Source organism: Mus caroli, unplaced genomic scaffold (assembly GCF_978045245.1).
Source record: "Mus caroli unplaced genomic scaffold, Mus_caroli_1 scaffold_15, whole genome shotgun sequence".
Taxonomy (NCBI): Eukaryota; Metazoa; Chordata; class Mammalia; order Rodentia; family Muridae; genus Mus; species Mus caroli.
This window is the reverse complement of record NW_028227270.1, coordinates 97,553,226-97,677,600: the sequence shown is the minus strand read 5'-3', so window position 1 is coordinate 97,677,600 and position 124,375 is coordinate 97,553,226. Positions and strand designations below refer to the sequence as shown.

At 42.6% G+C, this 124,375-nt stretch overlaps 14 protein-coding genes and 14 non-coding genes across 28 annotated transcripts; 17 read left to right on the top strand and 11 right to left on the bottom strand.

Moving 5' to 3' along the window:
• Positions 1-11,039: 11,039 nt before the first annotated feature.
• LOC110308320 (butyrophilin subfamily 2 member A2) lies at positions 11,040-22,055 on the bottom strand. The gene is made up of 7 exons (XM_021180781.2): positions 21,955-22,055; positions 20,209-20,556; positions 15,869-16,150; positions 14,881-15,054; positions 13,628-13,648; positions 13,511-13,537; positions 11,040-11,764 (listed from the first exon to the last, which is right to left on the bottom strand). The coding sequence occupies exons 1-7, from the start codon at positions 22,037-22,039 to the stop codon at positions 11,157-11,159; spliced, it is 1,545 nt and encodes a 514-aa protein (XP_021036440.1). The 5' UTR covers positions 22,040-22,055; the 3' UTR covers positions 11,040-11,156.
• An 11,286-nt stretch (positions 22,056-33,341) lies between these two features.
• On the top strand, positions 33,342-33,413 carry Trnaw-cca (transfer RNA tryptophan (anticodon CCA)). Its single transcript has one exon. It is a non-coding gene; the product is annotated as a tRNA-Trp (tRNA).
• A 1,820-nt stretch (positions 33,414-35,233) lies between these two features.
• Positions 35,234-35,305, top strand: Trnam-cau (transfer RNA methionine (anticodon CAU)). The gene has a single exon. It is a non-coding gene; the product is annotated as a tRNA-Met (tRNA).
• Positions 35,306-35,666: 361 nt separating this feature from the next.
• On the bottom strand, positions 35,667-35,739 carry Trnar-acg (transfer RNA arginine (anticodon ACG)). The gene has a single exon. It is a non-coding gene; the product is annotated as a tRNA-Arg (tRNA).
• A 360-nt stretch (positions 35,740-36,099) lies between these two features.
• Trnas-aga (transfer RNA serine (anticodon AGA)) lies at positions 36,100-36,181 on the bottom strand. The gene has a single exon. It is a non-coding gene; the product is annotated as a tRNA-Ser (tRNA).
• A 3,029-nt stretch (positions 36,182-39,210) lies between these two features.
• On the bottom strand, positions 39,211-39,283 carry Trnar-ucg (transfer RNA arginine (anticodon UCG)). Its single transcript has one exon. It is a non-coding gene; the product is annotated as a tRNA-Arg (tRNA).
• Positions 39,284-41,777: 2,494 nt separating this feature from the next.
• On the top strand, positions 41,778-41,849 carry Trnaw-cca (transfer RNA tryptophan (anticodon CCA)). The gene has a single exon. It is a non-coding gene; the product is annotated as a tRNA-Trp (tRNA).
• A 10,658-nt stretch (positions 41,850-52,507) lies between these two features.
• On the top strand, positions 52,508-52,578 carry Trnag-gcc (transfer RNA glycine (anticodon GCC)). The gene has a single exon. It is a non-coding gene; the product is annotated as a tRNA-Gly (tRNA).
• A 420-nt stretch (positions 52,579-52,998) lies between these two features.
• On the top strand, positions 52,999-53,070 carry Trnam-cau (transfer RNA methionine (anticodon CAU)). Its single transcript has one exon. It is a non-coding gene; the product is annotated as a tRNA-Met (tRNA).
• A 370-nt stretch (positions 53,071-53,440) lies between these two features.
• Trnas-uga (transfer RNA serine (anticodon UGA)) lies at positions 53,441-53,522 on the top strand. Its single transcript has one exon. It is a non-coding gene; the product is annotated as a tRNA-Ser (tRNA).
• Positions 53,523-54,322: 800 nt separating this feature from the next.
• On the top strand, positions 54,323-54,394 carry Trnaq-uug (transfer RNA glutamine (anticodon UUG)). The gene has a single exon. It is a non-coding gene; the product is annotated as a tRNA-Gln (tRNA).
• Positions 54,395-54,897: 503 nt separating this feature from the next.
• Positions 54,898-54,969, top strand: Trnaq-uug (transfer RNA glutamine (anticodon UUG)). Its single transcript has one exon. It is a non-coding gene; the product is annotated as a tRNA-Gln (tRNA).
• Positions 54,970-57,259: 2,290 nt separating this feature from the next.
• Trnas-gcu (transfer RNA serine (anticodon GCU)) lies at positions 57,260-57,341 on the top strand. The gene has a single exon. It is a non-coding gene; the product is annotated as a tRNA-Ser (tRNA).
• Positions 57,342-61,732: 4,391 nt separating this feature from the next.
• On the bottom strand, positions 61,733-61,805 carry Trnar-ucg (transfer RNA arginine (anticodon UCG)). The gene has a single exon. It is a non-coding gene; the product is annotated as a tRNA-Arg (tRNA).
• Positions 61,806-65,635: 3,830 nt separating this feature from the next.
• Trnam-cau (transfer RNA methionine (anticodon CAU)) lies at positions 65,636-65,707 on the bottom strand. The gene has a single exon. It is a non-coding gene; the product is annotated as a tRNA-Met (tRNA).
• A 651-nt stretch (positions 65,708-66,358) lies between these two features.
• Positions 66,359-66,797, top strand: LOC147001048 (histone H4). Its single transcript, XM_085830782.1, has one exon. The coding sequence runs from the start codon at positions 66,400-66,402 to the stop codon at positions 66,709-66,711; it is 312 nt and encodes a 103-aa protein (XP_085686908.1). The 5' UTR covers positions 66,359-66,399; the 3' UTR covers positions 66,712-66,797.
• A 2,375-nt stretch (positions 66,798-69,172) lies between these two features.
• Positions 69,173-69,620, top strand: LOC110308113 (histone H2A type 1-F). The gene has a single exon (XM_021180468.3). It carries the CDS (start codon positions 69,194-69,196, stop codon positions 69,584-69,586), a length of 393 nt encoding a protein of 130 aa, XP_021036127.1. The 5' UTR covers positions 69,173-69,193; the 3' UTR covers positions 69,587-69,620.
• A 1,065-nt stretch (positions 69,621-70,685) lies between these two features.
• Positions 70,686-71,433, top strand: LOC147001047 (histone H3.1). The gene has a single exon (XM_085830781.1). It carries the CDS (start codon positions 70,716-70,718, stop codon positions 71,124-71,126), a length of 411 nt encoding a protein of 136 aa, XP_085686907.1. The 5' UTR covers positions 70,686-70,715; the 3' UTR covers positions 71,127-71,433.
• A 5,652-nt stretch (positions 71,434-77,085) lies between these two features.
• LOC147001046 (histone H2B type 1-H) lies at positions 77,086-78,433 on the bottom strand. Its single transcript, XM_085831228.1, has one exon. The coding sequence runs from the start codon at positions 78,382-78,384 to the stop codon at positions 78,004-78,006; it is 381 nt and encodes a 126-aa protein (XP_085687354.1). The 5' UTR covers positions 78,385-78,433; the 3' UTR covers positions 77,086-78,003.
• Positions 78,434-79,499: 1,066 nt separating this feature from the next.
• On the top strand, positions 79,500-80,631 carry LOC110308099 (histone H3). Its single transcript, XM_085831227.1, has one exon. The coding sequence runs from the start codon at positions 79,514-79,516 to the stop codon at positions 79,922-79,924; it is 411 nt and encodes a 136-aa protein (XP_085687353.1). The 5' UTR covers positions 79,500-79,513; the 3' UTR covers positions 79,925-80,631.
• Positions 80,632-86,107: 5,476 nt separating this feature from the next.
• Positions 86,108-87,135, bottom strand: LOC110308112 (histone H4). Its single transcript, XM_021180467.3, has one exon. It carries the CDS (start codon positions 87,101-87,103, stop codon positions 86,792-86,794), a length of 312 nt encoding a protein of 103 aa, XP_021036126.1. The 5' UTR covers positions 87,104-87,135; the 3' UTR covers positions 86,108-86,791.
• A 3,305-nt stretch (positions 87,136-90,440) lies between these two features.
• On the top strand, positions 90,441-91,689 carry LOC110308094 (histone H1.3). Its single transcript, XM_021180446.3, has one exon. It carries the CDS (start codon positions 90,503-90,505, stop codon positions 91,166-91,168), a length of 666 nt encoding a protein of 221 aa, XP_021036105.1. The 5' UTR covers positions 90,441-90,502; the 3' UTR covers positions 91,169-91,689.
• A 2,835-nt stretch (positions 91,690-94,524) lies between these two features.
• Positions 94,525-97,511, bottom strand: LOC110308109 (histone H3). Its single transcript, XM_029468398.2, has one exon. The coding sequence runs from the start codon at positions 97,434-97,436 to the stop codon at positions 97,026-97,028; it is 411 nt and encodes a 136-aa protein (XP_029324258.2). The 5' UTR covers positions 97,437-97,511; the 3' UTR covers positions 94,525-97,025.
• Positions 97,512-105,707: 8,196 nt separating this feature from the next.
• On the bottom strand, positions 105,708-108,656 carry LOC110308101 (histone H2A type 1-B). The gene is made up of 2 exons (XM_085831226.1): positions 108,554-108,656; positions 105,708-106,146 (listed from the first exon to the last, which is right to left on the bottom strand). Exons 1-2 carry the CDS (start codon positions 108,639-108,641, stop codon positions 105,734-105,736), a joined length of 501 nt encoding a protein of 166 aa, XP_085687352.1. The 5' UTR covers positions 108,642-108,656; the 3' UTR covers positions 105,708-105,733.
• LOC110308107 (histone H2A type 1-B) lies at positions 106,403-109,322 on the top strand. Its single transcript, XM_085831225.1, has 2 exons — positions 106,403-106,537; positions 108,851-109,322. The coding sequence occupies exons 1-2, from the start codon at positions 106,450-106,452 to the stop codon at positions 109,267-109,269; spliced, it is 507 nt and encodes a 168-aa protein (XP_085687351.1). The 5' UTR covers positions 106,403-106,449; the 3' UTR covers positions 109,270-109,322.
• An 853-nt stretch (positions 109,323-110,175) lies between these two features.
• On the top strand, positions 110,176-110,673 carry LOC147001045 (histone H3). Its single transcript, XM_085831224.1, has one exon. It carries the CDS (start codon positions 110,210-110,212, stop codon positions 110,618-110,620), a length of 411 nt encoding a protein of 136 aa, XP_085687350.1. The 5' UTR covers positions 110,176-110,209; the 3' UTR covers positions 110,621-110,673.
• A 4,995-nt stretch (positions 110,674-115,668) lies between these two features.
• Positions 115,669-116,072, top strand: LOC110308115 (histone H4). The gene has a single exon (XM_021180470.3). The coding sequence runs from the start codon at positions 115,700-115,702 to the stop codon at positions 116,009-116,011; it is 312 nt and encodes a 103-aa protein (XP_021036129.2). The 5' UTR covers positions 115,669-115,699; the 3' UTR covers positions 116,012-116,072.
• Positions 116,073-120,273: 4,201 nt separating this feature from the next.
• On the bottom strand, positions 120,274-120,889 carry LOC110308105 (histone H2B type 1-C/E/F/G/I). The gene has a single exon (XM_021180458.3). The coding sequence runs from the start codon at positions 120,850-120,852 to the stop codon at positions 120,472-120,474; it is 381 nt and encodes a 126-aa protein (XP_021036117.1). The 5' UTR covers positions 120,853-120,889; the 3' UTR covers positions 120,274-120,471.
• Between the last annotated feature and the right edge of the window lie 3,486 nt (positions 120,890-124,375).

Genomic DNA, 124,375 nt, shown 5'->3' with positions numbered 1-124,375 from the left:
AAATCTAGACTGGAGTCCTCCAGACCAGTTGCTGTCTATTTTGAGGTCTGGTCTTCTTTTTGTGTGGACTTTTTAAAAATTAAAGTTAATAATTGTATTATATTTGAAGTCTGAGGAGATGGCTCAGCAGTTAAGAGCACTGGCTGCTCTTGCAGAGGGCCCAGGCTCAGCTCCCAGCTCCCACATGGTCCGTAATTAAAATTCCAGGGGCCTCCCAGGTATCCACACACACATGACAGACTAACATGCATCCACATAAATGAAAAATGAATTAAAAACAAATTTTAAAGTAAGTGCTTTATATTTTTGACAACATTTCTTCTCAGTTTTATTTAATTTTTTAAATGTATTATGATTAAGACCAAAGCTAGCTACTCTAGTTGGCCTGATTGGCTGCTAGGTTGTGTACTGTTCCCAAGCACGAATCTGATTTTATTACTTCTTTGCTTAATATTCTCTGCATGCTAAGGACTGGCATGAGGACTTTGAATGTAACAATCCCTGTATGTCTGAATGCTATCCAGAAATGCCACACTCATCTCCTTCATACCTGCAGGAAATGCATATTATCAAGATAGCAGTTTCAGAACTTTACTCTGAACTCTTCCCTCATCAGTTGTGGGCAATTTGTATTTTAAAATGACATATACAATACATTTAAGTGTCCCATCCTAGCTTATTTGAGTGAAGAACAAAAATATTAACAGTTGGGTTGAAGAGATGTTTCAGAAGTTAAGAACATGGACTGCTCTTGTAGAGAACCTATGTCAAGTGGTTCATGGCCCCCTGGGATGCAAGCTCCCAGGGGTCTGACACTCTTTGGACTGCTGGAGCATTTGCCCTTGTGTGCACAAACCCACAATTGGGCACACACAGAGACACACAAATGAAAAATAAGAAAAATAAGGCAGTGGTGGCTCACACCTTTAATCCCAGCACTTGGGAGGCAGAGACAGGCGGATTTCTGAGTTCAAGGTCAGCCTGGTCTAAAGAGTGAGTTCCAGGACAGCCAGGGCTACACAGAGAAACCCTGTCTCGAAAAACCAAATACTACTACTACTACTAATAATAATAAATCTTTAAATATATTACTGATTACTGAATAATTAAGATGGGTTTTTTTCTGTGTAGTTTCATCACTTGGGACTTGGAACCACACTGAAGTCAGAACCCTTAGGCTCTGTAGGAAGACATGTAATTAAGATGACTATTTGTAACAGACAGGAGGCTGATGCAGGAGCATTGCTCTGAGTTTGTGTGTGTGGGTGGAGGGTGGGGGGGTCCTGGCCTACAAAACAAGACACAGACCAGTCAGGCTACACAGCGCCACTGTGTCTCAAAATAAGAACAGGAGAAAGACAGATGGAAGGGAGGGAGAGACAAGCACTGTGGTTGGTAGTCCTGGGCATGCTCAACATGTGACCCACAGCCGCATGTAACATTCCAGGGTGACTGTGAATGAGACTCAACACAGACTCATTCACAGATCATTTTGTGGGTTTTTTCCTTCCTCCAATGTGTTCTTTGTAGATGACAAAGACGTTTCCATGGTAACAGACTGAAGAAAGGGAAAAGCCTTTCTCTTTCCTCTTCCTGCACGGTCCCACTAGCAGGCCAAACTCAGAATTGGTGTGGTTACTCAAAGCACCTCCTCCAGATAACAGTGCTTATCGTCTCTCTCCCAGAACATTCTGCCCCGTCTTGTCTGCATGGTTAATTCCCCTCCCTCTCTCAAAAGTCACCTGAGGGTGGTAACTTCCATAGCTTCTTTCAAAAGCAAACAAATATAACTGTACTTTTGCAGGAGGGTGGAGAACTGGATCTTATTGCCCAGGCTGGCACCAAGAACAGTATACAGCTGAAGATAACACTGCAATTATCCTCCTGCCTCCACCTCCCAAGGCTGGGATTATAGGTAGGTGAAGCCAAGATGGCTGCTCATTACTTTTTTGTTTGTTTGTTTGTTTGTTTGTTTGTTTTCAGGCAAGGTACCCCAGGCTTGCCTGAAACTTACTATATAGTCTAGAATGGCCTTGAAGCCATGGTGGTCCTCCTGCCTCAGTCTCTTGAATACTGAAATTAATGTCATGAGCCACTGTGGTAGTCTATATAAAACTGCTTTATCTGTTACTTGTCTACACGTTTCTGAACACAATAACTCATTTATGCTTTTATTTCTCTATATAACCATTTGTATTTTGGATGCATTTTAATCTCTCTCTCTCTCTCTGTGTGTGTGTGTATGTGTGTGTGTGTGTGTGTGTGTGTGTGTGTCTAGGTGATGAGGCAGCTGTCAGCTTTGCAAAAGTTCTGGCCAAATGAGCCAAGAGGAAGTGCCGTAGTGGGTAAGGGTCATGCCAGTTCCAGTTCCATGCTCTTAGCTGGTTTGCTGTTGGACTTCATGGTCAGCTGCTTTTCAAGGAGATCACACACAGTTAACATGCACCTATAATGTTCTGACAGTATAATTCTGAAATTATGCTCGTATTTACCAACCCATGCATAGGTAGGTAGTATGATGGAATTTGTGTATTTGAAGAGGGCATGGAAAGGAAGCCACAGGAGATGGTCTGGAGAAGAAGATGAAAGGGTTGCCAGAAGATGTAACAGGAGCCAATAAACTGAGGTTGGCTTCAGCAAGGTAGACAGAGAATTCAGGGAAAGGATTAAACTCGAGGCCTTCCCTGAACTCTGCCCCTGCAGCCTCTGTGTTACCTCTGATTATTGCTCATGCTGGTTCTTTCACCGTCCTGTGGCTTTACTGTACAACTGGCCAAAGCTCACAACCATCTGTACAACTAAAGTGTGTACTCATATACATAAAATAAATAAATCTTTAAAAAAAAAAAAACTGGCCTGCTCTCACCCATTTTCCTCTTACCACCTCTGTCACTCGGTGGACCCTGATTAAACCTTGTCTCCATTTGTCTTCACCAGAACCAGACCTTAACACAATGATGTGGATGGCAGTAATTCACTGGGGGATGACCTCAGGAAGCACAGTGAGGAAGTGAAGAAGGGAACTGGGAAGAATTAACAAAGGCGCACGCCTTTAATCCCAGCACTCGGGAGGCAGAGGCAGGCAGATTTCTGAGTTGGAGGCCAGCCTGGTCTACAGAGTGAGTTCCAGGACAGCCAGGGCTATACATACAGGGTGTCTTGAAAAACAAACAAACAAACAAACAAACAAACAAACAAACAAAACCAAAGAATTAACAAAGGGCAAGTTATAGGCTGCTGCTGTGAGGCCAGCTTTGCTCACTATGTTACTCTGGCTGGGTCTTGAGCTCCAGCTGCCTCTGCTGATCCTCCCTCCCTTACTGTCAGAGAACAGTGCCTTCTAGTATGCTACGGAGGGAGAAATGGGGCAGCTAATGTAGTCGACTTCCAAGGGACAGTTTGTGCCCTAAAGCTTCAAAACGACAATTACCCTCTTTCCTCTCCATCCTTTTCTCCAAATTTCTGTTTTTAATCTTTTTTTTTTTTTAATTATCTTGCATCCTGAGGCTTAGAGATTGTGGGAGACTCCCTATGAAGTCAGTGGCCCACACTCCATTATGTGTGCCAGTTCTGTGGTAAGAGCGGGGCTTATAAAGGCTTATTGTTTGCAGAACAATGGAGACAAGGAGGACTCAGACTCTTCCAAGCCCCTTTCTGAGTATTTCTGGAAAGTGAGCAAGACTAAAATCAATTATCAGGTGACTTTAGTATGTGGAAATCAGTTGAATGGGTTTAAGATGAGTTTCTGGGAATGTGTGCATAAAACTCACAATGAAACAGCCGTCCCCTCCTGTGAATTGCAGAAAAATTATCATAGCGCATCAAGCTCTATGTTTCAGCTTCTCTTCTTAGAAAGCTGGAGGAAGTTCCTCTTGGCTTCGGATGCCAAGCCTGTACTGTAGCTGAGAACGCAAAGTGAGGAGCCAGTTTGGGGTGGGTGCTGCAAGTCCTGGGAGACTGGTAGAGCCCGTGGTTATGTGAAGCCAGTTGGCCAAGGTCTACCAGTTGTCTGTCTAGGGTTTGTCAGTGTCTGTGGGGCCAGATTGGAGACATAACTCCACATTGTTACCTACAGCAGCCAGAGGAAGGTTTTTGTTATTGTTGTTTGTTTTCAGATAAGGTGGGACTCTTGGCTTCACTACAGCAAAGAATTTCAAGATGAGCTGGTGTGAAGGGGAAGGGAGATTTTTAAGGAAGAGATGGTAACATAGATTATTTTATTACATTTAATTTTTATTGATTGATTGATTTCTGTGCGTTGAGGGGAGATGAGGAACACATGCATGTAGAGGCTAGAGAACAGCTTTCAGGAATCAGTTCTCTCCTTCATATGGAGCCCAGGAACTGAACTTGAAGTGGTCCATCTGGATGGTGAGTGTCTTTCCCTGCTGAGCTTTTAGTAGACTTAAGCACAGGAGATAATAGAAAAGGAGGCACCCAGGGAAAGGAAAAGACACACCTAAATGTGAATGTGGGGATCTTAAAGAAAGAGTGTGTGTTACCAGTAGCCATGTATATGACTTTAGTGGCTCTCAAGTTATATCTCAAAGAGTTGCTAAGAAATGTTTCTTTCTTCCCTCCCTCCCTCTCCCTCTTCCTTCCCTGTCTCATAAATAAAGTTATAGTGGCCCCTGTGGTGTTTTAGATAGGATTTCTAGCTAACAAGGTAAAAACTATGGGCCACAGTGTTTGGAGAAGGGACCCAGGACATGTCCATTAATGTAAATGTGTATCTTAGGAGATTCTTAGAAAATTATAGAATTGTAATTGGGAAAAGCCATAAATGCTGAGGTCTAAGCATGATATAGGCTATTTTTATCACTCTAACTTGAAATTTCTTTATAATAAGGAAATGTGGTCTCTGTGTAGACTTCTTTTGCAGCCAGTGTTACTCAACAGGCAAGAGTAAACTTAGCCAGACTCTGTGGGGAAGGGCCTGCTGCCTTTCCCTGGGCAGTGGAAGGAGTGGGGTGTCTTTCCTTTTTCAGTTTTTTTGGCTAAGATCCTGGAGGCTGCAACCTGTGCTGTAGATACTATCTAAGCTGCTAAACCAACAATTTACTGAGAGATGCTGGTGTGTGTGTTGGAAGAAGCTTTTTCATATGAGAGCCCACTGGGGCTGTGAGGGTAGCTCAGTTCTGGAAATCAAGATATCTAGAGGAACAGGACCTGGTGGGGCAGTAGGTCCTCACCCCTTAAGGATCATCAGGTTGCTTGCACAGAACCTTGCGGTCAGCGCCTGTGAGAGTTTAGCGCCACCTCCAGTCAAGTTGAGATTAAAGATGGTTTTTAATTTGCAGTGAAAGTTTACAACTTGTTTTTTTTTTTCTCCAAAAAAAAAGGTAATAAAGCCGGGCGTGGTGGCGCACGCCTTTAATCCCAGCACTTGGGAGGCAGAGGCAGGCGGATTTCTGAGTTCGAGGCCATCCTGGGCCTACAGAGTGAGTTCCAGGACAGCCACGACTACACAGAGAAACCCTGTCTCGAAAAACCAAAAAAAAAAAAAAAAGGTAATAAACTGAAAATATCTGTTAATAAAGGTCTTAAGACAAAACCTTAGTTTTGAGGCTAGTACCTCAAGGGTAGGGAACTTGTCAAAGGCCCTGGGTTCAAGCCCCAGCCTGGCAATGAATGAACATGCTTCACCTTTCTCTTCTGGCACAAACCTGGTTATATTTAATGTTTGCTTCAAGGGTAAATTTTCAAATGTTCTTATCTCATAAACCTTTGTACTCTTAAAAATTGCTAGCACTGAGCCATAGCACAGGTACTTGTTTACGGTATACAGAAAGCTCCAGGATAAAGGCTGAGCCATGCCACAATTAGAAAAAGGTTTTTTACAGTTCACAATTTCAAGGCTTACAAATATCCAGTAACGTTATCATTAGCTTATCATTCTACAGAACCCATCTTTACGAAAGGTCTCACAAATTTACCTTTGTAAATTCCCATTCTTGGGCACGGAAGCTTTCTTTGGCTGTGACCAATTCCACAACATGGCATTAAGGCCCCCAAAACTCTGCAGATGGTTGATGGTGGAGCTTGAGACGTAAGGGTTGATCTGGGCCCAGCTGGTCATCCACCTTAGCAGAAGAATGGTAGTGGAGCTATAGGTGTCCATGGAAGGGTGCATGTAGAGAAGTCAAGGGCTTTCTGCAGGAAATAGTATAAAATGATGGAAGAGAGATCTTTCTCTTAGGTTCTCAGATGTGATACTAGGTGCAGCAGAAATGGTCCCCATGTACTATCTCTCTCATGAGACTCTGTCCCGGTATAGGTGAGAAAGTCACAGACCACCACTCATATAAAGCCAAATTGAGTTCTTTATTTCTGGAAAGCCAACACCCCATAAATACTCTTGATGCTGGAGCTCAGGTATACAGGGTATGAAAGCCAAAAACCTCACAATCTCATCAATAACGGATGAGGAGCATAGTAACCATGCAACATCTCCGTTGGAAGAGCACAGTTGTATTAAATACTAAATCTCAATAAGGGGTCTCTACACCTCCTTTGATCATTCATCAAAGACACATGACCTTACCTGCGCTGAGCAGATGTTGATGCATATCTTCTCAGGAAGCCATGCCACACAGCAGCACTTCAGATAGTCCCTCATCTCGGAACCTGTACACTGCTGTGCTTACTTCACACAGGACCAGAGTCTAGAACCTGTACCCAGGACTTCAGTGTTTAACGCGCCTCTATCACATGCTCCTTATTCGAGCCCACTGCCTGGTACACCTGGTTTCTCTCCCAGAATTTAATCACTGAGGGGTGTGAACAGGTGGTGTAACCTCATAAGTAAGTTTCATGGACCCAATCAAGCAGGACTCAAATCAAACCCAAGTCCTCTTCTGAGCTCTGGACGTTTGCTATCTCACGTGTTTATATTCCCTTTCTACTTTGTAATTTCTGAGATAAGATGCTCAAGGGAAGTGCAATCTCTCTAACAGGACAGTTAATCTACCTACCCAAAAAAGTGGACCTACCATCCATAAGTAATCACACTTTTTGTGACTTGCCTTTGCTTTGCTTTGCCATTTCTCTGTTTCTTGTCCTGTACTGTTTCCAAGCAAAATATATTCCCATAAGCCCCAGGAATGCTGGCAGTAACATGCCAATCCAGATTGAGGCAGATGGTGCTATAACAGACCCAGAAAAAGTGTGTTTGTTATATCGTTAGAGAAGTCAGTAGCTTAGGGCCCTCAGGGACTGGGTTGATGATGGTGGACCACTCATGATGTACACTTTGCCTTGCTCCAACCAAGTCTCCTTTTTGTCAGGGACTGTGGCACTTTGGGCTACCTCTATAGTGTACTAGCTTTTGACCAGTGACCCCCTCCACTGACACATTTCTTCTTTAATAAAACAAAAAGGGATGAACTGTGGCAACGCAATGTGATAAAGTCTCTCACATTCTAAGAGACTGTAACTTTTGCTGGACCTCACAGCCAGAGTTAATATTACACCTTGAAATCCCTTAAGACTGCTCGTCTTCTGTGTACTCCGTCTGCTTGTTTAACTTGCCTTTAAGAGAACAAAGTAACCAGTCTTACTTTTATTTCCCAGTAATCAACTCTTACAACAAAATGTAATGCATGGCTGCAATCTTTATGATCTGCTACTCCATGGCCTTGACCCAGAGTAATGCTTGTGTGTGTGTGTGTGTTCTGAATATCATTTTCTGGAAAAAACAAAAATTGAGATTGACAGCAATCTCTCAGAACAAATAAATATTGCCTGATAAACAATGGTGTTTGTAATAGTGTTTTTTTTGTTTTGTTTTGTTTTGTTTTTTGTTTTTTGTTTTTTTTAAATCTGGCCAATTGAAGTCAGTTGGAGTCAGTGACTTTTATCCCTTGTGACACTCTGCTAAAAATTTCCATAAAGTATCCCTCATTTCTTCCCCCTTGTAATGATTTCTGTGTGTGAGAGAGAGAGAGAGGAGGGGGAAGGACTGGGAGAGGGAGAGGGGGAGGGGGAATGAGAACAAAGCCCTTTGCTGGGGAGAGACACATTCTGACAGATACAGAAGGACTGATTCACAAGACAGCCTATGGTAGGCACAAGTTCAGCCTTCTTCAGCAGACATGTGGGAACACTGCGTGAGTGAAGTAGAGTATTTACATCTTGACTCAGTCTTAGTTAAATGTTATTAAGGGCCAGTGCTTTGGTTTATTTTCTTAATACAACACCCACAAATTAATGGTGAGTTGTGCTTATTATTTATGCGCTCAGAACAGCTGCACTCACTTTCCTGTACCGTTTCAAGACTATATGTTAGTTCATTAATTTTATGGAACACCCACTCACACAGCCTCCAAATACAGCAAGGGTCCTCATGAAAGGTGTCTAGTTTAGCGCTTGTGGGCCTTTACATACAGATGTCTCTTCTTGGGAAATCCTTGCACTACAGATCCTCTGGATCCTCTGACCTCCACCACCACGCCACCCCCGACACACACACACACACACACACACACACTAAATTAGTATGTAATAAAATATTAAGACTATTTACAACAGTTGACTTGCTGAAGACAGCGCTTAAGAATCTTCCGGATAGTTTCTAGGAGGGAGGCAGAGGCAGGCAGATTTCTGAGTTCGAGGCCAACCTGGTCTACAGAGAAACCCTGTCTCGACACCCCCCCCTCGCCCCCTCCCAAAAAAAAACCCAGCACCCAGAATGTCTTTCCAGAGCTCCGAAGAACCGCACCGTGCGTTCCCTGCCGCCTCCCATGGGAACCCTTCTCTTTCTGGCTGACCGCCCGCCCCATAGCCACCCACTAGGCAGGTCCTTCACCCCCCGGGACTCCAACCCAGCTGTCATTCTCTCACTCACTTCCTGCCACCCATTTATAACTCATAGCTTGGACAAGGAAAGTATCAGGCCATCCGGCAGCCCTCCAACCCAAGCCTCTCCGGAGCCAAAACAGCCAGACTCTGCCTGAGACTCAGCCCCCTTCCCCCCCCCCCCCAAAAAAAAAAAAAAAAAAACCTAACCAGAACACCAGTGTATCTGTTCTGAGAACCCAAGCACAGTGAAAGTTGTTAAACTTTAGTTTAAAAATGTAAGTCTGTGATATTTATTTTGTAACAAGGCATTGTCCTTCTCTAGTGTACACTGTAATCCCCTAGATTCTGTATGTCCTTTGATAGCCCAACAAAATTTTTTTAAAAGGCAGATATGAGAATCTTTTGGTAAACCATTCATTAGATTTTTCAACAACTTAGGTAATTCTTAATATTTAATATTCTTTTAAGAAAATATATTTTACTTTAGAAATTGTATTAGTCAGCATTCTCTAACAGAATTTATAGGGTGACTGTCTCTCAATCCAGTTAATTCAACAATGGCAGGCTATGAACTGAAAGTCCAAGAATCGAGTAGTTGCTCAGTCCATAAGGCTGGATGCCTCCACTGGTCTTCAGTATGTGCTGGAATCCCAAAGAAAAAGGGTCCAATGCCAGTGAGGGAATGGATGTGCTAGCAAGGTGAGGGCAAGCAGGCAGGGAGCAAGAGCTTCCTTCTATGTCTTTATACAGACTTCCATCAGGAGGTATGGCCCAGATTAAAGGTAGGGGTGTGTGTGTGTGTGTGTGTGTGTGTGTGTGTGTGTGTGTTTTCCCACCTCAACCTCTAGATCAAACATATGTGTCTTTCTTCCTCAAAGGTATGGACTAGAAATAGATTCACCTACTTCAAAGCAAGTAACCAAATCTCTCTTTACATTTCTAGCTTATAGATCATTCCAGATTTAGTCAAGTTGACAACCAACAATAACCGTCACAGAAGCAACTCCCCACCCCAAGACAGAGTTTCTTGGTATAGCTTTGCCTATTTTAGAACTCACTCTGTAGACCAGGCTGGCTTTGTACTTAGAGATCTGACTGCCTCTGCCTCCCAAATGCTAGGATTAAAGACATGGGCCACCACTGCCCGGGTCAGAAACAAGTTTTTAAATAAGACAGACACTGTTCATATGAAACTATAGTTAGCTTATTATTAGTTTAATATATATTAATACATATAGTTGTTTTTCTATTCTAAACTTCAAATGTCATATGCAGCAACAGACATGATAGTATAAGCCTATAATCCCCACACTGAAGAGAGAGTGAAGCCAGGCGTAGTGGAACACACCTTTAATCCCAGCACTCAGGAGGCAGAGACAGATCTCTGTGAGTTCAAGATCAGCTTATCAGCCAGAAATATACAGTGAAACCATGTCTTGAAAAGCAATAACAAAAAGATGGAGAGAGAAAGTCAAGAACAGTGCTACCTAGTGAGTGCACGACTCAAAACAAATCTCAACAGTTACTAACCCAAGGACACAGAACTTAATCTTCTGTATGTAACATGAGCTCATAAACTGGACATGGCTGTGCTTGTCTTTAATCCTGGAACTCTGGAGGTGGAGGCTGGCCTGGTCTACATAGTGAGACCTGTCTTGAAGGGGGAAGGGCTCGGGGAAAGGAAGACATCCTGAGCCTAAGGAACTTGAACTGCTACCTACTCTAGTAAATCCGTCCGAGTCATGTGGACCTGGCTGCTCAGCATGGACCGCAAGCCTCAAGCCATTCTTACTGAGCACAGACATGGAACTCGGAAGTGAGTGTTTATTGTCAGGACGTCTGAGCCAGCTTACATCCAGTTCATCACTATGATTATCTCCTCTCATGTGTAGGTCTACAGGTATACACTCCAGACACATTATGTGATATTTAAATCTTTGGCTTTGGATATCAATGAACCATTAGCTCCTACCTATCCACAGCTGTCACATAGGGCTTACCCCAGAGCTCTTCAGTCCATTTCCTCCATCTTCGGCCTCAATTCCTCTTTATCTGTCTCCTTCCTCTGCAGTTCTCACTTCTTACATCCTGAGCCACCCTGTTGCTCTTGCCTGACATCCACTGTGACCAGAGCAGCATGTTGAAGCTCCAAGTTTTCTGCCCTTCTCACACTTTCTTCTCAGGACAGAGCTATATTACAGCAATAGTCCCCTAAGACTGGGTCTACCTAGGCCCATAGTTAGAAGAAATGATGTGGTATCTGAGGCCTGGGCCTGAAGTATGTGTGAAGGCGGCAGCTGGAAGATGTTCCATGTGACCTGAAGGACACGGGGTCTAGTCTCCAACAGTGTAGAGAGCTATGGCTTCCTTACAAGGCTCTGAGAAATTGGTCTTGTCTTATATAGGAATAAGCCACCCTCAGGTATTGTAACTCCCTGTGCCCCTGTGAATGCTGGACAGATGAACAGGGGACTGTCATCAGAACCGAGCCTAAAGAAGGGTCTCAGGGGCCCAGTGAAAGTCACAGGAGGACATGTATAAATGTGTGATCTGTCTCTCATGTTGTAGAAAGAAATATCTCCACCCTCACAGTCCAGGAAGACAGCTATACGGTGAAGACGTTCTTTCAGAGGTATGATCTTTTCTGGGGAGGACAGGGCTCGATACTGGCTTCCAAACATCTCCAGCGTCCAGAAGCCATTCTGAGGAACCAACAGGGCCTCCCCTTTCCTTTCCACACTGTCTCTACAAACACCAATGGCCCACACCATTACATTTTCCACCTCCACCTCCCAGTAATGCTTCCCTGAGGAGAAGCTTTCCCTGCCCAGGACACATGGACGGCAGTCAAATCTCTCAGGGTTGTCAGGCACACTCTGCCTCGAAGAGCCTCGTATTACACTTCTCTGGTCATCTGACAGGAAGAGCTCAGGATGAGCTGTATCTGGGTCCAGGACCACGTCAGCTGTAGGAAAAAAAACTCTCAGGATTAGTGCTGAGATCTGTTTCCAGGAGATGCACAACCTCTCTTCCCCAGCCCCCAGCCCCCCACCCAGGTCCTGGGAGCTGATGTGGGAGTCTGATGTGTGGTGGCCTTTTCAAAGAAGGATTTTTTTTTTTTTTTGACCCAAGGAAGCTCACGATGATGCTCATTTGTCTCCTAGGGACAGGAACATTATCTTCTAGAGAAAAGACGGGCTCAAATAAACCCAGAAAGTTTAGCACATGAACAAAAGTGAATTGTTTCCCCTTTCAGCATTTTCAGATCTGCCCCAGTGTTCACCATGATATAAGATCTTTGGAGTTCCCTTAGCAGAAACTATCCAATTTGGCTTTGACCAACAAGAGAGGATGAATTTCTCACTCTCCCTAATGATGAGTCAATTAGGAAATTAATCTGAGTCTCACTATGTAGTGTCCTGGCTAGAACAGGATCACCTCACTGGCCTCTACATTCTTTCAACCAGATGACAACTGATATAAATGACAGGTAAGGGTACCCAGAAAGAATGAAGAAGGAGAACGAACGTTTCTCAAAGCCAAGAGTGTGTAGCAAACACAAGAGGGGAAAACTTCCAGTCAGGTTTGAAGCCACTGTGGACGTATGAAGTTCAAGCCATCTACACTATGGCTTGCCTAATCAGTCTACTTTGCTTATCATGTTAGAATAGTACCTTCCTTCCTCCAAATTGGTAGGTCTGATTGTGACAACGTGTGATTGGGCGTCAAGTTAGACTGTGACAATATTGAATTTCCTCTTAAGGAGGAACAGTTCTTGTGCCAAGGCATCTGGTGAAGCCTGTATTCTTTCTTGTTGATGAAACATGAAAAAAATAAATAATGCTCAAGAAGAAAAGGCATCAGCCGGGCGTGGTGGCGCACGCCTTTAATCCCAGCACTCGGGAGGCAGAGGCAGGCGGATTTCTGAGTTCGAGGCCAGCCTGGTCTACAAAGTGAGTTCCAGGACAGCCAGGGCTATACAGAGAAACCCTGTCTCAAAAAAAAAAAAAAAAAAAAAAAAAAAAGAAGAAAAGGCATCTATGCCCTGGGCTCTCCCATTCACCTGATGCGCTGAGTGTTAGAGGTCTCCTGGGGGCAGGAAAACATTTTTGGACACCTAGTTATTATATCCCTGGTCAACCCCAGGAAACACATTGCTTTTTTGCCACAAGGATCCAAATGTACATTCTAACCACCTTTCAAGTAATAAATACCCAAGACAGAACTGTCTTCTTTCAAACTGACTCAGGATCCAAGAGCAAGAAATACTCTTGGCTGTCCTTTGTAGACCAGGCTGGCCTCAAACTCAGAGATCTGCCTGCCTCTGCCTCCCAAGTGCTGGGATTAAAGGCGTGCACCACCACGCCCGGCAAGAAATACTCTTGGGAGAGCTATCCTGTATGCTAGACCTCTGCTACTCATAAATTACCTTCTTCTGGAAAAAAGAAAAAGGAAGGAAGGAAGGAAGGAAGGAAGGAAGGAAGGAAGGAAGGAAGGAAAGAAGGAAGGGCCCATGAGAAGTATACTGTGGGGCTGATAGAAAGTTGTGGGGCTTCCCTGACCAAGCTAAAGTCCAATATTGGTGGGTCATGGCCAATGAAGCATTCTCAACTTGCCGCTTCCCGACTCCAGGGCCCTTGAGTCTTTTGTTCATGTCTTCCCTTAGTGAGGAAATCTCAGTGTATAAGAGATTGATGCCAGAGGCACTCACCAGCATGTAAGAGGGTTCGTCTCCATCCTAGAAGTGAGAGAGGTGAATGTCATGAGGTCATGCCTAAGCCAGCAGAACACAAACTGCAGAGACTAGTTCAGGGAAGGTTAAACTTACGCAGTTCCTCTTGAAGTTGCCCTGAAAAGGAGGCAAAGTACTGTACTCAGTAGGCAGCGGAGAGAATTTAGATTTGTCTTAAACAAAAGAGGGAGGGCTGGCTCTTGCTATAGCACTAAACCTTTAATTCCCACCTGAGAGGATTAATCTCAGTTGTGACATTGACAGGATTTAGAATCACTGTGGAAACAAATCTAGGTGTGTATGTGAGAGATGTTCTAGGTTAGTTAACCAATTTGATCACGGTGGCTCAGAAGGTAAGGGAGTTTCCTACAAAGCCTGAGTTCACTCTCTAAGACCCACAAAGGAAAGAACCAATTACCACAAACTGTCCTCTGATTTCTACATGCAGGCAATGGTGTGGCACCCTCCTCCAAATAAATAAATTAATAAATTAATAAATGTAATTTTAAAATGTTTAGGGTCTGAAGAGATGGCTTGGGGTTAAGAGCATTAGCTGCTTTTGCATAAGACACAGGTTCTATTTCCAGCACCTACATGGTAGCTTACAAACATCTGTAATTCCAGTACCAGGCTATCCAATGCCCCTTTCAGACCTCTGTGGGTACCAGGCACCCATACATTTAGGTAAAACATTCATATACATAAATGTAATTTTTTTATTTACTTAGTATGTGTATGTGTTTGTGTGTGTTTATGTGTACATGTGACAATTTAAAGGTGTGGAGGTCAGAGGACAACTTGTAGGAGATGGTTCTCTTCTTCTGCCATGTGGGTTCTGGGTATTGAATTCTGGGATGTCAGGCTTGGCAGCAAGTGTCTTTACATCTTGTTAACCCCTGTCATATAACTATCACCACAATGAAAACAGTGACTAATACAATACCCATTGCTGAGACTTGTCAGACAGCAGGTGAGTGAACAGTGTTAGGACTTGCTTTGACGGGGTTTGCTAGTGTTCATCAGTCAGTCCTGCTTGGAACCAAGGATTCAATGATGGCAGATTGACTCAAACGACCCAAAGGCTTAATTTGTTAGGATCTGAGAGTTCTGAGCACTTCTGCTGCACCTATGTATCCTCTATCTAGTTCAGAGGGTGGTGGTCTTTCTTTTCTTTTCCTCCTGTTGTTTCTTTCTTTCTTTTTTTTTTTTTTCAGATGTGATCTTATGTAGGTTAGGCTGGTTTTTGAACTCACTGTGTAGCTTTGGCTGGCCTTAAACTGAAACATGGTGAACTCTCCTACTCTACTCTTTTACTTTCTGAGTTCTTCCTCATCCCCCTAGTTCCTTACGTGCAGCTTCCTTCTCTTCATATTCAGCTTCTTTCTCAGCTGACAGAATAGATTTCTTCCTGCGGTGTTTCTTGACAAGGCAGATGCTTCCAGATGTGAGGAGAATCAGCATTACTACAGGCAGAGCGACAGCCACAGCCACCATCCACAGAGGAAGGCTGGGCACGAAAGATTCTGGAATGTCAGGCAGAGAAGGGCTGTGTCATGAGAGATAAAACGCTAGGGCTGAGAACACTCCTTGGGGGAAGTTTACCCAAAGAGCTTTCTCGGGTCCCAAATCTGGGGTCTCTCCCTCAGGAACAAGGATTGGAGAGAAATGATGGCTTTTTACTGGCTGACCTCTGACTGCTTTGGCTGGGGCTCAGGGGATTAAAACTACAGAATCACTCAGGGCTGCTATGGATGAATCCCGTGGATGCATGCCATGGATGAAACAAGGAAGTCAGGCTACAAAACCTCTACAGGCACCACCTTGCACAGGTCCCCAGCATTCTGGTCCAGATTCTTGTAATGCCTTCCTCCTTGCTCTGCTCTTGCAGCATGCGGTCTCTTCTCAACAGAAGTATAGGGATCCAGTTCATTACACATTAAACCCATTCCATGTGCTGGGTGTGGTAGTACGCAGCATACACCCAGCACTGGGGAGGCAGATTACCACAAGTTCAAGTCTAGTCAAGTATAAGTAGAGAGACTTGTCTATTCTCCTGCCCTGTCCTCCCAAGTGTGGGAGCTACAGGTATAAACCAACATAGCCACTATTCCTTGCTATTCTATCGCTGTTTATCTCTACTCATTCACATGGTTGGGACTAATTGATTTTCTTGTTTCAAGGGATAGGGCCTCAGTTCAGCTCCAGCCTCCAGCTCAGCAGAGCCAAAGATCCTTCCCCAGACCATCCTCTAGTCTCCCATCACTACTTCAGACGTCAACCTATTTGCCGAGGAGCCAATCTTTTCAGGACGCATCTCCAGAGGGCAGGGGAACTAACCTGGAATGAGAATCACACTTTCCACCTCCTGGCTGAGCAGAGTGTTGTTGACAGAGCAGGTCATGTTCCTCACAGAGCAGTCCCTGATGATTATAGTCATGGTGACTGTGAAGAGGCCTTCTCTGTCAGCTGTATACTCCTCCTCTAGGGCAGGTACAACTTCATCATAGGGGTCTCTCCACACAGCTCGGGGCTCTGGGTACCACCCTTCAGATGTGCACTCTAGCAAGATGCTCCCATCCTCAAGTGTCTTCATTTTAATAAGTGGCTCTGAGCCAAGGCCTGGGAGGAAAGACCAGGGCTCAGCTAAAAGAGTGGCTGGTTGGGTTCTAGTACTAGGGAGGCAGAAACAGGAGGATCTCTGCCGCAGACCCTCTGGGTCCCTGTGTCTGCGTAAACCGGGTCTCTAGAGTAGGTGGGCAAAGCTTAGGATTAATTTGACAAACAGAGACACACACAGGAGAGGTGTTGAATCTGAATGTAATTTTCTGGTTGAGCCTTAGACTTTTTATAATACAGAGTAACAGAATAAGGCACATTGAAGTTTTCCAGGTGCAAGAGGGGTGACTTCAAAAGGAACCAGATAAATGTTTACTCTAGAGATTATCACCCTGCTTCGGATCAGCCCTGTGTCAGGCAAGAGTTTCACACTTTATTGCTAATAGCACCAGGGGGGTTTAACTCTTGACAGGCCTCAAGAATAATGTAGTGTCACTGACCCCGAAATTCTCTAGGCCTTGTTAAATTTTATCTAGTCTGGAGAATTCTCATTATCAGGATAGTATATTAACTTGCTCTTGGCATGGAGTGTAGCTTGTGGTAAAATTTTTATCTCAGTGAGGATTTTTGTCTCTTTCTGCAGACAACTGAGTAAATGGCTGTGATTTATTGTTTTATTGTAGTGCTTAATTAGTTACTGAATGGGTTAAGCTCCTTGCTGCTATCTGGGATCTTGGAACACTGGGAGAGGCTTTAGCTAATTCAGAATACAATCTTAAAAGGCATTTACAATAAGGTAATACTAAATAGAGAGCACGTGGATCCATACACTAGATTAACATGGGAGCGGAAAATTAATTTTAGGGGAAACGCCAAACCCCAGGAGGGAATTTCTGTGGAACTCTTTTCCTCGTGGGCAGCTTCCAAGCTTTCGCTTGTCAAGCTGACCCAACTGGAGAGCTGGCTTTCGTCAGACTCCAGGAGGAGAGCTTCCTTGAAACTCTTTTCCTCGTGAACAGCTTTTAGGCATCTCTGCCTGACAGGCTGACTCCACCGGAGTGCCATGGCACATCTCTATGAGTTTGAGGCCAGCCTAGCCTACATGCAGGGTTTCAGTACAACCATGGATATATAGTGAGACCCTATCTCAAAATACAAACAAAAAAACAAACAAACAAAAAGAGTGGCTGGGCTAGGTATGTAGGTATGTAGCTCAGAAGCAGAGTACTTGTCTGGCATAAGAAAGGACTTGGGTTTGATCCGCAGCATCATAGAACAAGCAATAGTATTTCAGCGAGCATGTCTTAAGAAATCTGCTCTTAATGGTAGAAGCCAAGAAAAGGGAAGTACAAACTGGCTGGACCTAGAGACACTGAATATGCAGACTCCTGCAGCCTCCGCTCTGTGGCAGTGAAAAGATGGCGGGAGGAACAAGCAGGAAGGAGGAAAGAGATGATGAATAGGAAAAAAGGCCTTGATGTTAGAGAAGGGACCACTGTTCCAACTGAGCTGGAGGCTCTTCAAGAGCAAAGGATTCCATCACATTCTCCACTGTGCTCTGCTTTAGGGCTCATCACAGCCTAGATATCTACATTGTCTCCTTAAAAGACTTGTTGTGTCACTGTTTCTGACAGAGACTCTAATTGTCTCACTTTTAAGTAGGTATGTTCAGTCCAACCAAAAAAGGTCAACTCAGAACTTCACTTTGTGCTCTGTGCAAAAGCATCTCAATTGCTTTAGCCTTGTGACATTCTAGAGTAATACAAGAATTTGTCAGGATGCCACAATCTTAATGAGGCTTTCTTTCTTTAAGACACTGTCCTTTCTATCTTTCAGGGTTCCCCATCTCTCATGGCCAAACAGAGGGAAGGCAATGGCTCCCAGCTGTGCGCTAACCACAAGGGCTGCCACCACAGAGCTGAGTCTTGACAGTCAGAGGTGTTTACCTCCTGGGACTCACTCAAGTAGGTACTCTATAGTGCTCCCCCAAATTCACCTATTAGGGAGATATGAATACACCTGATGTAGTCAAAACAGTGTCACCATTCAATGTATGTCATTAAAAGGTTATCCTAGAAGCCTTCTGCTGAAGAGAACACTAGGCATGACAAACTTTTAGATGTGTGGTTGTGGGACATTTCTGTTGCTTTAGGCATGCCCCACTAACGTTTATTGATGATTTATTTTGTTAAGCTTACTCAATATATTATACCAAAGAAAGGAGAATAAATCATTCAATAAACTGAAGTCCCACGCTTTGCGCTCTATTTTATTTTTTGTTGTTTGTTTGTTTGAGATAGGACCTCACTATATAGTTCAGGTTGGCCTCAAACTCACAGAAATCCTTCTGCCTCATCCTTTGGGTGTTAAGATTTCAAGCATATGCTACCACATGGGGCTATTCAACTTGATTTTTCTGTTTGTTTTTGAGACAGAAATCTCAGGCAGCTCACGCTAGCCTCCAGCTGGCTATGCAGGTGAGGATGACATTGAACTCCTGATCCTCTTGGTTCCACGTCCCAAGTGCTGGAGTGGGAGCATAGCTATGTGCCATGATGTGGAGATCTTCAATTTGATTTTGCCCAGGAAACAAAGCCATAGACACCCAGCCTCACTCAGAAAACTTGATGTGGAATAAGATTCAAAATAACTTGGCCAGCCAGACCTATATTTGAGAGATCCTGTCTCAAACAACAACAAAAACAACAACTCCCAAACAATCCAACAAAAACAAACAAACAAAATCCCCACAAGACTTGGCAATCTGAACAAAATAATTTTATAAAACATTCCATTGGGTTCAGAGACAACAGACTTAAGGATGAAATTACCTAGCCAATCGATCCAACAAACAAACTATGAATGAATAAATGAAGAGCTGGAGAGATGGCTCAGTGGTTAAGAGCACAGACTGCTCTTCCAGAGGTCTTGGGTTCAATTTCTAGCAACCACATGGTGGCTCACAAACATCTGTAATGGGAGCTGATGCCCTCTTCTGGTGTCTCTGAAGAGAGCCACTGTGCATTCACACACATAAAATAAATACATAAAAAAATAAAGCAAAGGGTGCTGGGAAGATACAGCACTTGCTATAGTGCTTTGGATGCTTAGATGCTCAGCAGATATCCAGAAGCTTAGGTGGTCTCTTGTCTAAAACCCTAGCCCTGAGGCAGGGGATGAAGAGACACGAAGATCCTGGTGGCTACTTGGCCAGGCAGGAGAGCAGAGCAGAGAGATCAAAGTTCATCAAGAGACCCTGTCTCAAAAACTAAGTTGGAAAGTGACTGAGAAAGACACCTTTGGCTACTATTAGCATATACACCAGTAAGAACACACACACCATCTAGTTATACATTTTATAGCACTCTAATTCAGAGCAGGGCAAGTCAGTGCACCATGCTTACAGGGAAAGAGTTGGGGTTCCTGGAAACCACAAGCACCACTAACCAATCCTGAAGTTCTACTGTGAAAAGGATCAGGTTACAAGTGTCAGGAAACCTTCCTCCCTAAGAAATCATAGCTCCCTTTCTGCATGTCCAGTTTAATTGCCAATTCTATCATGAAGCATTGTAAAATGCTCCGGGTAGTCCTCTTACTCTGTTCCTCTATGGGGCCACCAGTCTTAGTATATAATTCCGCTGCTCTCCTTAATACTGACATTATCTGTTTACGTGTCAATTGCTTTCTTTACAATTATTACAAGGAGAAATGGGGAAAAGCGCAAGGCAAGGTTAGCTGAGGATGGTGAAGTTTGTGATACAGTTTGTAATCCCAGTACTTGGTAGGGAGGAAGGAAGATCAGAAGTTCAAGGTCACTGTCAGCAACAAAGTGAGTTTAAGCCTGGTCTGAACTATAAAACTAATATTAACCAGTGGAATGCCTGTTGTGGTTTGGGGAGGCAATGCTTGTTTATCTTAAGTACCCCTGCATATTTCTAACAGTGCCTGTCACTCAAGAAGCAATGGCCACAGCTTAGCAGAGCTCATTCAGGTGGACTCAAGAAGCAACCCTCCCTATGTAAAGGAGATTACAGGCAAGAAATGTGCTAGTCTGTGATGAGAGAAATTTCCCCCAAAAGAATCACACTGGGAAAAGTCAACAAAGGAAGACAGTGACTTACTCGCCACCATAAGCTTCATGGTTGCCTGGTCATAGGACCTGCCTTCCTGGAAGTAACAGCAGTAGATGCCATTGTCGTAGGCTGTGACATTGTGGATAATGAGTGCAACTCTTCCCTTGCTGATGTCTGTGCTCATGAAGGTGGTTCTTCCTCGGTATGCCACCATCTGCTCCTCTGGTCTCTCTTGATGACCTCTGTACACCAGCACTGCAGGGAAGAAACGCCACCGGAACCACCGTACCTCCATCTCTTCTGCATTTCTCTCTGGTGACAGGTGGCAGTGTAGTGTGGTATTCTCTCCTACCATGGCCAGGATGGGCTCAGCTGGTCCTATGACAGTAAACTGGGCTGTTTGACAAAGGGGGGCAATCAGACAGGAACTATAGTTGTTTTACTTAACTCATGAGGTTTGTTTTTGTTGTTGTTTGTTTTGATTCTGTAGTTCCCAAGAGTGAAATTTTTAGTGACAGTTTTATGTCATAATGTCATACACCACTCAAGCTATGGTCTGGACACTGTCCTGGCTAGTTTTAACTGTTAGCTCCACTTGACATAACCTAGAATTATCTCCTAAGAGAATCCAAATTGAGAAACTGCTTAAGTCACTGGCCTGTGGGCATCTTGGTGGGAGAGTGTCTTAGTTGTTAATTGCAACAATGTTAAGGCCACCCACACCATTCTGTAGGCAGGGGGTCCTGACCTACATGAAAGTCTGTTAGAAGCCAACAAGCAGTATCTTCCATGGACTATTCTACACTTCTTTGGCAATGAAGTTAATTCCTTGATTGGAGGTAACACTGTGTGGGATAGCAAGCAGGCCTGCCTTCAAATTCCTATCTTGACTTCCCGCAGTGATGGACTGTGGCTTGCATTTGTACCTAATTAAACACTTCCCTTTCCTAAGTTGCTTTTTGACAGCGTATTTATCACAGCAACAGAAATGAAAGGCCACAGGGGTTTCCTAGTGGGCTGGTAGTTGTGGCTGGTGGGCAGCATTTCTGGGAACAATCCAGGGAGGCTGCAAATATTTCAGGAACAAAACACTACCCATGTGTGTGATGCACACCCATGATCCCAACACTGAGGAGATGGAGGCTGGAAGATCAGCTCTTCAAAGTTATGTTCAGCTTTATAGCAAGTTCAAGCCCAGTCATGAACAAAAACAAAATAAAACCAGAACCGATATGACCAGAACGTGGCAGTTGCCCTGAGCATACAGTATAGATCCAATGCTCAGAGAGACTTGTTCTTCAGTCCAATGCCTGAGTGTGGCACAGACCCAGGGTTCCAACCATAGCCAGTGCATGCTAGGCAAGCACTCTACCAAGTGAGCCACATTCCTAGCCCCCTTGTTTTGTTTCCTGAGATAGCATCTTATTATGTACCCCTGGCAGGCCTTGAATTCCTGGCAGTCTTGTCTCAGCCTCCTAAGTTTATAGGTGTGTACCACCACACCTGGCAAGGCATTTATATTAATATTTGATAATATGGTGTTAGACAAAATATATCATTCAAATCTACGTCATCTATTTTTAACTCTGTTGAATGTTGCCACTTGGACATTTACAGATCTCCTTTGATGCTCTAGCTACATTTCTGTAGGACAAAATTGGGATAAATCCAGTGTCCTCATTCAGAAAGATGAGCCAACACAGCTGCAGTCCCTATTCCTGTCTCTGTCTATCAGGAGAACTGTGGCCACTGCTTTCTGAAAAACTGATAGGAGCAAGAAGCCTACAGCTGTACCTGAGACCAGCACAAACAGGCTGAGGACCAAGAAGAAGAGAAGGGAGGCTAATGGGCAAGAACGCAGGGAAGTCGTAGGCTCCATAGGTCTTCAGGACAGAGTCACCTAGGTCACGTGTGGACAGAAAACCTAGAAGTACAGAGGATAAATCACCCACGGTTCTCATGTACATGACACCTTTTTGTCCCTATGCTGGTCTCATGAGCACTCAGACTTCTGCCTTAGATGGACTCTTGCCCTATGGAACTGGTTATACCTTAATAGGTGGATTCACCAAACATTCTATTAAACAAATAACATAAACACCAGGCAGGCAGTTTTCTGCTGTCTTAGGCTCAGTTGTCTTTCCAGAGTCCAGTTTCTTCAGCTGTCATTTGATATTCTTCCCCCTCCCTCCTCCTCTTCCTTTCTTCTTGGGCTTTCCTCCTCCTCCTCCCCCCTCCTCTTCCTCTGCCTTCCCTTGTTCTCTCTCTCCAGCCCCTTCCCTCCTCTTCCTCAACCTCCGGGTCTTTCTCCTACTTCTCTACCCAGTTCTTCCTCCTCTTTCCTCCTTCCCTCCTCCCAAGCCTTCTTCCCTTCCTCCTCCCCTCCCCCCTCGCCTTCCCTGTACTCCCTCCTCCTGGTGAACCTCAGGTAAAACTGGGTAGGTGAGACTACCCCTCCCCCAAGGTGTTCTTTCCAGAGTCAAAGCTCTGGCTTTTCCCTCCCAGCAGCCTGTGTTGTGACACCCCACCCCCACCACCCCCACCCCCTACTCCTACGGCCCCTGCTAGGACTCGGAGCGCTCCCCATCCCCTTCCCTACCTTCTAGAATTAACTGCGTTTTCTTTTCTTCTCTGACCCTCAAATGCTGATTATTTTGCCTTTTCTCTACTCTCCAACTTGTCGCTGAGCACAGTCGCCACCAGAGAACAAACTGCTACAGTAGAGAGGAAGGAACTTTCTGCTCTCTATTACTTGCAAAGTGCGGGGACTCGTGACAGCATACCTCGGCGGACCCACTCCGCGTGCAAGTCTCACAATTTCCACTAAGCAGTTCAGAGCCCGGGATTGGCCTGCCTTGAGTCAGCCAATAGTATTCCTATGGCTAGCAGTCACTTGTTACTAGGTAGCATACACAGAAACAATCTTTTCTCCCTCCTGTCTTCCTTTCCCTTGTGCCCCTTTCTTCCCTTCCCTCTTATTGCTTCCCTTTCATGCGTTCCTTTCTTCCCTTCTTCTTCCCACTTGAGAGGTCCTAGAGTTGGGTTTGGTGTCCAGAGGCCTCATCTCTGTGTGTTGAAGTGTGTGTGAAGAAGGGAGTAAGGGAGCCAGATGCAATCCGGGTGTGCTGACTCACACCTTTAATCCCAGCACTCAAACTCTCTGAGTTCAAGGCCAGCCTGGTCTACAGAGTGAGTTCCAGGACAGCCAGGGCTACACACAGAAACTCTATCTCAAAATCCAAAAAAAGGAAAAGGTGGTGGTGGAGAGCAAGACTCAGAATGAGCAGTAGAAATGGGTTACACTTGCTATGATCTCAGTAATGACCTTATTCCCTTCAGACTGTGTATTGGTCTGCTGTCTCAATTCTGTTTCTTCTCCCTTGCAGTAGACTACCCTTGGCTGGTTTTTCAGCAGTCTGTCACGATCTATGAGGATTCTTTTGATTGTCTTCAGAGACCTAAGAGTCATCAAGAGACAAAACTCTTTCCAGTTAGAAGCAGCCAGATCAAGTTGATGCCTATTTCCTAAATGGTTGTAAGGTATCTAGTGTGGTCACAGCAAGCTTAGAGGTCATTGAACCTCCCTGTCTCATAAACAACAGCTCTTAAAAACAGGAATTAAAACAAGACTTTGATGACTGTTTTTTAAAAAAGGGCATTTGAATGGTGTCTCTGGCCCTTGTTGAACATGACATTTTGAACTTCTAGAAGGATCATGTATGTTTGAGCAGAAGTTTTCTTTTTAAATGATCTTATTTTATGCATTTTATATGTGTGAGTATGTGCCACATGTGTGAGGTTGTATGGGGCGGGGGGGGGGGGGGGTGTGGGGGTGTGTGTGTGTGGCCTCCCTTCCCCCAGCCTGGAACCTGCTTGCTCAAGGGTGGAGCTTCCTGCTCATTCGTCCTGCCACGCCTACTGCTGGACCCTGCCGTTGCTGCTTGGAAGAGGCACACACATGTTCGTGTTTGTCCTGCTACTGGACCCTGAGTTACTTGGCGGGAAATCGGGTTCCCTCCCCCTTCCTTTATAACTGAGTGTCTGGAAATAGTAAAACTGAGCTTTGATCAGAATGTTGTCTTAGCTCCATTCTTTCTTCCGCCCCATCTAGATTCCTCTCTTTTCAGCTCGAACTGTCATTCTCAGTTGAACCGTTCGTGTTGTGGACTGTGGGCAGGCCGCAACAGGGGGGGGAGGAGGGGTACAGAAAAAGACATGAAATCCCCTGCAACTCAGTTGCACTCAATGCTGTGGGTGCTGGGAGTAAAACTCCTGGGCCTCTGGAAAAGCACTAAGTAGTTTTAACCACTGAGTATAGCTCCAGCCCATGGGAGATTTTTTAAAATTAAAGAACAAAATCTTAGCACTGTCTACTCCCTTAAGAGTTAATCAAGCTAGGTGTGACTTTAATCCCATGCCTTTAATTCCAGCATGCAGAGGTAGAGACAGGCCTATGAGTTTGACATCAGCCATGGCTAGTAAGACCCTGTCTCAAAAGAGTTAATCCAAGAATGCCTGGCAATCATCTGGACAGGAAAACCTGCCTCAGGAAAGCTGTCTGTTGAGGAGACTTTAAGAAATAGTATAAAAGCTGCCTTAAGAAGTAAATTGGGCCAGGAGTGGTGGTGCGCGCCTTTAATCCCAGCACTTGGGAGGCAGAGGCAGGCAGATTTCTGAGTTCGAGGCCAGCCTGGTCTACAGAGTGAGTTCCAGGACAGCCAGGGCTACACTGAGAAACCCATTTCTTCATTCCTGAGAGTGTTTTCTTCCACAATGGTCTGTCTACTATCAGCTCCCCAGTACTCCTACCTAACCTTGTAATAAACTCCATTTTTCTTCTACATTACACTTCCTATAGACATCTGAATTCTTTTGGAGAAATCACAAAGCTCAGGGGAGCTAGAAAGTATGCAGAGAGAGGCCCTTGCAACAGAGAGACAGCTCACTAGTAGAGTATGTGCCTAGTGTCTCTGAGTCTATTGCTTTAATCTCCAGTATTGCAACAAAAACTTCCATATATTTGTCTGGCAAGATGACTCATTAAAGGTTTCTGTCTCTAAGCCTGATAGCCTGAGTTAGAACTCTGACTCATGTGATAGGAGAGAACTAACTCAAGCAAGTTGTCTTTTGACTTCCCCTGAAAATATGTTTCCAATATGCTTATTATTGTCCTAGGTCTATTTAATGAGTCATAGCTTTTGATTCCTCACTAGAAATAAAAGATCTCAGATGTAGTGTAGAATATACATTTCAAAGTTGGGAAATAGGCCACTGGGCATGTCTGTGGGAAGTTATCTTGTTTGTGTTAATTGAAGTGAAAAGGCCCGCCCACTATGGGTGGCACCATTTCTTATACAGAGGCTCTGAGACTATAAATAAGAGTGCAGAAAGTGATTTGAGAAGTGACATTAATGCATTCTTTGCTCTGTATCTCTAATTATAGATATGATATGATCTGCTCCCTGAAGCCCCTGCTGCTATGACTTCTCTGAGCTAAACTATGAACTAAGACAAACCTTTAAGTTGCTTTTGCATTTTATCATAGAGACAGAAAATAAACTAAGACAAAAGTTAAGGGTAAATAAGAATGATATTCTTCCCTGCTTCTTTCCATCTCCTGACAGTGATTTGCCACTCTGTCTTTCAGACAATCCCGATCCCTTGAAATACACAAATGTGGAAGAGATAAGCAGCTTGCTTCAGGGCTTGTCTGATAAGGGTTGGGACTTAAGAATCTGTAGGCCCTGGGTATCTAAAAACAAAGACCCAGAAAAACTAGATATTATGAAGTAAAACTTCTTCAATTCTTCATGTTGGCCTCTTTGAAACAAAGAGAAACAGAATGCACACCAACTTTCACTGTCTACCGGAAACGACTAGTCCAAGATCAACCTAACCTTTTGAGAATCCTGTCACACCCATCAGTGCCTAACAGGAGCGGTGTTTGGTAAAACGCCGGTGTGGACCAATGAGTAATGTATTTTCCTTCCCCAAATGAATTTTTCATGTTTTTACATTATATTTTTACATTCAGGAGTGTAGCTTGCTGGTGTCTGTGAATTCATGGTGTGGTTCTTATGCTCAGGTTCCACTGGATCTAGACATTGCCACTGCCTCTCCCACAAGAATGGCAGGGTTCCTGTGTCCTCTTTTTTTTTTTTTTTGGTTTTTTTCGAGACAGGGTTTCTCTGTATAGTCCTGGCTGTCCTGGAACTCACTTTGTAGACCAGGCTGGCCTCAAACTCAGAAATCTGCCTGCCTCTGCCTCCCGAGTGCTGGGATTAAAGGCCTGCGCCACCACGCCCGGCTTCCTGTGTCCTCTTTTCTCAAATAAAATAAAACTTAAAAAAAAAAAAAGAGTGTAGCTTGAAGTATTTTGTATTTAAGAAGATTTAGATTTATTTTATTTATTTGTACAGAATATTTTGCTTGCATGTATGGTTGCCTATGGGGCCAGAAAGAGACATCAGATTCCCTGGAGTTGGAGTTACACAGTTATGAGCCATCATTTAAGTGCTGGGAAACAAATCTGGGTCGTAGCCATTGAGCAATCGCTCCAGCTCAATGTTTTATGTTTGTTGAGATGAAGTCTTATGTAGCTCAAGCCAGCCTTAAACGCCTTGAAGAGATCTTCCCATCTCTGCCTTCCAAGCGTTGAGATTATTGGCCATGGGAAGGTTTTCATATAATTTTTTTCCAGTCTGGTTTTAAGCATTTTTCCCCCCCAAGAAGCCAAAAAGAGCCGGGCGGTGGTGGTACACGCCTTTAATCCCAGCACTTGAGAGGCAAAGGCAGGAGGATTTCTGAGTTCGAGGCCAGCCTGGTCTACAAAGTGAGTTCCAGGACAGCCAGGGCTCTCTCTGTAGACCAGTCTGGCCTCAAATTCACAAAGATCTGCCTGCCTCTGCCTCACCAGTGATTAGCTTTCACTTATACATCTGTAATTTCGATAATGTTATGAATTGTAATGTAAATATCGGATATGCAGGTTGTCTGATATGCGACCAACAAGAAAAGGTCCCCAAAGGGGTCTCAGACTGTAGGCGGAGAACCTCTTGCTTAAAGCAAGAAAAAGGCAGAAATGCCAAGATTAACATATGAAAGAAGCCCATTTGCCTTGACCCGCGGGAGACCCTTCTTTATCTGGGCTTTATCTTGCGTACAGAACTCTTGAAAGCGAAATGCAAATGCGAGGGGCGGGCACCATCCGACCTTTAAAAGACTGCTCTGCGAGCCTGCATGTTTTTGATCTTTCCTCTGCTTACTACTCCGCTTTCACTTGAGGAGTACTTTTCTTTTCTTAATAAACTGTTTCTATTTCTGTTTCTAACCACGTGTCTCCTGGCTCAGCACTATTGAGACTCTTTCCCTACATCCTTCTTTAGTGTCTCAGACCTCCATAGAGAAATATTTCCTCATTTCCTCTCCTCCAGGGGGATGCTGGATCCTTCAGTTTTGCCTACCCTGTTGTTTTTCTCTAAAGAGCTAATAAAATGAGAGTATTCTTCTCATTCAAAGATTATTTTATTAATGGGACGAAGACACAGAAAGAGATGTTTCCCTAGTAACATCAGTGCTCTCAGCTGGGTCTCTTTTATACAGTCCTGGGCCTAGTTCATGACTCAATCCAACTCAACCCAAAGAAGAAAATTCCTTAGTCATTTGCATGCCAACCTGATCTAGAAATTTCCTCATCGACACTCCACTGATCATTCTAGAGCATATCAAGTTGACAGTTAGAACAGACCATCACAGCGTCTTTATCACCAGTCCTAGAGTCACTTTTTCCTCTCAATCACTTCCACCATTCTGCTTTTCCCATCTCTCCTTCCTCATCCTCATTCTTTCACCACATCTAACACAGCTCTTTCCTTCTTTCCTGCTTCCCTCTCACTTACTTTCCCTCCCTCTTGTTGCCACCCTCTTCCTCCTATTTATTTCTTTCCCTCCTTGTTCCCTACGATGCTCCCCACCCTCCTCTCATTCTCCTTACCCTCCTCCCTCCACCTCTTCTGTCTCTTTGTTCAAAAAGTGTGTCTGGGGAAAAGAGTGGTTCCCACCACTCAACCCACACAATGCCAAATAGGAACCCCAAAGGATTCGTTGTCATTAGGAACCTCATAGCGGAGTAGAATCCTATGAATTGTTTAAATTCCATAAGGAAAAACTCAGGAGTGAAACTACACTAATTTGGTCTTAGTCTCTATCCTGTTTAACACTGATCTTTATCAAAGGACACTGGCTTAGTCACCTCAGGACTTTCCCTCAGAATAGTACAACAGTTTGCGATACAAAGACATGGAATTTGGGTTTTTATCTTGTCTTGTCTTGTTGAGACAGGATTGCTTTACACAGTCCCAAGTGTCCTGGTACTCACTATGTAGACCAGGCTGGCCTCAAACTCAGAGAAATCTGCCAAGATCTGACTCCCTCTACCTCCCAAGTACTGGGAATAAAGGCACGTACCACCACAACACCATACCCAGTCTGTCACAAGTTTTATGTGGCTCAATAAATGTCATTTTAAAAGAGTGAGTTGCTGATATGTGGAGCAGTCCAGGAGAACAAACAGTACACTGAAGTATTGTTCCATAAAGCAAGGAGACTTGGGCCAGGGTGGCTGTAGGAGTAGCTATGGAGATAAGTTTAACAAGACTTGTTTGTGCAGAATTCTGTGGGCCTCTACTTTTTTTATCTTTGATGATAAGAATGAGAACAGCTCTCAACAGGAAATTTCATTGGTTTACAAAAAGAAGTACATTCATAGCCAACCTTTTTGCTTGCTGCTTTGCAAATGCCTTTAACCCAAACTGCCAGACCTCGGCAGACAACAAAGAGATCCCAGGCAGCAGTTCAAGCTGGAAGAAGCCAGAGTCTCCTGCCCTGCTGCATCTGAAATCAGAGTTCTGGAGATGATACCAGGACACAGCAGGTAGATGTGTCTCTAAGACCTCTTTCTCTAGCCTGGGATCTGGAGCCTTATTTTTGTAAGGAGTTAGATTTTAAATATTTTCTACTGTTGTATGGTGTGGTCGCAGATGAAGCTGGATTTGGCTGTGGCAATAAAATTTAATGTACGGGCTGGGAAGATAGTTCAGTTGGTAAAGTGCTTGCCATGCAAGCATGAGGACCTGTGTGTTTGATCCTTAGAACCCACATCAAAAAGCCAAACTCTGTGACACATGCTTGCAATTCCAACTCTGGGGAGATGGAGAAATGGGGCTCCCTGGAGCTCACTGGAGCTCACTAGTTAGTCACCTGAGCTTACCTAATGAGCTCCATGCAATGACAGATTCTGCCCCACAATAAGGCGGACAGATTGAGGAATAACACCTGAGATTGTGCTCGACATCTACACACACACACTACACACACACATACCACTATACACACACCACACACACACATACCACTATACACACACACTACACACACTACAACACACTAGACACACTACACACACACACTACACACCACACACACACACATACACACACAAAACCCCGTATATATGAACTATACAGTTTCATGTAATTTGTCATGCACAGTATTATTATAATTCATGGCAAACTTTTTGAAATATAAAATAGCTATGGATGCTGCAAAAATAAGAGGCTATGTGCAGCTTTTCCACAGTATGCTTCTGTCTGATCAAGCAGCTTTGGACATCTGAGACCTTTCTCGAAAAATGTAAAATTTGCACATAAACACATACTATTTTTTTTCCCAAACAAAGGTAATCTTTGCTAGTCTATGTGGTGGTTCACATATAATACTATAATACTAGCACTTGGGAGGCAGGAGCAGGGGGATTGCTACAAGTTGGAACTCAAGGCCAGCTTAGACTAGAGTGTGAGACTTATCTCAAGAAACAAAACAAACCTTGCCATGATATTGGTATTTATAATTCCCAAGTTAACCTGTTTCACTAATATTCTTCTCATTATAATGGCATATTGAAAAGACTTGTCCTTTGGGGTAGACTATAGTATTGAAGATTATTCAAAAATACCATTTAACACCTTAATTATAGTGGGGGTCATTATGTGAACCAAGTTCTTTCCTATTGTCAGGTTCATCTCCATCCTTCTCTCTCTTTTTTTTTTTTTTTCTTTTTCGAGACAGGGTTTCTCCGTATAGCCCTGGCTGTCCTGGAACTCATTTTGTAGACCAGGCTGACCTCGAACTCAGAAATCCTCCTGCCTCTGCCTCCCGAGTGTTGGGATTAAAGCCGTGCGCCACCACGTCCGGCTTCCATCCTTCTCTTGTTCTACTCTACAACGTAAAGAATTTCTTCCCCAGGTTCCTTTATCCTTTGGCTTCCAGATAGGCCTGGAATGATTAGCAGGTGGGAGAAAGACAGAAGCCAGGACAGCTCTCTAGCTCTTGGATCCGAAGGCATCTTAGTATCCTTAGGACATCCCTTTTCAGAGACAATATCAGCCTTTCATTGCTACTGATCTGTGTGGTACTCACTTGTGAGTCCTCCATCCTAGCAGCCAGTTAGTTTTGCTTCCTTGGACAATGTCTTTCAAATTTAGCCCAGACCATCTGCTTCTTGAAAGTGATCTTCTGTATGAATCTTCCCTTAACCTGTTCTCTCAGGCCTTTTATTTTAACATTTAACTTTCTGCTCTATCAGAGACAATTTGCTCTTGTTTGCTAAAGAACATTTACTAAAGACCTCTAAAAATACATCAGAGGCCAAAGAAAGCTAGCTTTATCCAACTTGAGAGACAGGGGAGAGTACTCACTAGTGGAAGGGCAGGACATCTAGATTTGGGAGAGTGGAAGGGATTCAGACTCTTGAGACTGCTGTTGGTCAGGAGGCGAGGCAAGGCAATGTCTAGATAGCCCTGAAACTGCTTTTAGGAGGAAGTCATGGACCTGGAGATGTCCTTGGAAAACATGCACAGTGCCAGTGATGCTGGGGAGTGATTTCTTATTTGTATTTTGAACTATTCTTTCCCCCCTTTCCCTGTCATAGACATAGTTATGGGATGTTTTGTCTCCATTTGTCTAGTACAGAGAACATAATGGCCTTCTCTACTGATTGTTCACATTGGAAAGAAATGCGTCGTCCATTTGTCCCAATATTTAGTTGCTTGTGGCCAGATTTATGTTTCAACTGACCTCACAGACTTACGGTGAAGACTTGATATAATTGTATAATGACACTTGAATGTTCACTTGACATTCAGTACCCATGCTATTTATTTTTCTGCTGCTATTAAAGCTACCTACCTACGAAGAAGGAGTTTATTTTGGCTTACGGTTCCAGGGGATTAGAGTCCATAATGGTGAGGACAGCATGACATCATCAGGCAGATACAACAGGAAGCTGAGAGATCACAACTTTAAACACAAACGCAGAACAGAGAGAAAACTGCAAGTGGGGTAAGGCAATGACGTTTCAAGGTCCATTCTCCTCAGTGACATACTTTCTCATATGTCTTCCGGAGTAGATGCACCTCCTCCCTAATGAATGTCACCAACTGGAAACCAAAGATTACAATACCCAAGCCTATGGGGGACATAGCTTGTTCAAAACAACTCAGTGCCTTAGAGCATCCATTTCTTTTATTGATACTGATGTCAAGAAAAGACTTCGATGGTGCCTGGGGCTGATTGTACTGGCTCATAGGAGTCAGCTGTGCACATATCTTCCCAACTCAATATTGGGTGACACAAGTAAATTTATAACGAATGTTCTTGGGGCTGGAGCAAGCAGGGCCAGAGCGGGTCAGAAATATATAATATATTATATGACATATTATATATTATACATGTATGAATGTTCTTAGGTTCTTAGGTCTGGGGTACAAGAGGGACACTGAGGATAAGAGGTTAATTAGAAGAGATAGGCACATTGCTGTAGTTTGCTTTTCTATTGCTGTGACAAACATCACAGTCAAAAGCAACTTAAGTACACAAAAGTTTATTTCAGCTTACAGTATTGTAATTCATCATGAAGAGACATCTGGGCAGGATGTGAAGTCAGGAAAGGAAAGAGAAGTTTGGTAGAAACAACTGCTTCCTGGCTTGCTCTTCATGGATTGCTCAACCTGATTTCTCATACAACCCAGGACTGCCATCTACCCAGGGCAGGCATGGCCCATGTTGGACATATCAATTATTAATCAAGGAAATGCTTCACAGACATATTCACTGGCCAAGCTAATCAAAGGGCTTCCCTAATTGAAATTCTCTCAGCTTTGGGGTGTGTCAAGTGGACAGCTGAAGCTAACCAGGAGAAACACCATGGACAAACAGCTGAGAGAAAGAGGCTACTACAGGGGAACAGGGCTTTATCAATATATGTATAGCTTGAATCAGCTATGGTGAGAGGATTTGTCCCTCAGAAATTAGCAAGCACTTCAGCATTGTGGATTTTGCCCAACAGTGGCTGCTAAACACTTGTCAGCATACTTATTCCTGCTTGGGAACTGTGTGGAGAGTGAGCTACCAATGACAACATAAATGTGACAACAGACTGCCACTTTACTCTTTGATGGCAGTGGAAAAACTTGTTTATCCCTGACTCTCCAACTCCTTTCCACTACTCCAGTGAACGATGAGGTTCATTATAACAAGGAAATACAATCATGTACTCAGCCCCTACACAGGATCAGAGACAAGCTTTTTCAATACATTATTTTAAAGCCCTTTACAATTCCCAGTAGGAATCCTGGGCTTTCTTTTCTTCCCTCTCCCCTTCCCCCTCTCCTCTCCTCTTTCTCTTCAATCTGAAAAGTGAAATTTAATTTTTATTTCAAGAAAGGTGACTGTTTTATAGCAGTGGGCTTCTGTTCACAGTATCAAGTGGTTATCAAGTTACTATTTATTTTAGATCTGGAGGACAGAAATCCTCGGCTTCTGAAACTTTCCTAGGCCGTCAGGATTCCTCGCCTGACTTAGGGAGACATAATTGTTGTACCGGGTTTGGTACAGTGATGTGATCTGGAAGGTGGTCGGAATCTGATAACCGTCGGTTCCACATCAGACAAGGACCAGTCTCCTGTATAGAGGTCAGAGCCCACCTTTGTTAGCCTCCTTTGAAGGACAGGAACGAAGGAAAATACTTGTCGAGATTATTAATTAATACATCCCTGTGGGATAGCAGAAGCTAATTACATAGATTTGAATTTGGTTAAATGGCAATTATCAAGGACCTCTTGGCTGACCTCGTGGCGCAACGGTAGCGCGTCTGACTCCAGATCAGAAGGTTGCGTGTTCAAATCACGTCGGGGTCAGTGTTTTATGTTTGGTACTACTCTTAAAAGAGCTGTAGGAAGAGCCGACTGGAGTTTATTATTATTAGAAAGAAAGAATACAGGCAAGTACACATAAATAATTTCGTAACTTACTGCAAGCATTCTGAATTTCGGTACCCACTCTTGTTCCTGTTTTAACCCCAGATGCTATTGTTCTATACCTGCATCGTCTTCTATCTCAGCCGCTAATCTTTGTAGACCCTTAGGTTAAGGCCTATCACACCAGCCGGAATGTGTGCCCTGGGCTCATGAGATTCCTGCCTCAAGTTAGCTTTTCCGTACCACAGCGTCACAGGATCACTGATATCTCCACCTCCGCAAAACCTCGAATGGAGTTATTTCTAAAGGCAGGGGACCTGAACGCAATTAGGTCGCCAAGTTCTGGAAATAAACTTGTGAGCTACAGATTCCGTGCCCCACCCTCTCCACGGACTTAAATAAATCTTTATATTTAAAAAACAAAAGTGCACAAATGTGGCAGTACTTACTGCTCTATGCCACCAGATCCACCAGAAGACCAGCCTGTTTATTTCTTCAGAAGACTTTGAATTACGTTTGTTAGACCTGAGGCGGTGGGGGAAACATTTCCAAGACTGTCTAATTAAGGACGCGTTATTTAGACTGGTCAGACGGCTGCCTCAACCCTAAGTCGGGATTTCAGACAGCAGCTTCTCACTGGGTTTTGAGGTTCCTTTTGTGGAGAAGGGTTAGGGTTGATAGAAAACAGCTGTGGAGGTTTGGCTGTTAGCAACTAACAGAAGTGGGGGTGGGGGGGGGCTTAGGGCTCAAGGCTGCCTGTGGTGTAGATAAGTGTGGTGATAGAACGCAGCTGTCGGGGTAACTTGATGTTAGGAGCAAGAAATATCTGGGATCTGGGAATCCACATTTCATAAGGAAAAGGGCAATCATATTTGGCTAACAGAACTTTAGCAAGGCAAAAAAGGGTGGGCACACATCATAAGGGTCCAAGTTGAGTTTAGGTTGAAAATATAGTTTGCAGGATACATTCTGCTTAGGAAGCAGAAATGTACTCGCGTATGGTATGGAGACTTCAGCAACAACTTCCGACAGTGTGGTTTCAGCAATGTGGCTCCTGTTTGGGTTTCACACTTTGTACTGACCACTTTTAAAATCAGGAATTTGATCTATCAGCAGATGCTATAAATGAGATACCGCAGGCAGCCATTCTTGTTTGTTTGTTTTCGGTTTTTGTTTTGTTTTGCTCCGTTTTGTTTTGAGACAGGGTTTCTGTGTGTATACCTGGCTGTCCTGGAACTCGCTTTGTAGACCAGGCTGGCCTCCAACTGACCTCTCGAGGTCTGAGGATTAAAGGCGTACACAATCACGCCCCATTACTTGTCTGCTATTTTTTTTTTCTATTTTAAGATTTATTTTCTGTGTATGAATACCTTCATGTATGTATATTGCACCACATGCCCAGGAAATCAAAAGAAGATGTTGAGTTCCCTGGAACTGGAGATATATTGTAGATGGTTGTGAGCCACCGTGTGGGTACAGGGAATTGTACTCAGGTTTTATGCAAGAACAACCGTTAATCTTAACTACTGAGTCCTCTATCTCTACAGACACCCCCCCCCCCTTTTTTTTTTCTATTTATAATAGTTGTAATGCTTTTGATCCACGGAGATTTCGGAAAGATTACATGCCAGGTAGCAACTTAGAAAAGTTAAACAAACAAACAAACAACCCAACTAACCAACCAACCAACCAACCAAAGAAAACAAAAACAAAAACGGAACAGAGAAATTAAAAGGTAATTAAAGAGCTTTGTCTGTACAAGCAGAGTGGCGCAGCGGAAGCGTGCTGGGCCCATAACCCAGAGGTCGATGGATCGAAACCATCCTCTGCTAGAGTTCTTTTTAGGTAACTACGTATTTGAGTGCATCTCTGGTATATAAATAGCAATAGTAGCAATAAAAGAGAGAATTGGGAAATGGCAGAGAGGCCTTGAGAGTAGAGTATTTATTACTGTAGATGAGGTTTGATATTAAGGGAAGACCTTAAGGAGAGTGTGAGTCACAGTCATGTACTGTAAGTGATGTGCTTTCATAAAACCGATTTGTATGAATGAAGAGTGGCAAAGATAAATTCTAGCCTATATTTATTTTGTGTAAGGTGAAAAATTTAAAACAATAAAGTGAAATATATAAAAGTAATATACGGAAATTCAATACAGGAGAAACTTGAGACTTCTACAAAACAAAAGAGTTCCGAGCCAGCCAGGAGTCGAACCTGGAATCTTCTGATCCGTAGTCAGACGCGTTATCCATTGCGCCACTGGCCCACCTATAGGTTTTCATACATATAGAAAGAGGAAGTGACAGTATTATGCTGAGGTCTTAGGGTTACACTTGGGAAATACTTTTTATTTCATTTCAAAGGTGCAAAACTAGAGCTGAAGTTTTACTGATGTCTTTAATTTAATTTACAATTTATTCATAAAAAAAAAAACTAAAAAACACCTGTGAAACACTAAACAGGAACTTCATTATGAGATAGCAGTTATTTTTTATTTTAAATGAATACCAGCCAGTAAGTTTATATCTAATTTAGAGAAATGGAGAAGTCATTGATGTCATTTATAAAATCTCCGAGATGGACTGATTACTTTGAAGTACAGTTGGAAACCACAAAAGCCCACAATCGTAGTCGGCAGGATTCGAACCTGCGCGGGGAGACCCCAATGGATTTCTAGTCCATCGCCTTAACCACTCGGCCACGACTACAAGTGCTGTAAGCTCTGTTCAGTGTTCTACATCTTAACGTATACACACATTGTCTACCCTTCTGGTTTTAGGATTTAATGATTTGTTGAATTCGTGATCTACCAATGGAATCAGAGAAACCAATCAAGTTTAACTCCATACATGTAAGTGGGACATTAAAGAACGTTGTTTGGTTCTTTAGAAAACACATCAGCAGTACGTTCTAGGAACTTTATCACAAGCCAAAACTTGTGATGATATTTATCCTCACGCATCCCAGAAACATTAAATGTCGTCACACATTTCGAGTCTGACAGAGGAGAGGTGTTCTTCAGAGATTCACATGTACAACCAGTTAGTCCAGTACTTGCAATATAGCAAAGTTTTAATAAACATTAGCTGCCATTAAAATCAGCATTTCAAAATTCCATCAAAATATTTTACAGGCATGACCATCTTTTGTTTATTTGTCTAGCTGTAGCTACTTTTACACCATTAAAAATGTTTCAGAGTGAAGTTAGAAAATATTTTGATGGTCGAATCCTTTTCATTATGAGGGGATCTTCTCTCATAGAAGGAAGTATCTGATATTTTCAGATAATAGTTTAGAAATACAAAGACCATTTCCAATGACAGGACAGAACCCCACAAACTTCACTTTTCTGAAATTTCAGTACCTTGGCCACAGTACAGTCGGTATGCCTGTGCACGCATTTGTGAGCAAACAAGCACTTCGGTGCTTCATCCAAGACTGAGAAACCACCGCACACGTTTGCATGTTGGATGAAAATTACTCCCTCCCCTCCCCTGGCCCTCTGTCCTAGGCTCTAGAAATATTTAGGTGCCCTAGTCATTTCTTTTTTGTTTGTCCCCAATGCAGCACTTTCTACCTCCAAATGCTCCATCCTCCCAGGTCTGGTGATATGTACCTATAATCTCAGCTGCCTGGGAGGCTAAGGCAGGGGGATGACTGAATTGGGAACTAGACTTGGCTACATAGAAGTTACAAGCTACATAGTGGTGTCCTATCACAAAGGAATTAAAAAATGAAAAGAAAAAAAAAACCCGGCCATAACCCTCAAGGCTTTTTAGTATAAACAGTAACAGACGTGATTAAAATGAAATGTGCTGTGTATTACAGTAGCTGAGAAACATGCGCTAGATCCCAACCACAGAGGTCTTATGCATTCCCTACAGTCACTGTAGAACCCAAGGTGCATGAAGACAACTGGCCATTCTACATTTGATTTGAATTTTGTTGTTGTTGTTAAACTGAATTTTTCATGGGGAGTCTGATCAATATTCACAGAATGAATTATATTTAAGCTCAGCTCTGAATGCTGTGTAGGATGGAGCCAAGCTGGGGGCAATGAAGCTGTGTTCTAAACTCAAACCTCGCGGTCCGTGGCAGCAGTGGAAGGAAGCTCTGCCTAGATGAGACATTGCTTTTTGAAAGACAACAATGAGAAATCACACTGGAGACATTGTGGAAGGTGGATTATGTCCACCATACTGTTGCTTTTCCTTCTAGGAGAGCAGATTACCTCATAATGAAAAGGATTTGACCATCAAAACTTTTTTCTAACTTCACTCAGAAGTATTCTTTCTGGTGTTAAAATATTTAGAGCCAGATAAAGAAACAAACAATAGTGTTGCCCGTAAAATATTTCGATGGGATTCTAGAAGGCTTATTTTAATGGTTCCTAGTGTTTTCTGTCCTCCCGGACATACACTTGCCAGACTAGAAAAACGTGCAGCAACACTTCCTCCTGCAGCAAACAAGTCTTTCTTCCCCTGACACTTGCTCTGTTTACAGCCAATGTGCACATTGTGTTCAAGAGCTTAGGGCTCTTTTTGTAAGTAGCTTCTTTCCTTTCCTTTTCCTTTCTTTTTCTTTTCTTTTCCTTCTTTCTCTCCCTTCCTTCCTTCCTTCCTTCCTTCCTTCCTTCCTTCCTTCCTTCCTTCCTTCCTTCCTTCCTTCCTTCCTTCCTTCTTTCCTTCCTTCCTTCCTTCCTTCCTTCCTTCCTTCCTTCCTTCCTTCCTTCCTTTCTTCCAACCTTCCTTTTTAAATTCAAACAGAAAAAAAACCAACTGAGTCAGGCTTTTGTAGCTCAGGCAGGCCTCCCACTTGGAATCTTCCGGCCTCAGCCGGAGGACTGGGATTACAGGTCTGGGCTAGCTACCACCACTCAGCAAACTTCCTATTATGATGTTTTCAATATGTAATGAAAACGGGGAATTGTTTGTATATTCATCATCCACAGTCAACAAGTATCTGCTTATTAGTTTCATCTACTTTTTCAATTTTTTGCTGAATAACATTAAATTAATTTGGGGACGTATGATTAAATATATAAACATGTATCACATGAATAAATATTAATACAGCCACTGTGCCCTTGTCCAATTGAAGACAATGTAACAATTCTTTTTATTTTTTTTAATTGGATATTTTCTTTATTTACATTTCAAATGTTTTCCCCTTTCCAGGTTCCCTTCGGAAACCCCCTATCGCATCTCCTCTCTCCCTGTCTCTATGAGGGTGCTCCCCCACCACCCACCCATCCACCCAACAATTCTTTAAAGGTATCTAGTAAATGTTTTGTTCTTGTTTATGTTTACTTAAAATATCAGTCTTTTTACCTCTCCCCTTCCTTTTCTTATCTAACTCCCTCCGAGACTATGTTTCATTCCGCAGTCCTTGCTGAAACCCCTTGTGGAGACAGTGCGATCTTTAACATGTGGTGATGCTCCTGCCTCTGTCTGTATACAGTATTGGCATTACAGTATTGGTAGCTGCTTTTATAAACCGCATCTGGTCCAAGTTGCTTCTTATTGTTTGACTGTAATGGCTACTTCAGTCTCTTAGTTTGAAGAAGTCTTCCGGAGTTTTTGCCTTGCTATTCTGCTCTGATTCAGACTTTTTTCAATCTTCTCTGTGTTTACCCGGTACTAACTTTACATCAGGAAGCAACTGTCAGATAACCTATTGTCAAAGATAACAAAAGTAAAAAAAAAAAAAACAACAACAACAAAAAAAAATCTCAGCTCAACCACGAAGGGATTCGAACCCTCAATCTTCTGATCCGAAGTCAGACGCCTTATCCATTAGGCCACGTGGTCCCACATGGAGGGGCTGCTGCTCGTGTATTATTGGAAAATAACATTTTCTCTTTGTGCTTTATGGTAGTGATTGATGTTATCACGAATTTATTAGTGAAATACGTTTAAATTTAATATCATGGAGTTCCAATCAGCAACTCTTGAATATAGGAATATGATGCATCAATTATAGTTGTTTTTGTAGTTGTTTTTAAATAGTTCAATCGGAAGCAAGGCTAAAAGGCCATATAAGCGCAAGGGCTTCAGCAGGGCTTTAAAGGAGGGGAGCCACTGCTGTACACACAGAAGTTTCCAGGTCAGGAATTTACCTTGTGCACTCCACAGACCCACCCAAATAGATCTGAGACATCAATTGAAAAAGTATAAAAAGACATTCATGAACAGAGACCAGAAGTTTTATAATCTGGACGGTCGATGGAGGAGCAACAGGACCTGTTAGGCCCAATAAGACTCGACTTCAAGCTAAGATGAAGGTGAAGGCAATCGGGCTGGTACCATCTGCCACTTCTGTTCCCACCGTGTAGTTCCACACTCATAAGGTGTCCCCCACCTCGCTCGGCTGAGGTGACCTGCGGGTGCTCTACTGTGCCCTACAGATTCCTCAGATTCATGTGTCCAAACCTAGATCTTCCGAATGTCACTGTACTAGAAGACGATGTCTTTAAAGAGGTGAAAAGTCAAAACGTGACTGTCATTCTTACATTCTTACAAGAAGAGAGTGTTAGAACACTGGTCCACAAAAGAAGACCACATAGAGAAGATCATTCATTGCCTGCAAGCCAAGGGAAAGAATCCTTAAGGAGAATGTGGTGTGTGTGTGTGTGTGTGTATACATACACACATATATAGTATATATTCAGTATATACTGTGTGTATATCAATATACATTATATATAGTATATATACATTATATAATATATCAATCAGTATAGTTTTTAAAAATTAAAAAAACAAACAAAAAGAAATTCCTGTGTTTAAATTCAGCACCCTGCAGCATTCATCCTGGCAGCCCTATATGACGACTACTTTGTCTTTCCCCATCCTAGAAGGTCAGAAGTTGTGTCTCTCTCCGTCTTCCCCCCTTCCTTCTGCCCCTCACAGAGTGTCACACTGTAGATTGGAATATCCTGGAACTCACTATGTAGCCCAGATCAACCTCACACTGAAGGCTTTTCTTCATTAGAATGCGATTCTAGCCTGGTTTTGCCTGGTACTCCTTTTAAGAGTTCAATTCAACTTGCAGAGAGAGAAGACCAAGTCTCAATCTGACTTGATGGATAGAGTTTGAAAATACTAATGGTCTGAGGAGCAAGAAAAAGTGATTGGGTCTATGTCAGCTGCTATCCTGTCTCATCCGACAGAGCTGCCTAGAGTCAACTGGAAGCGACTAAGCAGGTGGCTCTGGAAGGCTTATTTGAGAAGGAACAAAAGGTTTCCTCAGATTTTCCCCGCTTTTCGGGAATCTTTGTCAGGAGGGCACAGACCTCGAATCCCAACAGTCTGGAGCTGCGGGCAAGAGGATTAGGAGTTTTTAGGTCATTTTCAGGTACTTTGTAAGCTTGAGGCAAAGCTGGACCACCCAAAAGCCTTCCCTAAAACAAACAAATGGAAAACCGAGAAAGAAATAAAGAAATCAAAGAATACACAACATAAAGCAATGGGCTGGGGCAGGGGGAGCTCCCAAACTCTTCCCTCCATCTCACCTGGACATTTGATCAAAACACACTTTTGATCATCTTCGGATTCTACAGCAGGAAGATGCCCCTTTTCTCAATCTTCAGCTGTAATGTATGCAATTCCAGCATTTGCCACACCAAGGCAGGAAGAGGGCTGCAAATTCGACGCAAGACCCTGTCTCAAAATAATGGGCTCTTGGGCACTCAAACTCAAGTTTTGCTTAGAAGTACAATCCATTAGAAAACCTAGAACCCCTTCCCCTCCCCTGCCCCTGGTAACAACAGCAGTAATAGATCCACGGTTCCGCTGACTCTGGGGTAACAGCTGAGGCCCACAGAATCCAGGATTATCTTTTTTGTGTCATTGCTGTGAACTGAGCGACCAGTGTGGGCATTACGACTGCCAGGAGGCTGGTGAAGCATGGCCTTCAGCAAGGCTTTCGGGCCAATAGTGGCCCTCCAGGCAGAAAAGGGTCGGTGCACTCGCAGGCCAGTTATGTGGCTCACTGCAAAGCTAAAACTCTGCTCTAGGAGTAGAAGAGATGTTTCTTGGTCCTGTTTGCTTGGAATCTAAACTACATTCATTTATTGTTTTTCTGAAAATGAGACAAAATTAGGAAACGAGAAGACTGTATGAAAGTAGCAGGAGTGTTTAGAAGTTAAGGTTAAATAGGCAGAATTCCTTACTCTGTCACACAAGGCCTTAATAACGCTATACATTTTGAGAACATAAAGGATCAAACTTTGAAACTTATTTTAGCACGGGTAGAAAGGTTATTCAGGATACTTAAAATAGCCTGAAAAAAGGCTGCGGCTGTGACCTCGTGGCGCAACGGTAGCGCGTCTGACTCCAGATCAGAAGGTTGCGTGTTCAAATCACGTCGGGGTCAAGCCTTTTGGTCAAGGTCACATAACATGTATATTTAATTAGCTCCTTGTTTTGAGGGCTATATAGGCAAAAAGCACTGCTTTCAGTGAAGTTTCTGTTCTGTCTTGCTGTTGGGTGGTTGCTGACATTGAAAGGTGGGGGGCGAGTTCCACCTTTTGCGACTCTTTTACAAGAAGGTTTGGAGAGAACACAACAAGAATAACACTAAATGGAGTGGTTTGCAAGATCAGAATGACAACCGAACTGGGTTACCTGGTAAGGCCTAGGAGCCGGCTGCAGCATCAATCAGGAGCGGGGACCAAAAAGCCTGCAAGGAAAGGAAAATCCTCTGTGCTGTTTCGTCTTATCTCAACTTGACAATAAGCTAAGTGTGATCTGAAAGGAGGAAACCTCAACTGAAAAAAATGTCTCTATAAGATTAGGCTTGTAGGCAAGGGTGAAGGGGATTTTCTTTTTCTTTCTTTCTTTTTGTTTTTTGTTTTTTCGAGACAGGGTTTCTATGTGTAGCCCTGGCTGTCCTGGAACTCTGTAGACCAGGCTGGCTTCGAACTCAGAAATCCGCCTGCCTCTGCCTCCGAATGCTGGGATCAAAGGCGTGCGCCACTACTGCCCGGCCATAGGGCATTTTCTTGTTAGTGATTGATGGGGGAGGGGCCAGCCTATTGTAGGAGGTGCCAAGCCAGTAAGCATCATCCTTCATGTGGTCTGTATCAAGTTCTGACTGCAGGTTCTTGCCCTGTTTGAGTTCCTCGCCTGACTTCCTTTAATGGTGGACTTACAGGGGGGAAGTGTAAACCCTTTCCTCCCCAACTTGCTTTTTAGGCATAGTGTTTCATTGCAGGGATAGAAATCCTAACTAGGAACGATCCTGAAGGCCCCAGGAAGCTCATCAGGCTGTTGTCCCCAGCGTGCTTCAACCCATGACTTTGGTACATACACTAGCAACGCCGGACTTTTCCGGTTACCTCACCTCCTACATGGATCTCCTATCTGTGGCACGGCTTTGAGCGTGGTGATTATTGAAAATCGGGCACCCTGGTCGAGCTGGTTAGCCCTTGCCTTCAAGAACGACGCTCCCTAGGAACATCTAGTGCAGAATGAACTTCCTACTCACTACCCTTCCCACCAGGAGGTGCGGACTTTGGTTTGCTGGGCCCTGGGCTATTGGACTCAACCTCTACTCCTGTTAATGCCACCAAACGAGAGAGTAAAGATCGTTACCCAAACTCTTTGGTTAAGTTAAGCAAACTTTTTTTTTTTTTTTTTTTCTGTCGGACAGGGCTAAAGCAGGGATTGAAAACAAAATCATTGAAAGAAACTTGGTTATGTACAAACTTGGCTGAACTTTTAAAAATTATGTGGTAGAACAGCTTATGTTATCAGGGTATATTCAAGGACTGAGTCAAACTCCATAGGGTGAAACAGATGAAAGTACAGTCAACTTGATTTTTGCAGCAAACAGAAGTGAACTTGTCTGACCTTGTGACAAAATGTCTTCCATCTTGAGATGGAGTCAGGCTGGTTCATCACCCATCGTCCGTCCCTCTGTGGGTGAATTCTGTCTCCAGTGATCGACGGTATCACTTCGGTTGAGACTGTTAGGTTGTTAGGCTCATTTGCTGTAAACTGTTTTCCCCTTTGTGTGTGTGTGTGAACAAGGAAGTACACGTTTATAAAATAAACCTGACTGCCTGTCTGTGATGTGTAAGTCATAAAGATACAGACGTGAAGCTAGTCACCTCTACCCAGTTTTTCTTGTGCTCAATGAAATCTGTATCTTTATTAGGCTTGCTTAAATTAAGATTGATTTACCAGACAAGTTGTGACTGTGCACCTTGTGGGGCCACTGTGGTGTTTTAATGTTGTGCTCGTATTACACTATTTGAGATAGTCTGTCTGTGTAGCTGAGGCTGGTCTTAAACCTCTTATCCCCCTGCCTCCATTTCTAGAGTTTACAGACATGCACTTGACTTCCAATTATCTTTTATTTTTCAATGTAAATCTTATCCTGGCAGCCACCTGTGCCTATTAACCCTTGTGTTCCTGGCCTCTCGGGTCCTGAAGTCTATTTTGCTTTTTCTCTCCACAGGACTTTTGTGTCTGATTTTTCTGAGAATGTTTTCTGAAAAGGTATTCTCTGTCCTTTGCTGCTTGACTTAGACATTTATTTTTCGGTTTGCAACCAAAACAAATGAATCCCTCCAAAGCAGCCTTTCTTCTGACTCTAGTCAGGCCTTCACTTCCTGAACGGTCTCCACCACAAAGTCCTGAAAAATCAGTATGTATGAATCTGTAAGCCCAGAGCCTAGCAAAACATATGATAAGTGAAAGGGCATAACTTTCTAGGTATGATGAAGGGGGAAGTTTATTGTAGATAAAAGGGAGGCATAGCCAGAGGCAGACATATTTGGGAGAGTCCTTAGTGGTCATGACCCTGAGTGATGTGGGAGAGGGGGAGGGGAAGGGAGACAGGGGTACCACGTACAGCAGCCAGGAGGCCAAAGGTACAAGAGGGACAAATAACCAAAAAATCTGGATTATACACAGAAGAGCCTCGAAGGGGGGGAGGGAAGGGCAACTCAGACCCTGGGCTGGAGAGTTCAGGGTGAAGGGCAGGGTATGGCAGCCATACACTGTAACAGGTAGGGACTTGGGGATGCTGAGAAGACCAGGGGGCCAGGACTGATTTGGTATGTTAAATAGATAACTCAGCTGCTTGTGTCAGTTTTGAAACTTAACTGCATACAGAGGTACTTAATTTTGGAAGAACTATGGAAAGAGACAGAAGATATATATCACAAAATACTACTAAAGAGTTTTGTCAATAGCCTGAAGAACTCTCTTGATTTTCTCCTTTCTCTTTTCTCTTCTCTTCTCTTCTCTTCTCTTCTCTTCTCTTCTCTTCTCTTCTCTTCTCTTCTCTTCTCTTCTCTTCTCTTCTCTTCTCTTCTCTTCTCCTCTCCTCTCCTCTCCTCTCCTCTCCTTCCTTCCTTCCTTTCTTTCTTTCTTTCTTTCTTTCTTTCTTTCTTTCTTTCTTTCTTTCTTTCTTTCTTTCTTCTTCTTCTTCTTCTTCTTCTTCTTCTTCTTCTTCTTCTTCTTCTTCTTCTTCTTCTTCTTCTTCTTCCTTTTCTCTCTCCCTCTCCCTCTCCCTCTCCCTCTCCCTCTCCCTCTCCCTCTCCCTCTCCCTCTCCCTCTCCCTCTCCCTCTCCCTCTCCCTCTCCCTCTCCCTCTCCCTCTCCCTCTCCCTCTCCCTCTCCCTCTCCCTCTCCCTCTCCCTCTCCCTCTCCCTCTTCTTCAGTTTTTCAAGAGAACAGGGTTTTTCTATGTGACAGTCCTGACTGTCTGGAACTCACTCTTATAGATCAAGCTGGTTCCAAACTCAAACTCACAGAGATGTGCCTGTCTCTGCCTCTGTCTCCCAAGTGCTGGGATTAAAGGCCTGAACCGTAACTGCCCTGCTGGTGTGTTTGCCAGCATATCCTAAATTATACATAATAAGTGGGTTTCCCTGTGGTGTTATTTTACATTATAGGATGTATTTTGATCATATTCATCCCTTATCACTCTCACTTGACATCACCCTGACTCCTGTCCCCCCCCCGCCCCCCTCCTCCACTTCCTTCCTCCCAGTTGGACCCCTTCTATCTTCATGTTTGTGTCTGTGTGTTCCAGTTTCATCAAGGGTGCTTATAGGAACACGACTAAGGGTTCCTTAAAGTAGGATAGGCATTTTACTGTGGCTTTGGAACTCATAACTTCCACACAACCATTAATTGCCTATAGATCCTCAGGGCAGGGGAGAGCCCTATGAGCCCCTCCCACCTCCTTAACAGGACCAATCAAAGGAAAGTGATCACAGCAGCTGAGAGTTCAAAAGTGCAACTAAAAGCTTTATCCTGCCTGGAAGACAGCAGTCCTTTCTTTTTTCTCTCTCCTCTGAGATATTCCCTGAATCTTGTATTGGGTGATAACAGATTTCCAAATTTTTAAGGGAGCATTCAGTAGTCCCTTCCTTTCAGCATCTTGGCCAGTTATAAATCTCTGCAGTTACCACTTCTGGTTTCAGAAAGCAGCTTCTCTGACTGTCCTAATCTATGGTTGTAAATGCAGACAATTGTTAGAAGGTAATTTAACCAGTATATCCATTAACACAACAAGGACAGTTGCTTTCTTACCATGGCCTATGACCTCCCAAGTCTGGAGATTTCTCTTCTCTGGAGTAGGACTCAAATTCAACTGGTTATTCCAGTTAACAGAACTGTCACTGCCACACCAGTAGGCATGCCTTGCCTGGCTGCTGGAGGGTAGCATGCCATTTCATAACCGAGTATGATTGTTGATGAATTCCCTTACCACCACCACAAACACCAATCTGCATAGAACCATTCATAGTTATGAGGACTATTCAGCAAGAAGGAAGATCCTAGCTTGGTTTTAGCTTCATTTTCCCATGTCTACTCACGAGGGTATGTGATGTCTTCAATGGAGGGTTACCTTCTAGTTCCGGTGGGCAACCGGGGACAATGGTAATGACCAATATTGTTTCTAAGGCCCGAGGGGGCCTTCCTAGGCAACAATTCATAGAGAAGTAGCCCATCCCTCTTTGGGTTTTCACTTCATAGCTAGTGGCTTCTAGGAAAGTCTTTATCCATTAACAAATCTGTTAGAACTTTCTTTCTTTCTTTCTTTCTTTCTTTCTTTCTTTCTTTCTTTCTTTTTTTCTTTCTGTTTGTTCATTTATTTATTTTGGATTACATTTAATTACTGTGTGCAGATGTGTGTGAAGATCAGAGGACAACTTACCAGAATTGGTTCTCTCCTTTCACTGTGTGGATCCTGAGACAAGGTCTCACTACGTAGGCTTGGCTGGGCTGGAACTTGTTATATAGAATAAGCTGCCCATTGAACGAACTCACAGTGCTGAGATGAAAGGCCTGTATCACTCTATCCACAATTGTGGCTTTCTTACACACACAAAATGAGCTTGTGTTTTATTCCATTCAATATCTAGTGACCAAATGTATAAGCTATCGCTACCACTTAGAAGGAGAACTAATGTGTACACACAGATGCACAAGCAAACACACACACACTCACACATACCCACACACCAAGACATAAGTGGGATTGTAGAGAAGAGAAAATGTCTTGTGTACTGTATCAATGCAGCACCTGTCAATGAAATGACAGGTCAGTAAGCTTAAGCAGGAAATAGAGGGTGGGGCATCCAGTAGGGAGATAGACTTCTGGGACAGGGCAAAAGAGGGAGACTGGCCCAGGAATATGGAGGAGGTCAGAAGTATGGGAGCTGAGCAGAGGTAATCAGCCACATGGCAGAACATAGATTAGAAAGACCCTAGGGTGTGGTGGTACATGAAGCAGAGGCAGGCAAATCTGAGATCTTGACCAGCTTAATCTGTCTATGTATGAGTTCCAGGGCAGACATGGCTACACAGCAAAACCCTGCTTCAAAACAAAACATCAAAAAACCAAGTAAACAAAACCAAAAATGAACTTGAAAGATGTGTGAAGTTGTTGTTTTCCAGGTGCCACCATACATCAATTAAATTTCACAGCATGTTCCACAATAACTATCCATTCTACCTAGTACTAACCGCATACACCTCTTGGTACGAGATTAAACAATATTTTGTTTGTTTTTATGATTTATCACCTATATTTTCCTGATATGTATAATAATATTTTTTTCTTGAAAAGTGAAAAATATATTTTGTTTTGTTTTTAAAGGCCCAGTAACCCAGCAATCCAGCAATAGCAAACACAATAGCAAACACAAAAACAGCAAGTAGAGCAGCAGAGGGTGCAGCAGCCACCACAGGCCCTCTCAGGGGCTCTCAAGTTTATACCCTCTCCAGATTTTCCAGAATTAAACTGTCTGCAGCAGGCAAAAATGTGTCCCTCCCCCCCCCCCCCCCCCGCCCAATATAGCATGGGGCAATCATAGTTAGTGGCTGTGGATAAACTGAAGCAGTCCTGTATCCCACACTTGGGATTAAAATGCAAACATGCATATAACATAACATATAAATAAACCAAAATTCTCACTACACAAGGTTCCCACTGTGGAGAAAATATCAGGTCAGTGTCAAAAAGAGCAAGTATTAACTGGTGATTACAATAAACTATGGTCTTTACAAGAACAAGCCCATACTTGACCCAGGTAAAGAGCAAGCTGTAAGAGTGATGGCAGCCTCTGGCTCACAGGTCAGAGTGCAGGGGTCAGAGTGCAGGGGTCAAAGTGCAGGGGTTCAAGGAATTTTCCACCAAAAATTTCCCTAGAGGTGATTGATTTAAGGACAAGGAGGTGGGTGGGAACGCTGAAGGAACTGAATACTGATTACGTTCTAGAGAAAGGGTTGTATATAGAGAATGATATGACATTAAAAAAAAACCTGGTTTCTTTAACTTAACAAAGTGACAGAGAGAACTCCAGTTGTTGCTGTTGTATTTTGAAGCACGATGCAAAAGAGCACCCAAGGATTAACAAGTAACAAACAAACAAACAAATATACAAAGACAAACAAACAAAAGCTTGGCCACTTCATTACGCTTCATTGTAGCTTGAATGGAATTTCCGTCCACCATGTGTGTTCCTTTCCTCTGATGTTAGGGTGCAACTGTTCTGAATATTTGTTAAAAATGGCAGGACACCGGTCCCGAGAGATGGCCTAGCAGTTAAGAGTGACTGTTGCTCAGGTCTAGCTTCAGGAGATTAGAGTTCAGTTTTCCAACACCGTTATCAGTCTGTTCAAAACTGCCTGTTATTCCAATTCCACAGCATCTTTGACATACTTCTAACCATTTTGTGCTGAGGCCAGTGTGGTCTTGTGGGGACAGAGTGACATGGTTCCTCCTCCTGGGACATGCCCCTGGCATTAGCCTCCACCAGTGTGGATTGTTGCTGTGGGTGTAGGGCTTGTTTGTATAATAATGTGCATATTCCACATTCCTCTGAGCAATGTCCTTCCAGTTAACGTTAATGACTCCAAGATAATCAGAGAGCATGAGGCAAAGGTGTGGCTGTGTCCTTTGGCAAATGGCAAATGCTGGGTCCTTCAGGACAGCCCTTAGAGTTGTGGAAAAGAACTCTAAACACATGAGTTTGAAAATATATAAGAATGTCTCAATTCTGCAAACTGTAAGGATGCAATATGAATTATACAAAGGCAGGTGGATTCCTGAGTTCAAGGTCAGCCTTGGACAGAGTGAGCTTCCTAGGTATGGTTAGAAATGATAATTTCAGTACAAAGTTCCACCCAACTAGTTTATTGTTTGTGCTTAACAAAAGCAGACAGATCTCTGAATTCTTTTGCAACGTTAAGAAAAATGCATGCTTGCTGTCACCTAAGAATCAAAGGGCTGGGGTCAAGGGATGCTGTTTCATAAGACAAAAGGAAACCTGGAGTAAATGACTGGATTAATATATAAAATAAAACACCGGACCTGTGTTCTGCAGGAGATGAACTATCTACAGAATTTTTTTAGATAAAAAGAGAGAATTGCTTGTAGAACTCTCTCTCTCTCTCTCTCTCTCTTTCTCTCTCTCTCTCTCTCTCTCTCTCTCACACACACACACACACACACGACATGAACAGAGAGATCTCTTAGAATAGCAAGCAGAACACAAGTCTTCGGCTTGGATCTATGATTCGACTTTGAGCCTTTCTTTTCGACGCTCCCAGACACCCCGTCTCTCAGAACCCCTCTCCATGCTGAGGCTGGGTAAACACATATACGCACACAAATAAATACTTTGTTTATACATATACACAAATAACTAACCTTTTTAAAAATGGCGGGACAGATTTTATTCGAGTGACTGCAGTGAAGAAAGAGACTGCAATAAACAGCCGAACTCAACTCTCTGTCCTGAGGTTTAGCAAGGGCAGTTAAGGCTTATGGACGGTTGCTGGGCGAGGCTGGGGGAGGAGCCTCATAGGGAGGACCCTCACTAGCTGGTACGGCATAGTTTGGCAGGATTCTTACTAAACTGGGCTAGACAGAGCATGCTTGAGGCCTCCATAACAAGAGTGTCCAAGGAAGCCGCACTGACATGTGGTCAGAGAGGAAATGCTTGTGGGTACTGGGCTTCGGGAAGGCCATCTCACCAACCCATTCTGGAGAACAATGACCAGAGGATTAAGGGGACATGACCCATGATTATAAAGATTCTAGACTTTGGGATGGGGAGGCAAAGCTGAGCTATAGTTTCATGTAGCCCAGGTTGGCCTAAGCTTGCCTGTGTAGTGAAGGATGAATTTGAACCTCAGACCTCGGATCTTCTTGTTCTCAAGATTCTAGTTTTATATATTCCCCTACAAACTAAGAAATGATATATATTTTTAAAATTTTATTTTGTTTCTTGCTTTTTTTTTTTTTTGGTTTTTCGAGACAGGGTTTCTCTGTGTAGCCCTGGCTGTCCTGGCACTCACTTTGTAGACCAGGCTGGCCTCGAACTCAGAAATCCGCCTGCCTCTGCTTCTGTTTCTTGCTTTTTCAAGACTCAGTTTCCTCGTGTAGTCCTGAGTGCTCTGGACCTCACTCTACAGATCAGTTTGGCTTTGAACTCAAAGATCTGCCTACTTCTGGGATTAAAGGCATGCACTCCCATTGCCCAGAGACATTTTGACTTTTTAACACCAGAAAACTGAGTCCACGAGAGTGAGAATCTTTCCCTAGAGCCTAGGGACTTCAGGTAACAATGTTACTGATTTGGCTCTGCCAATGGAGTTGAGGTCCTAGCAAAGGAGTTTATGTTCATGTTTAGAGGCCGACTGCTTCTGTCCGTGTCATTTTTATTTTATCTCATATGAAGACCAGGCTGGCCTCGAACTCAGAAATCCGCCTGTCTCTGCCTCCCAAGTGCTGGGATTACAGGCATGTGCACTCATTTTTGAGTTCAGCATTACTGTCTTCTTTTCTGTTCTGACTCCAGTATGACTTCTAGTGACCACATCTGACAAGGATATTTAACCATATTTAATGACTCTAATATTTGAAATGTTAGATTCTGCCTAATGTATTTCTATAGGGTATTGACTCAAAGATTAAAAAAATTCAGACTAGTCAGGCATGGTGGCACACTTTTTATCCACTCCTTAGGAGGCAGAGGCAGCCCCATTTCTGTGAGTTCCAGGCCAGATGGAGCTATGCAGTGAGACTTTGTTTAAAAAAAAAACAAAACCAACCAAACAACGACCCCAAACAAGCAAGCAAACAAACAAGATCCTGCCAGGTAGCAGTCATTAACCCTGGGGAGAATCTGAGGCAAGGGTCTGTTATGTGATGTGTAGTTTAGGCCAGGTTTGAACCTTGATAACTGAGGATGACCTTGAACCTGTTGCTGTTTTACAGCCCATGTGATGGACTACAGGGTTGTCCCATCACATCCAGCTACAAGTACTTTAACGCCATTGTAGCTAAAGGATTGTCTATCTACCATTTTTCTCATAAATTTAATTTTTTACTCTCCTTATTAACATGAGTTTATCTCCCACAGGTTCATTCTAGCATTCCATTCTCCAGATACTTGCTCAGGAACCAAGATGTTGCAAGTGTTTGTTTATTCCGGGACTCGAGTGAAATACCCATCGGAAGTTTCAGTAGAAAACCCCGAATGATTGCTTATTGGCTTGCACGCAGACTTTTGGGGTGGTTATAAAATATTTTGTACTATGTGTTCAGTAACAGGCTTCTACCCAAGACTCAAAAGCATGATTTTGGAAAAGAAAATTTTCAGCTTATGGATGCCTTCCGATGACCAAAGTAGTCGACATCCTTCGCCCTCGTGAGAGATCCTCCATCCAGGTAAACCGTCCTTAATATCTGACCCATATAATCTTTGGGTTTTCTTTGCCTTGCTTGCCTGGCCTTCTCTTGCCAGGCTAGATAGGCTCTCACTATGTACTTCTGGCCAGTCTGGAACTGCTATGTAGACCGGGGGTGGGATGGGGTTGTGTGGCGGGCTTTTTAGTCTGGGGTGGGTCTGGGATGACATTGACAGAGATCTGTCTGCCTCTGTAGTTTCCGTGCTGGAATAGCAGATATAAGCCACCACACCTAGGTTGTTTCTAAAAGTTTTCATTTTTACTTTTTTTTCTTTAAAAAATTTTTATTTTTAAGTCTTTTTAAATGAGCACCATTTAAACTTTCCTTTGTAAACCAGCTCTTTATTCCAATTTTTAGAAATAAGTAATTAAGAACAAAGTTAGGTAACTCGATCAAAATTTGAGATAATTCTCATACTCTTCAGATCTGTATACCAAATTTAGAACTTAGAGAAATTTGGTCCAGGAAACTGAAACGTTTTCTGCTGTTTCGTTTTCTTGTTTTTTCTTTCTTTTGTTCCCTACTCCACAGCAGTCAATCATAGCTACCAAAAACACCTTGGAAGACACCATACTTCTCTGTTCTGAAGAACGAATAAGATAGACAAGAGGGACCATATTGCGGGCTTTCATTTCATTTCTTTCAGTGAAATAAAAACTCTATTTTTGTTTGAGATAATCTTTATTTTCTAATCATCTTTTAAAAATTGTTGCGTAGTCATTTTCTGGGCATTGGCTTTTTCCCCTTACAAACTAACCAGATACAAGGATACCTTTGTAAGGAGAAAGAAAAGAGCTAGTGCCGTAGAAAGCATTGGTGGTTCAGTGGTAGAATTCTCGCCTGCCACGCGGGAGGCCCGGGTTCGATTCCCGGCCAATGCACTCTCAACTTTTTAAATATTTCTTTTATGAAACCACCAAAACGAAACAAACAAACAAACAAAAACAAAAGTTAAAACAAAACAAAAACCCAATCACAAACAAACAAAAAGTGAAACTGAAAAATATTTGGATCCAAAACGAGGGGTTTTGCAAGTTCAAAGCTTTTACAAGATTGGTATTAAAAGTTCTGACATTAGGTGTGCCTTTTGCCCTGTAACCCGAAACAATTCATGCTGTGCTCCCGAGCTCCAGCTCAGCTTGACCGATTTTCAGCAGGAAAAATTCTAAGTCGGTGAATTCGTTATTGGCTTTCACATTAGTGTAAAGGTTTCAAGTTACTTTTTGTATAATGCTGAATAGGCAGGAACTGAACAGCTTTATCTTTAGTTAAGATTTCCAAAATACCTAAAGTTGCTTGTCAGCAGAGTGGCGCAGCGGAAGCGTGCTGGGCCCATAACCCAGAGGTCGATGGATCGAAACCATCCTCTGCTAACCGTTCTTTTGGACAGGTTTCAAGGAAAACTTTCAATTAGCAATATCAGCGTTTATAGTACCGGACTTTTCGTATAAGAACCACAAGGTGAAATTTACTAATAAATATTTATGTATTCAGTAAAGGTCCTGAGACTGTCATTCAGGTTCCTACATTTGCGATCACTTCGTCATGAATCTCTGTCTGTCCAGAGGATGTTCATATCAGCCAGCTGTTGGGCTATAATTCCTGCTTCCAGTCTTCAATCGCATTGCTTTTAGTACGACGGTAAGTAGTCTAGATCTGTAATTACATTACAGAAATATTGTTTGAAAAATATTTAGGGAATTACTTCTCATGGGAATATATCCTGTCACTACATGTGCTCCTGTAGTCGTGGCCGAGTGGTTAAGGCGATGGACTTGAAATCCATTGGGGTCTCCCCGCGCAGGTTCGAATCCTGCCGACTACGTGTAAGTATTTTCTTGACATGTAGAAACTTGTCCCTACCATCAGCGTAAACATTGAAACACTCCGCTTTCTTTGGCTGAGAACAGAATTTTATTTCAATTCCATTTTCTTCTGTTGAATCTAGCAAGATGTAAGATCATGCCGGTATGACATTGAAGTATGTTTCTTGTCTGAACCCCAAAACCTCGCCTGTACATGCGTGTCTACTCCAGAGTGTATTTAACATTTTGAAATAAATACTTCAAACAAATTTTCGTTTGACCTGCCTGTAGATTGTTTCGGAAGACGAATTTCTGAGTCAAAATAGCAGACAAATTTTAAAACTGTTTTTTGGCTAAGTTTAATTTTAAAAATAATAATACTATTGCTATGTAAAATACCCAGACTTTCTGAGGCGTACAGAGATTGCTGTCGTAGAGTAAAAGTAACAAAATAAAATATATTATTAGCATTATGTGAGCAATCGATTCATTGTGACATGCGGATAAGGACAAAGAAAGAATATAGTTAAATAGGTAAAGCAATTTATTTTGTATCCTAAAGTACTAGTAAATTCTTCGAATTTTATACTTAGCTCCTTTTTTCCAAGAGATTTCTAGGTGTTGACACTTTTTTCTGTAAATTCCGGTGGAGCAAATGTTGATAACTTGGTTTGGCAAACACTCAATTCTCATTTTGCAAGGAGCAGCTAGCTTCAACTATTTTCTAGTAGTGCAGCAATTTTACAAATCCAGATTGCAGAAATGTGCATCAGTCTTCTGACTCTTGGTCTAATATCTACCAAGGACATTCTCTAGCGTAGGCCCCATGGTGTAATGGTTAGCACTCTGGACTTTGAATCCAGCGATCCGAGTTCAAATCTCGGTGGGACCTCGTGACTTTTTTGGCGCACCTCCCTCAGAATTTATCAGTGCATCTATAGCAAGTTCAGAAGTTAGATAGCAACCTCAGGAAGTTACATGGCATCTGAACATTTTCTCAGCTCATCTAAACCCTCCCAAGCTGTACAATCAGATGCTTTCCGTCTGTATTTACCCTTATCTCTTTTCTAAAGTTTTACCAGGAACCACTTTTGTTGGAAACTGCAGATTCTAAACTGGCCAAGTTTGTGCAGACGCGAGGATTAGGGATTCGTCTTGTTTATCCTGGAGCCGAATTCCTTTGTAAAGGATCACTGATTATTGTTTGAACGTCAGTAGATTTTATACATGAATTTAGTTCTAATAAGACAGAACACGTGAGAGGTTTTTTTTTTTTTTGTACTTTGTTTCTGAAGTAAACTTGTCAGGAATTAAAATCTAATCCACACGCTGAGATCAAAAATGCATGTAAATATACTTCAGGTAGTTTATAATGGACAATACCGCCTCACATGTGGCCCCATGGTGTAATGGTTAGCACTCTGGACTTTGAATCCAGCGATCCGAGTTCAAATCTCGGTGGGACCTTCGTTTCCTTTTGCAGTTCTACCAGTTACTGGATCATCTTTGCTTACATTTCTTCCAGTGGCTGGATCCTCCTTCTCAGTTCTGGTCTCTGCTAAGTAAGTATACGGGTGGTCAGAGAGCTAGCTGTTAGAGTGTCCATATTTTTCCTCAGCAATCTTTTCTCTGGAATCTCTTCAAAATATATTTTCGAATGCAAAAAGAAATGTTAGCAATAATCTAACATTAGTTATTAGGAGATATTCAGTGACTGTTTAAGAATAATATGGTATAGTGGATTTTATGCTACACTTTAAAATGTGTTCTGTCCATGTTCTGCTTCTCCTTCCTCTGCATCCATCCACACCTCAAGTCTCCTTAATCACCCGTTAGCTCACCTTCACCTAGTTACAAGTGCTTCCCTTTTTAAAATTTCAGTTTTTCCTTTCTTTTTTTCAAAGTTACTCAAAGTAAAATTGGCTTGTTAGCATGGACTCTGTCTTGGAAAGGTTTGGGGTGCAGTGGTGCAGTGTGCTTATCTTAGGGTTCCTCTTGTTTGGGACACCTCCCCAAGCCCCTACACTCACGGTTTGACATTATTTAGAAGATTAACTGTCTATTGAAAGTGCAAGCGGGACTTTCAGTAATTACCTAGCTGAAGGCACTCAGGATGTACCACGTCTAGCACTTGGACTTCAAGCCTCAGATCTGTCTCAGTTTGGTGTCCTGGCTTTTCATTTTCACCCAAAACTAGGAATATACCCAGCAGGCATAGATAGACACACCTTTAGACTTACACTTTCTCTTCTCAAATCCTACCTCCTTGAGTAAAGGAAGCCCTGGCAACATCACCCACTTTTCTTATTTTTCTTTTTTTTTTTTTTTTTTGGTTTTTCGAGACAGGGTTTCTCCGTGTAGTCCTGGCTGTCCTGGAACTCACTTTGTAGACCAGGCTGGTTCTTATTTTTCTTATTCATTCTTATCAAAACACACACTCGCCTCCCCCACAATTGCATTGAGTACAGAAGAAAAATAGAAGAGAAATGGAAGCATGTTCTCTGGTGTCCAGAGTCAGGCTTGGAGGTTAGGATCTAGCCTGAGACTCAGAGTTGGTCCCTAGGGTTTGTCTTTGGATGCGGTGCAACCTCACAGCTTCTCCACAGCACACTGACGTCTTTGATTCCAATGGGATGAGGTAGAAACTTGATCAAACAACAACAAGACATTTCACATCTTGACTAGTACGACAATTAAAGAGTCACTGAATATCTCCTGATAACTAATAATGATAGGTGTCACAGGTGTTACAGCCTTTCTTTCCACTGTGACCTTCTACATCAAGTCTACTCTGATGTACAAACACCATGTGTATTCTATCTTTTCTTTTTGTAATGAACCAATGTCCTTTCTTAGTGTATCAGTTATGCCTTTTACTGATTAGGTAGCTGAACAGTTCACCTGGGAGCATCCACCAAGAATGAAACCTCTCTCTTGTTCCTTCCTCCAAATCACGCAAAGCCCTTTCTTACACCTTCTTGCTGAGTCTTCCCAAGTTTCTTCTTACGATGTACTCTTACTTGCAGAGCAACAATTCCAATTCATCTGACTGCAGATGTGTCCTTGGTGATCTTTGCTTGGTTTGGTGTAGAAATAGACAATACTAAGGAATATATCAAGAGGAAATACCAATTGACCAGTTTTGTCACATTTTTCTCTATAAACTAAACAAAACAAAGTCCTCTCAGAAATCCCAGCAAGTCTGTTTCTCAATGTCCACGCTCTGATAAGAACCAATAACAATTTAACACATCCCACCTGGGATCCTTGGAGTCTAGGTTTATGCCACAAGGCAGGCATTTATTTATATTGGAAGCAAAGAGAGGTGCATCATAACTCCAATGATGATATAATTAATATACATGGACACACACACAAAAAGACAAAATCCAATCTTCGTTTTAAAATGAGAGTCATCATAAATGGTCTTCCTTATTCATTTCTCCTGCTGTGGCTTTATCCAGATCCACTTCTTCCCAGCAGTTTGTTACTTCTTTCTTTTTCTCTGATCAAACTAAGGGGACGGGGTATTTATAGACAGCAAAGACTTTGGTTTCATTAATGACAGATGCGATAAAGTGATGAGACTATATGTTTAAACCGTCTAATTCAAAAGCCAAATTAAACTAATGTAATTGTCCTCCTCCTCAAAAAAAAAAAAAAAAAAAAAAATCCCGAAATTCAAATTAATTTTCCCTGACCCGACTCATTAACAGGTACACAGCATAAAAATTTATCCCAAACTTACAGTAGGCATGACGAGGTGGCCGAGTGGTTAAGGCGATGGACTGCTAATCCATTGTGCTCTGCACGCGTGGGTTCGAATCCCATCCTCGTCGTTCAGTTCACTCATGGCTCTGTGAGCCTGAGGTTTTAGCACCGGGCGGTGAAGAACATCTGTACACCTATAACTTCACAAGTGTTTCATCCAAGGCCTTTCACCTTGTTGCCACTTCCGTGCCGCTTGTATGGTAGATTTCTTTCCTCTTTCTTTTCAGGAACAAATTTATTCTCCCTTTTGTCTTCACGTACCTCTCGATTTACTCAATTTCGCATTTTTGAGATTTCAGGCCGGTTTATAGATACGAAAGTTGTCTTACCTTACAGTCTCCCCCTAATATCTCCATCTCATTCTGCCTTTCACTATTTCCTGACTTTGCCTTTTAGGAGTACTTTCTCTCCCTTCCTGTCTCTAGGTGTTATTGTGCGCCAATAATAGAAGCACAAAATTGGTGGGGATCACTAACGAAGATGGTCTCTGAAAATGTTTCTTCTCTTTTATAGATAAGAGTAGAAGGCGACTGTTCAGATTGGAAGCAGGATCCTGCATAACGTGAACACTGTGCTCTGTTTCCGAGATGCTTGATGTCAGGGACACCTGAGCAGTCACACCCTGGCCTTCCCTGCACTTTTTCTCTTTATCTTTTATGTTTTACAAATACCAAAATGTAACATATTTATAAAATAAATGCTTATAGACATTGTGTGTGTATAGACATTGTGTGTGTGTGTGTGTGTAGGGATTTAGGGGATTGGAACTTTCTCTAGGTGTAATGTATCTAGGGCACTGTCACTCTTAAGAGCATACCTGAGTGTGCTTTTAATTGTATGTAAGTGTGTTAGAAAACGGGGAGGTGGATGTGGGGATAGTTTTGCCTTTCTGAGCCTTCCATCTTGAGAAAAGCCAGGCACAATGGTGTCTGCCTGTAATCCCAGCACTTTGTGAGTAGAAAGAGGTGGATTAGAAGTTCAAGAGCATCCTTGGCTACACAGGAAATTCTAGGCCAGGCCCAGTCTACATAAAGAGGGAAAGAGAGAGAGGGAGGGATATATATATATATATATATATATATATATATATATACTTGCTATAACTCTATATGTTTGTACTTGGATTCTGCTCAGTGAAAGAGCTGAATGTAGCTCTGATAACCACAGCACCCATTCACCTTTCAATTGCAGATTAAATATCTGGTGCTTTATACTCGATTTAGTTCCAGCATTGAGACGGAGCAGGAACACATGACTTCCTGTTATAGTGGGCACTGCTGAGTGCTTATGGTGTTAGCATGTATCATGCAATATACACAACTAGCCATGTTTAATTGCTTCTTTGTTTCTTTCCTTTGTTATTACTGGGGATCAAGCTCAGGGTTTCATTTAGTGATGGGTAAATGGTTTACCATGGAGAAAAATGCCCAGATCCTAAATTATTTTTAAAAATAGAAATGAGTATAATAAATAGTTTGGCATTTACCTACCCCACAATGAATTTTACTCTTGGAAGGAATGCAAATTAGATGTGTTTTCCCAGAATATCATTGACAATTTACATCAGAAACTTAAAGCCTGGTCTGGTGGCTAACACTTGTCATCCCAGCATTTGGGAGGCTGAGGCAGGAGGATCACCTTGAGTTGCAAGCCAGCCTTGACATTATATATCCTTCTGAATGTAGAAATTATGCTGCTTATCTCAGTTTATTTTATTCAGAACATCTCACTCTTTAAACTAAAGGAGACTTTATTCAGAAGCAAGTGATAATACAGGTTAAAAATATATACTATCGAGGGTGACAATGGGCCACGTGAAAGAAAGAGTGCTCAGGGGCCCATGTCTGTAAGGTTTCTATAAAGGACACAGAGAAAGTGATATGGGATTAGATGAAAATCTAGCATATGTGTATCACTGATAAGAATACAGCTATGTCAAAGCCTCCAAAACCTCAGATTCACAGGAGTAGATAAGCCTTCCTTGATTGAGCTCGGAGGACTGGAAAAGCCTTCCCTTGGTCAAGATTTCCCTTTAGCTAATTGCATGAAGAAACTATTAACCACAGCGTCCTCCAGAGTTTTACAGCCGAACACTGCAGAAACTTTTTAACAAAAGATTAACCTGCCTGCCTTTTCCCCTCCAGCTATATCCAACAAATCCATTCATTTCCTGGTTGCTCTTTGTGCATCTCATCAGAGTGCACAACCGGTGACGTCCCACCTTTTCTGTATGCATGTCCATCGTTTCTTCTTCCTATAGTAGATCCAATTGGGGCAACCTCTAAAATGTGCATATATTTACTGACTGTAGGAATGTATGATACAGCACTGCCTATAACTGTAATGTAATAAGGGTTTGGTCCTATGCATTATGGTAAATAAAAGACTATTAGACCATTAAAATTTATAACACAGAAAGGTACAAGTGTGTGTTGTATGTATAGAAAACCACAGTGAAAAGGCTGGTAAAGCCAGTAAGTGAATATTTATTTTTTCCCGTTTATCTTTAAAAGACATCGAATATTGTCTTTTAGTTCTCTATTTCTCCCAAGTAAATGAAAGTATAGTAATGTTAAACAAATAGTAAACTGGAAAAGATTGCTACAGTTGTGCCTTGCAAAGCGTGTGTTCAAGTGTTTAACCCGCCTGCTCTTGATCTGGTTTACTGGTGGATCAGAGGCAAGTGTTATATGGAAGATGGATGACCCATTTGTTTCAAATTTGAGAGCAACTTGCTTACCTGAGCAAGGCCCTGAATCTGGGGTTTGGTTCCCAGAACTGCCAAGGAAAAAAAACTGGTCAAAATTGTTGATTATGGTTAAGGATTTGGTGTCTCTCTGGCGTCCTCATGTGGCTGGCCTGAAGCACTCCTTGGCTATGTGAAACTGTGAGATTGATGCCCAGGGCCCACAAAAGTCTGGCATTTTGGAAGCTAGGAACGACCTTCGTAGATATTCACGTGCAAGTTTCTGTGAGCAGCAGTTTCCAACTTTTTTGCGTAAACACCAAGGCATGTGGTTGAAAGATTCTATGCTATGGGAGATGGAACCCGGTATCTGTCTGACCTTTTACTGAACATTTCACTTGATCTAATTATTTTCCTCTTAGCAATAAAACAACGGCCAACAGAAACATGTCCTCAGTTAGGCAAAACGGAATTTAGTGGTTTAGTACAACGGAGGTAAAATGTAATGTGAATCAGTTGGTTCAGAAACTATTCTTGGATAGCCTGGTCATTTTTATCTAACTGAAACAATAATGTAAGACTATAGCTATATGTGGGAAAGTAGTGGTCATCATATGGCGTCGGGGTGGGATGGGATGGATGGGTCTGTGTTTAGGACATTTAGCTATTTGTTAGTGCTACTATTTTACAATTGATGGCTTGTTTGCGGTTCCTTCATCCCTCTCCTCTCCTCCCCTCTCCTCCCTCCTCCTCCCCCTCCCCCTCTCCCTCTCCTCTCCTCTCCTCTCCCCACATCCTCTCGTTTCCTTCCCTCCCACCTTTCTTTTTACTGCCTTCCCTTCTTCCTTCCTCTTTCTTTTTCCTTCTTCTCTTACCTTCCCCACCCATTCACTTTCCACGTATCTCTCCAAAGAGCTTCAGAGCGTGTGTGTTTCTGAACCCCCGTCTTAAAGCAACACGTCTCACATATTTATCAAAGGGTGTAAATACTATATTTTCTGAATTGGGGACAAATTTCTAGCGTCTAGTGACCACTGAACACTCAGGGTGTCCGAGATTGTTCTGCTTTTCCTCTGTGTTGTTTTCTGGATGGTGCATGCCTTTTCTTTCTGTACAACAGGAAGAGAAGAAAAGAGGGAATACTTTGGTTCAGGCACGTCTTTATTTTCTTGGATCAAAATCCCATTTCTGCCAGGCGTGATGCGGCAGGCCTGAGTGAGTGCATGGTACAGTCAGGAGGCCACCCTTTACTACTTGCAACCCTATCTCAAAGTACAACAAAAATGCAGGGGTTGTGGATTATTCAGCCCATCAAAACTGAGGCCCAGAGGCCCCTGGGAGAACCTGACAGTCCAAGATACCGGAAGGCCTCATCTCAGTTGATTCTTGTCTTTCTCAAACTCAGTTCTTCGCAGTGTTTCTCAACCTGGGGGTCGCGACCCCCGCATTGGGACTCGTATAGCAAATATCTTGCATATCAGGATATTTACGTTAAGATTTATAACAGTAGGAAAATTGCAGTTATGAAGTAGTAACGAAATAATTTTATAGCTGGGGATCACCGCAATATGAAGAACTGTATTAAAGGGTCGCAATATTAGGAAGATTGAGGACTACTACTTTAAGGTGTCGAAAATGGTCTCCCCTTTCCCTTTGACCGAAGCAAGCGAGAATTTCGGAAAACCCAGAAAATGAGGGAGTCTTTTTTTTATTTTTTGATCGGACGTTACAATTTAACTTATAGAAATCAGAGGAGGAAAAAAAAAAGTAAAGTAACCACGAAGGGATTCGAACCCTCAATCTTCTGATCCGAAGTCAGACGCCTTATCCGTTAGGCCACGTGGTCATGAAGGCAGTTTTTGGCAAGAACACTTAGGAAGCGAAAGGAACTGTCTGCCGGGCTCTGCACATTATAAAAGACAATGCAGCCCTCGCCTGGAGACCCTACGGATTATTTGAGGCCACATGGTCAGATTTAGAAAAACTGGAACCGAGTTATTGTAATTCACGGCTAAGCAAGCAGTTTGCATTGACCGAGAACTGCTTCCTTATTAATGCTCATCATTCACAAACTCATATTACAGACCCTATGGCGTGACAAAGCCACCCTCCCATGTTCTACTTTCGTTGATTCTTATAACTTGATGCCACAGCACTTTTCAAGGTACATACTGTTCATTTCAAAAGGGAAACAGTACGTTTGGGGGTGTGTGTTCTGGCTTCTTGACAGGATCAAGGTCCTTAATTGCTATGTGTAAATTAGCTTTCATTAAGAAGTGAAAAGACCCAAAGTTAGGAATATGAATAATTTTGACTATTATCATGTTTTACACTTAATTTATGAATAAAAAATGGTATTATAATAATTTTAAAGAAGAAACATTCATGAACTCATGATGCTTTCATGATTACTAACAAGCAATTACTAGGGTTCAGAAAGCGGGGCCTTTCACACAGCCTTTCTTTCCTGTCAGTAGAATAACATCTGGAAAATAGGAAGAATGAAATAGAAACATGAATTCTTTACACACGTTTGTTCTGGAATCCCACAATCATCTACTAGGTGAGCTTTGTTCTCACAGACACATTCTTTAGTTCTGCAACTTTGGAATGTAGCAGGCCCTGAGACCTTAGCACAGCTGACTCCCTAATTGAATGCCATTCAGGCTGTATGTAGTAGGTGGCACTACCTGTCAAAACTAAAACAAAAGCTCAACTCATCAAAGTCCATAGTTCTGGGAGAGTCCCTAAAAGTACCACCCTTGTTTTCTGGCTTCGGTAGTTCTGCTTCTGGCTAACTGTTCTTCATAACTGAAGAATGTCAACCTGGGACAAGATTTTTGTGCTTAAAGGTTCAACCCTGAGAAAGGCTCAGCGCTACACCGTGATCTGGAACACACAGTGTAGTCATTGGTCAGCTAAGAAAGACTTTCTATTGGCTAAAACCCATGTCCGAGAAGTGTTCTGTGATGAGCACCCCACAACAGAATGATGTTCTCTTTCTTCCTGGAATTGGAGATTTCTTGTAAAGCAGCTTGGATGCTCAGATGACATGGCTTCCCCACCATGGGAAATGGTGGCACAGCTGGTGAGAATTGTTGATTGACTTTTATTTCTGCTGTTGCAAAAAAACAAAAACAACAAAACAAAACAAAACAAAACAAAACCAACTGTTAACTAAATGGACCCCGCAGGTTGTATTTATGTACATGCATATATTTGTAATGATAATAATAGAGGTCATGAATTTCATAGGGATTGAGAAGGTGTGTACAGGAAGAGTTGAAGGGCGAGGAGGGAGGAGGAAAAGATATAATTACATTTAAATAAAAGAACAGCAGCAAAAACAGCAAATAGCCATCCCCATAGATCTTGTTGAGTGGGATGGAGGAACATTTGGGAGGCTGAAGTGTGTGTGTTTAAGATGTTTGGCTAAGTCTGTGTATGAAATATTTATGTAGAGATGACCATTTTAAGATGGTCACTCTTGCATAGTTTAATATAGATAACTCCAAACGTGCACATTGAAACAATCTCATAGAGCCTACGTTAGGTATCTTGTGTTCTACTGCTTGGTGACATTTCCATCAGATGAAGAGATGGTCTGCATGCAACCCCTTCTCTTTTCAGAACTGCCTTCCTCTCATTCCTACTCTCTCACACTGAATCTTTGTAGTTAGGAGTGAGTGTTTTAGCTCTCATGTGGACCTCCGTTTGTTTCTTTTGCCTAGAATGCTTTTCTTGGCTGTCTAGCAATCACTTACTTACCCAAGTTTCTTGGCAAAAATCCACCCCTTTGCCTGGTTAATAAATGCCAGTGTGATGGCTAAAGAAACTATTTATGCTAGGCATCCCTCTAGCTGTTTGCCTCTAACTCCAGTCCCTGGAAGATAAGTCTCAGTATCTCTGACTCAGTGACCTGCTCTAAAACTGAAGAGCCCTGTGTGACTGTTTGTTACTATATGACTAACTTTCTTTTTTGCTTCTGTAACTGGCTTACACAGATACCCAAAGATGGCACTGAGTTGGCTTAACCACTTGACTTGGCAGAACAGAACAGCTTTTGCTTGCTTGTATAGATATTAAAGGTCTTGTTATTTTCCCCCTTGAAACTCCTCTTCCCATAGCCTTCCTTCATGGCAATCTCACATTTAGCTCAGAGATTGTGTGTACTGCACTTTGTAATTATAATCAGATTGACTGTATGGTCTGTCCTCAGTGGCTGCACACTCCATAACACTGGGGCAAGGCTACGGGAGCAGAGCTTCTCTATCTAACTCCTCAGTACTGTGGATGAGTGCCATGGTAATGACCCTCGGCCATACACTGAAAAGGACAATCCGGGAATGTCCACATAGCTCCGGGGTAGTAATTTTATTCTACATCCCTGCAGCAGGGAGTGACTGTGACCCATGCTGGCAGTATACTTAATGTAGCATTTAATTTATGACCAGTAAGCATGTGGTCACCAGGCAACCAGTTCCCTGGAACTATTTGGACTCCTGTTCAACAGACATTACTAGACTGCCATAGCTGATACACACTCCTGTGGCTTTCAGCTGGAGTGATGAATGTCTGACACCATGGAGGAGAGGACAAGAGAGCCTTCTCCAGTCTTCTCCTTCGTGACAGTCTTTTCCGGTATTGTAGTCTTCACTGTAATCCTAACTACACACGCATGTGCTTACGGAAGGACTTCCCCAATCACTGAACTGGTGGGTAGTAATGGGGCTGAGATCAATTTTATTCTTGCAGCTCATAAAGTAGTTCTTAAAAAAAAAAAATTCACTATTTTTTCGTCTGAAGCAAAAAAAAAAAAAAAAAAAAAAAACACAAAGGCTGATCTTGACCTTTAATCCTCTCTGAGAAGAAATAAAGTCTTCCATCTCTACAGCCTAACAGGAGAGAGGCCTTTGGATTTCTGTTTTCTGATCCAGCGAAGAACGATTTTAAGAAGACTCAGGAAAGCTTGTTGGCAGAGGCAAGAGGAACATTTCAAGGTCACTCAAAACAAAGCAACCCAAAATATCTGTACTGATTCTAGACTACTTACTATGTTTTTTCTGTGTTTTAACTTCTAGGACAGTTTGTGAAATATAAAATTTGAACAGGAGTCCTTACTGTGAGAGAAATAAAAAAGACAGTGAGTACAAAACTTGAAAAGTAAGCGTAGAGAATAGCAATAGCTTAGCAAAGATTTATCTTTGTGAACGTGGAGACTAATGTCGGTAGCAAAAGTGGTTTTCTCACTCAGACTTCATCTTTCTCAGTCTTCATTCTCCCTTAACCACACACACTTTTCTCAAAATACTCTTGCTGTCAAGACTAAGACTCTAGTAATTGCAAAGAATATCTATAGGGACTAATTAATGAATGTCTTTCTACCACCAGACCCTTGAAAAATAAGGCTTTATGAATTATGTATAGAAGAAAATGACCTCTGTTCCTCCACTCTTACACTTGTATTCGCCTCCGTTTAGTGATTTTAGGCTTTATTGGGCAAAATAAATTATTTAGGCTTTATAAGCCAAAATAAATCTGACTTATTACCAAGAGAACACATGAGTTACTACTTGAGCGTCCATGTAAAAGTCTCAGTTCCGTTTTGCAGACATCGATTTACCTCACGAAATTAAAATAATTTAGGAGGGAGGAAAAAAAAACAAAAAGTACAGATAGCAGAGGATGGTTTCGATCCATCGACCTCTGGGTTATGGGCCCAGCACGCTTCCGCTGCGCCACTCTGCTACTTAAAGAAATCCCTTCAAAATACTATACTTAACTTTATTTGCAGTTGGTGTTCCTTTACTTCATACAAAGGCCTGCAGGAAGGCACCTTCTTATTGTCTACCCAAAGGCTAATATTTGTTGGGAATAATGTCGCTAATGAATCAAAGAGAAAGCAAAATTTGGACCAGATCGGCAAACAGTAACATACTAGTAAGTAATTCGACAAAGGAGAAAACAATACAGCGCGTCTTAGTGACCAACCACGCATTTACCTGCGCGAAGAGTTTGGGATCAGGTTTGTCCTGAAGTCGAGATAGTGAAAGAAATGGTGCTGTTTTCTCCAGTGTTTAGTCCTTTAAAGCCGAAAATAAAAACATGGGAAGCGAGACCTCCACATCAGTATTTGTGATCACTTGGCTCACCAAAGATCTCCTGTCGTTCTAAATTTGTTACAAGTGACAAAAATGTATTGTTAAAGAAATTGTTTAGTCTGAACTAGTTAAAATGGACGGGAAGTCCGGAATGGGGACAAAGGACCCAGCTCAAGGAGCGAGAACAACGAACGTTGGTGACGTCATTAGGCATGGCCCATGCCAGGGGCGGGGCGAGTGCTCCAGGTTTCAGTCTTCAATCAGGTCCGAAAACACTGCATATAAGGAATGTGCCTGTGCCTTCCACACTGTTGAGGTTTCTTCTTCAGCGAGTTCACTATGTCTGGTCGTGGCAAGGGCGGTAAGGGTCTTGGCAAAGGCGGCGCCAAGCGCCACCGCAAAGTGCTGCGCGACAACATCCAGGGCATCACCAAGCCCGCCATCCGCCGCCTGGCCCGGCGCGGAGGAGTGAAGCGCATCTCCGGCCTCATCTACGAGGAGACCCGCGGTGTGCTGAAGGTGTTCCTGGAGAACGTGATCCGCGACGCCGTCACCTACACCGAGCACGCCAAGCGCAAGACCGTCACCGCCATGGACGTGGTCTACGCGCTCAAGCGCCAGGGACGCACCCTCTACGGATTCGGCGGTTAAGAGAATCTTGCTTCTGACCTCCAAAACCAAAGGCCCTTTTCAGGGCCGCCCACATTTTCTTATTAAAAGAGCGAACATGTGTCTTACGTTTTGAGGTGATTGTGCAAGGTTAGCAGCGTTGAGTAAGTACGTTAATCGACTCAATAGTATTTACAATCCAGGTAGACAATGCTTAAATCATATTCAGGGAACGTGCATTTATCGAAGTAGGAAGTAGAAAGTGTTTAGATGGTTTAGGTTGCAAGGACAAAGCGCGAGAGCTAGCGTTTACGCTGCTTGACAAGAGCGTGGGGCGGGCCTGAGTGCACAGCACCGACGGTGGTTGGCTGTTTCTGTGCTTTGGCGCGTCTGCGCAGACTGCGGAGATCCGGCTACAAAGAAAGTCGCCTTGCGTGTCCTGCAGGCCCGTGCAGTGTGGGCTTTTCTGTTACTCATGGTGGAGGTCAGCTGTTTACTAGAAAAGGAATGTTTCATTAAGGTTGGGCATTAGATAAAGTATAAAAAATTGGTAGTTCTAATATGCAACTTTATGGGAACGTCCCTATTGTTAACATGTAGGAGTGCATCCGTGATGGATGTTTAAATAAAATCTGTGTGGTCCACGTGTATCTTCAGGAATTTGGTTTCAGCCAAGAGTGATAAGATTTGAGAGTACTGTACACCGAAAGTTGGGGGCTAAATGTCTTGTCTTCAAAACCAAAACCAAAACCCCCAAAAAAGTCAAAAGAAAAACTGGACAGAAAAGATGCTTTTCTTCATGGCCAGCAATCCACTTGTATGATTATACTATGAAATCACAGAAATTTAGGGTGCTAATGTGATGTGTGTGTGTGTGTTACTAAGTGAATGAACAGTTTACAGGATTTTGAGTCTCTCCTTCCACCGAGGGATCCAACTCAGTTTAACAGGTTTTGCAGAAACACTGTTCCTCATTGTTCAGCCTGCTGACTGTTTCTCGTCATCGTTATCGCTATTATGATACCACCACCACCACCACTTTTTTTTTTTTTCTTTTTCTTTTTTGAGACCGTGTTTCTCTGGATGCCCTTGAACTCTGTGGACCAGGCTGACCTCCAATTTAAGATAAACCCTTGCCTATGCCTCCCAAGTGCTGGGATTAAAGGCCTACCCCAGCACTTCCTGTTTCTCATCTTTATTTGTAAAGATTAGGGTTTCTGTGGGTAAGGGAAAAGTATCATATACTAATGGAGGTTAAGAACTTGTTTGAAGAAGAAAATAATCTGAGGCTTGAAAAGAGTAATCTGAACACAACGTGTGTCAGCAATTGTTCTGAGTTCTGGAATTTATAAGTATGAATAATTTAAATGTATATGGGTGTTTGGGTACCATGTGCCCTAGAAGGCTAAAAGAGGGTGCTAGATCCCCTGAAACTGGGGTTTAAGGCAGTAGTGAGCCACCATGTATGTGCTGGGATGGGCCCCGGGTGCTCTGGAAAAGCAGCCAGTGCTCTTAATGAGTGAGTGAAGGGTTCCTTGTTCATTTTGTTGGAGTTTGCTCTCATTGAGGTGGGAATTACGGTAGGGGTTTGAGCTGAGAACAGGCAAGATCTGAGTTAAATTTCAAAACAATGAATATAGATGTTTGATGAAAACTAGTGTCAAGGAAAACTAGTAAGGAGGCTGCTACAACTATTCAGTTTGCGGAGGACATTGGTTTGGATCAGTGGTCTGGGCTGTGAAGAATAGGCTCTGTGCATGGTTTTCCAGGTTTAAGGTCTACCCTTAAACAACTTTAATTTGACCAAAAATGGGACTATGGGCAATATTAAAAGTATTGAAGGTTGGCGCTAGAGGTGCCTTGATATTAGTTAAGAGAGTTTACTGCTTTTGCAGAGGACTAGAGTTCAGTGCTCCCTATCTATCTATTTGGGTGGCTCACACCAGTTCCAGAGGATATATACATAGAGACATGCACATACTTAAAAATAACTCTTTAGGAGAAAGTATTAAAATTAAAACCAACAGTTCTCTGTATAATTTTAAATGTAGTCTTCAGCCTACTCAAATGCTAGGCTGAATGCAACCCAGATGCTAGTGCCTCACACAGGAGCAAGTTTTCCCTTTTATTTAGTCTTTTCCTAATGATTTCTTGCTGTCCTTCTTCTGGGCCTTAGTACCGGACTTCTTGGAGTCCTTGTTCGGGGCGGGAGCGGACTTGGTGGGCTCAGGCGTAGTGAACAGAAAGCAACAACAAGAAAAAAAAAGAGACGTTGGAATAAAGACAGCCCTTATTGCTATTTAAACAAAGCTGAGGCTATCCTTTTAGAGTCCTGAAACGTTATGCGTTAACTATCCAATCAAAACAAGGTTTTTTCATATACATGCTACGATTGGTTTAGGTAAAACTGCAGTATGTGTAGCCAATGAGATCACTCCGTTTTCGCGCCAGGAGTTGAGTATTAGAATGGTGCTGTGGCTGCATCACTATACGCTGAACAGATCCTGACAGCTAGGAACTTACAATGTCTGGGCGCGGCAAACAGGGTGGCAAGGCTCGCGCCAAGGCCAAGACCCGCTCCTCCCGGGCCGGCCTGCAGTTCCCCGTGGGCCGCGTGCACCGGCTGCTCCGCAAGGGCAACTACTCGGAGCGCGTGGGCGCCGGCGCCCCGGTGTACCTGGCGGCCGTGCTGGAGTACCTGACGGCCGAGATCCTGGAGCTGGCGGGCAACGCGGCCCGCGACAACAAGAAGACGCGCATCATCCCGCGCCACCTGCAGCTGGCCATCCGCAACGACGAGGAGCTCAACAAGCTGCTGGGCCGCGTGACCATCGCGCAGGGCGGCGTCCTGCCCAACATCCAGGCCGTGCTGCTGCCCAAGAAGACCGAGAGCCACCATAAGCCCAAAGGAAAGTAAGCCAGTGAGCTAAGTTTTTTTTTTTTTTTTTAAACAAAACCCAAAGGCTCTTTTCAGAGCCACCACTTCTTCATATAAGAGTCTAGTAACACGTTTAACTTAGCTTGTGGAAAACCTATATTAATGTTTCAAGCACAAAACCATAATCCTGATAGGCTGAGGTAATTCTTAGGCAACTGCTTTGTCTTGCTCACGTAGAGAAACTGCTTTGTCTTGCTCACGTAGAGAAATACTGAATATAGCATAAACATAGGTTTATACTTTGCACAAAACTTTGCTCTTGCAGTCCTTTACATCTTCGTATTGCTCCGGAGAGGCAGCAGACGTTCGGGGTTGGGAGAAAATACAAAAGGGTCTTACGGAAATTGTTAGGTAAGCCTTTACAAAGTCCCAAGATTCAGAGGCTACTTGACCTGTAGTTTTGTTACATTACTGCTTGCTTTGTGTCACTTTAAACACTCCTCTGGAGCAAAAACGTAGTTCGGCTTTTGTCAAGGTAAAAGGTCCTAGGTGCATATCTTGGATATAGCAAACCTGGTCTCCTTTTCTTCCTCCTTGGTTGCCACCTCTTGATTTGACCGTCTCAGACCTTGGGGCCAGGGACCTCACCCAAGAGCAGTTTCCCAATAAACCTCCCTTTGATATATTCAAATCTGGCTTGGACTGGCTCATTTCACCGGCTGAGAAATAACCTATCATGTGCAGTCTAGGCACAAGAAGCGGAAAAATAAAACCAAAGGCGGGTAGAGTACATATTTTCCAGAGTGGTTTCTAGATCTCTAGGGTCATGATATTTCAAATTCAAGATTTCTTTGCCTCAAATTCTTTAAGCGACTCGATACAAGGAATGGAAACAAATTTAAGAAAGCTCGGTTGTGCCAGAGTAAAACATGAGTATAGCAGTCCATCCTATCAGTGTGCAGGAGTTAACCAATCACCACTTGAATTCCTCAGCCAATAGTACTACTGCGCGGGACTCTTGAAAAGCAGACACGCCTATCAGGATGCTTCTCTATGGGGAGGAGGGGTAAGAGCGCGGGTACGTGTGTTGCGCGTGTGCGAACGCAAGCCTACTTAAAGGCCACGGTGCGCTGCTTAGCCATCTCACTTTTCCCTACGGTTAGTTGTCATGGCTCGTACTAAGCAAACCGCTCGCAAGTCCACCGGCGGCAAGGCCCCGCGCAAGCAGCTGGCCACCAAGGCCGCCCGCAAGAGCGCCCCGGCCACCGGCGGCGTGAAGAAGCCTCACCGCTACCGCCCCGGCACCGTGGCCCTGCGCGAGATCCGGCGCTACCAGAAGTCGACCGAGCTGCTGATCCGCAAGCTGCCGTTCCAGCGCCTGGTGCGCGAGATCGCGCAGGACTTCAAGACCGACCTGCGCTTCCAGAGCTCGGCCGTGATGGCTCTGCAGGAGGCCTGTGAGGCCTACCTTGTGGGTCTGTTTGAGGACACCAACCTGTGCGCCATCCACGCCAAGCGTGTCACCATCATGCCCAAGGACATCCAGCTGGCCCGCCGCATCCGCGGGGAGAGGGCTTAAGGATTTCTGTTATCCACACAACCACTTTAAAGGCTCTTCTTAGAGCCACCCATCTTCCAAAAAAAGAACTGTAGCGCTTTTTCCAACTTGTGGGTATTAAATACATCAGTTTAATTTGTGAAAGGTCTACACTTCCATCACACCGATCTATCATAAGCATGCAATATTTTGGTAAGTGATGGCTTTGCCCTTTTTCATGGAAATTGGACTCCTAGTTAGCAAATTATAATCTATTTAAAGACTGGGATATAAAGCTTTGCATGGTTAGAGTAATTTGGGCACTTAACCGAATTTAAAAATAAAAGTTCTTAATTGCAGATGTTTGGAATTGTGAACTATTTCTGAAGGACAGAACCAATAATGTAACTCAGAAAAATTAACTGATTTTCAAGTCTTAAAAAGGTAACAGGAATTTACCATTCACTTTATAGCTTGCTTAGTCTCCTCCCTACCCACTAATAGACCTTCTCCATGCTCTTTTTTAAATGGACTCATTCAAGGCTGGTCTGCAACTTTGTAGATCAGGATGGTCTGTATTTGGGAGATCTGTCTGTTTCTCCTTCCTACTGTATGCTGGGATTAAGGTGTTATGTCTTGCCCTCCTTTGGGCTTTTTGAGATCCTGAATCTTTATGGCTCTTTTGTTACTTGTTTCACTTGGCTTAATAATCATCACCTCGAAAATTACAGCCATTTGGGCACTGACTGGATTTGTCCTAGGTCATTATCACAGTGGTGTATGGTGTGGAAATTTGAAGGCTGGTCTTTAGGAGATGTGCTAGTGACTGTATAATGGAAGACAGTCCAAACTCTGGATGCTGAAAACTGTTTTCTGAGCAGTGTTCCATGGAGAGCCTCGGAGATAAAGCTGGTAACTCTCGCTTGTCTCCGCTTTTACCTTTCTCCGCTCGACAGAGCCTTCTGAATCCCACAAGGATCCAGTACCCTTCAGAATACACTCTTCCTCTGTAAAGAGCCAAAGATCTGCTTTCCCACAAAGCATTTTTTTTGGTTTTGTTTTTAAATATTTAATAGACCTTTTAAACAAATGAACAAGTGAGTCTTGCTCTGCAATGCACTAGGAACTGGACTAGTGAGAAATTCAGTGAGAAATGTTGACACAGCATAGATTTAGGATCTATGTATTTAGATATTTATACATTTATGTACCTATGTATGTATCAATGTACTTGCATACCTACCTACCTACCTACCTACCTACGTACCTATGGTCTCTGAATGATGGGATTAAAGGTGTGTTACCAGGTTGGCCTGGAACTCACAGAGATTTATTTTGCTCTGGTCACCAAATGATGGGATTAAAGGTGTGTTGTACTAAAGTACAACAACATGCTGTAGAACCAGACTCTCACTATTGTTCCTGAATTCCATTAGCTTATCATGCCATGAGTGGTAGTGAATTGCTGGATGATGCAGATGCCAAAAGTTTATATATACACAAAAAAATGTGCTTTGTTGAAAAACTACAGGGGGCTTGCAGCAACATTTATTGCTTTAGGCTTTTAAAGACACTGACAGTGATAAGATAAAATGCAAAGAGGGGGTTGGAGTACCTTTGGTGGGCCGTGCCAAGGTGTGCCCTTGAGAAATAAGCCATGTAACAGATTTAGTGTAAGAGGCTTAATGGGGAAGGAGAGAGTGAAAGGGTGACTCAGAGTGGGGACAAGAGGGAGAGCTAGAGGCAGACAGACAGAGGGAGAGAGAGAGAGTGTGTGTGTGAGAGAGAGATTGACAATAGAGATCAGAGTCACACTCAAGATGGTAGAAAGATAAGGGTGTTTGGTAGCCCTTTTATCTACAATACCTGGCCCACCTGGTAGTGGCAGGTGAGGATTTAAGCTGGGTAATATCCAAAATGAATTCAAGACTACCCAGTCCCTTCCCCCTTCGAAAATGACTTTCCAAACTGTCTTAGCAGGCCAAGTGCAGAGCCAGAAAAGGAAGCTGGCTGACTAGACAAATGTAAAAACATAGTTCTAGCGGTCAAAATGATTAAACCTTCAGCTACCAAAACAATATTAGCTGTTCTCAGAGAAATAACCATAACAAGATTAGCAATTCTCCTGCCCCCTGTCCTACACTGAATTCTGACAAAGAGCATAAACCATCCTGACCTTGTTGGGAGAATTCCCCTGACATTAATAGCTGTGACGTCAATGTACTATTACTTTGCTGATCAAATCATAATAACCCACCATGGGGGCAAGCAAAGTGAGTCACTAGGCCAAAGGGTCACTAGGCAACCAATGCCTGAAAGGGTTACTTACTACACCAATGAGAACCCTGTTGCCCAAATCTGCCCCATACAACGGTATAAAAGTGTGTTCTTTGTTCTTGGTCTCTCCTCTGGCCTGCATGCTGGGAGGGGGGTCCCCAACATGTTGGATCAATGAAAATCCTCATGCGGTTTGCAGCGATGGCGGTGGTCTCTGTGTTCTTTGTAAGGGTCTTTTGATGAACAGCTGCTCCTAGGATCCCAAGGGCAGGCCTGTGGAAATGCCTGGTCATTAGCACCCTGCTCCCTTTTTGTGTATTGTAAAAATGAGGAACTAGGAAGGGATGATGGTGAGGAGGGAAGAGGGGATCGCATTCTTTAGATGACTTTCTGCTGTCTGGAGGCAACAGCACCTTTGGGATCCAAGAAAACTGCGATGCTGGCCAAGTGCTGGGAGAGCTGGCTGCTTCCCTCACTGTCCGGGCTCTGTGGGACCATCTGGAGCTAAGAATGTACAGGCCTAGTTGAAGTCAGTGTTCTCTAGAGTCACAGAACTTATGGGTAGTCTCTATATAGTAAAGGAATTTATTGATGACTTACAGTCTGCACTCTAATTCCCAACAGTGGTTGGTAGCAGCTGTGACTGGAAGTCCAAGGATCTAGCAGTTGCTCAGTCTCTCACGGCAAGCAGGTGAAGGAGAAAAAGAGCGGACTCCCTTCTTCCAATGTCCTTATATGGTCTCCAGGAGGTATAACCCAGATTAAAGGTGTGTGCCACCACACCTTTAGTCCCAATGACCTTGAACTAGGAGATCTCCCTATCTTAATCTTCTGGAATCCATAGCCACTATGTCTCAAGATGTCCATACCAAGATCCAGGTCAGAAACTTCTATCTCCCAGCTTCCAGATTAGGGTTACTGGTGAGCCTTCCAATTCTGTATTGTAGTTCATTCCAGATATAGTCAAGTTGAGAAGCAGGAATAGCCACTACACTGCCTGAACCAGCTGGGGAAGCCCCTTTGAAGCTGTTCAGGATGCAAGTTTTGAGGCAACCCTTGGACTTGGAGGATACTGAAATGTACCTATATCTATATCTGTGGGCCAGAAGATAAAGTTGAGGAGTCTAGGACAAATTTTTTTTTTTCCCTTAGGTGTACATTTGAAACTTCTAGGCTCAGGGCCTTGGCAGTTGGAGGAGGGGAGTCCCAAGACCAGGGAAACGGGGAAGGATTCCACTCGCAGAAATAGGCAATTGGTGAGGGGACCTTATACTGTTGACTGGCAGGGGTACTTACCTAGAGTACATTTGACTCATGAGAGGATTCAAGTTGATTTCCTAAGTCTTTTATTTTACTTTTTTAGGTTTACAAAGAGTCTTAGACATGCTAGCATTACCATTGTTTGTAATCTGTACTGAAACCCCACATTGTAGAAAGGAAGTAGACTCACATCTTTGTGTCACAGTGGGAGCTTCAGAAACCGTTTTTGGTTAAAAGCATCAAGACTTTTTTAGGAGAGCTCAGGGAAAGGCAGAAATCTTTATTTGAGCAGAGGAAACAAAAACTCACTTGCTCTTTATTTTCAGTATGAATACAGACTGTGAAAGTGCCTGAGTTTACAAACCAGACAGACGTTCTTAGCACAAGTACCTTTAAGTCTATACTTAGAAGACAACCAAAGGAAATTTAAAACCTTGAGCTTGTGACTATAAGAATAGTAGTGCTTTGCCATAGTTAGACTGATAGTTTTCAGAATCCCACTGCCTAATGTTAAAACTCTGTGTCTGAAGTCTTCTAGTAGCCTAGTGAGGCAAAGAAGTATGAAGCATTTTCCAGTTTATTTATATAACCCAAATCACTTTCCTTATCACCGCTTAAGCTCCAACCTTTATAACTTGCATTTACTAACCTTAAGTTATGGCTTGAATGTATATACCTTGCGACACCTCCTTAAACCCTAAAGCACGTTCTTACACCCTCACAACATAAGCTTTCATATCCTCAGACCTTACATATTAACCTTTTTCCCATTTTGCACAAGCCACAGGTGGTTGATTACTGGGAGCATCAGCTGTAAAGTGGGGTTCCTTTCAATGAAGGAACAGTAAAAGGTTACATTGAAACCTGGGTTTTGAGTTTATCTCTTTTCTGAGTCTGGTAACATGGTAAACTGTTTCTAGACAGAGATAGTAACAGCTCTAGGAGAGTGAGGGAGGCCTGTGGGCTGATTTTTACACAGGAAGATTACTGAGAAGGCAGCTGAAGCCTTCCTTGCTGCTGTTCAACTGACAAATCTATCAATAACCTGGTGTGTCAGTCCATCAGAGACGTGAGAAGGGTGAAGTTCACTTGAGTAAACCAGAAGTACAGACCAAACAGCTTCTGAACTTATTGAAAGTGACAGAGACTTTATCTGATACCTGGAATACTAGACTCCTCTGTGGTAGGTGGAGAGCTGCAAGAGTTTTTGACCCAAAATATCCAACGGATTTTCCTGTGGAGTAGGACCTCCGGGGAACTCTCCTACCTTGTCTAGCAAATTGAGGCAATCAATTCCCCAGTGTCCTATTTGTTCACAATTTGGACAGTGTACTGTCAGCAGTTGACGTATAGGGTAGTTTTTGCTCAATGGCCAGCTTTGCCACACTTAACATAAGCTACAGATATAGGTGCTTCTGTATCCATTATCTTTGGAGTTGGTTAGGAGTACTGCCAGGAACTGATGTGTCTCTCTATCATGTAAAGTTTTTTCTGTTAAACCTCCTTAAATGCTACCTTCTGGAGATCTCTGCAGTGTTTGAAGACTACCTGTCTGAAGTATATATAAATAGTCAAGCTTTGCTTGTTTCTAATGATCTTTTTAGGTTTAACTAAAATGTATACAGGAGGCTAGATAAAGCTATTCCTGTAATTAATTGCATTAGTACTTAGCATGACTACAAGTATGGTTCTGAACACATTAAAGGATTTGATTAATTATAGTTGACTGATTACCATCTTGAATTTCTTAATTATCCTTAGAATTTACAATGACTTAGCAGCTTTCCTAAAACTAGGACTTTAAGTTTAGTCCTTAAAGTCACAAGTTTGTATTGAAGCACTTCTAGTATCAAAATAAAGCTTTAAATCATAGATACAGTCCACAGAGAGAATTACAATTTTACTGAATCTTTTATAGTGCACCATGATAGCCATTGTAGTGTTTTTTTTTTTTTTTTTTTTGGTTTGTTTTTGAGTCAGGGTTTCTCTGTATTGCCCAGACTGTCCTGGAACTCACTTTGTAGATTAGGCTGGCCTCGAACTCACAAATCCATCTGCCTCTGCCTCCTGAGTGCTGGGATTAAAGGCGTGCGCCACCATGCCTGGATCTTTTTTTTTTTTTTTTGTATTGCTTAGTTCATTACCCAAATGGCTAAAACTTAAAAGGCAAACAAGATAGACAAATATTACATAGTGAACATGAGTGGACCTTAGAAATTTATAAATCTTGATTATCAAATACACCTTATTTATTAAACATATGATCATCTTAAGATGGTAAAGTCACATGGCATGTACATTTAAATCTTAGTAAAGGTGGTTGGCAGCCATATGGCCACTTACATTGTGGTAAAGTCACTAGCTAAGATTGAGAGTCACATAGTTGCTATTTAAAAATTGTTTTTCTAATATATACATATTCCTAATATATATAATTTCTGATATATATTTCTAAAGTATTCCATCCATATGTATAGACATACGCAAACATAAATATTTGAATCCAAGTTACATGTACATAGCTTTTAAAAAGTGATTCTAAAATATGGTTCAACTCCTGATCTACTTTTTTTGAGTTTTACCCACCTAATCCCTAAACAAAATCATACCCAGGCTACTTAGAGTTTCAGTTTTAAACACTCAAGTTAGTGGCTGTCTTAGTGAGGGTTTCTATTCCTGCACAAACATCATGACCGAGAAGCAAGTTGGGGAGGAAACCGCTTATCCAGCTTACACTTCCATACTGCTCTTCATCACTAAGGAAGTCAGGACTGGAACTCAAACAGGTCCGGAAGCAGGAGCTGATGCAGAGGCCACGGTGGAATGTTCTTTACTGGCTTGCTTCCCCTGGCTTGCTCAGCCTGCTCTCTTATAGAACCAAGACTACCAGCCCAGAGATGGTCCCACCCACATGGGGCCTTTCCCCCTTGATCACTAATTGAGAAAATGCCCCACAGCTGGATCTCATGGAGACATTTCCTCAACTGAAGCTTTCTCTGTGATTAACTCCAGCTGTGTCAAGTTGAGACAAAACTAGCCAGTACAGTGGCAAAGCATGCAGATTTACTTCCCTGAACTGGAAAACTGAAACATTTGGGTATTTGGCCTTTTGAATCTCAAGGACTGGACCTAGGTAGGTATGCCAGGGTTCTTAGAACTTCTGTGGTTAAGTTCAAAGCATATTTAAGTGGACCAGACAGAATACATTACTGATGGGCAATATCCATCTTTTGATTAACTAAACCATAAGTATTTGTACACAATCCTGCAGATGAAGTCAGTTATTTTCCCAGTACTCACTAAGTCAGCATTAAAGCTCTAATCTTGAAGTCTTGAGTGGCTCTGAAAAGAGCCTTTGGGTTAAGAGCTGAGTTTTGAGCACTCACTTGGAGCTGGTGTACTTGGTGACGGCCTTGGTGCCCTCCGACACCGCGTGCTTGGCCAGCTCCCCGGGCAGCAGCAGGCGCACGGCCGTCTGGATCTCCCGGGACGTGATGGTCGAGCGCTTGTTGTAATGCGCCAGGCGGGACGCCTCGCCTGCGATGCGCTCGAAGATGTCGTTGACGAACGAGTTCATGATGCCCATGGCCTTGGAGGAGATGCCGGTGTCGGGGTGCACTTGCTTCAGCACCTTGTACACGTACACCGAGTAGCTCTCCTTGCGGCTGCGCTTGCGCTTCTTGCCGTCCTTCTTCTGGGCTTTGGTCAGGGCCTTCTTGGAGCCCTTCTTCGGGGCGGGAGCGGACTTGGCGGGCTCAGGCATAGTGAACACACAATGAAGGCAGGCCAAGAAGAAAAGAACTGTTCTGTTTCTTTCCTGCTCTTTAAATAAAGCGGTGGCTGTCCTTGTCAGAGAGTCTGCAAACGTCAAGCACTAACTGTCCAATCAAAGGAAGCATATTCGCTCAGTGGTTAGTTGCGTAAGTATCATGGAGAAGCGGACCGAAGTTTACAGGGCTCTATTCAAATGAAGGCTCGTTTCTTTCTTCTGATTGGCCAAGTTTAGCCAATAGGCTCTAATTATGAAAACTAGAAATAGTTTTTAGGAAAAAGTTGGTTTGTTGATACTGGACTAAAGTCAAAGCCATTTTTCTTTTAAAAGTTATTTTGTTAGTAGTATCAATAAAATCTGTCCCCCTAGATACAAAATTCATATATAAATTCTAGTTACATGTAAAGTTGGTTTCCTGTTTTGAAATTGTCTATGAAGAAAGATTAAGAATGGGAGACATCATAATCTATTCACCTAGAGCTTCCAGAAATAATTATTGTACAGTCCGGCTAAAATGGGCATGCTTTTCATTTGGCCCAAGAACCCTTAGAGGTACTGCCACGCTACAACAGTTGTGCAATTTCAATGAATCCTGTATATAGTTACTAGAAATCATGTTAGTGTTTTTCTGAAGATAATTAGGATTACTCATGCTAAGACATTTGTAAAACTCATTAAAAGATGTACAAAGTTGTGCGTGCCTGTTCGGTTTCATTTTGGTGCGGATAGTAAACTCCCTTACGTCTCCTTAAATATAATGTAAGGAAAAAGACAAAACTCAGTTCGGGTAACCAAGTTCAACAAGTAACCCTTGCAGCCGCTCTGGCATCGCTAAAATCTACATAGTATCTCTTGTTAAATTTTTTTAAAGAAAACGTAATAATTACGGTACTTAATGGTAACAATGTCGCCGAGGAAGCAATATTTAACAAAGACCAGTAAGCCAGGTAATAAACCAGATTTCTATTGGTCACAAATTTAAAGTTGAGACCTGTTATCCAATTAACAAGTACTTCCGCATACGTCACAGGCATTTGAAGATTTCAACCAATCAGGAGCATCTTCCTTCTATAAAAGGAACCCAGAGCCTAACTTCTGCATTTCCTACTTCTTTGTAGAGATGGCTCGTACTAAGCAGACGGCTCGCAAGTCCACCGGTGGCAAGGCCCCGCGCAAGCAGCTGGCCACCAAGGCTGCCCGCAAGAGCGCCCCGGCCACCGGCGGCGTGAAGAAGCCTCACCGCTACCGCCCCGGCACCGTGGCGCTGCGCGAGATCCGGCGCTACCAGAAGTCGACCGAGCTGCTGATCCGCAAGCTGCCGTTCCAGCGCCTGGTGCGCGAGATCGCGCAGGACTTCAAGACCGACCTGCGCTTCCAGAGCTCGGCCGTGATGGCTCTGCAGGAGGCGAGCGAGGCCTACCTTGTGGGTCTGTTTGAGGACACCAACCTGTGCGCCATCCACGCCAAGCGTGTCACCATCATGCCCAAGGACATTCAGCTGGCCCGACGCATCCGCGGCGAGAGGGCTTAATAGGCACGCTTTCTAAGAACCCTGGCACGTAAACTAAAAAGGCTCTTTTAAGAGCCACCTCCATTATCAACCAAAGATGCTGTAGTGCAATTCTGTGTAGAGTCTGTTCCAGGGTTTCCTATTTTAGCCTTACTTCACTATGATGACCACCACCTGACGAAGCAGTCAGAGATGCCTGTTTTTGCAAACGGTTTTCAGTATATCTTCCATCTTGTATGCTTTCAACTAGAATTGGGGTAGGCATTTTAAGCCAGAAACCGGTATGCACTTTTAGCTTCTTGGGATTGTGCTACAAAAGTCCAAGAGTTAACATTTTACTTTGTTTCACCATTCAAACTTGTTACATTGTTGGCCTTTCAATTATTTTTACCTTATTTGGGTTTTGTTTAAAAAGCACGTTTCTCCTTGTCTATGGTTTGTTTTCCTGATCTGGGATTAAAAGGCCTGTTCCTGGCTCAGTTTCATTTAGTTGAGTATACCATTGAAATGACCTTCCCAACTAGTATTACAAACCAGTGCTGCTACCTGGCCGAGTTTAATAGTACTTGGACGGTTTAACATAAAGATTAAACTACGGTTTAAAGAATTTAGTAGGGTGTGGTGGCTTACACCTATAATCCCAATACCTGGGAGACAGGCAGATCTCTGAGATAACCAACCTATTATAGCAAAGTTATATAGCAAAATCCTCGCTTAAAAAAAGAAAAGGGGAAAAAAAATCTATAAAAAGACTCAGAAGAAAGCTTAACCATTTTTTTTTTAGAGTTTAACAAGGAAATAATTAAAAAAAAAAAAAAGGGCCTAGCAAGCACAGAAGTGGATGCTCACAGCTATTGGATGGATCACAGGGCTCCCAATGCAGGAGCTAGAGAAAGCACCCAAGTAGCTAAAGGGTTCTGCAACCCTATTGGTAGAACAACATTATGAACTAACCAGTACCCTGAAGCTCTTGACTCTAGCTGCATATGCATCGAAAGATGGCCTAGTTGGCCATCACTGGAAAGAGAGGCCCATTGGACTTGAAAACTTTATATGCCCCAGTACAGGGGAACGCCAGGGCCAAAAAGTGGGAAAGGGTGGGTAGGGGAGTGGGTGGAAGGGTATGGGGGACTTTTAGGATAGCATTGGAAATGTAAATGAGGAAAATACCTAATAAAAAGTATATATATATAAAAAAAGATAGGAGAGCTTATCTTAACTGATATCAAAAGAGGAAGCAATTGATACTAGGAAGAAAATAGCCATGCCCTTTTAATTAGTGTCTCAGAAAGCAGGTTCAGCCACTGGGATTGGCAAGCAGCTGTAAAAGGAGTGGAGGGAATTCAGAGAAAACAATCCTGGAGTATCAAATTCAAACAGGTTTGTGATTCTGGTCTGTGACCAATAATGATAAAGGGGGAAAAAGACAGTGGTACATGAGTTCAATCCACTGTTCCACCCCTCTGAGATCCCACCCCACGCCTTTGGCCAGCAGAGGGGCAGGCACGGTCTAGGTAGAAAGTTCAGGTCAAGTCAGGACTGCATAGTGTGACTCTGTCTCGAGGGGAAACATATATTATCTCATATCCCATTAAGGTCATAATAATTATTTTTCCCAGGTTTTAAACACATCTTCAGGATAATGAGCTGTTTTTTTTTTTTTTGGTGGTGGGGAGGTTGGTCTAGCAAAGTGATGAATAAAAAGTGTTCTAAACTTTAGGTAAAATTAGAATGTCATGTTTCTACCCAAGGCCAAAGTTCTACTTGTCTCCCTCCTTTAACACTTCTTTATTAAAGTGGATTCTTATCGAAATTTGCTGTTAATTTTCTTCCTAAAGGCTACTAAAGACTATAGTACAGCAAGTTTGCTATTTATAGTTTGCGGCAGAACAGGCTTACATCTGATTCTGCTAAGTCTAAAAACCTCCAAGCATCCCTGGTCTATTGTGAATCAGCTCTTTCCTGCTGTTGATATAGATTCATCTGCCTACGTCTGTGGCTTTACATAAGGCCAAGTGCAGCACGTAGCCTCAGATTAGGTGGTTTTGAGTAATTCTTTAAGCAGGTGTATAAACCAAGGGTTTTATCCTCACTTGAGTTCTTCGTGTATATGCCCAAACCTAGTTCTTTTCATCTGTGGAGAAGAGGGTGGGACTGCTTTCCCTAGCTTTAGTTCCTGTATTGAATAAGGTCCGCAAAGGTTTTATCTAGGTGGTTAATCTTATGTATCAGCATAATGAAATGTTCTCTTGTACTCAGGGTCTGGTCTGGGCAAGGGAGGCAGGATAACACCCGGTGTATCACTAAACTTCTTACTAAGGGTCATTCACCCCCCCCCCCTCCCGTATAGAGCATCCCTGCCTTATCTACTAGGAGATCAACAGGGTGCCGAAGGTGTTTCTGGAGAACATACAAAGCAGGACTGTCACAGTTGCAGATGTGGTCCAAGCACTCTGGTGATGTGCTGTGAGGCCAGTATCTGCAAAAGGCTCTTTTCAGGGCTACACACTCTAAACTAAGGATGACTTGCTAAAGGAATGAGGGTTTCATCAGTGTGTCCAACCTGCATCAACATCTGTATCAACAACCCAGTCAAAGGTAGTTAGCCATTTAAACCTTTTATAATTTTTTTTGTTTTGTTTTTGTTAACAGCATTTTACTAGAGCAGTCTTGTTTCATCCCATAGTGATGTTCCTTAGACTTCCCATGCCCTGGGATGGCAGTTATAGAAAACATTTTTAGGGTACGAACTATACTGTGTATGTTAAGTACTCCCACACTTTCTTTCTTTCTTTCTTTCTTTCTTTCTTTCTTTCTTTCTTTCTTTCTTTCTTTCTTTCTTTCTTTCTTTCTTCCTTTCTCTCTCTCTCTCTCTCTCTCTCTCTCTCTCTCTCTCTCTCTCTCTCTCTCTCTTTCTTTCTTCTAGACAGGGTTTCTCTGTGTAGCCCTGACTGTCCTGGAACTCACTCTGTAGACCTGCCTCTGCCTCCCAAGTGTTGGGATTAAAGGCGTGTGCCACAACTGCCTGGCACTCTCACACTTTTTTACTGAGTTAAATGAAACTTTCTTCAGTTTTGTCCAGATGGTGTACTTTAGCAGCACTAAGCATTAACCTAAACTCACTTATTAGAAATATAACCTTGCCCAGTGTGGTGGCCCTTGGCTTTAGTCCCAGCACTTGGGTAGCAGAGGCAGAGAGAGACAAGCAAATCTCAGTTCTAAGCCAGCATGGTCTATAGATTTAAGACAAGGCCAGCCAGGGCTACACAGGAAAACACTGTTTACAAAGAACCAAACAAAATATAGATCCTCACCTTTCTCAATCTGATGTTTACAGTAAAGAAGGAAGCCTGTTAAATCTCATCTTAAGAGGAACAGACACTAATATCCAGGATGTGGAATGTTCTATGTGTCACTTGTTTTTTTTCTTAAAAAAAAAAAAAAAAATCTTGTCATAATAAGAAAGTGGGGTTAAGGTTCTATCTAGCTCAATTGGAAGAGCGCTAAACCAGCATACTTATCCAGCCATGTGTATTGGGGTTATAGTGGTAAGTCTATAATCCTAGAAGTTGGGAGGTGGGAGCAGGAAGATCATCGGTTCAAGGTGAACTTCAACAGAATGGCCAGTTGAGAGAGACCTTGTCTTTAAAAAAGGAAACAAGACAAAACAAAACAACCAAACAGTAACTGTGTGGCATGTAGTTCAAGTTAAAACAGACTTGACCAATATAGTAGCCAGATAAAATAATTAATTGGATTCTGGCTCTTAAGGATAGTGAGATTTTAACAAAGAGATGTGAATTGGACATTTATTATTATTATTATTACTATTCTTCTTTTTTTTTTTTTTTTTTTTTTCTGAGACAAGGTTTCTCTGTATAGCCCTGGCTGTCCTGGAACTCACTCTGTAGACCAGGCTGGCCTTGAACTCAGAAATCCACCTGCCTCTTCCTCCCAAGTGCTGGGATTAAAGGCGTGCGCCACCACGCCCGGCTTATTACTATTATTCTTAACGTCTTTTGTTTTCAGTCATATGTGAAAATTATACAGAAAATTCCCTTATTCTTGGGTTCATGTTCAAGTACTCAGGGACAAAATTTCATGATGTATGTCTGAAATTTACTTCCAAATGCTTTAGACTAGTAAGTCGCACAAGGGTACGAGTGAGCATGGGTGTGCAAGCACTCACCCACCCTGCCCCCAGTAGAATCGTTGTTAGATGGTAGAGGATACATTTATATATTGGATTGTATTCATTATTTGTATTCAGAAATTTGAGGCAACTTAAATGGATGACACAATTGTGTGTTAGAAACTCTTTAGAGCAATGATGAGAGAGGGGGGCTGGCAGAGGGGTGGGGGGGGGAGAGAGACAGACAGAGAGAGAGAGAGAGAGAGAAAAGAGAGATCCTTTGAGCAGGTAAGTATAAAACCTGTGGGAGAAGCTAGAAGCTTCATGATTCACTGCTCCAAGGCATTGCCCTGGGTCTTGAATTTGAAGTGAGCTGGAGTGGGTGGATCTATGGAGTATTTCAGACATTAGCAAAGGTCAACAGAGATGCCAGATTAAGATATGTACAAGGGACAGTAAACAGTTTAATACTATAGAGAGGGAGAGCAGTATGTGAGGGCAGGCGTGGCAGTATTGAACAAAGAGACTGTAATATAAACAGTATAGAGAACATGTGAATAAGAAATAAGAACAGGACTAAACTGGATGTTATGGTGGGAAACAGTTAGATTATGTTAGTTGTGTGTACTAAATAAAAATAAAGTATGCTGTAACAATGTAATGACAAAGTGTAATTGCTTTTTGTAGCTAAGAAAAACAGATTTGCAGCAGAGACCTTGATGCTGTATCAGTAAAAACTATTGTATTTTGCTTTTTAACCAAAACAATTATGTGCTGTTTTGGCTGCATGCATTAAAATAAAAAATTAAAAATGAAAAAAACAGAGCAGAACAAAACAAAACAAAAAACCAGCTGCCTCCTGAGGCGTGCAGAGCAACAAACAAATTGCAAGACTTGCCTGAGAGCCTTTTGCCACTTGCTTTTGAGTTAGGTACCATTGTAAACTAATGCTTGTCATTATACTAAATAAATCTTAAAATCAAACAGTATCATTGATTTTATGCCGGATACATCATAGTAATGTGTGAAATGACTTAGAAGTGTCAAAGCTGCTGCAGACCAAGTTCAAAAACGTAGGTGGCAGATACTGCAGACACTAACACCCAGAATAGATGACAGGGAGCCTCATTTCCCTCCTTACTAGTAGCCTGCCCGTCCTGTTCGCCTTATCAGACCCAGAGTAAAGTAAGTATATACTCTAAGTGATACTTTCAGATTTTCTTCTTGTACTGTGTGCCCTTGTCTAGGCTTGTGGGGAATAAACTGAGTTTTACTACACTGTACAAAATTTATAAATAATAATATTGATGTATCAAACATAAAAGTGGATGTTATGTCTAGAATGTGGACGCAGAGAAAGGCTTCAGACAGAGAAGCAAGCGATTTGTCTAGAGTCAGCCTGCTGCTTAGAACTAAAGTTGAGGTTTTCTGAAAGCAAGCTTTTCTAGTAAGTTTTAGATGGTGAATTGTTTACCGATTATGTCTAAAATCTACTAGGCTGGGAGGATTTCAAAGGTACTTTTCTCCAAAGCTAAGGCTTTGCTTGTAACTGTTACATTATATGGGTATTCTTGATCAAATAATTAATCAAAATCTAATTGTTGCAGGCCACATTTTAGAGGATGGTCAGATATTTAGAGGAAAGTCAATTTTGTCTTTATTGCTTTTAATTTTATTTGTACTAAGTACTTACTGTGTGTTAGGTTCTATAATTGGCACTGGCAGTACTTGGTCCAGGTAGAAAGGTGAAGGTTGAAAAAGACTTTACATTCTTGAGAGCAAACCACACGTGTACAGATGGAAATTTCATTTGGAAAAAAGGATGTGTTGTTCAGTCTAGTCAGGAGTTTAATTCATGGTTATGGATGAGGTTATAATGCAAGACAGATGTCAGATAAAACACAGGAGTTTGGGTTTTATTTTTTAGAAGCAAGATAATTGTTAAGAAAACTTTATTCTTGTACAAAAGAGATGAAAACTATTTAAAATTGCATTAAAAAACACTGCAGGGGAAAAGATAACTCATCATTAAAATCATTTGAAAAGAACCCAGAAAGCATACATAAGAATCAGAAAAACAGGATGTGTGCTTGGAAGCATGTAATCTTGATATTGCTAAATTAGGAATATAGGGTCCCTAGTGTGCTTTTGGGCCCATCAATTTGACTGCTGGAGAGGTTGTGATCTCATGTATAGCAGGAGCTGTAAATTTGGAACAACTAGTCATTTTGTAGTCGAATCCTTTTCAGTGTGGAAAGCCTGGCTCATAGCAGAGTAACAAGGCTAAGTTGGTAAGTAATAAGGCCACTAAAAAAATATGAACCAGTCTGTTAACTAGTAATGGAATTTTCCCTCTGGAGCAACGTGGTCAGGAAGAGCTGGCAGGCTTGAGCTTTAGCCCGGAAGTGAAACGTTAAGGTTGTAATCAAGAATACAGGGGAAAGAGCACACAGGTTAAAACAGCTCTTTAGGCCTAAGTGAAAATTTGTTCATCTCTTCAAAAATGTCTTTTGCCTTTAACACCTTTAAGGGAGTAAGACTCAGCTAGCATTAGACCTTGCCTGGATTTGATGTTTTATACTTATTACTACATACTGGGGAAACACTTCCACAGCCTAACTACCTTTTGAATTGCCTCAGCCGCACTTTGAATTTTAGAAACAGTAAATAAAGTCGAGAAATGCAAACAGCTCTTTATGATAAAGTGGGTGGCCCTAAAAAGGGCCTTTTAATACAAAGTTCTGAACCTGTTTAGGTCAGCCGCCGAATCCGTAGAGGGTGCGTCCCTGGCGCTTGAGCGCGTAGACCACGTCCATGGCGGTGACGGTCTTGCGCTTGGCGTGCTCCGTGTAGGTGACGGCGTCGCGGATCACGTTCTCCAGGAACACCTTCAGCACACCGCGGGTCTCCTCGTAGATGAGGCCGGAGATGCGCTTCACTCCTCCGCGCCGGGCCAGGCGGCGGATGGCGGGCTTGGTGATGCCCTGGATGTTGTCGCGCAGCACTTTGCGGTGGCGCTTGGCGCCGCCTTTGCCAAGGCCCTTACCGCCCTTGCCGCGACCAGACATGGCTACAGAGCAGTGAGAGTTGAAGTTCCTCAAGCGCCCTCTACAGCTGCTATATATATGGCGAATGCGGACCTTTTAGAGGACTGAAAAGGCGCGGGCGGGAAGGTGATTCTGTATCCGCCCCTCTACCTCACTGGCTGAATCCTATTGCCTGGCGGAAGGCACAGTCCCTGTGGCGAGGGGAATATGAGTTTTCCGCTTTGCTCTTGGAGTTCTTAGTCACTAGTTTGTGTCCTTCAGGAGCGTACTTGTAGGTTCTGATAGCCGATAGTTTATAATTCTCCCAGCCACTCATCATTTTTAAAAAGGAGGTCGTTATCCATACACTTATCTAAAAAACCAGATATAGTAAGGTTATCTTTTAGGTGGAAGATTTACGAAAATGTAACTTCTAAAATTTTGCAAGCATTATAAAATCTCACTTATGAAGCTCTTTGCATTTCTCAGAGGCTTGCACATAGTTCTGTTTTCAAGTCTACAAAGGGCGCTAGTATTGATTGAATATATACTGCTTTCCCCCCCCCCCCCTCCTTTTTTTCGAGACAGGGGTTCTCTGTGTAGCCCTGGCTGTCCTGGAGCTCACTCTGTAGACCAGGCTGGTCTGGAAAGATGGAGACTTGCTCAGGGTTGAAGATCTAATATTTTTAATAAACGCTATTGTTGCTGGGGAGAACTTTTGTGTTTCATGGCCTTTCTAGCCACCGTTTTCTTTTTAGCCTCTGTAGTACTGGTTTGAGTCCCATCCTTGTTTAGAGAGAGGCCATCTTGAAGATGTGCTTTGTCTATTGCTTGTGTGAGACGTTTCTATGATAATGGTAGAGAAACAAACAAACAAACAAAAAACAACAACAACAAAAAAACCCAAAAGTAACTACCATGTACTCAGGATGTGCTTGTCCCAGTTACCCCACAGAACTTTCCTATGCGTCTTTTTAGAAAATCACCAGTCTTTACCCCACTCACTCTGTACATAGCAGTATGCCAAAACTAGTGTGAGAACAGTGGGGTTAAATAGCACAGTGGATTCCTCTCCCCTACCCAAGGAACTTAAAGGTCACTTAAGGGGAAACTAAGTTCAGGCTGAGAAGTGTGACATGATATCAGCTCAGCATATTCCTTCCTTCCTGTTGCCTAGCAAGTACCCCAGTGAAGCAGCCATATCCTGGTTGCATTGACCTTGCCCTGAAACTTGTTGAGCACAGTGTCAGTTTTCTAGACTGTAGAAGGGGATGTATTTGCACACTGGAGAATGGGCTTTTCTAAAAAATCGAGGACTTGGAATACTCAAGTATGCAAGATGCTATTTAGCTTCCACACACAGTTAAAAGGTGTTACAGAGGGGAGAGAGAAATGGGAGGGGGGATTTAAATGTTTAAAGGTGCCCATTTTAGAAAATGAACTTGATACATACTCTTGGATATGAGTTTCAAGGTGCCAGTATCTTCATGCAATGTTAACAGAAAGGGATTTAAAATTGATAATTCTGATTTTTATAGACGTTTTGAGCCCATTTGTCTTAAATTTGTCTTCTTCCCCATCTACTATGATTGTTTTCCTGTTATTATTCCTACTAAAGTTGTCTTCTTCTCTTTATATATTTCTTTTCTTGCTACCTATTTATTAGGCCTATTTTTTCCTTCTGAAACAGTGCTTGGTTTCTTCATGTAGCCATAGCTGTCCTGGAACTTGCTCTGTAGATGGACCTTAATTTTAGAGATCTACCACCACAACCAGGTTGATTTTTATTTTATACAACCACCCTTTCCTGTAGATTTGAAAGTCTCTAGGTATTAGAATACCCAAGAATGTGTCTCCCTGTAGAATACCTCATGAGGATGTAATCTCTCACCTGTTACTATGGTAATGGTGTGCATTTGTGTGTATGTGTGTGTATTTGCTTATCTAATTCTCACAAAATTGAGAGAAGAGGACGAAGTCATACGTTTCACTGCTCTCACACCTCTAAGGGATTTTTATCGCCTGTTTTTAATCTCTACAAAATAGTACAAGCCGTACTACAGAGTATAGTTGCTGTTTTTCAGGATGTAATTATATTTTGGAGTTAAGACCAAAACCACATTTGTGATATTCGCCTCAACAGTCATGAGTGGGAATGAGTGAAGCTTCTTATGCTTTCAAGTTTGTAGTCCCATGGTTGATCCCTTTTCCAGGAACTTTATTCTTGCTGCAGTTATCATAATGACTACTGACTATGAAATGTTTAAGTCCTTTGGTGGATACCACCTGCTAATTCTTTTGTTTGTGACAGACTGTATTATATATGTAATGTATTCAATGAGGTCAGCAGCTATCATGGAAATTTAAAAAACAGATTTTCTTTCAAATTCTGTTTGTTTTTAATAATGAAATTCAAATCATTTTAAAACTGGAAATATGCAGAAAACTGCTGTGATAAGTGTTGGCAAGGGGAAACAGCTGCATAACACAGTGTCCTGAAACATGGCGTATAACACAGCTGTAAACTTTGTACTCTAAACACGGAGTGAGTTGTTAAGTCAGGTTATATGTCACTATTCTTCAGCTCCCAGTTGCTAAACTTCTGTTCCTTCTTGACCTAGGTATCTTTTTTCTTTACATGTGATAGTTGGTCTACACTTCTATATTAAATCTGAAAAATATGTGCTTTCAGCTTTTGATCTACAATAGGGATGGCACAGACTCATCACGTCTCCAGAAAATGGCTAAATTACTAAAACACGAAAACCGAAGGGGAATTACACACTGGTATCTCAAATATCTTTAAAAATCCAATCGATATTTTCTACAATAATTATTCCCCCGGTATGCACTGCTTTCCCATCTAGTGCCAATTCCTACAGCTTGGTGCAGATAGCCCTGGAAGCTTGTGTTGTTGCTTTCTCGAAAAACTCAAATTTCCCTATGTATTTCCGTGAAAACAAGTTATTCCATAGAGTCCTGAAAGGATAAGAATGTGAGGAACCATGTCCTGAAACAAAAGTTTGCTAATGACCGCGAGAGAAGTAGTATTTTTAAGGAAAACCTTAAAGTTGTCCCAATTTTCGTCAAGTTTGAAAGAGAGTTGGGGCAATCAGAGAAGTTTCAGGGTGCCGATTTTGAACATAGGTGCACAAATTAAGGCAAGAATGTAGCCTACAGGCTCTCGGATCAGTTTCCCCCAAGTCCCTAATTATTTCGTGCCCATATTTTTTATATTTTTATACTTTTTTGAGGGGCAACAAACACAGCCACAAGGCAAAGCTGAAGATCCTTTCTCTGGCAGCGCGGCGCACGGCGCACGGCGCAGGGAACCAATCACCACGCAGCTTCTCTCTATATAAACCGAGAGCCTGCAGCACTGGGAACAACCTTCTCTGACTGTTTGTGCTTACTTTTTGCTTTACTAGTAAAGCTTAAAACATGTCCGAGACCGCTCCCGCGGCGCCTGCTGCCCCTGCACCTGTGGAGAAGACACCTGTGAAGAAGAAGGCGAAGAAGACCGGCGCCGCTGCTGGGAAGCGCAAGGCGTCCGGACCCCCGGTGTCCGAACTCATCACCAAGGCTGTGGCCGCTTCCAAGGAGCGCAGCGGCGTGTCCCTGGCCGCGCTCAAGAAGGCGCTGGCGGCCGCGGGCTACGATGTGGAGAAGAACAACAGCCGCATCAAGCTCGGCCTGAAGAGCCTGGTGAGCAAGGGCATCCTGGTGCAGACCAAGGGCACCGGCGCCTCCGGCTCCTTCAAACTCAACAAGAAGGTGGCTTCTGGCGAGGCCAAACCCAAGGCCAAGAAGGCCGGCGCGGCCAAGGCCAAGAAGCCCGCGGGAGCAGCAAAGAAGCCCAAGAAGGCGACTGGTGCTGCCACACCCAAAAAGGCGGCCAAGAAGACTCCGAAGAAGGCGAAGAAGCCCGCGGCGGCTGCCGGCGCCAAGAAAGTTTCCAAGAGTCCCAAGAAGGTGAAGGCTGCTAAGCCCAAGAAGGCAGCAAAGAGCCCAGCCAAGGCCAAGGCTCCCAAGGCTAAGGCTCCCAAGCCTAAAGCTTCTAAGCCGAAGGCCACAAAGGCAAAGAAGGCTACCCCTCGCAAGAAGTAGAGTGGTGCGCCCTGCTTTGAAAATCTCAAACGGCTCTTTTCAGAGCCACCCACAACCTCATTGAAAAGAGCTGAACCTTTCCTGGTTTTCGCATTGTATGTCAGCTGACACTGTAAGTCAGCTCAGGCTATGTGTTCCGAGGCAGATCAATACTGTGCACTTTTGTTGTACTGGGTACATTCTGGAGCATCTAAACTTTAGCGATAGATTGCAACATTTTCAGCTCCAGTTTGGTTTCTGGCCGGCAGTATATGCCTTGTGTGTGTGCTCCACACACGTGTTTATATTCCAAGAGTTTGGCGGGAAGTCTTTTTCTAATGTCGCTAGGCGTGATAAGGCATAGGGGGTTCTCTAGGAAGCCACTCTCAAAATAGTCGCTACAGGCTGGAGCTTCTGTGTTAAGTTTTTCTTTCCAATCCGTCTACACACGGTGGTTTTGAGAATTAACCAATCAAGCTGTACTTTCAGTCATGAGCGTTGCACCAATCAGAGATTGTGATATTAAGATTTACGTTTACGTACTGGGACGCTGGCGTTATTTTCTCTGTCCCCGCCCCTTTGTTCCCCTCAGAGCTCTGGAATTCTGTCCTAAGAAATTTTAATTGTGTTTTCCGAGAAACTGAAAGCGCTCCTATTTTCCCAAAACTTAGCCACCCTCACAGTTTTTAGGCACTGATCACATTGTCACTATTAATGTGGAAGGTTTTTTAATACCCTGGTGGTTAGGTTTTAGTAAGGAAATTGAATACCACTTACAGTTCTGCACATTCCTTTCTCATACATTGTTCTGAGAGTATCTGTTCTCCCTTACTTGGTCAGTAGATCAGTAGTAGGCTGAGGACGTGGAAGAAAAACCATTTTGGAAGGTTTGGTTTGTAGTTTGACTTCTCAAATTTGGGCAAACAAAACAAGCACATAAAAACACAAACCAACCCTAACTATCCTTCAGGAAGCTGATCAAAATTTGGTGGATGCCATTTCCATTTCATTATTGAAAGTATTAAAGTTTGTGTGTGTGTGTATGTGTGTATGTATATATATGTATTTATTTATTGAAAGTGGGAGCCGCCTCTTTTTTCATCCTGATGATGTAAGAATTCTACAGATGTTTAATTGAGCTCCTCATAGGAAGAAATTACATATTACTTAAAAAAATATTTTTATAGTGTGTGTGTGTGTGTGTGTGTGTGTGTGTGTGTGTAGGTCAGAGGACAACCTGCAACACAGCTGGGGCTTCAGGTCTGGAGGCAGGCAAGCACCTGGTATAAGCCATCAAATCTGAATCGTCTACATTTCAATCTAGCATTTCATTAGAGGAGAATGGGTAAAGGATCTTGTAGTCTAGCCTCAAGAGCTGCGTTCAATCCAGGGATCCATATGTTGGAAGAACACAGGCTCCTAAAAGATGGCTTTTGACCTCCACAGGCCAGTGCTTGTGTAAGTCACCCTCCGCTTGACATCTAGCCCAGATAAGGTAAAGCTATAGTAATAGGCACTGAATTACTGAATTTGATTTCATGTAATTTAAAAAAATAATGTAAAGGATAGGTAAGCTCCTATTACATTTTGAAGTGCCTGTGACATCAGAATTGTATGTGTAATCAGATGTTTGTAGAATACTCTTCAGTTATTGTGTCTCTGAATGAAGTTCATGTGTATGAGTGTTCTTTCTGTCTGCTGATGGAGTTGATTATCTAACGATGTTAATGCTCAATAAATACACAGGTAAAATCTGATCAGACTTACTACTTTTCTCATCCCCTACACTTTAAGTCCTTAAAGGTCATTAACTTAAGAATGTGTGTTATGTGTGTTTACATTTACCACAGCCATTTTCATTGACTACACAACAAAAAGGAAATTTTGGGCTGTTGAGCAAGTCTCCAGTAGAACAAAACCTGATTTAAATGCTCGATGCCATGTTAATGCCCTTTAATCTCAGGCAGATACAGGCTCATCTTTCTCTTGTTTCCCTCTACTGTGTCAATATATTTGGAAGAATTTCCAAAATTTCATGAACTGAATTAGAATATTGTCTGATAGTAATTGGATTTAGAGATTTAGAATAAATATATAAGCATATAGTAAAATGTTTATGAACACATGGGAATATTCTTCTGACCTTGAACTCTATGGTCTAATTTCTTACCATCTCCCTTAGCTGCTCAATCATGCCACTTCAAATTTAGGGAGTTCATAAAATGGAAAAATGTCAGTATGTGAAATGTCAATATTACTATTTGTGGATGGATTAAAAAATTCAGGAAAATAAGGAAATGTCATTTTTGAATTATTTTTTTATTTTTTATTTATTTTTTGTTTTTTGGAGACAGGGTTTTTCTGTGTAGCTAGCCCTGGCTATCCTGGAACTAACTCTGTAGTCCAGGCTAGCCTTGAACTCAGAGATTCATCTGCCTCTGCCTCCAAATGCTGGGATTAAAGGCATGTGCCACCACTGCCCAGCTATTTTTGAATTTATTTGCATTTTTGCTAACATTTCTGTGAGATAAAGCTGTTGGTTACTCATGAATCATCTCTTTTCTTTTTTTCTTTTTGGTTTTTCGAGACAGGGTTTCTCTGTATAGCCCTGGCTGTCCTGGAACTCACTTTGTAGACCAGGCTGGCCTCAAACTCAGAAATCTGCCTGCCTCTGCCTCCCGAGTTCTGGGATTAAAGGCGTGCGCCACCACGCTCGGCTCATCTCTTTTCTTATTCATCATTGAAGGTCATTGTCATGGAACATACTATAACAGCAAGAGACATCTTAGTTATATATAGCAAAGGAGTCTTTGGACTCCAAACCATTGGTTATATAAATACTTTATTCTTCAGTAATAAAACACTGATAGTGCCATAATTTTAGGTGTACTGCATAGTCTTTATTCTAAGACCACATTTAAACTTCACTCTGTAGGAAAGAATATCCATACACTCACTGCTCATGATTTGTTTAGTTACCTGAAGTTTGTTATCACATGACTGACTGGCTCAGGTGGAATGCTTCAGGCCTTTGGTATTTTTTAATCCTTCTGCAACAGAGGCAAGACAATCCGGGGAAAGCACCAACATCATAAATATCAGAAAATGAGATTTGATATCTGATCAGAGGGGCAGCACTAAACTTGCAAAGACTGACTGCTGACTCAGTTTCCCCACCCTGGACAACCAGATGGGTAAAGATAAGATGGAGGACCAGTCTCTAGAATGCTACTGGACTTGCTGTCTTTTCACATCATTGTGACATCACAAACACAGGTTCAAGAGTCAATTTCTAGAAACAAACAAACAAACAAAACCCACCACCACCACCACCACCACCACCACCACCAAAACCAAACCAACAGAAAGAAGCTCTTTTTAATTTTCTGCATGTGAGAGACAGAGCTGCTTAAATCTTGTCCCACTGTGTAGATTGATGATTATAGGAGATGCCTATGGTTTACGTTTGGTCTACTGTGTGGAGAAATGCAGGCAGACTTGTTAACAATTCTTCTTTGCCTCTGTGCTATATCTTTTTCCTGAGTATGGACAGAACTCTTTAAGTGGTAATGCTTCATTTTGATCAACTTTTGGATAAGGGAGGTCTGTAGAATTTTTAAAATCATCATCATAACTATGACTGCAAGACTTAAAGAGGCTGGTGAAGATGAAGGTTTTAGTAGTTGTTGCTTTGGGGAAAATAGCGAGGTCTGGCTTTCTTACTTTGGGGATGAGTTTTTAAGCCTTGCTTTGGGAGGAGGTGGAGAAAGGAGAGTGTTGAAGGTAAGAACTTTTATTTCTGAAACTTCCTCTAAGACTTAGGTCATTACATTAATTTGAAGTTTGAAATTATTTTGAGGCAGGATCTCATTATTTATCTTGGGATGGATATAGATGTAAATCCTGATATAGAACATGTTGGCTTTTTACTAATAGAGATCCACCTGCCTCTGTTTACCAGTCTTGGGATTAAAGGCCTCAGTTTGAATTTTGAGACAGATATTTCTCACTTATTTCATGCTAGACTCAAACTTGATATATAGCCAAGGATAATCTTCAATTTCTGGTCCTTTTCCCTCAATTTCCCAAGTTTTGAGATTACAGACATCTGCTACCTTGCAAATATTCTGAGACTTGAATTTTTGGGGGGTTTAAAAGAATTTTTATACTTGTAATTATGAAATGACTACACAGCATTCTGTGTCTCTCACTCTATGTCACATTAGATTGACATCTTTTAGTATCAGAGTGTATGCACTACCTGTGTGGATGTGCTGATGAACAGTCTAGGTATCGCCATTACATTTCATAAATTTCAATGTGGGAGAAAATACTTAAAGTTGGAAGTACCATGTTAGGTTTTTTTTTTTTTCCAAATGAGAATTTCAGCTTGCAGAGTGAACGTCTGAACTTTTTTAAAAAAAGATTTATTTACTTTATGCTTATGAATACACTGTAGCTGTCTTCAGATATACCAGGGGTGGCATCGGACCACACTACCAATGGTTGTAAGCCATTATGTGGTTGTGGGGAATTGCACTTGATCTCTGCAACAGTAGTCAGTGATCTTAACCCCTGAGCCATCTCTCTAGCAGGAAAGCCTGAACTAAAAGTTTATTTTTACATTACATGTTGGGAATACAGTAATAAAGTATTATCAATAAAAAAAATAATTGAATTGTGTAGTATAAGAGATACTCTAAAGTGTTTTTGTTACGAGTTGTATTGGGTTTTAAGAAGGTACATATATATATTACAAGATTCACCTGTGATCTTAATTGAATTATTTGATGATTCATTCTAAAAGCATTTGAGCACCAACTATTACTTTTATTGGTTGTGAAGATTTGCATAAGATTTAGAAGCAATTGAACTCTGGCATCATCCCTGATAGGGTCAGCTTCTGAGTCCACCACTGAGCCCATACTTAGTGTATGGAAAATAAAAGGAGGGAGGCATCAGGGCTTCTTTAAATTTCATTAGGGGGAAATCCACTTTCTCTTTGCCAGAAAAATGAAATTTTGTTCTAACTCTGGCTTTAGTTAGAAAGATGGCATTCTAATTTTACCTAAAATTTAGAACACTGTTTATTCATCACTTTTCTAGACGACTCCTCCAACCTCCATCCCCCTCGCTTTTTTTAAGCGAGGATTTTGCTATATAACTTGCTATAATAGGTTGGTTAGCTCCGAGATCTGCCTATCTCCCAGGTGTTGGGATTAAAGGTGTAAGGCACCACACCCTACTAAATTCTTTAAAGCAGGACTTCAACGGTAGTTTAATCTTTATGTTAAACCGTCAAAGTACTATTAAACTCGGCTAGTTTACTGGCCTATAATCCCAGTAGTTGGGAAGGTCATTTCAATGGTATACTCAATTAAATGATAAACTGAGCAAGGCACAGGCCTTTTTAATCCCAGATCAGGAAAACAGAAACCGTAGACAAGCAGAAACGTGCTTTGAAAACAAAACTAACCAAAATTAGGTAAAAACAATTGAAAGGCCAACAATGCAACAAGTTTGAATGGTGAAACAAAGTAAAACGTTAACTGTTGGGACTTTTTTACTACTGGACTGCAACCAATCCCAAGAAGCTAAGTGCATACCTGTTTCTGGCTTAAAATGCCTAGCAATTCTAGGAGTTGAAAGCACACAAGAGCTCCTGAAAGCCTTGTTTCCAAAAAAAACAAAAAACAAAACAAAACAGGCCACTCTAACTGCTTCGTCGGGTGGTGATCATAGTCAAGAAAGGCCAAAATTGGAGAACCCTGGAACAGACTCTACAGACATGCACTACAGCATCTTTGATGGATAATGGAGGTGGCTCTTAAAAGAGCCTTTTTAGTTTACGTGCCAGGGTTCTTAGAAAGCGTGCCTATTAAGCCCTCTCGCCGCGGATGCGTCGGGCCAGCTGGATGTCCTTGGGCATGATGGTGACACGCTTGGCGTGGATGGCGCACAGGTTGGTGTCCTCAAACAGACCCACAAGGTAGGCCTCGCTCGCCTCCTGCAGAGCCATCACGGCCGAGCTCTGGAAGCGCAGGTCGGTCTTGAAGTCCTGCGCGATCTCGCGCACCAGGCGCTGGAACGGCAGCTTGCGGATCAGCAGCTCGGTCGACTTCTGGTAGCGCCGGATCTCGCGCAGCGCCACGGTGCCGGGGCGGTAGCGGTGAGGCTTCTTCACGCCGCCGGTGGCCGGGGCGCTCTTGCGGGCAGCCTTGGTGGCCAGCTGCTTGCGCGGGGCCTTGCCGCCGGTGGACTTGCGAGCGGTCTGCTTAGTACGAGCCATGGCAGAGCAGGAGAAACAGGGACAGAGGGTTCGGGCTGCTCCTATTTATGCTGGAAATGCGTCGCTCTGATTGGATTCTGGCCAGCAGCACTCAGGCGTCATTCGGAATTTGCGGAAGTGCATCTGGGGATTGACGATTGGCTGATTCCTGTAGTGCGATTTTTTGATTGCTAAATAACCAATGGTAATTCCGTCCCCTTAAATAATCAGCTTCTAAGTGCTGTTTGGTAAGCCCGGAGACATTTTACAGACGAACGTTATTCGTGTCATCTTCCGGTTGTGAACCTGACTTACTATACACAAAGCATGTCCCAGAACAACGTGCTCTAGAATTCTAGTTTAACCATTTCCCTGCCTCTGCCATTATCTGCTATTATAAATATGTATATATACACACACTCATATACATGCGCACACATTTACACACACACACATATGGAAATTGCTAATGCAGTTTATCTGGCGGCCACTACCTGCCAGGAGCTTTGCTAATTTATACTTCCAGGTTCCCGGAACCATGCTCCACCTACGGAGCCTTTCCCCGGTTATTATTTTCCTCGAATTAGTTAGTGTCACGTAAATGACAACTGTAGTTTTGAATGTGTTTAAAATGTAAGTTAAATTTCTTTCCAGAGACCAGCACGATCACTTTGTTTTGTGTTGGAGCAGAGTGAGAAACTACCCGAAAACTCGAGAAAGATGGCGTCGCGGTGTTTCTGAAGATCCTTTGTGTTGCCTTGCGGTTCATCTGTGGAGACCTGAGGTTCCCAGACAAATAATACTTGGTTCTTGCCCACATTATAGAACCTTTCTTATTTTCAGGCACAGATGAGACAGCTTATTTTCAAATTACAGTATGGTCGGTTAATAGCAAGTATAAAACGAATCCATCGGGTACAAAATTCACCTAGTGGTAGTCAAGCAATCTGCACTATCCCTTGCAAAATAGTCATTTCTTTCGTCCCACAAGGTTTTAGAAATTTGGTCCAATCAGAGTTTAGATCGGTAACTCCTCGTTTGCATATTCCTGCAGTGACAAATAATGTTGGGAAGAATCCCAATACTTTCCTGTCACTTTACTAATCTGAAAACAAGAATGTGTTGAGACAGGGGATTTGCACCCGATATTTTGAGATGCTTTTAAATAGTTTTCTGTTACAACCTTGTATAAAAAGCACACAGGGGAAGTGGAAGAATGAATGCATTATGACCCAAATTCCCAGTTTTCTACTGGGTTCACTGTGACGATGCTTCTCAAGAGAAAGACAAACATCAATAAATAGCGCATGATTGAGGAGCCCTCATAAGTCAAGACCCGAAGAAGACCTAACTGGACACTTGGGAAGATTCAGTTTGGATTAGGTCATAGTGCTTTTTATGTATACTCCATACAGCCTGTAGTAAATGTTTTCCCTTGATAAATGAGATGTGATTTCTGCAGGTTCAATATGGGGGGTTGTTTTCTGCTTGGAAGCAGGACAAGACAGGACAAGTGAATGTGACTTTCTGACAGCTGCTGTTTGTTTTTTGTCTTGTTCTTTTTCCTTTTTAAAATGATGTATATGGGTTTTACCAGCATGTGTATACATTGCAGCACATGACTTGGAGGCCAGAGGAGGGTCTCAGACCCATTGAGACTGGAGATGGTTGTCAGCTACCAAGTCTGTTTTGGGAACTGAACCCATCTGGAAGGGCAGTAAGTAAGTGAGCTTAAGGACCTTCTCATCTCCACAGCCTGAACAGCTTTTAGTTTTTAAGTATTTAAATGTAGCTCTAAAAATTATGTCCAAATTTTCTATTTGGACCTTTTACCAGGTCAGATTTAGTGAATTTCAGCGACAACTGCACCCAAAGCACTCAAGTGCTACTATCCAGGTTAGGAGCAAGTTAGAAATTGCCAGGTATAGATAGGTCCTTTGCATACCATACTGAAAATGAAGAACCTGGGCAGGCCTGACAGGGGAGGTCCCCAGAAGCAATCAGCTTTTACGCAGGACTCCCAGGGTCAAACCTCAATGGCCTGAATGGGTGGGTGGGTGGGTGGGGAAGACAGATCGTTGGGCATGTTCTTGCTCAGTTTTGTTTTGTTTTTTTTTTAATTAAGCAAATTTAACTTTACATGTGTGGGTGTTTTGGTTATATGTATGTTCACTGGTCATATCCAGTGCTGCGTAGAGGCCTAAACAAGGTGTGAAATTCCCTGAAACAGACAGCTGTTAGCCACAGTGTCGTTGATGGGAATTTAACCTCAGTCCTCTGGAAGAACAGCCAGTCTCCTTGATTGTTGAGCCATCTGTCCAGCTCCTGGCATGCTTCAGTATTTTTTTTTTTTTTTTTTTTTTTGTGGTTCTGGTCCAACCAGCACTAAAGCTATTGTTGCCATCAAGTTAATATGTATCTTGAACATTCACATTGCTTAAAGGTTGTGGTCAAATTACATGTTGGTGTGTGTTTGAAATGCATACTTGAAATCCATGTGTGCCTCTCAGGCAGTGCTCTTAAATATACCTGTTATGTCAGTTTTCCTGGAAAAGGAAAGTGGATCCTGAATATTCATTTGTTTATTAAGACAAGAGATGTGGCAGCAAGGGCAACCATTAACATTTGTATTCTTCAAGTATGAAATTTCAGCAAGATGGGCATTTTCTGGAATTTTGGAATCACATCCCTTTCCAAAGTGTGTTTCCCTCAGGAAGTACAAAGCTGATTCTTTTTGAGCAGGATTTCACCTTAACCCTGATGGCCTCTGCATTTACATTTCCTTGTGTATTCGAGGATGTTCTTTATTTCCTCTTTGGCCTTCTGTGTGGTAAGATTGAAGCCCAACTGAAGTGGAAATTTTTGGTTTCTTTGGAAACTCAGCTGTGTCATGCGATTTTTTTCCTGAAAGTTTCCTGTGAGAGGTTGTCTTGTTGAAGCAGACACGTGAGAGGGCATGTCTTAGTGTTTACTGCTGTGAACACCATGGCCAAGGCAAGTCTTAGAAAGGACAACATTTAATTGGGGCTGGTTTATAGGTTTAGAGGTTCAGCCCATTATTGTAGGGTGGGAGCTAGGTCTGCATCGAGGCAGACATTGTCAGGCAGAGCAGAGAGTTCTACATCTTTATCTGAAGGCTGATAGCTGAATACTGGCTTCCAGGTAGCTAGGGTGAGAGTGTTAAAGCCCACACCCAGTGACACACCTACTCCAACAGGGCCACACTTTCTAAAAGTGGCACTCCGTGACCCAAGCATACATTATAAAGCATCACCGGGCATGTGGAATTTTCCTGGAGTAGATGCTTCAGATGATGAGTGATGTTTGGAAAGAGTATAAGTGGACCCCTACAAATATTGAAAGGATGCTTTTGTAGTATGAAGCCATGCAATGCTTTGCTATTCTTTGCTGGTCTTTGCTGGTCTTTGTTGGTCTTCACTTCATAGAGTGTATCTGCCAAAGAACATCTTGAAGTATTCTGGCTGATTCTTGCTGCTTCAGTTGACGCATACCGATTTTGCAGAGCCTTGAGGTTTCTGCTGGTTGGTGCTGATGTTTGCTATTGGACTGGACTACTGGTATCCTGACAACGAAGAGTAGAATCTTCCCAAAGAACTACTTCTAGATTGGTCCACAGACCTCTTTTCCTATTAACCGTTTTTCTCCCCAACCTCTAGTCATTGGGCTAGAAAGGACGTTGACCCTAATTAAAGTAGATGTAGAGAAAATTCTAAGCCTATATCCAAGCCATTATTAGCTTTTAGATTTAATTTTCCTTTTTAAGTGTGTGTGTGTGTGTGTGTGTGTGTATGTAATTGCATGTGAAATCTAGAAGAAACTGTCAGGTCCATTGTCACTGGTAGTTTTGAGCTGGCTGATGTAGATACCAGGGTTCAAACTCTGATCATTTGCAAGAATAGTATATGTTCTTAACCGCTGATCCATCCTAAAACTGATTCTTTAAGCAACTGCTGTCACCAAGTCTTTAAGTTCTGTTGGTCTGAAGAAATAAGTGTACAAGGCCACAATTATTTCATGACTAGAGCAAAAACCACAACACAATTTAAGTTTGAGAAACTTGGCAAAGAGCAAGAAACACAGAGGTAGGAAAAGTCAGGGTTAATTAGCTTGGAGTCTGCTAAGAATGAATACCAAAATTATCTAGGGTTTGATGAATTGGTGAAGTAGATGCCTAGGAGTTACACTAGATTTATGAGATTCTCAGAGAAACAGAAACCAAACCTTTTCTTTCTCAGGCACTTCTTTGCGTGGGTCTCCCCACAGACTCGGCAATTTTACATTTAAAGGCTGGAACTGAACATGGCAGAAATGTGAAGGAAGACTGTGAAGTTCCAGGTACATATATGAACACTGACCTGACACTAGTGCCACATACTTTGACCCCCAGACCCCTAAATTATGATTATAGGAGGATTCAGGCACTTTGTTACTGTTTTTTTTCTTTAATTAATATTTTTTCTTTAATTTTCTTTAATTAATATACAGTTTGGACAAAATACATTAAAACTGGGAAGCAGGGAAAACTGTTGTACACATGGGAAGGCTAAGGCCACAATAGGATTATAAAGAAATATAGCTCTTCATTTTGGTCTTTACTATTGATACAATCAAACATTGGATTAATTTTTACCTGGAGCATTTTAATAATACAAGTTATTAGTGGTTAGTGGAGCAGACAGCACTCCAAAGATCAGAGTTGGCAAGGTGGCTCATCAGGTTCATACCTGAGGATGTCAGGTTAACCCCATGGAAGCCATGTGGTAGAGGAAGAGAGTGGAGTCTGGCACACTGTCCTCCTACCATCACATTCCCACTCGCTTTTGTGCTTGGGAATACACACTAAATACAGACACAAAAAAGGAACAACAAAAACTAAGAACTTCAAAGATTATTTGTTATGGGCAATGCTTTTGTTTCAGTCTAGGTTAGCAACATTTTATCCTTGTTTAAAAAGCTAGACACAGCGTTTCAGTTTCTGAAATGGTTTAAGAACTTCATAGCTTTTACCCTCTTTATTGATATGATGTAGAAGAAGCTCAAAGTGATAGAATTGATGCTGAAAGGATTTCCTAACAGATTGCTTAGGAGAGAGACCTTAAGCAACACAAAGTAGAATTTAGCTAAGGGAGTACTGCCTCCAACATTCCGCAGAGATAAGCAGTTTGCTAATCAGGCCTATTAGAGATAAGCAAAACTTAGGATACTAGAACACTAACGTTTGTTTACCAACATTGATCCCCAATTAGGTTTTATTTCCATAACAAAAGAAATTTACAACCTGCCATTATGCTTATCCCTCTATCAAAGACCTTACTTCTAAGGGGCAGCCCTAGGGGGCAGTGCAGAATCACATCCACCATTAAGCCTTGTTCTGCCATTAAGTCTCCTGTGCTTTTATCAGGAGAAGCATAATTCTGTCAGGTGGGCAAGATGGACCTGGATAACAACTATTCGAAAAGAACAATACTGGTGTACTTAAGAAGTAATTCTGACAATGTATTTGCTGTAAGCCTTCCTGCTATTCAAGTGCCCAGACTTGTGGTCTCCTTTCTCTTTTTAAATTGTTCACAGTGTAGCTTGAGGCTGGGATCTGAAAGCTATCTAAGGTTGACAGTGTATGTGGAATGCATGAGCCTAAAGTGCATATAAGTTAGGAAACTCTTTTACTTATTGTCAGCATCATTAGTGGTAGCTGGATAAAGGCTGTATATATATATACAGCCTATATATATATATATATATATAAAAAAGAGGTCCTCCTCCCCTTTAATACTCTAAATGTGCAGAGTGAGTGATATTTCACTGGGAAGGCATATTAATATGAATTTCAGAACAAATTTAGTAAATGTACTCCTTGACTCCTATTTTTAAAATCAATTTTAAAGTTGCCTATGAATTTACTCTACAGGCCTAGAAATGATGAATATGTGATATAGTCAAGATTAAAACATGAATAAAAATTAGTAAATAATTTTTGTAGATGGTGACCATGGGTGAAGTTAAGGCACATTTTCATCCTGAGAGTGGTTCATAGGTCATCTTAGTAATGCTCTAATATTCGCTCTGTCGTTTGAGGATTGGACAGTCTTTGATCAACTATGTTGATAGTGTTCAATAAGAGGGGTATATGAGGATCAGGAAGGTAAAGCTGAGGGTCCTATCTTCTTAGTCTACCTTAATTTTACCCAATTAAAATAATGAGTTAAAGAAGTATGCCTTTGACTTGAATGACCCCAAAGAGGTGGCTTTGGTAGATGGTTCTAGTCTTTTCAGGTTGCTTAGCTCTGAAAATTGAACATCAGCCCTCAACCCCAACTCCTATGTCACACCTTCCGTGTTTGCCCGAGGGAAGTAGAAAATGCAGATCCTTCATCTGCGCACAACAAGAGAGTGAGCTCTGGACATCAGGGAGGAGCTCGAACTTCTGTTGAGAAATATTTGAAGTTTGGAATTGAGGCCATCATGGGATGTGTGTCCTTTCATTGTAATATTTAAGTTTAGTCTAAAAGGTTTGCTAATAGTCTTCAGAAATATTTTAGGGGCTCATGGTTTTAGTTTATTTGTTAAGTCCCCCACCCCCAGTTGGTGCTTTGAGATTCTCACTTGAAAGAGCCTGGCAATTGACACTTTGTTTCATTTCAAAGCACAATTACCATTTCCCATAGAAAAAGTAATGAAAACATTGCAATACAGCTAGGCCACAGGGTAGTAATTATTTCTGATAAATATTTGCTTGTTTGACCACTTTTTCAACTAGCCCCTGCTGATTATACAGATACTTGATAATCTATATTCTTTTGAGTCATGTAGGACTTCCTAGTGATTTTCTCAGTGAGGAATTACATACCACAAACATGTCTATTATGTACTTGGAACTTAATTATTTGCATTTCATACCCCATAACTATCATAAGTAAAGGCACAGTTTTCATTTTCATTTTTGTTTTCTTTGAAAGAAGGTGGTCCTTTACTGTGCAGTCTACTGGGGCCTACCTGCTGGATTGGAATTTGATTACAAATTGATTTGTATTGCCTTTTCTAGACATTACCACAATGATTGTAGTTATAAAGGTTTCGAGGTTTCTTCGAACTAAACCTCTTATTGTCCAATGCTCCCTTTTATTGTCAATACATAGAAACCGTTCCAGTCATACTCCTTGTACTGTCAATGTATTTAAGTCTCAACAGGACAAACTGATTCTTGTCTATATTCCCAGAACAAAGTAGGGTAAAATAGGGGGATTGCTATGAATTTGAAGTTAGCAGGTCTGCAGTGACATTGTCAGTGGATAATCAAATGGATGAATAGGCTGTAGAGATGACTCAGCCGTGAAGAACACTTGTTACTTCTCCAGAGGATATGAATTGGAATCCAGTACTCATTTCTGCCTGTCACATCACATCAGCAGATAACTCTACACCGGGAGATGTGACACTCTTTTCAAGTCTGTGAGAACACCAAATGCATGTGGCAAACACACCCTTTAACATAAGTAAAAAAAAAAAAAAAAGATTAACTTGAAATATGCACATTAATGCAAGCAATGAGTATTAAGTAGTAGTTGAACAGTACTTTGCCATCTCAGACTTCATTTTTTTGTACTTCTACTTTTTAAGTTCCAGTCTGAACTGATCCACTTTCACAAATAATGAAATAGAATTAATCAAGATTGAATAATTAAAACAAATCAAGTCCACTTTAGTTTTAATGAATACTGGCTTTGAGTCCTTATTTTTTTTTCTGAAGCTAGAAGCCCCAAAGCCTCCATTGGCTGGGCATAGTGGTCCAAGCCTTTAATCCTACCAAAAGGGAGGTAGAGGCAGGATCCCTGAGATCGAAGCCAGTTTGAACTTGAGTTCCAAGACAGCTGGAGCTACTAGTTAAGACGCTGCCTAGAAAATAAAACAACCAAAAATCAAAAGCAACCCTCCAGGTCACTAGCAGGGCTTTCTTACCTATCCTAGTGTCAGAACATTATGTGCACAGTAACATGTGCAGAACATTTTAACCATGTTGCCAAATAATTACAATTCTGGTGTTTCAGATATTCTTGGCATAAAAGTAATTTCACGGTCATTTTGCCCATATGCGCATGTTTTAGTAGGCAATTTACCTGAAATATATTGACTCATTTATTGGAGAAGCTGGGAAAAAATTGACAGGTTTAACTTCCTTATGCCATAACAAATTTTAGTTCTAAATCTACATAAGGCTTGTAGTATTTCAGCACTTTACTGAGTTAAGTGAATGGCTCTGAAAAGAGCCTTTGTTCTTATGCGAGATTAGAAGACAGATCTTATTTCCCCTTGGCCTTGTGGTGGCTCTCGGTCTTCTTGGGCAGCAGCACGGCCTGGATGTTGGGCAGGACGCCGCCCTGCGCGATGGTCACGCGGCCCAGCAGCTTGTTGAGCTCCTCGTCGTTGCGGATGGCCAGCTGCAGGTGGCGCGGGATGATGCGCGTCTTCTTGTTGTCGCGGGCCGCGTTGCCCGCCAGCTCCAGGATCTCGGCTGTCAGGTACTCCAGCACGGCCGCCAGGTACACCGGGGCGCCGGCGCCCACGCGCTCCGAGTAGTTGCCCTTGCGGAGCAGCCGGTGCACGCGACCCACGGGGAACTGCAGGCCGGCCCGGGAGGAGCGGGTCTTGGCCTTGGCGCGAGCCTTACCTCCTTGTTTACCGCGTCCAGACATTGATGTATAAAAGTAAGAAACTGTAACTGCAAAGAACTACAACAAAGCAGTACTGAAAGGCCAAATGAGAAGCTACTTATACTCGTAGATGGAAGTGGAAAAGGTGAAGTGTGATTGGTTAAAACTATCTTTCCTCTGCAGCCAATAAGAAAAGAGATACAATAGAATCTAATTTGGGTAATGGTGTCACTAACTGGCTTTCAAATCAGTTCACTACTTTTGAGTCGCTGATTTGCATAGAACCTCTATAAAATGGCAAGAACGAGGCTTCGCCCTCATCTCATTTCCTGTTTTTTTCTTTCTCTTTGTTGTTCATTTCTACCATGCCTGAGCCTGCGAAGTCCGCTCCCGCCCCGAAGAAGGGCTCCAAGAAGGCGGTGACCAAGGCCCAGAAGAAGGACGGCAAGAAGCGCAAGCGCAGCCGCAAGGAGAGCTACTCGGTGTACGTGTACAAGGTGCTGAAGCAAGTGCACCCCGACACCGGCATCTCCTCCAAGGCCATGGGCATCATGAACTCGTTCGTGAACGACATCTTCGAGCGCATCGCGAGCGAGGCGTCCCGCCTGGCGCATTACAACAAGCGCTCGACCATCACGTCCCGGGAGATCCAGACGGCCGTGCGCCTGCTGCTGCCGGGGGAGCTGGCCAAGCATGCCGTGTCGGAGGGCACCAAGGCCGTTACCAAGTACACCAGCTCCAAGTGAGTTCCTTTAACTCACACTCCTAACCCAAAGGCTCTTTTCAGAGCCACCTACCCTTTCAAGAAGGGAGCTGTTGCGAAACACTGAATACTGTTTATTCTAACCCTCCCAGAAAAACTGTAACATTGGATGTTGATACTTAAAACAGTTGTTACTTTAATGTCTGTAGAAAACAAAAAAAGCAAGTGCCTGTAAATTCAAGTGCGTTATAGGTGAATTACTAAGAAGTCTAAACGTCACCTTTCCCCCCAATTTGTAAAAAATCTTTTAAGTGAAATATGAAGTGGGTAATTTCAAACCTTTTTCTGGGCTCATGTCAGTTGGATTATAAACATGCACAAATATATTGGCCTCATGTAGCTAGGATGACCTTAACTTCAGGATCTCTGGCCTCTTTCCCCCAGAAACTGGCACTAACTACTGGATTGTGCCAACTTGAGGTTTTCCTACAGTATTTTTTTGAATTAAGCATCTAGTCTATTAGCTTATCAAGAAATGTGTTCCTATTTGCTTTCTTTGTGATTCATGATGCTGGATAGGAATTGCCATACCTGGATGACTGGTAGACTGTCCAAACAAAAGAGCATGATTTCATCTAGTACAGGAAATTAAGCAATACAACTTACTCCAGACTTTAAGATATTGTCACAGATCTCACCTTATATGCAATTGCTTGAATCTTTAACAGTGGAAGAGGAACCTGGAACACAAGGTAGTGGCTAAGGGAGAACGATATAACTGCAATCAATTGCCTTGAAACTAAAGGAAGCATCAAGGAGAGGGTAGCTTAGAACATCTGAAAGCAACTTTGGATCCTCACTTGGCTTAGATCAAACCATAACCTTCTTTGAGACTTATTAAAATTTAAAATGCAGTTTTATAATGTATCCTCATAGGTTCAAAACTTACTGATGTTAATGTCAGAATTACACTTGTCTTTAGTCTTAATAGGAGAGTGATGCTGGCAGTTTAGAATTACACTGGCATCAATCAGTGTTAGCCTCTGATGGTTACATCATTGCTCATAAAAAAAAAAAAAAAAAGCCATAAAACCTATTCTAGCACTCCCTTCGTACAGTGTCACCACATCTGAAAGGGGGAAGAATACTTGGAATTAAGAGAACACTTGAAAACTTCATTCCCCTTGTTATGCACTCTGGAGAAGAAAATCTAAGGACTGAAACCATCAATCAGCTCTGAAAAAGTATAGAAAGTTACTGTGTAGCTTACAAATTGGTAAAGTGTATCTGGCGACGAGAGGCTACACTGAGGTAAACATATTCTTCACATTAAACTTGAAACACGTACTTACCTAATATTGTGTCATTTCCCCAGCGTTATAATACAAAAACGAGCATTACAAAGCACTTAAAGTGATAACATGGGTGGCTCTGAAAAGAGCCTTTGGGTTAGGAGTGTGAGTTAAAACGAACTCACTTGGAGCTGGTGTACTTGGTGACGGCCTTGGTGCCCTCGGACACCGCGTGCTTGGCCAGCTCCCCGGGCAGCAGCAGGCGCACGGCCGTCTGGATCTCCCGGGACGTGATGGTCGAGCGCTTGTTGTAATGCGCCAGGCGGGACGCCTCGCCTGCGATGCGCTCGAAGATGTCGTTCACGAACGAGTTCATGATGCCCATGGCCTTGGAGGAGATGCCGGTGTCGGGGTGCACTTGCTTCAGCACCTTGTACACGTACACCGAGTAGCTCTCCTTGCGGCTGCGCTTGCGCTTCTTGCCGTCCTTCTTCTGGGCCTTGGTCACCGCCTTCTTGGAGCCCTTCTTCGGGGCGGGAGCGGACTTCGCGGGCTCAGGCATGATTAGTGTAGTTTTCTGAAACTCTCATGGAAGTCACGGGCCCTGTCTATTTGAGGAGGTCTTATTCAAATGAGGCATGGGAACGGGCACCTATGATTGGTTTACGATGTATGGCATACGAACTATTGCCCAATCGGCGTGCGCCCCGAATGCCTCTCATTGGTCTAGGACAAAACTATAAAGGCCAAGCTTTTGCTCCGAATGTATAGTTCTTAGAGACTGGTTCATCTCTACTATGTCTGGACGCGGCAAACAGGGTGGCAAGGCTCGCGCCAAGGCCAAGACCCGCTCTTCCCGGGCCGGCCTGCAGTTCCCCGTGGGCCGCGTGCACCGGCTGCTCCGCAAGGGCAACTACTCGGAGCGCGTGGGCGCCGGCGCCCCGGTGTACCTGGCGGCCGTGCTCGAGTACCTGACGGCCGAGATCCTGGAGCTGGCGGGCAACGCGGCCCGCGACAACAAGAAGACGCGCATCATCCCGCGCCACCTGCAGCTGGCCATCCGCAACGACGAGGAGCTCAACAAGCTGCTGGGCCGCGTGACCATCGCGCAGGGCGGCGTCCTGCCCAACATCCAGGCCGTGCTGCTGCCCAAGAAGACCGAGAGCCACCACAAAACCAAGGGGAAGTGAAATTAAATCGGTCTTCTGATCTTGTATAAAAACAAAGGCTCTTTTCAGAGCCATCCACTTTGTCATTTAGAAGAGCCGTTTACTGGATTTTCCAATGAAATATTAACCATAATGTAATCACTGTCACTTGTTTATCTTATAATGTGGGATTTTCACTAGTAGACCGAATAAGATTTTAATTACCGGTCATCATATGTCAGCAATCTTATAATTATTTTTTACATGCTCCCTGATTGTACACAACTTTAGTAGTTGGCCTTTTTTTTTTCCTCATTAGGACAATACTGGAATTTCGTTAAAGTATATTTGTGTTATGAGTAGTACATAAGTGGCTTCATAGTGTTCTACCTTGTCACTCCAACAAAAAATTGTAGCAATAGTGAACTTGTTTCTTTTACCCTCTTATACAAAGTATACATTTAATGGTTTTAGGAAAAAGCTCTCATTTATCCACTGTAAAAAGCATGTTTAAAATTACACCACCGATTATGTTAATACTGCAATGAAACAGCTTCCTTCGTGAAAAAGACTCCCTCAAAGTTTAAGTTTTGTCTTTTTACGTGTATCTTCCATCTTTCAGTTCAACAATTGTCTATAGCGAGGCGCGGTTCAGAAGAATGGATGAGGTTTTGGGGGTCACAATTTTATAACGTTAGTACAGAAACGCCATGCGTCCTTCTAAGTATAGATTGGATAGAACTTTGTTTTGTGAACGATATAAGAACAATATAAGCATAAAAAGTATAAAAACATCATGGGACAAAATATTAAAATGAATGGGGAGGGGCCTAGAGAGATATTAGCAAATCTACCAATAAGGTCGCTGTGGTAATGTACTGTTTCGTCCAATGAGAACGAGCCTCTTTCGCTTTATATATATGTACTCCGTCCACAGTTCACTACCTTCCTCATTTCCCGAGACTTCTGTTCTTTTCTTACCATGGCTCGTACTAAGCAAACCGCTCGCAAGTCCACCGGCGGCAAGGCCCCGCGCAAGCAGCTGGCCACCAAGGCCGCCCGCAAGAGCGCTCCGGCCACCGGCGGCGTGAAGAAGCCTCACCGCTACCGCCCCGGCACCGTGGCGCTGCGCGAGATCCGGCGCTACCAGAAGTCGACCGAGCTGCTGATCCGCAAGCTGCCGTTCCAGCGCCTGGTGCGCGAGATCGCGCAGGACTTCAAGACCGACCTGCGCTTCCAGAGCTCGGCCGTGATGGCTCTGCAGGAGGCGAGCGAGGCCTACCTTGTGGGTCTGTTTGAGGACACCAACCTGTGCGCCATCCACGCCAAGCGTGTCACCATCATGCCCAAGGACATCCAGCTGGCCCGCCGCATCCGTGGGGAGAGGGCGTAAATTAGGGTAGTGAGTGAAGTTGGACCCCAAAGGCTCTTTTCAGAGCCACCCACATTTTCTATAAAAGGCTGTATATCAATAAGCTTTTACAAACCCCACTCAGCACTCAATTACTTTGTATTTTATTGTCTGCAACATCCTTTAAGGCCTGTCTTGGTTTAGATTTTAAACACTTATCCAAATATTTGCTATCCACAGTTTTTAGTGTTGCTGATTTTACTTTCTTGACACCGGCTACATCTTTTTCTTTTGAAATAGGCGAGTTCTCTGGAGAGAAACTTGGACGGTAGGCTCTGCAGGCCTTGGCGGTAATCAGAACTTGAGCTAACTGGCCCAACCTAAGAGGTCAAGCAAGCCAGGATTAAGGGACACTGCTTTTGGATGGGTACCTCATTCCTCTGTGTGCTCTCAGGTACAATGTCTTAATTCTGAAATAGGTTAGCTCAGGATAACCACAGTCGTGCGGGAGTGGACTTCACACTTCACCATTCCTCTACTCGAATGGTGAGGCAGGGAAATAGGAAGTTGAGCCTAATCTGGGATACAAACAAGTTTAGATTTTATCTGGATTAGTAACGTCGTCTTTAAAAAAAAAAAAGGAAAGAAAGAAAAGGATAGAAAAATCACTTCCTAAGGGCACTTTCTTCTCTTGTGTGCTTCTGTGCCCTGGGAGCCATAATAGTTGCTTATACTTCCCATTCCTAGGGGATCCTGTGCCTCTGGTCTCCCATGAGACCTGCACTCTTGTGTATATATCTACCAAAGACAGACATGAGTATACACAAATAAAAATAAATATGCAAAGGAGGAATGAAAATCCTGAGGAAGGACAATGTTAATTTTTACTCTGGATTGCTACAGCTTCAGGAGTTTCATATGTCTTGCTCCAGTTTTAATCAAAGAGCCCCAAAGCATTGTGCTGGATATATTTTGTCCACACTTGACTCACACTAAGGTCACTTGAGGGGAAGGAAGCTCATCTAAAGAAATACTTTTATCAGAATGCTCTGTAGACCAGTCTGTAAGACATTGTCTTGATGATTGGCATGTAACAGCACAGTTCACTATGAGTGATGCTTCTCTCAGGCACATGGTCCTGTGTTTACCCTGAACAAACTATTAGCAGCTTTCCTCCATGATCTGATTCTAGTTCTGTCTCCAAATTCCTGTCTTGAATTTCTGCCATGACTTCTCTCAATGAGGGACTATGATGGGGAAATGTTGGTCAAATAAATCCTTTCTTCCACAAATTGATTTTGGTCATTGTAACAATACAATACAAACTAATAGAGCTTTCATCAAAGACTTTGAGTCTTTCAGAGAGTTGAGAGGCAACATAATATCTAAAAAAATTCTATACATATATATGTATATATCATACATACATGCATATCTATCTTATTCTATCTATCTATCATTTTTTTTTTTTTTCCTGAAACAGGGTTTCCTTGTGTAATAGTCTGGGCTGTCCTGGACTAGCTTTGCATACCAGGCTGGCCTCAAACTCACAGAGATCCTTCTGCCTCTGTCTCCTCAGTGCTAGGATCAAAGGTGTGCACCACCATGCCTGGATATCTGCTTATGTTTTTAAATGTGGGCTCTCTAGTAAATCACACATTCTAGGGTTTGTAGACTCTAAGCAACTACTTGGTTTTCCATTGAGATTTACTTTAAGAAACAAAGTTCTGCTTTGTATTTTAACACGTGTGCTTTTTTGATAATTTACCACAGGCATCTCAGTAGCGGATACCCATCACTTTCTGATCAGAAAATTCTATTGGATCAGATTAATTATTTTAATGGATTTTGGTTGACTATTTGGAGGTTGGCTTTACTTTCAGATTTCCCGAGTTCAAAATCTTTCTTTCTTTTTTTTTTTTAAAGTTGAATATTTTCTTCATTCAAAATCTTTCCTTCCTTCCTCCCTTCATCTTCTCTTCTCTTCTCTTCTCTTCTCTTCTCTTCTCTTCTCTTCTCTTCTCTTCTCTTCTCTTCTCTTCTCTTCTCTTCTCTTCTCTTCTCTTCTCTTCGGTTTTCTCCCCTCCATCCCTCTCTCCTTCCTTCCTTCCTTCCTTCCTTTCTTTCTTTCTTTCTTTCTTTCTTTCTTTCTTTCTTTCTTTCTTTCTTTCTTTCTTTCTTTCCTTCCTTCCTTCCTTCCTTCCTTCCTTCCTTCCTTCCTTCCTTCTTTCTTTCTTTCTTTCTTTCTTTCTTTCTTTCTTTCTTTCTTTCTTTCTTTCTTTCCTTCTTTCCTTCCTTCCCTCCCTCCCTCCCTCCCTCCCTCCCTCCCTCCCTCCCTCCCTCGCTCCTCTCTCTCTCTCTCTCTCTCTCTCTCTCTCTCTCTCAAAGACAACAAGAAATGCAGTTAGCAGTTGTCTCTAGAGAGTAGCTGGAATTCCATAGACCAATGTACTCTTCCCGTTGTCAGAAAGGCTTTGCTACTCCATTTTCTGTGGTCATATTTGGACCTTACTGGCTTTTCCTTTTTTTGTATGGAAAATAGTAATGGTGCCACCCTTTTCTAACATGGCTCTTCCATTCTTGTTTTTATCACCAAATGCAATCCATCATATTTGGTGTGTTTTTCAGAAAATTCATGTTTATCTGTCATTATTTAGGCTTCCCATCAGTTGTGTTTGTACTGGGACAGGAGGTAGAGTGGAGAGTGAAGCTGAGAAGACCCTGTCCCCCCCCCCCGAACCCCCAGGATGAAAATTTAGCATATGGAAAAAAAGATTGTTATTTGTCACTCGGAGGAGAATGATTCTGTAAAGTCTGAAGATAGCCTCAAAAATTCATCACTTGGGAGATTGGGAATACCAGTGAGACTGAACTGTAGGAAACTGTAAACCAATAAATACGTAATGGTACAGCGAGAAAGCCCCTGCTGTTCAGATGATCCTGGAGCTATTTACGAGAGACAAAACCTCATTTCTTTGGATAGTCAGCTTTTTGCTCTGGGTGGCTTCCTTCCTTCCTTCAATGTATACTCCTTCAAAAACTATTCTGACTTTAAATGCAACTGTGTATCTCTGTTCAACTTTTTGTTCTTGAACAGAAAAATGTGGGATCTTTGGAAAAATCCACTTGTATTGACCTAGGTAGATAATTCATGTCAGGCATGATAATTCTGCTCATGAGAAAATGAAGGATTATGAAAATTCCTATAATCTTTCATGTTCGGGAGATTTACCATACAGAAGAAAAAACAACACGTCTTAATGATAGGAGCAGACATTAAAAGATCCATATACTCATAAGGTATATGAATGTGACAATTAAAGTAGGATGGCACCCTCATACCTTGCAAAGCAGAGTGGAAGGAGGGTTCAGTAAGGACTGTGCCTCCAGCGCTCTCCGGTCTAGCTTGAAAGATTTCAAAGCTGATTCAAGAGGAATATCTAGTTTTACACAGAGGTTATTGGCCTATGACCTTAAAAACATATCTCCATTTTTAAAGCCACAGACTTGATTTCATCTCTGTAAGGTTTCACATCTACCCCCGAGAGGACTGAAAGTTGTTTGCTATTTCTCTATAAAAAGCCGGTAAGAATAATTTAAAGACAAAAATAGTCATTTCCAAATTCTTGGGCATCTCTAATAGATCATTTTAAGGAATACAATTTCATTTCTACAAGCATGGAGTCCGCCCCCACGCCCCATCGGATCCCCATACACCAACAAAAGCTTATATAGCTCAGCCTATCCTCAAACTCACTATGTCCCTGAGAATTATCTATACCTGACCTTCCTGCTTCAACCATCCCATGCAGTGCTGGGATTACAGCAGTGCATTGCCACCAGCCCATTGTAGTCCCAAAGGTCAAACCCAGGGTTTTTATATGCATCAAGCACTTCACCCAGTAAATATTCACATGCAGTTTTAATGTTTCTCTATGAATATCCAGAAACTCAGAGTCTTTGAATTCTGTGGGGCTCTTCTAGACGAGTGATTCTAAAACATTGCTTTGGGTCATCCACTCATTCATAGAGCAGAAGAAACGGTTCTATTCCTTTCTAGAAGAGTAATGCAGATGTGGAAAACAATACAACATGAGTATTTACTGTATTAGCATTTTATGAAAGCATTTGGTGAGATATTAGTGTGCGACTCTTCATTAGTACATGAAACCACCAAATCCTTTGACTAAGAACTGTCAGTGTGAGGTGGGGTGCATGCATGATGTTTTGAGGTACATATAACTATGTTGTGCTAAGGATAATAGATTTTCTGTGTAATGTTTATTAACTAAAAACATACATGCAAGAAATCCTGAGATTCAGTGAAAGCATAGTAAACATAAAGAGCAGCCCCTTTCCCCCATCCCCATTCCCAGAGCTCTTGATGTCTATGTGTAATTCAAGCAGAAGACTCACATCTTTGGGATGAATATCCTTTACATCTTTTAATCTTTTACTACAGTCCTGTAACATTTTGAGGTTTTACTTCCCCTAGTCAGCCTGAATGCTAAAAAAAAAACAAAAAACAAACAAACAAACAAACAAAACCACAGTTCAGATTCTTAGGCATTCTAAGTCAATAAAAAGTCTCAGAACGGGAAATAGTAAATGTTCTTAAAATTGTACTTAAAACCTTAGACTCAGTGGTTCTAAACCTTCCTGATTCTGGGACCCTTTACTATAGCACCTCATGTGGTTACCCTCACCCATAAAGTTATTTCACTGCTGCTTAACTGTAATTTTGCTACTGTTATGAATTGTAATGTAAATATCTGAAATACTACCGGGGGGGTGGTGTCCCGGTTTATAGGTTCACGAGACTAATAACGTATTAATTTCTATTTGACCTGATAAAAGACAAATTTCTTTTTTCACAATACATAAATTGTCACTCTTGAGGGCAGTGTGTTGAAATTTCAACTCCTGGCTCTGCTTTTGTCTCAGGACCCACCTTGTCTCCTCAGCCTTTTCATAGGATAAACGCAAGAAGGGCGGGAATTGACCATGGTTCACGCCCCCTTCCCTTCAGGTTTTCAAACAGGTCCGCATTGGTATTATAAAAGCCAGGAAGGGCGCTTGTTACAGCCACTGGATAGTGAGCTCACTTCTTAGTCTGCTAACATGTCTGGACGCGGGAAAGGCGGCAAGGGTCTTGGTAAGGGCGGTGCTAAGCGCCACCGCAAAGTGCTGCGCGACAACATCCAGGGCATCACCAAGCCCGCCATCCGCCGCCTGGCCCGGCGCGGAGGAGTGAAGCGCATCTCCGGCCTCATCTACGAGGAGACTCGCGGTGTGCTGAAGGTGTTCCTGGAGAACGTGATCCGCGACGCCGTCACCTACACGGAGCACGCCAAGCGCAAGACCGTCACCGCCATGGACGTGGTCTACGCGCTCAAGCGCCAGGGCCGCACCCTCTACGGATTCGGCGGCTAAACCTAACCGTTTCTTTTTCCTCACCCATAAACCAAAGGCCCTTTTCAGGGCCACTACCTTCTCACTTAAAGGAGCTGAACTAAGTTTCGCTATTCTGCTTTGTCAAGAGTGGACACAATGACAGTTTGACAATACCATGCTGTGTCTTGCAGTCATAGAAAACAGGTACACTTAAGGTTTTAAGGACCTAAATCCTCAAGCGTTTTTGTTAATTATCTTGTATGTATTAGTGTTTCTGAGACAACTCAACTTAGTTCACCCTCTACTACGAAGCGACAGGGTGTTTACTAATTTGATTGCAACGTGCCTTAGGCTCTTGCCCTGCTGAGGTTACAGTTGTAACAGACTTGTGCGCTACGACTTTTTTTCTCAACAGAAAAGTCCAGCATGTACAAGGTGGCTTTCTACCATTTGTAACTCTAGTTCCAGGGATCTCACCTCGGGATGCCCGTATGCATGTGATGAGCATACAGGTACAAACTATAAGAAAAGACATTTAGGTTCTGGCCTGTAGTTATGATAGGGAGGTGGGGGAAGTGGGGTGTAGGGATTGCAGTGTGGTCAGATGCAGTAAAATTTTATGGCTGTTTACCTTGGTGTAATTTTTGGGGTGGTGGTGGTGAAGTTTGGGAGTGAAAAGTACTGCATTTCATAAGGAAAAAATATTCCATATATCTTGGCTTCCATATATCATGTCTTCAGGTGAAACCACCTAGGGTGATCTTAGGGGTTTTCTTCTACGCCAGAGATTCTATTCTCTTGACCAGGATTTTCTTTTTTTTTCTTTTCATAATGGACCTTTATTATATAAACTATGTGCATATATGTATATGTGCGTGTGCATGTTTCTATTAAAATTTTATGTGTACAAGTGTTTAATCTGCTCTTAGCAGGTGGTTTTCTGGAAGGGGGTGAAGGCATGGGAGGAATGAGGTGGGTGCTGGGACTGTAGCTCGATGCATAGTGTCTGTTTAGGCAGGTCTACCTGTCCATCTTCAGTATTGATAGCCTAAGAGCAGGCTTGTTGGCTTATTCTTTAATGTCAGATCTCAGGAGCTAGAGGGTTGAGGGTCAGTCAAGATCATCCTCTTTCCACGGCCCTTAAGGTATAGATGCTATCCTGTCTCAAAACCAAACCCTCTAATCAATCAAGTCCTTGGAAACCTGGGAACACTGAATTATGTTCAAGTTTTCTAACCTGGAGCTTTCTACAATTTCTTCCCCGCCCTCCTTTCATTCTTTTCACGTATTCTGTGTAATAGCCCTGGCCTGGAACTTGCTTTGTACACCAGGCTCACAGAGATCTTCCTACCTCTGCCTCCCACATACTGGGATTAAAATTTGTGGGCCACCACACCCAGCTTTCTCTAACTTCCTAATCTGTAAAATAAACACCAGAGTTTGACAAGTAAATCTATTCCTCAAGGAAAACTTCTTATGGTCCAGGACTTTATTAACTTTAGTCAGCATTATCAGTTCTTCCCAAAGAGTCACCAGAGAAGAAACATCAGTGTCTGCTAAGAACTTAAAATTTTTTTTATCTGTGTTGTTTATATAATTGTTACCCTTATATACATTTTAGGGATTAAACTCAGGCCACCAGGCACACAGGGCACGTGCTTTAGCTGTCCCTCCAGCCCTTCCCTCTGAGAATAAAAAAAAAAAAAAAGACCCAGACCTTGTAGTCAATAAAAACTTGGGTAAATATCTTCAGTATTTAGCTACCTGGGACTAGTTAACATATTTTACATATCAAAGCGGACCTGGTCTCCAGGTTCTCCCAGCTTCCCACAGTCCCTACCTGGCACACCCTGCCCCCAACCCTGAAATTTCTAGCCCAGGGGATGGGCTGCCCTTCCCCCAGAGGCTCTTCCTTATGTAATTCAGACATTTTGGTCTTTCTGCTTTTTCTATCCTCCCACGTTTCCCCTTCTCTTCTCTCCTGGTGTATACCCCTTCTCTCTTTCTTTCCTCCAACCTCTGCCTATGGTGACTTCCCTGGCCTTGGGGCCAGTGAAGTCTCCTGAGAGCAGCTTCCCAATAAACCTGCCTTTAATATAATCCAATCTGGCTTGAATCAGCTCATTTAGCTGGAGGAGAAGTAACTTATCAATCGATATGCCCTTCAACAAGCTCAACAGTCAATACTCACATCCACTTTGGAGTCCAGATTTTTTTTCCCTTTTGTCTTTCTATCTATTTTAAAGTAGAATCTTTGTAGGCCGGGCAGGCCTCAATAGGAAGCTTAGGTAGAGAAAATTTGCACAGAACAGAAACTGGAGGTGTCATGGGGAATTTCAATCAGTGGGAAAAGATTAAAAAACAAAACAATAACCAGAGAGGAACTGTATGAGGTTGGGCTGTTTTGTTTTGTTTTGTTTGTTTTTTGAGACAGGGTTTCTCTATGTAGCCCTGGCTGTCCTGGAACTCACTCTGTAGACCAGGCTGGCCTGGAACTCAGAAATCTGTCTGCCTCTGCCTGCTAAGTGCTGAGATTAAAGGTATGCACCACCACTGCCTGGCATGAGGTTGGGCTTTATGGAGAGGTAGTGAGTACTACTGTACTGCAATTCTGGTTTTAAGATCAGTGGGGACGGCAGAATGGCTCTGAGCACACTCAATCAGGAATGCTTTAATAATGAACAGCATAGCAGGCTTGGAGGTACACATGCCAGTGCACAGCAGACAATCAGGCTGAAGTCTATGAGGCCAGCTTGGTTTAGTGAATTTCATACTTTGTCCCAAGAAACAAACCAACCAACAAATCACAAACAAGAAAAGAGGAACACTACAAGGTGTAGAGATCTACACCTATAATTGCATGTTTAGAAGGGTGAAGCAGAGAGTTTTAGTTTGGGTTTCATAGTTGAATTACAGGGTAGCCAGGGCTACAGACAGAAATCTTGTTACAAAGAAAACAGCTAAATAAAACAAAGGGAAACAAAATATTACCATGAAGGTTTAACTCTTCACAAGGAAGTTTCAGTATTGTTTCTAAAGTCACTGTGAGTAAAGTTGACTTGTAATTAAAAAAAAAAAAAAAAAACAGTTAAAAAACCCACATTGTGTGTGTGTGTGTGTGTGTGTTCTATTTGCTCTGGGATGTGTGTAGGTCAGAGGACCTGTTTTGTAGGTGCTAGGGGACATACTCAAGTGTTCATTTTTGGTGGCAAAAAACTTTACACAGTGAGTAGCCTCTTGGAGTGCAGTTGCAATTTTGTTACTTTAAAGTGGATAGTTTCTTTGTATTTACTTTGAAAGCTTAGGAAGGTTGTTGCATAAAGGTCCTTACCCAGCTTCAGAAGGGAGCCATGGAAGAGGCTGGATGGAGGCAAGACTGTAGCTCTGGAACTGGGCCTTTAGTTCCATCCCCAACACCTGTGTGATACTTCCAACATCCAGCACTTCCTGATACTTCTACTTCCTACTTTTTCTCTCTCACAAGACTGGGCCAGGGTCCCTCCCTGCTGGACCAATAGTTCAAACGCAGAAGCTGTAAACTCCAGAGCCTGGCAGATTAAAGAGATGGGAGTCCCCAGAGCCACATTTAACATTCCATAGCCTTAATTGCAAAGAAAGTGATGTGGCTAAATTCTAGGAACTGATTTTTTTTTTTTTTCAGGTCTCTTTACAAAAACGAGTCAGGAGAGGGTTTTGGGAATTTTCTTGGTGTTAAAAAAGCCTACCCGGCAGTAAAGGAAAGGGAAGGAAATTAAATGTTTGGAGGTTTTACAAACCACTTCACCATTTCCTGTAATTAAAAAGTAAACAAAGCAAACGTTTTAAAAAACGGAGATCTTGTTGCTTCTCCTACAACTTAGTTCATATGCAAAAGCCTAAAAACCCAAAAGCTCTAGGTCTTTGGAAGTGAGGACCATTAAAGAACTAGAAGCGGTAGACACGCGAGCAGGCCCTTCATGCTGAGACTTTCGCTTTCAGGGAGCTGAACAGATCTCTCTCAATTCAGGGCGGCGCCGCATAAAATGGCGACCTGAACGTTACTGAAAACCAGTTTAACAAGCACCGAGCGGACAACCCTGCGTTTTGATCTAAATTAGGAGACGCTGCTAAATTAAGTTTTATGTAGCTTAGCTAAACCAGGCAGTAAATCCAGGGTTCCACTCTGCCTTCCTGTGCCAATGTTAATTCCCCAGAAAGACTTAGAACAAAAGACCGGATGTATGCGCCACCGATCTGGACGCTCGGAGATGCCAGTGCGAAACGTTCGGGGTTCTTTATTCAGAACAGAAATGTAGCCTCTCTTCTCTGAAGTAGACAATTTGGCAGTTTTATCTTAAATACTTGAAGAGCCTGAATAGACTAGAGGAACTTTGTCCCAGTAAATAAAGAACCATATAAAGGTGGTATTGCGGGTACTAAGAACAAGCGCATAGCTCTCAATTTTGAACTGTTGGGTGGCTCTGAAAAGAGCCTTTGGGTTTGGAGTGAGTTATGCGAACTCACTTGGAGCTGGTGTACTTGGTGACGGCCTTGGTGCCCTCGGACACTGCGTGCTTGGCCAGCTCCCCGGGCAGCAGCAGGCGCACGGCCGTCTGGATCTCCCGGGACGTGATGGTCGAGCGCTTGTTGTAATGCGCCAGGCGGGACGCCTCGCCTGCGATGCGCTCGAAGATGTCGTTCACGAACGAGTTCATGATGCCCATGGCCTTGGAGGAGATGCCGGTGTCGGGGTGCACTTGCTTCAGCACCTTGTACACGTACACCGAGTAGCTCTCCTTGCGGCTGCGCTTGCGCTTCTTGCCGTCCTTCTTCTGGGCCTTGGTCACGGCCTTCTTGGAGCCCTTCTTCGGGGCGGGAGCGGACTTGGCGGGCTCAGGCATTTTCAGATCTCTTTCTCAGGAAGAAAAAGAAAGTGTGCTCTTGTGCACCGTTTCCTTATTTGTAGGCAGTCTTATGCAAATTAAGGCTTACTTTCACTCTGTTTGATTGGTTAGAGGTTACAAAGGAAGGTCCCATTGGTCAAGCACTAATCTTGTATAATAATTTTCAAGAGACTGTGCTTCTTAACACTCCTTAATCAAATTGGTTTCTTTCTAAACGTTTTAGATTAAATTGTATTTCTTTTTTAATACAGAAGTTGCTCTATTTTGAAATTCCAGAAGTTAAAGCTTGGGCTCAATTTAATACCAAATATTCTGAAACCATCGAAACGTTCCTGGAAAAACTGTATTTTAAAACTTCGAACTTTCGGTTCAGTAAAGGAAAAACAGAAAAGATCCAGTCGACCTCCAAGCTTCCCGGAGTCCCCAAGGCAGTGCAATTTAGTCTACAGAAAGGAAATCATAGAGTGAAAGTAAACGGTTGGGAGTAAATCTTACAGATGTCAACAGTTAGAGAGACACAGGGATAAGACGTCTTGTTTGAAAAGAATAAAGAGAACAGTTTAGTCGAATTGGAAGATCAGATCGTCCATTAGGCGAAGGTGAAGCATTAAGATTAGCATATGAAAGAAGCTAGATTTCTGAAGAAGGTTGGGAATCCTTTACCACAGCCTCGGGGCAACAGCAGGAAAGTTTTAAAAAAAAAAAAAAAAAAAAAAAAAAAAAAAAAAAAAAAAGCCCGCGAAATGCCAAAGAAAAAGGCGGCCTTTCCGTTAGGCGGCTTTCTGGGAAACTTCATTAGCTCTCTTGGCCACTACCCTCTTGGATGCGGTTCCTTTATTATTTGTCCCTGGTTATTTTCAACCACGTGGTCCTGGTGCAATCCTTTTCCCTGACAGGTCTGGAATTTGGTGACATCTGCTTAGCCGGCCCGACAACATTTTGCATGGTACTGTGGGGTATTCTGTTTCTGACCTTCAAGGCTATCCTAAAAGTCTGATTTAAAAGTATGATCTCCCTGTCTGTCTCTTCCTCCCTCCCTCCCGACCCCCCCCACCCCCCACACACACACCCCGGTCTAGTTTCTCAGGTTTTAGCACAGCTCCTGTATTGGTTGTCTTTCAAACTCTAATAAAACTGGCATTGGTCGTCTGAATCTGTTTTTAAGTTCTTGTATTAATGAGACTAAACCCAAAAAGGGAATACCAGTTTCTTTGGTAAACATCAGAAGTAAAATTTTAATTTAGTGGAAGTATCAAAAGAAAAATCTCGCCATTGGTATTTGTAAGTTTAGTGCCTTTATTTCGACACCCTGCACTCTTTCCTATACCTATTCCCAGGCTGGTCCAGAACTCACTGGGCCATTGAGGCTGACCTTGATAGGATGACAATACTGCTTCAGCCACTCAGATTCTTAGCTTGTGGATATGAGCTAGCATGCAGAGTTGACCTAGCTCTGATTTAAAACATTTTAATTTTAATTATTTTATTTAATTATATTTATATAACACACATGTATAATATTTAATTATATAATATAAATATATTTAATAGTATAAGTAAATAATATTTCAGTTTAATTACTGCTAAAGACTTAAATTCCTTCACCTTTATATCTAGCTTTAAAAATCAATGAGGCAGCTGGGCAGTGGTGGTGCACGCCTTTAATCCCAGCACTTGGGAGGCAGAGACAGGTGGATTTCTGAGTTCAAGGCCAGCCTGGTCTACAAAGTGAGTTCCAGGACAGCCAGGGCTATACAAAGAAACCCTGACTCAAAAAACAAAAAACAGAACAAAACAAAAACAAAAAACAAAAATAAATGAGGCTTACAGAAAGGTAATGAAGACAATGCAATGATTTACAAAATTTAAATACTAAGAGCTACCTCCCAGTGCTCACAATTTTTTATCCCTGATTGAAGATACCAGTAGTTATTTGTTTTCTATAAAGTTTAATGTAGCCCATGTGACCTTAAACTCACTCTGTGGCCAAGAAGTTCAAGGGTGATCTTGAACTTCTAAGCATTTTGCCACCATCTCAAGTGCTGGAATTGTAAGCATGAGCTCTCTGTGCATATTTGTAGAATCTTAAATACAAATTTTTATGCATGTGTCTATGGTGTGTATTTGTGTCCTGGCATGCCTCTGGAGATCTAAGGACAATTTTGGTGCCTGTTTGAGTTTGTGTGTGTGTATGTGTGTGTGTGTGCGCGCGTGCGTGCGTGTGCGCACACGTGTGTTCATTGCTGTGTATATCAAGATAGTTGGTTCTTGAATTCCCATGGAATATTCTTGTTCTTGACTTTCATCTCCAAGTAGGAACACTGGAATTACAGATGGATTTCGTTGTCCTGGGTGGGTATGGATTCTCGGGAATCAAACTCAGGCCCTTATGCTTACATGGCAAGTACTTTACTCAGTTAGTCATTGTGCCAAGACTCATCTGTAAGTTTTTAAAAATCAAAACTAAAGTCATTTATGCAAATTAAATTTATGTGGAGCATATTAGAATTATAAAATAAATCCTGGTAACAAATACCATAGTTTAAAAGCTATGGTATGAAAACTGGGCATGCATTAATAGCTCGGTTATAGAGGGATGGCCTAGCATACTCACCGCTGTGAGATCAGTGTGTTTTGGCAATCCTGTATTATTGCATGTCTTTGGCTTCCTATCCACACCCTTCCTATCCACATCCTTGCTACCCACACAGCTGGATGCTAGGAGCCAAACTCTGGTCATTTTAAAGAGAATAACCTGCTTTTAACTGCTAAGTCATTTCTCTAGATCTTTTTGCTATGGACTTTCTTGGATATTTTCTGGTAGAGATAAAACACATTCATCTAGGGTCTGTGTAAAGAACATCTAATTTAATTAATTCTAAGAATCCCTAATTAGCTTTCCTAGCAGTCAATTCTTAGTTTTCCTATAGCAACATACATGTCCTTCTGCTGTGATCACGTGTCCCTTTTTGAGAGCAAGTGGTTGAGTATCACTTAATTTTTATCTGCAAAGAAGTACCAGGTTGAGTCCAGACAACTATTTGAGTCCAGGAATTGGAAGTCAGCATGACAAAGTAGAGAGACACCGTCTTAAATAAGACAAAGTTAGAGTAGGGGAAGGGGGAGGATGAGGAGAGGGAAGAGGCTTGTGAAGTAACTAAGGGGTGGTCATAGAGCACACATATGTGGATAACTCAGTCAGCCACAGTATGTCATCAGTGCTAATGAGGAGCTGTGGTTAGGGATAGGATGTCTACTTGGCTTGCACAAGCCTGGTATGCCCATAGCAGGATCCAGAGATATTTCACACAGTCACCTTGCCCTACAGTTCCACCACTCCCTTGGTAGAAACCCTTGAGGAAGTTATCAAAAGCACATGAGATCCCCCCCCCCCCCCCGCCCCACTTTGGGAGGAGTGTTGGTTATACTTCCCAGGCTAGTCAGGAACTGGTGGGGCCATGCAGCCTGTCTAGACATCAGGGACTACAAGTGTACACCACCATACTATGGTGGATTCTTT

Excerpts from the sequence above, each read along its gene's own strand:
- LOC110308101 (XM_085831226.1), bottom strand. The coding sequence starts at position 108,641 with ATGCCTGAGCCCGCGAAGTCCGCTCCCGCCCCGAAGAAGGGCTCCAAG. Across the intron at positions 106,147-108,553 it reads GAAGAAGGACGGCAAGAAGC|TTTCTTACTTTTATACATCA; the intron begins GCAAGCGCAGCC and ends TTGCAGTTACAG.
- LOC110308094 (XM_021180446.3), top strand. The coding sequence starts at position 90,503 with ATGTCCGAGACCGCTCCCGCGGCGCCTGCTGCCCCTGCACCTGTGGAG.
- LOC110308115 (XM_021180470.3), top strand. The coding sequence starts at position 115,700 with ATGTCTGGACGCGGGAAAGGCGGCAAGGGTCTTGGTAAGGGCGGTGCT.
- LOC110308099 (XM_085831227.1), top strand. The coding sequence starts at position 79,514 with ATGGCTCGTACTAAGCAGACGGCTCGCAAGTCCACCGGTGGCAAGGCC.
- LOC147001045 (XM_085831224.1), top strand. The coding sequence starts at position 110,210 with ATGGCTCGTACTAAGCAAACCGCTCGCAAGTCCACCGGCGGCAAGGCC.
- LOC110308320 (XM_021180781.2), bottom strand. The coding sequence starts at position 22,039 with ATGGAGCCTACGACTTCCCTGCGTTCTTGCCCATTAGCCTCCCTTCTC. Across the intron at positions 20,557-21,954 it reads CCTGTTTGTGCTGGTCTCAG|CCCAGTTTACTGTCATAGGA; the intron begins GTACAGCTGTAG and ends TTTGTCAAACAG. Across the intron at positions 11,765-13,510 it reads ACGAACCCTCTTACATGCTG|CTGACGTGGTCCTGGACCCA; the intron begins GTGAGTGCCTCT and ends TTTTTCCTACAG.
- LOC110308113 (XM_021180468.3), top strand. The coding sequence starts at position 69,194 with ATGTCTGGGCGCGGCAAACAGGGTGGCAAGGCTCGCGCCAAGGCCAAG.
- LOC147001048 (XM_085830782.1), top strand. The coding sequence starts at position 66,400 with ATGTCTGGTCGTGGCAAGGGCGGTAAGGGTCTTGGCAAAGGCGGCGCC.
- LOC110308105 (XM_021180458.3), bottom strand. The coding sequence starts at position 120,852 with ATGCCTGAGCCCGCCAAGTCCGCTCCCGCCCCGAAGAAGGGCTCCAAG.
- LOC147001047 (XM_085830781.1), top strand. The coding sequence starts at position 70,716 with ATGGCTCGTACTAAGCAAACCGCTCGCAAGTCCACCGGCGGCAAGGCC.
- LOC110308107 (XM_085831225.1), top strand. The coding sequence starts at position 106,450 with ATGCCTGAGCCTGCGAAGTCCGCTCCCGCCCCGAAGAAGGGCTCCAAG. Across the intron at positions 106,538-108,850 it reads GAAGAAGGACGGCAAGAAGC|TTCTTAGAGACTGGTTCATC; the intron begins GCAAGCGCAGCC and ends CCGAATGTATAG.
- LOC110308112 (XM_021180467.3), bottom strand. The coding sequence starts at position 87,103 with ATGTCTGGTCGCGGCAAGGGCGGTAAGGGCCTTGGCAAAGGCGGCGCC.
- LOC110308109 (XM_029468398.2), bottom strand. The coding sequence starts at position 97,436 with ATGGCTCGTACTAAGCAGACCGCTCGCAAGTCCACCGGCGGCAAGGCC.
- LOC147001046 (XM_085831228.1), bottom strand. The coding sequence starts at position 78,384 with ATGCCTGAGCCCGCCAAGTCCGCTCCCGCCCCGAAGAAGGGCTCCAAG.